The following is a 121,896-nucleotide window of genomic DNA, read 5'->3' as shown; positions in this document are numbered from 1 at the left end:
AGGTATTAATGAGATTTAACCTTTCCGTTTGGTACAACGAGGCTAATTGGGCTTCTACTAGTGACCAGTGCTCATTGTTTGGTATGAACTTTCTCATGTTTTTTTGTGTATTCTAGTATTGTGTCTAGTGTGCTTTTTGATGGAGATTTCTTTTCGATTAGATAACCGTTGTCGAGCAAGTAAGCGCCAGGTTTTTTCAATTCTCTTACCAGAACCATGTCACTCATCATGCTGACAGTAAGTTTTCCTTTGGAATGGTATACTTTTTCGTCCAAATTGATTCTTCTTGACCCATGGACAATACCACAGGCTTATGCCATCTTCGTTTTCCTCCAAAGAAGTCTTCGGCACATGACAAGGTGGCTTTGAATTTAGAACAGTGATACATCTTGACGAAAGTATACTTTGGTGATTCATGAAGTACTTCTGCAGTGAACGTTTGGATACCTTTGGTGGCATTGTCAGGCGGAATTGTACAGTTTCTTATATCCGGGAGTCGATAAATTCCGGCTGGCTTGACTTTAGTGCAATCATATACATTGCCTAGTCTCATGCTTGTGCCTTGAGAAATCCAATTTGATAATGTAACAAGTACCTTTTCTTGTTACTAAAATTCAATTTTTCTAACCTAATGATTCAAAATTCCAAACAATAATTTGAGACGTCAATATTTTTGGGGTTCTCTTTAGCCTGGAGATCCATGCTATGATTTCTTATTCTATATACTGATGGCGAAATATATAGCATGGTATGGGCTGACAGTTTGGATTTCCCATATCCTAATAACGGTTGAAAACACAGCCAATCAAATCCTGTTATTGTTTCACTGGTCACACTGTCTTAAAGAAAGTGCAAGTTCCGAAATTTGGTTTTTATTTTAGTAAGTGAGGACATCGCTAAATTCGAATTTCCTACTGTAATTTTTTTGAGGCCAAAATCGGACTCACAACCGTCAAGTATTCATCAGATTAAAAAAAAAATACGCAGACGGGTTCCTGTCTAGGTTCTCTTATACTTTTAATTAATCTTTCCTAGACCCTTTTCTTATTTCTTTTCTTATTTCGTACGACTGTACAATAAAATATTTTTTCTTTAATTCCCTTCCCATTTATTCTTCATCTAATTCCAATTTTTGATTCTTGCGATGTGTCCCTCTTGTTGCTCCTCTAACTCAGATCTTATTTATACCTTTTTTGATGGTTGATTATTTATCAGATTTTCGGATTATTTTGGTCACGTTTTTTGTGGTGAAGTCCTGAAGAGATTATTGATCAAAGTTCGAAACGTTGGTTCTGTGTTTTTTTGTGAGGAAAGCACTTTTTTTTTTAGGTGAAGTTCTGAAGAGATTATTGATCGAAGTTTGAAACGTTTTGATTGCTTTGTGGAAGGTAGAGTTTTTCTTTAAACTTCTGAAGGGAGAGTATATCTTTTCTGTCTATATCACATACCACCCTTCTTAGACTGACGGTCCCCGTCAGATAATTAATAAAAGAAACTAAAATGCACATCAACTACGTACGATAATTTGTTACAAATAAATTCTTTGAGATATGGTCATATATAACTCTGTTTAACAAATTGGTTTGATATAGAAGTGCGATACAAATAAAAAATTTTAGATTATAAAGGTTAATAAGAATATTGTATTTATAGTGATAATTTTCTACGAATAAATGCTCAATAAAATTTAACAAAAGTATGCCTTCTGGACTGACGGTCTCCGTCAGAAGAGAAATGAGAATAAAAAATATATCAAAAAGTACGCGTCATCGCAGTTTCGGGCCAAGGCGTGAAATTATGGTTAGTGGCGGTAGACAAGAGACCGCCCGCGACTCTCCCTAGTCCTCTCGTTCCGGTGTTTATTCGACCCAGACCTCGCGTGGTTTCTTCTTCTTCGACCCTGCTCTTCGGTCGTGAGTTTTCTTCTTAGTTATTAAAAATTTACTATTTACAAGAAATTATTAGTTTAACGAAGACATATATTCTACAACAATGCCTACAAAGAAGTCCAACGCAAACGAACACACCGACCGTGACCACTCCATAGCCGACTGGGGGAAATCATCCATCACTGGTTTAAGAAACAAACTCAAAGAGCTGCAACTCTCACATGTTGGTAAGAAAATCGAACTACAAACACGATTATTTGAACATTTCAACCCTCCTACCGACACTACCAACATCCAGCTATCAGACGTATTAGAGGAATTCCGATCAATGAGAACCGAATTAGATACACTTAAGAACAACATTCATAATAATAACAACATTAATAAAACTACTCAAACAGTCAGGGAAATCCCTCAATTGCGGTAGTAATTTCTTACTGCAATTGCGGTATAAACGTCACTTTTAAATTTTTCATGTACCGCAATTGCAGTATACTCAAGAAACAGAATTCAAGATTCAAGGAGAAATCAGGCAATTTTTGTACATAATTGATCATATCTTTTTAACGCACAGACAAAATATTTTTTTCCGTAGATCAGATTCTTTTGATAAAGAAAAGCTATCTTCTCGTACGATTTTTTACAGTCGATGTTTGTTTATCTTTGTCGACCAGCACTATATGTAGCTGTTATAAGCCTTTGTAGGCTAATCACGATTGAAAACTACCGCAATTGCAGTATACCGCAATTGAGGGATTTCCCTGACTGTCAAAACAACCTAATCACCTCCGTCGAAAGTCCGACACACGTCAATTTCGAGACTGGACAAAGTCGAGACCCAATTACACCGAATCAAAACAACCCAACACTTACTCAGCAAAAAAACAGAAACAAGAATTCTGCCATTCTCATAACAAATGACGAACAAGATGAGCCCTATATCGAAGAACAGCAAAATGTTTTTGGTTTTGACCTTCAACAAAGCTTATCACAACAACCAACACAAGGTACATTTAATTATAGTAATCCCTACAGCCCACCAGGTCTTAAAACTACCACCCTAAACAAGATAAAGAAACATGAGTACGTTGATTTCGACGACATATTGCCCCCTCCACCCTCAACCAATTGCAGCAACGAGCTACTGGGTTTCCAACTCGACGATAACAACAATCTCTATCAGTCAGGGAAATCCCTCAATTGCGGTAGTAATTTCTTACTGCAATTGCGGTATAAACGTCACTTTTTAATTTTTCATGTACCGCAATTGCAGTATACTCAAGAAACAGAATTCAAGATTCAAGGAGAAAACAGGCAATTTTTGTACATAATTGATCATATCTTTTTAACGCACAGACAAAATATTTTTTCCGTAGATCAGATTCTTTTGATAAAGAAAAGCTATCTTCTCGTACGATTTTTTACAGTCGATGTTTGTTTATCTTTGTCGACCAGCACTATATGTAGCTGTTATAAGCCTTTTAGGCTAATCACGATTGAAAACTACCGCAATTGCAGTATACCGCAATTGAGGGATTTCCCTGACTGTCTATCTCAAGCCGAACCAAACAAAATCAAAAATCCGTGACTATCCTTCCTGGATCTGTGCCTGGAACACATACTGCCAAGCCTACCTACACTACCACCCTGATATGCATTTCAAACTCTTCAGCTATTTTAAGAACATTGCCACCATAGCCAGGAAACACAAGTTTGAAAGTGTTTATCTGTACGACAAAGCACTTCGTCATACCCTAGCAGCTCAACATTCGCTCCCCACCGACTTGCGCACAGCTTCATGGTGCAAAACTAATGACGAACTATTCAATATTTACTTACGCGAAACCTTATTACCATCATGCTATCACTGCCACTCATTCGGACACTACGTATCCTCCTGCCCATACAAAACAAACTCTAGATCATCTGTCAAACACAATCCCTACAGCTACGTAGCAGAAAAACAGTTTCGGAATGACTCCCATCATCCACAACAAACCGCATTCTCTAGGAATGGAACCAACAACACACGTCAACCAACTAATGCCACAAATGATATCTGCGGACGATACAATCAACTCGGTTTTTGCAATAAACCCCCTTGCCAATACCGCCATATCTGCAACAAATGCTACACAGCAGGTCACCCCGGCAACAAATGTTTCTCAGCAGCATCCTCAACCCGTACATCATTCAGACCTACGTCCGGCTAATCCCTTACCAAATGGCATCATAACTCCTGTAAGTATAGATAATCTTTCACTAGCCTTAGTAGGTCATCCGGACCAGGAACTTTGTAATTATTTAATCAATGGACTGACTAACGGCTTTAACATCGGTTACCATGGCCCTCATTCACCATCCCTACAAAAAAACCTACGGTCAGCCTTAGAGCACGAAGAGGCAGTCACTACAGCTATCTGCAAAGAACTACAACGAAAACACACTTCTGGGCCATTCCGGGAACCACCAATACAAAATCTACATTGCTCGCCGCTGGGCTCGCGGGAAAAAAAAGATGGAACAAGACGACTAATTATGGACCTTTCCCAACCACTTGGCGAGTCAATTAATGAAGGCATCCCCAAGGAGGACTTCCTAGTTAAATATGCTAGCTTTGACCAGGCTACAGAACTTGTATATAAAATGGGAAAGGACTGTTTGATGACAAAAATTGACATCCAGCACGCATTCCGCCTCCTTCCCGTCCATCCATCCCAATGGGTATTACTTGGCATTCACTGGCAGGACATGTACTTTGTCGACACTCGCTTACCTTTTGGATTACGTTCATCACCAGCAATATTTACATCATTTGCAGACACAGTACATTGGATCCTTCAGAATAAATACGATCTTACTGAATCGACACATTACTCTGACGATTTCCTATTTGTTCATCAACCCACAATATCAATAGCCAACAATGAGATTGGAACTGCGCTATCAGCTTTTCATCACCTCGGAATCCCAACTGCGGATGATAAGACTGAAGGCCCTTCTCGTCAGATAACCTACTTGGGGATTGAAATAGATTCAGCAGAGCAAATTATACGCATACCTGAGGATAAGTATATTGAACTGATAGATTCACTGCCATTCTGGACATCACGTCGAAAATGTACTAAAAAAGAACTGTTATCTCTAATTGGGAAACTCTCATTTGTTTGCAAGGTTGTTAGACCTGGTCGCATTTTTCTACGCCGACTCATAGACACGTCAACATCAGTCACAAAATTGCATCATCATATTACTTTAAACAGCGAGGCACGTGCAGACATCAAATGGTGGATTGACTTCCTCCCGTCCTGGAACAAATCATCCATTATTCCTGACCCATTCACCATACTCTCCAGTGACATCAGACTCAACACGGATGCTTCAAACATTGGTCTCGGGGCGATCTATGAAAACTCCTGGATCCAAGCAGCTTGGCCCACGCAGTTTACCAACGTACAATATGACATTGATTTTAAAGAACTCTTTACAATTGTCATCGCAACTAAGACCTGGGGGCATAACTGGGCCGGGAAACGTATTGTGTTCTTAACAGACAATCTCCCAATCACTCAGATCTGGCAGGCTGGCTCTACGAAATCACCCCTACTCATGACCCTCATTCGAACATTATACTTAACTGCGGCTAGACTTCAATGTTTCATCTCTTTTAAACATGTATATGGCCTTGATAACCCTATAGCTGATGCTATTTCTCGTTTCCAGGACGTAAGATTCCGGCAGCTAGCACCATCAGCAGACGCACATCCAACACCGCTACCATCCAACGCTTGGGAAGTCTAACCATCGAGAGACTAACCACAAAAATGCATCATCTCATGGCTAACACCCTGGCCCCAAGCACCAACGAACAATACAAACGATGCACTACCAACTACTCCAACTTCTGCCAACATTTCCACCTACAAACATTCCCATTAACCGAGGAAGTACTAATGCTTTACACCACTTTTCTCTCTGAATATTCGTCATACAACAACATCAAAATGCACTTATCAGCACTAAAGTTCCACGATATTCGATATTGTTATCACACACAACTGCCACCGCTTCCACGACTACCTACCTCCTCATACGCAGCATAAAACGCACCCAGGGCCCGCAATACAAAAAACCCAAACGGCAACCCATCACAGTTGAACTACTTACTCAGATTTACAAATACCTGCTAAATTCAGAATATTGCACCTTTGACCGACAAATGCTATGGACCGCCTGTACAACAGCATTCTTTGGCTTCCTACGCTCATCAGAATACCTCTCACCATCCTCGCATAAGTTTGAACCCAACCACTACATTACTATACAATGACATCACCGTAATGACATCCATGGCCCTGGTCAACATAAAAGCATCAAAAACAGACCCCTTCCGCCAAGGCTGCGTCATACGCCTGTGTCCCACCAGTCACCCAATATGTCCTGTTCGTAACCTAAAGGACCTCTGCCGGATGCATCCGAAAAAATCCGGACCTCTCTTCGCATTTTCAAACGGTTCGTTTCTAACTAGGCGCAGATTCAACCAGTTACTTCACACTATTCTTCATAATACCAAAACACATCCGATCTCAACCCACTCCTTCAGAATAGGAGCCGCCACAACAGCAGCAGCAGCAGGACTACCAAGCTGGCTAATTAAGCAACTTGGTAGATGGAACAGCACTTGTTTTGAGACTTACATTCGTATCCCAGATAAAACCATCAGGCAAACAGGACAATTATTGTGTCGAACTAAAACCCTTGGGCATGGACTGTGGAATCCAGATGCACCTCAGCAACAATAGCCTTTCTAGTATTTATTATATTATTTGCATCTACCTCATCGGATTCAAGCGTACAATTATGCCCTATTTACATCTATACTGTGCTCTACTGCGTCGGCACTTCTAGCACCTACTAGTCACTACTACTCGACGTCCTTTTTCATTCGGGCCTACTCCTCGTGCATCATTTAGCCATACGACTATATCTAGGTACTCACATTCTGCGGTAGCCTGTTTTTTTCCATATAGTATATTTCAATGGTATACTTACGTTCTTATTTTAGCATATAGTTATCATATCAGAATCGCTCTTTATAATCAAGTATTTTCTATATACATCCGTAATATTAGTATTTACTCAACTTATTAATTACTCCACGTTAACAAGTTGTTTTTCTTCGGCATCCCACACACTAGTTCGTCTAGTAATGTTCTTCCCTCCCTGTAGGTGTGGCATTGGGGTCGCTCTTTGGCCGTTCCTTTATTTGGCGGTTGGTCACATGATTGTGACGCCTAGATTCTCTTCCTAGAGCCTATGTTAGCCTTTGTACTTACGGGGCCTCTGTATTACACATGCCGACCGAGTACCGTATCTGATAGCCTTTGTACTTACGGGGCCTCTGTATCCTGCATGCCGACCGAGTACCCACATGTTTAGTCGCCTGTTAGCCTTGGTACTTACGGGGCCTCTGTCATATGCCGACCGTGTACCTTACTTTCCTATAGGAGTGACCCCAATATATCCGCCACACTTGTATATAGCAATAAGCCTACATTGACATGAAATATATAATCTCAGGGTCAACGGACTCATTCTCGTCTCCATTTCTTGTCTCCCGCCCACTAATTATTATAAACTTCACGCTAAATGAAATAGTAAATGATTACATAATTACATCTCATGTACACGAGCAATCTCATTTAATAAGGCTTGTCTTGCGTGTGAATGTTCGTTATTCTCAACTTCAGTTGAGCTAGAATCTGAGAATGTGTGTCTGTGTGTGTGTATGTCCCAAAACTTTAGGGCAACCTGGAGAATTCAAAAATGGTCAGATTTGGCTGAAATTTGGCACACTTGTTCCTTTAATATCTGGGGGTGTTTTTTTCATTTTTCAAAAAATTTTGATTTTTGGGGTCTGGGGACGAGTTTTTGCCAATACGGGGCTAAAACTTTGGGGCAGCCTGGTGACTTCAAAAATTGTTCGATTTGGCTGAAATTTTGCACACTTTTTCTTTGGGTGAATATCTAAAAGTCTACAATTGGGCCTATGAATAATTTGAGGCCACTGAAGTTGAGCCCAGTGCGTTGCGCACCTTCGACTATTGTTTATGGCAAATTGCCTGTGATTGTTCATTGTGTATGATTGTTCATTGCGTGTGATTGTTCATTGCGTGTATTAAATATGATTGTGCAGGTGATGCCGGTGCGTGTTAAAGGGTGTCGATCGCAGCGTCAGTGAAGCAGCACGAGCGAACGAGAGTCGATCTAGTTCGCTGACGTATTCCCATCGGTTACCGTCATAATGGAATGTGAGATGTCGAGAATATAGTTGCATTAGCAATTGTATTTGCATCGCTAGTTGCATGTTATTGTATGCCAAATTATGCTAATTTCCTTCGGTACGAGGTCTTGACATGTTTCCTTCTAAAAAGCAAAGGCCATGCTGTTGATTTTTGTCAACATACATTGACAATCTTTTAAACATTACATCGTCTAGTCTTTTGCATTTTCCAACTGTTCGTTGCCGGATGATACGATGAAGTATTAAGTTTCTTTGTGTTTATAATGCTATACATACTTCCAGCATCCATTTTGAAATGAAGTTTGTTCCTCTGTTTGATAATAACATTTCTGGTGCTCCGTGTCGGCATATCAATTCATTAACTAGTGTTCTAGCTAGATTTGGAACGCCATGATAGGATATACGTATTCAATCTCACGGCGACAATTTTCCATATATTTTGCCGTCCCACTTTCTGGCACTAGAGCGATGACCATATCTGTCTGCATATACGTGTATTGTGAAAGGTATACCATGACGTAATTGTTTGTTTGGAGATTCATACTTCCTGGTTCCTGGCTTATCTCCATTGCGATATCAGCTTCATACGTTTTTATGTTTTGATTATCTCTTTGAAACAGCATATCCATCTTCAAATAATTGAAAGGGCATGGATAAAACTTTTTGATCAAATTTTTTCTGGCATCTTGATTGCTTTTTCTTTGAATGTATTTAGAACTTGGACGTTTTTTTGACTTTTTGATTCAATAATAATTTTACTTATACATAAATGCCTTAACAAAAATTAATCTTTGGTTGGCTTGGGTATATTATAAAATAATACTGTTCAGTGCCTTCATCCGGGAAGCACAGAGTTTTGTTTTTGATTTGTTATGGCTTGATATAAATCCTTTTGCCCGGAGGGGCAGTGGGTTTATCAACCGACGGTATGTGCGAGGATAATTTGGCTTTTAGAGTTATACCCTTACAGTGCATTTTTCTCAAATTTTAAACTTTACAACTCTTACGAAGATTGTTCTTTTCTTTGTTATCCATTTAAAGTTGCACCTTTCGTGAGTTTATCGTTCTCTGGTGATTTCAGGCTACTGTATGCAGATTTAACCTCTTTTTAAGTATGGTTTCACGTACATATTGGTTGAGTTTAACCGGTAAGATTGTACACAATGACTCTTTTGGAAAAGTAGCCCTTCAAATTATTACAAGTGTACTCAGATTACTTCCATCAGTCTACCAACAAGGTCAACACTGTTCTATTCAGACAGCGATAGCCTATACAAACTTGTAATCCAGTTCTATCACATTAAAACTTAGAAGGATTGTCAGTCAACGGATTACGTTTTTATTTTCATTCTTTTATGTTCTGTGAAACCGTGAGCCCCACGTGCAAAGCAAGGGTTTGACTCAAGATAAGCCTTTTTCTATCGCCCTAAGTATTATTTTGAAATAGCGGTAGTTCAGAAATGTTATTGGCAATTTTTGTAGAGTTTCATGAAACAGCAATCACGCTATAAATAAGACAAAGTGACAAAAAAACAATTTCATTGTTTCTTTTATTCTTTTTTCTCTTATCTTATATTTTGCCAACAATTTGCCCATCTTATTTGCACGTCATGAACATTTCCAACACCACCAAACTCAATGCAGACTCAAGTTCTTTGAACAACTAGTCGAGGAATGGTGATCTATTTTTCCAGAAATTTTCTCACATAGAATAACATCAAAACCATGGAGATTTCCAAAAAAAGTTTTCAGCTTTTCCAAAAATATTATCTTACATGGGAATAGCTTGTTTTACCATATTCTTAAATTCCGTGACGAGTTTTGATGAACACATTTGCATTTTTTGGTATTTTTATGTGTAAACAAGGTAAGTGTAAGAGAAAAGTTTGCTCGCTGTTTTTGATGGTTTTTTGAAATTTCGACATTAAAAAAAGTCAGTTTTTTTAAAATAATTTTCGAACTACGTTTTCAAATTTAATGTATAATAGCTCCAAATTCAAGTTAGAGCATCCTCTATACAATAAAAAAAGAATGAACAAAAAAAATTAAATCCTGAAGCTCACAATATCTCGACAAAGTTGTACACTTTTTTTTGGTGCACCCGGTAGTTCCTCCGAATATGCGTAGCTGTCTCCGTAATATCGATTTTTCAGATGTTTTGCCAGTAGCTGTTTTGTAACATTGTCTCCATCGCCATATGCGTATTGAAATAGACCAATTAACAAACGTGTTGACGTTAAATTTCTGATCTAGCCTACACATAGGGATAATCCGTTATTTATTGTTTGTCCGACAGGAAATAGTGAATCGTTTAAAACATTAATTACCCTATTCCTTGATGCTGTCATGGCTGAAAATTAAAGCATCGGCGAACCCTCCAATAACTTGGGGACGAGATGGAGTTTTTACAAGCTCTTATTGGATTTGGTTGGTCGTTAACCAGTAATAAAAATTTTTTGATACTTTTTGTAAAGAACGCGTCATATTTATTACTTCAAATGACATTATTATTATAATGAAATTATTACAGTATCTTATAAAACCTCCATCTCTTCTGATAACTTGGAAGCCGTCTGTGATAATTTGAAACAGGTAACAATGTTCCTGATTATCGGCGTTCGATTCGTAAAAAATCCAGCTTCCTCTAGTTACAGATTGATTATAGTTTCCACCCTCCATATCTACGGTATTTCTCGGTGGTAATACTCCGTATACTCAACAAACTATGGTTGGTCATTTTTGACCATTTTATATCATCTAGGCTCATACTACCAGTAAATTTTGATGAGGCTCGACTGTTCCTATTTTTTTGACACTTTGAGCCTCAAATTGTACCTATCATGTTCTCACTTATAGGGAGAAATTGAGGTATTTTATGATTTATACGCAAATTTTACTACTCTGCCCCCTAAATTGCTCAAAATTGAGTAATCTTACGACTGGTCACGTCCGCTCTACCTATAGCCTATCGAATCTATAGGTCTAATAGTAACGTTAAACTAGTAAAAAGTAATACAATAAAGAAAGAAATGATAAAACACAATTGTATTCAAGGATCAATGAAACTTTTCTCACATACTTTCCATATTCAAAAAATACCGTAAATTCAAACAAAAAGGTGGATGCAGTACATGAAAATTTTCGAACTAAATAATTGCCATTAAAAGGGCCATTAAAAAGAGGTATTGTTTGTTTCATAAGGGTGACCACGTGACGATTTATGTTTAGGAACATCCAACTGATTCTCCTTTTGGTTATCTTCCAAAGCACTGTCGCTATCGTACATTTCCAAACCTTTTGGTGATTCGTCGGTCAAGTTGAGCGTGGAGGCGCAACTACCACGATGGTCCTTCAGTGATTTTGCTTTCTGTCGCGCTCTCTCCTCTAAATCGTCATTACTTTGGTCGCACTCACTTTCAGGTTCCCTGTAAAAGTATAGTATTGAAAAATTATTGGTTGAGCCTCGCGAATATGTTGATTTAAGCCTATACTTTTCCAATTTTTAAGATCTAGGGAACTAAACTAAAAGGAAATGAATGTCGTATTTTATTCATTGCCTTATCGGCCCTTTTAACGCCGGCTCTTATCGGTGTCATTTGTGTTCGTTGGTGTAATAAAGGCTGGCGTAAGGGAGTGGAATTTAATTAGGGCCGGGCTTAAACTGGAAAAAATTTAGCTTTGGCGTATTTAGGGCTGACGTAAAAGTTGGTGCTAAAAAATGGCTGGCGTAAAAAGGGCCGATAAGGCACCTGTTATTCCTGTTTCGTCTTCGAATAATGATTAAGGTAAATAAAAGCACTGCCAACAAAATCCCCATCAATGTTGCCAAGCTGATAGTTGTGTTCTTGAAAGCTAGAAGACAAATCAAGATAGATTTAAATAAGGTCAGATTTGCTTGACGAGAACTTTTGATCTTAGAAAACGTCGAAAATGTAAAATGTAAAGCCTTTAAACGAGTTACCTTCGACATTTTCTGCAGTTGCCTTCCCTTGGTTAACGGTAATATTTTTATCGTTGCTGTTGGCAACAATAACGGAACAAGTCTTTCCGTTACCATGGAAACCTGAACGACATCGACAAAGGAAAGTATATTTGCTGTTGATGCAGTCCGCATTGGAGTCGCAATTGTTCGTCTCGCAATGGTCAAAATCTAAATGAAAAGTCACACTTTATAAAACTTTGACAAAATATTTAATTGCCTTTTTTAACAACTTGAGATGTCAACTAAATTTATCAAGCGAGATTTAAAAAAGTGTTCCACTATTGTTTGAGGTAAATTTGAACACGCTGTATAAATAAAAATGAATACCATGCAAAGAGCTTCCAACAAGCTCGTCATTTTTCTGCGAAAATGTCTTTGTGACGGTATCTGTGAACTTGGATTGGAGGGTGTTGATGGGTGTGGTCATCTCTTGTTCGAAGTAGAGTATCGTGTTCAAAGTCGCCAAGTTACCAAAACTGAGATGCGAGAAATGAGATTGCGCGAAAAGTTTTTTTTGAAACCTTTCCAAATTTCGACAAACGACATATTTCAAACGACCAAGTAGACGAAGTACAACGCTTAGCACAACGGCCATTTATTGAAAACAGTTGACAGTTAACTCTCAGACTTTCTTACCATGAATATAATATAGAAAAAACTATCAACTATGTATTTTATCCCCATGCTCTTACCTAAAGGAAAGAATTTTGGTAGCCATGAAATGATCTTCTTTAAAACCAGCTCCCAATTCTTTTGTCAAGTCCTGATGGAAGGAAATTATGTTTTAAAGGGATTCCGGCATAAAAAATGAAATTAGGTCAGGGCATAGCTCGAAATACTTTCTTCCGTTGAGTGCGAGGTTATTAACTTTAGAAGTCTTTCCGGTCGACATATTCCGAACCCTGAACTACGGTTCTATTTCTTCCGCATAGGTGTTTCCCATTATAAAACTGCAATAATTTAGTTAAGTAGGATGTTCGAACCTCACCTTCTCTAGTTCTTGCTTCATGCTTTGATAGATATCATTTTTTTGGAATTCTTTCCTCAAATCAACAACACTGTAACATGTATTAGACAGGCGACATAGCTTTGTAAAAGTTATCGATGCATGTACCGATTTTGCTCCTGTAGAAACGGTTTGAAGAGAAAATTACTGTTAAAGTTTAATTAACGTTACTTGAAAATTATGAAATTTACGATGAGCTTTACAATATCAGTGGTCACCAGTACTAAGTATATGATGACGATACTCACTTGACTGACAAAGCAAGCCATAGAAGCCTTGCAGACATCTGCACGTTCCATTCACCATCTGTTGGTTTGCATTACACATCTTCACTTCTTCTAAAGATAGCATGAATGATAAAGGCTTGGGGACACGAGAAGTTTTTTTCGGTGTTGGTGCAATGCAGCATGCTCCATACTACCAACCTGAAACGCTTTCTCGTGTCTCCACCCCATTTATCTTTTAATAACATTTGTGCTTCTCTCACTTTTGTCCCTGGGACAAAATCAGCGTGTCTTTTGGGTATTTCCCTCACTTTTTGTCCCATGAAACAAAAAAAGATACCATGAGACACGCACTTTTTTCTTGTGTTGGTGGGATGGAGCATATTGCATTGCACCAACGCGAAAAAAACTTCTCGTGTCCCCAAGCCTTAACGATGTTGAGACCTCTATTTATCATATTCTTTACTACTGGTGAATCTGAGTGAATCGGAAATGATATCATTCTTATCATTATTTTCACCGGTCCTAGAATCATTTAGCCCATGATTAGCTAAGGAATCCGCCATCATTATTACGCTGCCTTATCTTATCCAAGGTCTGCCGATCACGGTAAGTTTTTCTTACCTGCTAATTTGATCGTCAAAGTATCTTTAGATTGTTTAACAATATTTTGCAGTTGGACGGAACACGTGTACACCCCTTCCGTCTCGTTGTTCGTTGAATTGATACTCCAAATTGATGTTGTTGTTTGTGACAGTGTTTTACCATCCTTCATCCAAATGTATAGGACATTTTGGTGGTCGTTTGTTTGAAGGTTGCAGGTGATGTTAAACATGCTTCCTCGTTGTATTTTCAGTTCCCCGGAAAACGACAGAGTAGGGACTTCAATGTCTACGGCGAAAGGGAAGCAAATTTTAAGATGGGCTACGAAAAAAATGAAATACAATGTACAAACGTAATTCCGAACCAAATTTGCCAAAAAATTCTGATATTCGACACTAGGATGTTCAGTGAAGGGTATATTTTCCACAAAAAAAGTGATTTACTGCTAGTATACTTACAGTAAACATGAAGTTGGTAATTGACAGATTTTGCACCCAAAAGGCTTTTTACTGAGCATGAGTAAACGGCCTCATCGGTCAATCGAAGAGAATCGAATGAAAGGGTTTTTTCGTTTTGTAGAATAACCACCCCATTTTTTAACCACGTGACTTTGTATTCGTTTGTTGAATTTGAATGACATCTTAAACTGATTGATGTCCCCTCGTATAGCTTAGATGTCTTTGATGGTATTATTTGAGGCGAATCAAGATCTTGAAAGAAATAAATTGACAAATTTTTTAGTGTCAGGTTGTTACGTAATGGAAGAACACGAACGAATAAAGTATGTATATCTTTGCGAGAAAAAAAAAATAAATAAGTACTGCGTCTCCGCTTTTACTATTCATACTTTCTGAGGAGTATGTGGATATTGGCTTATATTTTCAGGTAAACATATCAGGAAGATAGAGACGGTTTCACACTCAAGGTCCTTTGTAGAAAAAGGTAAACACTTACATTTGATTTTGAGTTGAAGTTTTTTCGAACTTTTTTCGCCAACAATGTTTTTTAAGCGACATAAATACACACTACCCGAATCATTCCTGGACACATTGTGGATTGGGAAGACATTTTCAGTTCCTTCTTTTAGAATAATACCATTCCTTAAGAACTGAACTTTTTCAACATCAGGGTAGCTTCGATACAAACATTGGAAGATAACCTCATCATTCTCTTTTGTGTCGGCAGACGACAGGAGCTTGAGCTGTGGTGTTGAAAGATCTAAAAGCAAGATAGAAGAATTGATTTGCAGTGTCAAAACAAACAGACAGGTTTCATGATAATTCTGATCATTTTCTTAAATAGTATAATTAGTACAATTTGTGAAATCTGCAACTGTTGGTTAGATTTGGGTGATCATTCTCTTATGCCCTACAGACATTCTCATTCTCTTACATTCAAAGCGTATCACTCGTTCAGCTTGCTTTGTCAATGAATCACTGGTGACTTGACACTTGAATGTGATTGGTTCGTCTGATCTTTCATCCCTCGCGACAATAATGGTCTGCTGGTCAGATATCATGCTGTCGTTCCTATACCATTTATATGTGATAGTTGGTGAGGAGCTCCGTGCAAGACATTTCAACTGTTTCTTTCCTTCTTCATTGGACATCGTCTGTATGGTTAGTTCATCAAGCCCTTGATGAGGTAAGAAAGTTTCTGTTTTTAGAATGCTCATTAATGAAAGGAAAGACTTATTCAGGAAATTTTTTGAATGAATATTGAAGCAAATTATGTTCATTGTAGAATCGATTCAAGGCTGTACGGCTATTTTTTATATTTGATCAAACTTCTTACATGATACTTCGAGTACGATCTGCTTGCTTTCTTTTCTCTCAGCCTCGTTTTCAGCCACGCACGAATAACCTCCACGCCTCGATCGAGTGATGTTGCTTAGCAACAAGAAATCAGAAGACAAAATCAACTGTGAGCCGTGGTAGATTGAATACTTGATTGGAGGGGTACCAGTCGTAGAACAACGAAGAGCGATGGTCTCTCCTTCCCTCGACATTGCTCGTGGAATCATAGACAATAGAGGTGTTTCCAAATCTGGAAACAAACGTACTGGTAAGTTGTTTTTCTCAAAATTTGTTTTCACAAATTGTGATGATTCTTTCGATGTCTCGTGTTTTAGTCGACTGACAGGGGAATTGTTATTACGTTCTACAGATTGTGTTTTTTCTTTGAGAAAGATCGTTTCGGGGGGAACTCATGTAAACAGTTTTCAAAAAGATGCCTTGTTTGAGGGCGATTTGAACAAGTAGAAAATCAACTTAATAAATATTACTTACAAGTATTATTGCTGTTTGAAACTGTCTTCGACAAGAGAGCAACTGCGTTTTGCGCTTGACACATGTACTTATGGTCAGTTTCGTTGCGACGAATGATAATCGTTTCTATCGTTGAAATCAATGTTCCATCTTTCGACCAACTGATGGATGGTGGTGGTGATCCTCTTGCTTGACAGGTGTATTGTATGTGTGTGCTGTTGACAGTGTGTTTGGTCAGGTTTATCGTATGAAGGTCTAAATATAGCAAAGAAAATGCCTGAGGGTTTATTTAGAGGATAATTTAATTTCCATTACACTTTAAGATATATTCAACCTTAATCTAAATGTTGTTGCTTGTAGCAGACATTACTCTGCTTGTAGTGCATTTTGTATTGTTTTCAAGACTTACAAATGTTCTTGTCAAGTGCATGACGATGTTATGTTTGGGGAAAGGGAATTATTGATATGAGATATCGTCCATGAAGAGCATTTCTATTTTTGGACCTACCTCCGGGTACCCCGGTGGAGGTCCTTTAAATTAACCTATGTTCGTTCGTTCGTTCGTTCGTCTGTTTCCAGCTTTTCTCGGGATTGGCTCATTACTTTTTTCTGTTTTTTGAAATAATGATGCAAAATGATGATTCGTAAAAAGTGACGGGGCCCGATTTTCGAAAATATTTTTTTTCCGGCCGGCCGGAAAAACCGGTTTTTGACATTTTCTCGAATTTTCATCTTTAGTTTTTTCTGATTATTTTGCAGAAAGATGCGTATTCGCAATGCTCAAAACATGGCCGAGTTCGATTTTTAAGAAAAAAATTTTTACAGTTAAAAATGCCGGAAATCGCCGTTTTTGCAGATTTTTTCCTTATATTCTCACCATTCATCTGTCAATAAAAGTGATTTTTGCGACCAGAACTTTCTATTTATTTTTTTCCTTACAACCCTTCCCTCTCCCCCCATCAACAATCAATGATGAATTTATTGCGTTATGCATTTTCGCTATACGCTATATTTTCTGACTGATTTTTTTCATTTTTCTCCTCGCATTGCTATCTAACTTTCATCACCAGGTAGGTCCATTCAGCATCTAGCTTGCTATTTTTCGGATTACGGATTTGATGGGTTTTTAAGAGGTACAGTAATCTCTTAAAGCTTATGGAATTCTCATGAAGGGATTTTATTCGTATATACGTTTTTTCTATAAGAACCACGTATAAATGGACGAAAGATTTCGAGACCAAAGATTAAGAACAGTGTAGGAACAAGGTGATATTTTTTTAGGAAATAAGACCAAAATACCAAAACAGCTAAAATAAATGAGATAAGAACATTTAGGTACATTTAGGAATTTAGGAAAATCTTTGGACTTCAAAAAATTTTTAGGTTCTTATAAAGATATGCCTGGAAAAAGGGTTAAAAGGAAGAAAAGAAAAGAAAATTATATATCAGAAAAGCACATTTTCGAAAGTGACGAAGATGAAGAGGCAGTTTTGTGTCGTGTAGATGATAAAAGATCACTATTCATACTCAAATAAGCTAGACAGTGTTTTCATTGTCTTCAGGAATTCCAGAGCAAGCCGGCTCGGCAATCTATGAACTAAAAAAAAACATTAACAGGAGTGGAGATTTGAATCGGGAGCTTCTGGTTTGAGGCGGTAACGCTATCGAGTATTTGGATATCACTTCTCAAAGCATGAGGAACGCCAGTACGGTAGGACTGAAACTCCTCCCAAGAGGAGGCCACCTAATAACGAAGAACGACACTTTCTCAGGGCATCTGGATACCGTCTTTTCCCTACAAAATGCTGTACTGATTTTAATACTCCTCTTTTCGGTCACCGGCAATTCATACATCATCACCATGACGACCTGGTCGCGATGGAAAAACAAACGTAAGGATCGGAAATCAATTGACTATTTAACGACACATCTTGCTGTAATGGATCTTTTACTGGTAATTACATCTGTACCAGAGATGTTGAGCCATAACATTTACTCCACTTTCATGTTTGGTCCCATTGGTTGTAAAATCATTTATCCTTTATCCACTCACGCCGTCATTGCGTCCGTGCTAACGCTTCTTATCATCGCGTATGAACGTTATCAAGCGTCAAAAACACAGACCATCATAATGCGTAGTAAACATACAACAATCATTTTATCAGCTATCAGTTTTGTTAGTATCGTACTTGTCTGTCCTTACTCTTGGGTCCTTACTTATGAGTCTAAATCTACGGTAGACGAAGCATTGTGTTTCGAAAGATGGGGAGTGTTGTATCGAAGGATGTACACGTTGGTATTATTTATTGTGCAGTACTCATGCCCAGTTCTGCTTATGAGTTATTATTACTACCACACGTGGAAGAATATAAAGACTTCTACAAATAATTTGATATTACGGATGAGTGTTGATCCCACGCCCTTACTAAAGGGTGGAACGCCCTCGGAGTTGGTGACAACTCTTTCGACTGGAGCAAATATTTCGGACTTTACAAATTTGAATACAAGCTTCGTCAAAAAGATTAGCACTTCGAGCAGTGCACCGAATTCAAGAGTTTTATTCAAAAGACTTTTGCAATGTCGTGAGTTGACCAAAAAATTCACCATTATTGTTTTAGTTTTCATCATCTTCGCATTACCCAATCAATTGCTCTGGTTGTATATCGACTTTGCACAAGATGGAAATATCAACTTTGACGAAAGTATCACAAACTTGTGCTATATTTTAACTTTTGCTAACTGTGTGGTTAATCCGATCATATATGGAAAACGTAGCTCGAAGAAATTTTTAAAGAATGGACATTGATTTCTTCCGCTGAATAAGAAATCGGAATTAAACATTTTTATCATACATTTTGAGAAAAATATAAATATAAGATAAATTCATGTTAGCGTTATTATGCTTATGAAAATAATGTTATTTGTAAAAAACTTTCCGGAAAAAAATATATATTTTCAAGCCGTTGAAAATTTACGAGCTTTTTCATTTTTCATTCTTCATTCCTTGTGCATAAGTTCGACCCACCAATCCCCGAAAACAAGGGATGGGTTACCAGACCTCCCGTTGCAAAATCCTTGACACGGTCTTGCAAAATTCCGTAATCTAAACCTTCCAGATGTTGAAAATTTCCCCAACCTTTAAAGCTTCAGCGTGTCGGACGAAAAAGTCTGCATCTGGGTGCCAGGTAAAGCACTCTGGGGATAACAGCAGTTACCCTTTTTTTCTTAAGAACAAATTTTATAAGATAAGGCTTCGAAGGCCAAAATGTTAAGAACAAGTTAAGAACAAATTAAGGCTTTACACACCCTACAACATCTATTTTCTTAGAAAAATGGACAAAAATACTCACAAAATAGGGAAAATAAGAACATGTTAAGAACATTTTTAGACTTGAAACTCAAAAAGTTGAGAACATCTTAATGGTTTCAAAAATTCTTGGATGTTCTAATAAAAAAAACGTGTAATGCTCTCTTAAGTTGATTCATTGAAGGATTATAGATAGAAAATTAGTATGAAATAGCGGGGTGCAGGGGAAGTAGAGACGGCAACTTCGATCACGTATTTTTTCTTCAAACTGCTAAGTGGTACGTACGTACTTGAAAATGGAAAAAGGAAAAAGGGAATTAGTCTTCATTAAGAATCACTAAGAGTAGAGAGGGCCTAATTGACATAAAATATAGTTATCATGCGGAGAAAGGCTCTGGGGAGAGGGACGAAAAGACATTTTAGTTTGTTCCTCGTTAAGAGAAAGAGACTCGAGGAGAAGTTCTTGTAGTAAAAGATTGGAGTGATGAGGGTGAATTTCGTACATCAGCTTTATAAAGACAATTGACAATTCACTAAGAAACTTCTTTTCATCGTACTTCCTCTCGTTTTTTTCTTATTAGGGTCTCCCGTCTTATTCTGATTCCATCTTCGAGCAAAAAGTTTTCGAATATTAGAGAAAGTAATTTACACCTCCTTCAGCCAGAGGATTGAATTAGAGAGAGAGAGTTGACTGTAACCATTAGCTAGTTTCCTTCGGCTTTTGTCGCTCATAATATTCTTTTGGCTGTAAATCTTTTTAGGCTTAAAACTCAAAAAGTTAAAAACATCGAAAGGCTTCAAAAATTTTGGATGTTCTTATAAAAAAACATTTTTATTTTTGAGAATAATTTTTTTTTCCGGCCGAAAATGCCAGAAATAGCCGTTTTTGCAGATTTTCATTAGATTTTTTCCCTATATTTCTTTGTTTTTCCACACAAAAACATCATTGATAATAATGCCACCATCAAGCATGATTCAATTGTTAATAAAACTGAACTTTTTTTCCCTACTCCTCTTCTCTCTTCCCCATCAACAATCAATGATGAATTTAATGCGTTATGCATTTTTGCTAAACGCTATATTTTCTGACTGATTTCATTTTTCTCCTTATTGCTATCTAACTTTTATCATCAGGTAGGTCCATTCAGCATCTAGCTTGTTACTTTTTACTTACAGTGTACGGTTAGTACCGCAGGAGCCGTCCATTTCGTGTCCACTTCACTTTGTATTTTACATTTGTATCTTCCACCATCTTTCAAACTCAAATCATTCAAGATGAATTTTGACCATGTTGCTGTTGGTAACAGCTTGTCGTCTTTGTACCATGAAATATCCACTTTGGTTGACGACGAATGGAAATGGCATTCTATAATTACGTAATTGCCCTCACTGATGACGTCACTTGGGTTCATCTTGATGATTGGCGATGTCAGGTCTAGAAAGAAGATAGTTTCCATTTGGTAATGTGAGTGGTACCATTAATTAGATATTGAAATTTTGAAAAAATTCAGTTTATGTGGGTATGTGTTGGAGCGTTAGATCAATTGAAAAACGTGTATGTATTACATTGACTTTCCTGCGGATACGGTAATGGTCGTAAATTTTGATGCGATATAGAGGTAATAAGTAATCATACATTGTAGTTTTACGTTGAAGCTTGTTCTTCGTTCATCACTTTCAACATTGACAACACAAGTGTACAGCCCTTTGTCTGTATCTGTAATTGCTTTGAAGTGTAAAGAATCGTTGGTGCCCATTATTTGCCCATCTTTCAACCATCTGTATTTCAACGGTCTATTTGAAGCTGCATAACATTTCATTTGCAATGCGTTTCCACGAATGATTGTCTTGTTGGTCGTAATCTCAGGCTTCTCCAAATCTGCCAAAAATAAGTTAAGTAAATGTAAGTGAGTTAGAGTAACAAGTTCAGTACTCCATCAGTTATTGAATGATTTGTTCTGCCTCTTGATTCCCGATTGGAAAGCTTTAATTGCCGAGGTCATCTCAAAATTTCAAATTACTACACTGTAAAACAATATGATAGATAGACTTACACCAAACATCCAAGAATAAAGTCTGAGAGGACGCTTCAAGCTTGGCGTATTGGATTTTGCACTGGTATTCGCCACGGTTTTTCCTTTGGATATTCGTCATTTGGAATGTGTTCGACGCTGACGTATGGATGAGTTCATTGTTGTGGTACCATTGAACGTCGGCTCCTTTGTATGGTGTGTTGCAAAGCATCATGATATCATTTCCTTCTTTTGTATGGTTTGATGATAACACCAGTGATGGTTCTCGTAAAGCTAATGCGTAAAACGGTAATAGATAGCTCCTTCTATTCTACATAAATTACGCATTAGGAAGCTAAGAAACATCTTTGCTTATACCTTAGGACAGTGTTAGAAAATTTAACTAAGCTAAATAGGTCGAACGAAACCAATATAGGATCTATACTCACATTGAATATCGATTTTCCTTATGAATTCCCTTTCTTGTGTTCCACTTGACACAATACACTTCAATGAAGACACTCGCTGCACTTCCTCCAAATCAATGCTGGATGAATTGGTGACACGTTTGACGTTGTTCAAATACCAAGTAAAAGAAACTGCTTGTAGATTCGTTGCAACCACGCATTGATATCTTGTCGTGGAGTCATCAACCTTAGAGGGGCTGATGGATATAATGTCCATATCTAAAGTGTAAAGATTCAGCAAATGCAAGACAAACTTTCATTCTGTCAAACGTTTCAGGGAATATGGTCATTACTATAGGGAAGGTTTTCATAGCAAAGACATGTGAGCGAGATTGCAAGTGAGATATTCTCATTTTTCAAAGTTCACGTTCAAGTTATTGTTCACTTACATTTTACAACAACGTGCAGTTTATCCGAAAGGGCATTTCCGAAAAGGTTTTCAATTCTGCATTGATAAAAGCCGGCTTGGTATCGCGTTATATTTGACAGGATGAACACTTCAGAATGATACCCTTCGAGAAGGGTGGAGTTACGGTACCACGAAGTTTTGACGTCGTCTGTTGCATTCTGTTGGCAATATAACATTATGTTTGAATGTTCAGTAATGGTGCTGTTGATCGATGTCATCGAAAGAAGGGGTTTCGGCAAAGCTAGAAATCAAATACTTTTGCTTTATAGTTTCGATATACATGAACACATTGTCAAAATATTTATTGAAATGCTAAGGTAATGAGAGCGTTGGTGGCAGGATTGTATAAAGGTTTACACATAAACTATTGGTCACGTACCATAAATTCTTGAACCTATCACATACATCACAACTTTTATACAGTGTTGCTTTTAACAAGGCTTGAGCAAAAATATTCAGTTGCTCTACTCATTTAGGCTGCTGCTCGTCCTCTTGCGAAAAGAGTGTCTTATGAAAAATGTCTCACTAGAGTACTCACAGTGCACTTTGACACGGTAACTTGCTGAACGGTTCACAAACCCATTGTCTGCTTGACACGTGTAGAGTCCTTCATCATTCAGATGAATATCGTTGAGCGTTAAAACAGCTTCTTGTGAAACAAGGCGGTTATTGAAGTACCATTTATAGCTTGAAAGAGGTAGAGATGTGACTAAGCATGTCAACTGATATGTCTCTCCTATCATCATTGCAGATCCTTCGTTTTGAAACGTGACTGTCGGTTGATCGACGTCTAGCAATAGAAAAAGGGAAAAGAATTTGCAAGGAAAATACCGACTGGTTGTGATCTGAACCAGCAAGCTTGCGTACCGAGGCGGATTATACTTCTGCCAACGGCCGGATACCTTCAAAACTTTTTACGGTTTTCCAGCAGCCGGAACCCAACACTAACGAACATCTACAAGTTTAATTTGCGATCAGTTTTCAGCTGCCAAAGACTTACATAAACTTTTTAACAAGCTTTTAAACAAGAGTTTCTTACATCGGACTGTAATTTTCTTTTGACTGCTTTGTTTCCATCCAGCGGTGTTGGTGGCACGGCAATGGAACAAAGCGTTGTTATTCGAGCGTTTGACATTTTCCATCGTCAGTACGTTGTTTGATTGGTTGCTCAAGATGACGTCATTTTGATACCAAGCGTATCTGATTGGTTGAGTTCCTTCCACGTGACAATAGAATATAACGCAAGAGGTTTCGTCGATTTCTTGGTTTGGCGAAACTGTCAGTGTTGGTTGAGTGATGTCTGGTGAAAAAATTCAAAGGTCAGATGAGTGTAGGGCTTTTTTGTAAGCCCAAAAGTTAATTTGCGTGTGATTTAAAGTCTATTTCAAATCAGCTGGCAGTGTTTTTCAAACCTCAATAAATTGTGATAGACGGGCTAATTCATTGCCTTCTCCTAAAGATTTGTAATTCCCCATAACTTTTACTGTCAATGTGAATTACTATTGATTACTATTGAGGCCTAATAGTGCATTTGGGTTTATTGAGGCTGCAATAGTTCGAAGGTGAAAGAAAAATGTTCGATTTGTAGGAAAAAAGCACGTACACGAGTGTGTATTGTCCACTGTCTTTATGTATTCACCCATGTTGTTTTTCACCATACACCGATATTGATTAATTTGGTCATTTTGTTGCACCGATATTGAAGTTTTGTTTACAATGACTTTGTCCATGTGCCACCAAGAGTATTGAATGTTAGGCTTCCCCTCAGCACTGCAAAGTAGTTGGAGGTGCGTATCGTTGAACTTCTTTTGTTCAATAGTTGGTCTGTCCAAATCTAAGTCAAAGAAGTTTTAAATGTGTTAGTGTTATTACAATTTGAATGTTCGGGCGAAAAAAAGTTTGGTTGAAATGTTCTATCTACAAATCATTCCTGTTATGAATACCAACTCTCCCCACTCAAATGCTCTACTTGGTTCAATGCTTTGGCAAAACACTTCATTACTTATTGGGTTCAGAAAAAACAGCGCAGTATCCAGTCTATTTCTTACACTGAACCGTGACGGATAGAGCAGGTGATCTCTTTTCTCCTATGGCGTTGCTAACCAAGCAAAAATAGCTGCCTCCCTGGTTACGATAGATGTTAGAGATGAAATAATCTTTGGAATTGCTCGTGTGAATCGCTTTGCCATCTTGCTGCCATTTGTATAAGATATTTGGTTCACTGGAATTCGTCATACATTGTAAGTGGAGGGTGCTCCCTTCCTCTGGATGTGAAGATGACAACTTCAATGTTGGAGAGGTGAGGTCTACAATAAGGTTGAAACAGAATTATAATTCCATGGGGCAATAGATACTTGCGTAATATTTCATGGAAATTTTGATAGATTTTTAAAGATTTTCAAAGATTTACGTTGTATGATGTCTTACAGGTTAGACACCATGGTCAAAGATGAGGGATAAAGTTAGAGTAATAACCATTTTCTTACAGGGGATGCTGATGATTGTTTTCACGAAACGCTTGATTAAACCATTTGTAACAATGCATTCGTATACACCAGCTGTTGTTATGGAAACATTGTCCAATGAAAGAACTTCTTGCTTTGATATAATTTGACCATCGTGTTTCCATTGATATGTCGGTGATGGCCAACCATGAGCTCTACATTCCAATAATTTAGTGGTTCCAATGATGGCCGTCATGCTTTCTGAGCCACTCCCAACAACTGTCAAATCTGCAATCGAATTACATTGTATCATCTAAATACAGTAACTGGTATCTTGAAATTTTTATTCCTAATCCCAAAGAAAACACTATCAGGGTCTATACACACATTCAAAAAATCGATTTTAAAATGTTAGATCTAAAAAAAATATACCCTGCTGTGTGCAAAGTAAAAAGTACTTACAAACGACTTTAATATGGACACTATCTGAACGTTTGGTCAGTCCTTCCAATGCTACTTCACATTCATACAAACCACTTTCTCTTGGTTGAATACGATTTCTCAACAGTGCTGAAGATGTTTCACCAAACATTTCTGTTTTGTTGAAGAACCATTTGTAGGTGGTGGCACTACTAGCGTTGACCATACATTGTAAGATGATCGAATCGTTGCTCAAAACGGTAGACTTCTCAGCTGATAGGTTGATCTCTGGTTTGTCGAGGTCTGCAAAATGTTTCCGAAATAAGGCGATATAATCTCAAAAGGTAGACTGAGTGTGATACACGGTAGTATATTGATCAGAGTTGAGCGCTTTCTTTCCAATTTTTTAAATATATAAGATGGGTCAGTGTTTCTGTGTATGAATCACAGATAGTATAAAAGAAAAAGTAGTGCATCGAGAAAGTCTCGTATCAATTCTAGCGGCAAAATTGAAGTGAGTAAAAAGGAAACCTACATTTAACATCAATTTGCGTCTGTGCTGTTTTCTCATTCTTTTGTATGATTACACGACATTGGTATGTCCCTGATGAAGCTTTTGTCAATACGAAAGAAACGTTTTGTTGGTTTGAATATAAGACATTGTTGTGATACCATTGAAATGAAGGTGTTGGGAAAGATGTGTCGACCGAACAGTGTATGGAAACTGATTGTCCCACGTAATCATTTACTGACTGTTTTGTTATGGAAAGTGTACCAAAGTCTGTTGAAAGAACAAGAAACGAAAATTGTTTTTATAAAATCCCTTCCGTTTAGTAAGATCCTCCTTTCTAAACAGCTGAAGTATTCACTTCACTCCAGCTAAAGGGTACCATTTTGAATTTTCCGTACGAAATAGAAAAGTCACAAAGACCTAATTTTTTGATAGAATCTATCGAGGTTGAATAAAAGCTTGGATGGTTGAAGAAGAAATCTTACGTATAACATCAACTGTTTGCTCAATCGATTGGAGTTGTATGAAGTCATTAGCGACTGCACATGTGTACTGTCCTTTATCCTTCATTGCAGTGACGTTTGATAGCACCAAGTTGGAGTTATGTTGGTTAAGAATGGGTGTTCGATCGTGGAACCATTGATATTTGAATACGTTGTGGCTAATTTGTGAATGACATAACAAGATAATGGATTCTCCCTCGAAGAATATCATTGAACTTGATAATATGCTCAATGTTGGTCTGATTAGCACTAAAAAGAAAGAAAGTATGCATGAGAAACATTGAAAAGGTCGAGTTAAGTGTTGTAGCAGCTGCTTCTTTAGTTATCATGACCTCGTCAAAATTTAACATTAGCCTTTCGGTTCATGTTTTGGCTTTTCGTTACCAATCCCTTTACAATTATGAGATTTCTTTCATTAGTGTACTCATAGTCGTGAAAGAAATCTCATAATCGTTTGAAGTTCACTCGAATCCGTCTCTTTTTAACCCTTCAAACTTACCATTAACATACACTTTAACATTAACTTCCTCTTCAAGGAATCGGTTCCTCGCTATACACTTGTACTCTCCGCTACTTGTCTGATCAACACTAATCAATCGAAGGTTTTGTTGAGTTGATAACATCCTTCCACCAAAGTACCATTGGAAAGAAGGGGTGGGATTCCCACTAGCAGAACATGACAATGTGTAGTTGCCACCGTGTATTAATGTGTCTGTGCTTGATATCTTCGCATTGTTTAAATCTAAAATGAAAAGAGTTATTTTGTTTTATCGTGACGTCATTTGCATCTTGTAAAATATATTTTGAAATTTATTGATAGACTTTACTTTTGTGTAGCCAGTAGGTAACTTTCGCAACACAACAAAAGCTTTCCACTTATTTAAAGAAAAGCATTTCAAGTACTGTACCTTTTGTACCCTAAAAATGAAAATCATGTTTCAAACCGTTCTCAACCCTGACACTGGCATACTGTACTAGTTTTATATTTCTCTGAATGTGGACGAATCGAATTATTAATGAGGGTGTCAAACTTACAGTATACAAGTAACGAAGCAGTTTTAGAGGACTTCTCTGTTTTTGAATCCCTGACAAGACATGAGTAATTGCCACTTTGACCCACTGACACATTTTTTAATACCAAATAGTTGTTTTTTGTTGTGGCCAGTGTTTCTGCTCCAAATAACCAAGTGTAACTGACATCCTTTTCACTTGAAGTGACTTCACAACGCAAAACGGCCGTGTCTTCTTTCAAAACATTTGTACTGGGTTCCATGTGTAATACTGGTATCGATAAATCTAAACGAGTAAAAATGATTCGAAATTGGTGAAGTCACGAAAGCATAATACTTCTCTTTATCTGATCTTGTCAATCCCTTTAAAATAAACTTATCTTATTTTCCTCAAGGAGATCACCGTTTGGGAAGTGACAACATATAAGATGCACCATTGGTCCTCGCCTGAATCAAACTGTGATTATATGCATTCAAGATGACTTAAATGTAAGTGAAGAATCATTGCATGTGAAAGCATAGAATAGCGCTTACAGTGCACTTCAATTTCCTGTGAAGATCTCTTAGTCCCAAGAGTTGACGTGATGACACAGGAGTAAACACCGCCTTCTGCAACTGTGATGTTTTCAAACTTCAATGAAGGTTGGCTTGAAACTATCCTATTCTCTTTGTTATACCACGCGTATTTAACTTCAATATTTGACGTGGATTGACAGTTCAATTGAAGTAAGGTGTAAGCGTTCATTTCGAAGCTGTCCGTGTTGGAAGTTATCTTTGGTGAATCCATGTCTAAAAGTAAAATTTATCATATCTTGTTATAATGTAGTTAGACCGAGTAGTGGTAATTATGTTATCAAGCACGTTGGGAATATTTTATTGTTTTTGACCCTTGCAAATGAACGAGGAAGTTAAAAAGAATTGACTCAATTTTCAACTAAGTAATAAGTAATCTTACATTTGATGTTTAGAACCTTCTCTTCGGAGAAAGTCTTCTTGTAGGCTGTAGATGTTTGACAACGCAGGGTACCATCATCTGTTCTGTCCAGGTTTTCTTTCCATAAAGTGTCTCTGGTTGCGTTGGCAATCACCACGTTGTTGAACAACCAAGTGTATGTGACATTCTGATCATTAGAGATGAGACATCGAATGGAGATGGATGAGCCTTCTTTGAACCATGGTTCTGGTGGGAATATCAAACGTGGTTTGTCCAGCTCTGGAAAATAGTTTGAAGTTTGTTTACATAGCGTGATAATTCATGATATTCATGACGTAATGTTTTCTAAAATTTGCCACTGCTGGCAAAAACCGGGATCTTTCCGTAGAAAACATTACGTCATGAATATCATGAATACATCGAAATCCATATCTTGGACCCTGAACATGTTGGTATTTACTCGCTTGTTTAATCTAGGTAGTTTTGACCTGAACTGAGATTTCCCTATCGCTGATATGTAAGAAATGACATATCTTGTATAGCCGGATCCAGTCAAAGTTTGGATATGAGATAATTATACAGGATTCAAATTTCAAATAGCAGTACTCACTAGTGATTTGAATACCAATCTGAGAATAATGAGTTAAAGGGTTGTTCTCAACCGTGCAGTGGTATGTCCCACTTTGTTCTGGCGAGAGGTCAGATAATGTCAAGGTTGACAGCGATGTGAGTTGTTTATTTTGAAAGTGCCATGTGACTGTGGGTGAGGGTTTCCCATCAGTGCTGCAAGATAACGTGATGCTACTCCCTTCAAGAAGTGAAGAAGATCCGCGGAGTGTTGGCGTGCTTATAATGGTTGGTAGTCTGAGATCTAAACATAAGTAAAAGAAAAATAATTCTAAAAGCCTCTTTTCTTGTTGGTTCTCGTTTTCTGGGAATTAAGACCAATAATAGTGAGTAGTGAATGATAATAATGATAATGAGAAAATAATGTATGAATCAATCCACTGTATACGAGTCCTACAGTATTCTTTCGTTAGTTTAAATAAGAACCTACAATGAACGTCGATGCTGAGTGTTTTTGAAGATTTGGTTGAAGCATCATTGGATGCAGTGCAACGATAACCTCCATCATTCGTTGAAGTGCTCACGTTCTGCAGCACATACCAAGAACTATTTCCTGGAAAGAAATAGGGGCATAAAATACATAATACCTCGTAAAGTGTAACATTTTAACCTATTGATCCAAAGCTTGTTTGATGTTTGCCCAAGGGGGTGTAGAATCTTCCACCCTCGACTTTTTATCTGAAAAAGCTTTGACTATGGGAATCAGTGCAGCTTCCGAAAGCGCAAAAACTGGACAAAACAGCTGTTTCTGGCTGAAAAACACTGAAAAACACTGTTTTTAAGGATTAATATCTCGAGTTAGGTAAAGAAATCACCTATACTCGCAATATATCACTAATCTTAATTTTCTGAGAGCTTTCCAAAAATATACAACAGGTCTCCGTTTTCTCAAGCTGAAATTTTCATTAATTTTTCACCCTATGATTTTTGCCTGAGACCGTCGTATTTGTCCGAAAATCACACCAAAGTGTCCGAAAAAAAATTGGCACCCAAGTTATTTTGATTCCCCTACCCCTTAGCTTTCCAAAAATGTATAACAAGTGCTTTGACTAAAAAAGTCGAGCGACCTCAAAAAAACGAACAAATTTCCCCCTACTATTATGATAAAAATAATTTTCTTTGTAAAAAGTGCATGTGGAAATGTTACGGATAACCTATGATCCCAAAAATTTACACATGCAATCCTTCATGATAAGATTTTATCAAAAGTCAAAATTTTCAAATTCCGTTGAGATATACACAAAATTAAACGGCAGTGTGGTAGATTCTATTCCCTTTGAGGCAAAAGGAGTTAAAGATCATTCATGTCTCTACAACGTCATCTCAATCCTAGCAGGAAAATTTTTAGCAGAAAAAAAGAAGTAAAAGCTTCTAGTCTTGGCCTCTTTCCCTTTTATTTCGCGAGGCTGCCTTTGCAATACACGACATACCTGCAATCAGAACATCTTTGTGGAACCATGAGTAAGTGATTGGTTCTGAACCGTCCACTTGGCAGAACAACAGAATCGTTTGTCCTTCGATGACGTCACCTGATGGACGTCTAGAAAGTTGTGGCGTTGACAAATCTAAGCAAGAAATTTTTGAAAAAACCAATAACGTTTTACATTCACACCCCTCACATACGATTGTGGTGAAAGCAGTGTTGGAATTTATTATTTCTTTGATAGTATTTAATCGAAAGTATCGACAGTTTTTGGTGTTTAAATCAAATTCAGCTATTATAATTTTCAGAAAGACACGAAAATCTAAACACAAATATACGGCAAATGGTTGACGCTTACACTTTTTCTCTTCGGTAACATGGGACGTCAGTTTGGCAACCGCATTTTCCACTTCACAATGAAGCAATGTGATCTCTTTGTGATAATCCTTTCTATTAATGACATGACCAGCTCTACTGGATACTTGCACACCATTGCGTATCCACCTGATTGAAGGATGCGGTGAACCTCTGGTGGAGCAGTTCAGCGTTGAGGTTATGGAAGTGTTGGTTATGGTGATCATCGGTGGCTGAAGGTCTGAAGAATAAACAACTGTACGTGTACGTTGCTACTAATATTTACATATCTTATATGGCGAGATGGAGTTCAAGAGAATAAGAAAAGCTCCTTGTCTAGGAATTCGGACTATTTTTGATAGAATTTCTTACAGTTGATTGTGATCTCTTTTGAAGGGCTTGTCTTTTCTCCTATCATTGGATGTTTGGCAACACATCGATATTTCCCTTGATTCTTCAACTGTACACTGTTGATGATTTTGTTTTGCAAGTTGTCTTGTAAGATGTTATCTTCGAAATACCACAAATAAATGACAGGTTGTGGAGATTTGACCTTGCAGAACATCAGTACAGTGTCTCCTTCATTAACTGTGGCAGATGGTTCAATGGAAAGTTCAACCTTTGAAATATCTAAAAAGGAAGAAGCCAAGGAAAATTAGTGTATCTACCAAAATGAAGCTTGAAATAATCAGCAAAACCCTTAGTAAGGCATAGCTGGTATCATTGAAAGTTATTCGAATAATCTTACATTGAACAGTAATCTGCAGATCGACTGTCTCCTCGCCAGCTTCATTTTTTACAATACAAGTGTATTGTCCTCCATCATCTGGCCTAACCTCTTTCAAAACGAGCTGACGGTTGGATACGATGATCTTTCCATCCTTCATCCATCGATATTGTATGGGAGAGGTTCCATTCACGTCGCATTTAAAATATTGAGTGCTTCCATTTACCACTGTCGCTGTTGTGTTGACGATGCTTGGTTTCTCCAGATCTATGAAAACAAGAATTAAGTAGAGACTGTAAATAATAAAAGTGGAATTACGTGTATGAGGCCAAACCAAGAACATTCTTTAAGAAACATGACATGCAATGAAAATCTCACTGTTCAGCTTACACTCTAAGGGATGGTGTCTAAAACTTACATATAACTGTCAGCTGAATAACTGTTGAAATTTTCTTTTGTCTTCCATCGTCTGCCGAACATTTATATTCTCCCTGTTCATTCACATCCACACTCTGTAAGAAGTTTTCTCTTCCATTCCAAGGGAGAACCCTCCCGTCTTTGTACCATGTGTATTCGATATCCTTGCTGCTCGCATGAGTGGAGCAAATCAGAGAAGCAAACTGACCCCTCTTCAGTGTAGTGCCAGGTTCAATCTTCAGGGTTGGTATTGACAAAGCTAAAGAAAGACATATAGTGATTTGATAATTTGATGATTTCTGCTTCATTGCTTTCTTATATTGAAATAAGTTATTGGGCTTTTCCAGAAAAAAAACCGTATACCCCCTGTTGAGGAGGTCTATTTCCGTTCCAAGGGGGGTAAGGTTTGATTATGTGGCGGAATTCCATAGGGAGATACAAAAATCTGTCAAAAATAACTGGAATTCCATGGGGGTAGCCTTTTAAATCCTACTAAAATTCAGAATTCCAGAGGGGTTTAAGCCTGAAATTGCCTGGAATTCCAGGTGGTTGCAGCATTTCCAGCCACAAAATGATGGACCTCCTCAACAGGGGGTACACGGTTTTTTTTTCTGGAGAAGCCCATTTGAAGATTAATTTCAGCATTATTTTCTTCAAATAAAGCCGCCAATTACAAATATACAATACTGTCTTGGTGTGATGGCTACAACCACGTTGTTTCCACACTATTAACACCTTTTATTATTCTGATAACAAAAGAATAATAATAAAGGGTTACCGTAAACATTGATAGTGCTGCCTGACGTCGCCACACCGCCCTCATTTTCCACCACACATTCATAGAAACCAGAATCCTTCTCACTGACATCGTTCAAAATTAAAACTGATCCTTTTGCTTGTGGGATAACCTCTCCACCCTTCCGCCATTGGAAATTGAATCGTCGAGGGAAACCTTTGACGACGCAAGTAAGTTTGATTGTGTCATGGCTCTTTGGTTGTGAATTGTTGATACTGATTGTGACTTCCTTAAGATCTGTTGACATAACAAAGCATTATTACTATTAATATCTAAGCTTTTTTTTCACGAAAAGTCCTCTTATGCTCGTTAGTGTTCATTTTTTCCGATTTCAAAAATTCTTAAAATGAAATGCTAAAATGCTAAACGTTTGTTAGACCTACATGCAATTGATAATTGAATGACTTGTGAGGTTTTACTTTGGGATGCCCCATAAGCTACACAACGGTAATTCCCTTCGTCGTTAAGTGAGATGTTCTTTAGCGAAAGTTTTGTGGAGTTCAATGCCAACACTTTTTCGTTTTTCAGCCATTGTATTCGGTCAATATTTGACGCGTGCACGTTGCAATTTAATGTGGTGTTTGTACCGAGAGCCAGATGAGATGTTTCAGGGCATAAGGTAACGGCTGGACTTGTCATATCTGAAGTGTTAGAAATATGGCTCGAAGATTTATTGAAGTCAGTGTAATAAAAACCCATTGTCTTGAATCTAAATTGTTGAAAGAAGTTTTTCCAAATTTCTTGATTTTTTTCAATCACAAAATTGATTTTTTGTGAAAATCCGGGAACTTCAAATTTTTAAATTCTAGTGTTTTCTAGCGAAGAGTTATCTAGTGAAGTATTCAAGTTATACCTTAACATGAAAAAACCCCTTACATTTGACGACAATATTGATGGCTTTTTCTTCGTAACCCACTTCATTGGTCACAACACATACATAAAGACCATTCGATGATTGTGATAATCTCTTTATAATCAGTTGACGATTGGTAGAAATAATTTGCTCGTTTCTTTTCCACTTGAAAGTGCATTGTGGGAAGGATTGTGATGAGCAGGTCAATGTGACTGATTCCCCTTCGATCAGTGTGGACTTGCTTAATGTGATGTCTGGATTATCGAGATCTGAAAGATTGAAAAGCTTATAGAAAGCTACACGTAGTAGCCAGCTACTGAATCATTGCGGGTTGTTTTTATGGCCACTTTATAGAGTTACAAAAATATGCGCAAAAAGCTTGAAATCTTCACCTTCATCATTGTCAAATAAAAGAGACTAGTAAAGGAAAAATTTGGTCCCATGAGTATTTGGTACTTTGCAGACCGGTCTGTAAAATACACGTTGACCCTCTGCCGGACCTCTTGGCGCTTTTGACTTGCAATGTTTACTAGTGGTAGATATTTACCCTCTAAGAAGTTATGCAAAATTTCCATTTGGTCACGTGAGTTGGTATTGTACAGACTGGTCCGTATTTTACCCAAAATGCTCACTTTCAGCATAACCGGTGGCCTGATTTTGCTGAAATGTTGGCTGTAAATTTTATTATCAATGCCTAGCACATTTCAAAACTTCAAGTCAACAGCATTTTCTAATCTCTAGGGCTGATTTAGGCAAAAAGGGCAATTTCGGATATATTTTCAATAACTTACAGGATAAGGTGACTTGTTTCTTTTCACTTGTTTTCCTTCCAACCTCATTCTCCACGTTGCAATAGTACTCCCCCTCATCTTGGCTGGCTGCGTTAGAGATTGTCAAATGCTTGGACGTCTCACCCTCAATTTTTTGGTTATTGTGATACCACGTAATTGATGGTGTTGGGTAACCAGTTGCCTGGCATATCAAAAGGATACTGGTATATCGTTTCTTAAATCCTTCTGGTTGGATGGTCAGTACAGCTTGTCCCAAGTCTAAAGAGAGATTACAAAGTTTTATGCTATTGTGAGAAGTCACAATAAGGCTACTTGGTGGGTATGAATGAAGCTAATCGGTCTAACAAATCTACCCATCTTAGTACTGAACGATGAGTAAGATTTGAAGATGAAACTTCACAATTATTGAAAGTTTCAGGGTTTAGTTGAGGACACTTTATTGCGGTTTCAAATGTTTTAATATGCTTATTCTGTCATGTAATAAGGGACTCACATTTTGTTTTTACATTCAGTTTAGCTTTCTCTAGTTTTTCCGAGCACGATACCACGCATTCGTATTGCCCTTGGTCTTCAACGTTGTTCATCAGAGCAGTTATAGAGTTTTCTGTGGTGTTCTTCAAAAATACCGAATTTTTGTGCCATATGTATTTTTTTATTGAAGGGAAGGCGTCTATCACGCATGTCAATTGAATGGAAGAACCCAGGGTTACTTCATTGGATGGTACTGCTGATAGAAAGGGTACTCGGCAATCTAAAAAAATGTCAAAAAAAGCATATCATACTTGCATGTATAGCTTTAATCCAAACAAGATAAAAAAGTAACCAGAATAGGGTACAATAATACATGGAATTACAATAAATCCTTACATTTGACTTGAATTTTGATCACGTTTGAAGATACCTCATTTGAATCGAGTTTTGATTTGCAGAAGTATTCGTCAGTTTGTTTTGAAGTGATTTTCTCCATCTTGTAAACTGCGCCAGTGTGAACAAGGCCTTTTGTTTTCGTATGCCATGACAGTTGAATGTTTTCAACTTCACTTGTACACGTCAACGTGACGTCCGTCCCTTCGTCTATTGGACCACTGTGTGATGATGTCACTACGGGAACTTTTATTCCTGATAAAAAAAATGTACATTGAAAAGAATACCTTCTTCTTTGAGTAAAGAATCCATTGTACCTTTATCTACAGAGGAATTGAACCTTTTCATACACCATACGAACGACGTTTAAGAATTACGAGAAAACAACTTTTCATACCCTTCACACTGATGTTAACTTCATCTGATACAACCTCGTTCACAGATGAGCGACATTTGCAGTGATATTTGCCAGCATTCTCATTGGTCACTTGATGGAAATACAGATAACTTTCAGTTGCTTGTAAAAGTTTGTCGTCTTTGAACCACACGAACATAGGTTGCTTGGAACTTTGGACGTCACATGATAAGAGCAGGCTTTCTGATTGGACGAGGTTGGTGGATGGTTTAACAATGATATTTGGTTTCAACAAGTCTGAAAAAAAAATATCTTAGATTTTTAACAAATCTTATGAAATCTTTCGGCTACAAAATGATCCCTGCACATTTTGATGGAAAAATCTTAGAGGGAACGTGAGGTGCGTAATTAGATGGCCTATTAAAGTACGGGGAGGTACGGTAATTTTGAATATTTTCACCGAAATCAATTAGAAAGGTTTACTCACAGAAAACGTTGAGGTCAAGTGAATTTTCAGATTTTTTGCTTTTTCCATTGATAGAAATTTCACAACGATAAGTCCCTTCACTTTCTGTGTCTGCAGCCTTTTCAAAAACCTGTTTGTTTTGCCCTTCGACAATCTGAGAGTTTTGGTACCATTTATAGACGGGTGAACTATAGAAGGATATTTTACAGACCAGAACAATTGGCTCGCCGAATTTCAATTTTGTTGAAGCAAATGTTATGATTGTCACATCCAGATCTAAACAATGAAAAATAAGTAATGTACGTTATAATGTATAAAGCTGCGAAAGTTAACACAAAACCTAATGTGCGATACGATTTGGGAGTTTTACTACTTATATTTGATGAAAAAAAGAGAATCGAGAACCTTTCAAAAGAAAGTTGAAAATACTTACCGTTAACTTCATCAATAGGGCTTCTCAATGAAGAAATTTGAAACATCCACACTCCTTTCGAGTCAATATTCCCGTCGATTTTATCCAAAGGAAATTTTAAGTTGCCATGACCACTCAAAGGGATATTGAATGAGACTTTACAGTTGTCTCTCAATGATGGAAATTTATATCCAACTTGAACATTTTTGTTGGCAGTCCATTGCATGTTACCATAACTGAACCTCACAAAACTTCGCATACCATCTGTTATGATGGCCGATTGAAAAGTCACACCCTATGGAATTAAAGGGAAATTGTCTTCAATATTTGACCAGATAGAAGTTTACGCAAAACAAATTGATCGTTCGAGTCGAGATTTGTCATACCAAAGAAACAGCCATTCTTACCTCTCCGTTCGAACCAAAAGGCGCCCTTGCATTGAACCAGGTCACAACCACCACTTGAATCGCTTCAAAATCTGTCGTTTTCAAATAATTGTTGACGTCATCTTTCGCTCGCTTGACCACGTGATTCATTGTAGAGCCGATGGTGAACACACCGTAGCCCAAATATGGAGGTGGCTTACCGTCTGAAGGGTCGTTGAACGTTAGATCGGCGTAAAAGGGTGCAATGAGGGGCCATTGTGAAGAGATTTCAGCCCCATATGCTTGCGGTTTAAAGGGACATTCATTTCGATTTAAACCTAGCACGCCATTAGTACATACCTATAATAGTTTGAATGATAATGTCTGGTTTAATGCATTGTTCTTCCATGACCAAGTGATCCGAAGCGTCATAGTATCGGGGTCTCGTTTTAAACTCTCTTCTATGCCAGTGACTTAATGGAAACAATCGAAAGCCTTTTATTTCTGGTAGTCATAGATTAGAGAGCTCTCTGCTCAATGAATATTGTTTCTGCTTTAACAAGGGAGTCATTCACAGTGACATGTAAAGGGTTAAGTGGAAGGGCCTCCCTGGTCCTTCAAGTATAACGTGCCTCTAATCTACATGTCTAACGCAAATTCATATTGAGTGCAAAATATCTTAGGCTGCGCATATCCCCTCTGATAAGTTTTGATATATCAAAACTAATTTGGAGATGCATGCAGTCTAAAAATATCTGGAATAGGAACATTTCTTTGATTTTCTCCATTTAATAGAGGAAGTTCTTGCATGAATGGTCATATGATTATTTCCTATCTCAGTGGTGGGATATTTAACTTACGTAGACCTCCGTTGCAAGGTTGGTACAATACGGAATGAAGATGGGGAGCGAAGGAACTTTGTGTGAGGCGTCATCTTTTCCTTTTAAAATCTCGACAGTGTCACTTGTGAAGTTGTAGAAATTCTGCGTCCATAAATCTATAAAGAAATAAAGAACCGAATGGTTTGAATAATGCATTTATAAGTATTGAGACGAAAGTAGGATGAGAAAAACATCGAACTATTTTGACGTAAAAAAAGCACAGAAACAAAAATAATATTCGGCCGACTTCAACTGGTGGAAATCTTCAAAATTATTTTCCAACTAATCACATGCGTCCAATCGATGCGATGACAGATGAAAGATGCGACGAAACGAGATGGCTACCCACTGCTACGTATTATTTAAAATTGTACTTTATACAGTACCTGTTACTTTGATTTCGGGTGATGCAAGAACATCGTGAAAATGTAATTGAACTGTTGCTAAAACGACTAACAGTAACTCAAGCATTTTGCATAAAACCCGAGAAAAGATTTAAAGACTTAGCTCTTCTTTGACCTTGTTTCAAGGGTATTTTCTCGAGTCTAACAACCTTATCGTCGCTACGGCATTCAAAGTTATAAAACTGAAAATATTCATTAAATGTGTTAAAGTGTTAAGAAAGTACAAAGAGACAGAATCAAATCATTTGTTTGGTTATATTTGGGCGTTTGACAGTTTGGAGAAACTTGTCAAAAAGAAATTGCATTTTTGTAAAAGTAAAACAAAATTAAATACATAAATACCTTCGAAATTAACAACATGACTAAGACTCGACAGGTGTATGAAAGTTTTCAAAATACATTTCTAGAGAGTATTTAACTGCATCCCGTATGAGCAAGAATACAAGTATTCGGGATGGGACTATGACCTATAACTTTAGAACGCCAAGGTCGAGACTGAAATCCCTCTAAAGAATCTAGCTTGTCGTACTAAAAGTGAGTCTATCTAAAGAAAAGACCGATTCCGTATGACGTCATTTTCACCCACGATCACTCATTTCTAAAAAAAATATGTACCGGATGATTTAGTAACACCTTGCTTAGCTCCAAGGCTTTTAGTGTTCCCGTTTGGACCTCCGCATAGTCTCATGTCTGTTTTTATTACGTGGATGAAAATTATGTCAGTTAGGAACAGGTAGCTTGTTGGAGATTTGGTTGAAGATAGTGTCTGACTGGATTTTGCCGATTCAGTCTATACCAAAGTCTGGGATGAAGTAACTTATTGATTGATGTTTGAGTGAAAAATATTGCTTTTAGAATCATACCTTGGAAATCGTGTAAAGGACCCTGTAAATGCATGATTAATCAAAATACAGTTCTTAAAATAATCAGTTCCTTTGAAAAGAAATTCCAATTTCCTTTTACTGTTTTCCTACGTCCTGTTTTCTTTCACAGCGGTAGGCTACCAGTTACCTTTTATCAAAGTCCAGTTCTTTTTATTAGAGATGTTAAATATTTATGAAAAATAAATGAAAATTTCTTAAAAGGTTTTCTACAAAATAATCAATTTTTGAAAAAAAAAAGAGTCTAAAATGGTTCAAGCTTAAATTTCGTTAGGTTTTAGTTAATTTAACTGGAAATCGTGGGTATATTCAATTACCATGAAATTCTCGCAAATAATTTTTATCACGGTTGTCTTTCAACGTAAGTTCAAAAATTTTCGTCTTCTTGAACAAACGAGACCTAGCGCTATCAGTCTTTACTTTACATTTTTATATTTTCAACTTTTACCGTAGGTGCTGAATGCAGCGTGACTTTCGTAACAAAAAATCCTTACATCATCGAAACACCGGAAAACCTACCTTATAGTAAGTTTCAGACTTTTCTCATGGAAGTTGAACGGTCGGTGTCAGGCTACTCCGGAAATGATGTAATAGCGACAGAAGTTGGTAATCTGAACCAGTGAGTGATTTGGATAGGGTACATTGATTTGTAATGCTTTTTATCTCCGGTTTATAGAAACAACTTTCTGCTCACTCTCAGTCAACTTTACTTCACAATTAGAATAAGCAAGGCAAAAAGTGTGTCATCTAAACCAGAGCTTTTTGATTTCAGATTCTACTCTTGGTAAGATCAGTGCGATATCCAATGAATTGGAAGGTGAAAGACTAAATGTCATTTACGAAATTGATGAACAAGAACTTGTAGCAATTGAACCCGATAGTGGTCGCATCTACAACAAAATAGTTTTTGATAGCGAGGTATGATTGATAAGCACACGAGCTTTTTTTGATTCAAATAATGTTTAGTGTCACTGCTCGCGAAATGAAACCAAAGAGTGTTCTTTAAATCTTGGGAAGAAACTTTTAGCAAACTGTAATAATATTTTAGCTCTTATATGTATACTATATTCAACGATTACACGAACGCTGTTACGTAAACTTTTACAGGTATTGAAGAGCGTGTACAGTTTATCAGCGAACGCTTACACAGAGGTGGATTTGAAGGTGGAATTGGAGCTGGTGTTGATCATCATCAATCAAAATGATAATCCTCCTTTGTTCAACCACATGAATTATACCACCACAGTTCCAGAGGTTTGTCATCAGTTAACGAAAACTCTTGATACGCTTACAATTTTTGAGCAAGCGAAACGTTATGCTGCTGAAATGATTTCTTCATCATTGTATTTCTAGGATTTGCCGATTGGAGGGCTAATTATACGCGTCACAGCAAATGATTTAGATGGGTTACAGCAAATCCGTTACTCGCTCCAAGATGAGGTGAACTAACACACTTTCGCTTGCATTTTTGTGTATTTGAATGGAATGGTCACAAATCTCATTTTAACCAAATTATCTAAGCGGTATTTTCAAAATCTGTCTATAAAAAGTTTATTACGTTTTTGGATTTCAAAACTCTTTTTTTTTAATTCTGTTATCCTACAGATAATTCAGCTGTTGAAAAAGACAAGGATGTTGCAAAACATAAATTTATTTTTGTCGTATTTTCAGAATGAAATGGTTGAAATCAACCGGTTCAGTGGCGAAATTCGAACCAAGAAGAAGTTAGATTTTGAGCAAGAGACGAAATATGAACTAGTTGTGTTTGTTACAGTAAGATTTTAACTTTGGGGAAAATTTCTTCGATGATTTTTCGAAACAGAGGTCTTAACTTATCCAATTCTCCTAAATATACTTCCTTGTAATGTAAAGTAATTTGAGAATAATCATTTTCAAGGGATTAAAATCTTAATTAAAGGTGTTTTTAACGGTGAAATTGGTATTGTAAGTCAATAGAAATTATTTGTCCCGTTAGCATGGTTGTTATTTGCAAATGAAATGTTCCTACTTTCGACTACGAAACACTGATATTTTTATTTAGGATGGCAAATTCAATAGCAACACAACGTTGACAGTCCATGTGTCTGATGTGGATGACCAAGGCCCTGTATTCGAGCAGACCTTTTATAACGCATCACTTGTCGAAGGAACCTATACTGATGTAAGATAAATTTATTTATTTCCAATCTGTTAATAATTATATTTACAATTTTAAGACTACAGTATGAGCTATTTGCTGTGTAAAATCCATTCTCCGTCTCAGACGTAAAACCTTGCTTGCTTGACCACTAATTGTTAGACTAATCTATTTTAGGCCCATTAGAAATTAAGATAATCTTTAGTATTTAGGTGTCCCCTATTTGAAAGTATTTTAGGTGAACTGAAAATTTTGGGTAAAAGACAGTAAAAGCATTAAGTTAGCATTTTTAAGGGGTGAAATGTTTCCTAGTAATTTTTCCCTGCCAGCAACACATCTTACAGAATGCCTAAAAACATAAGCCTAATAAATGAACTTTCATAGGAATTTGGCCCCGGCGGTCCCCTCCCCCTGGTCTCAATCCTTGCCAAGGCCTTGATGGACGGGAGTATCAAGTCATGTACTGGTCATAGTGAGAAAGGGTTACAAATGAATTTTTGTTGTTGACCGAAACCGTTTTTAATGACCATACTCGAATTTCATAACTCATAAAATAACGCATAAAACATGTTGGTTGAATTTAGCACATATGTATGTGACTGATAGCAAATAAATATTGGTTCATCTGGACAAGATTTTGAAATTTCTCTATCAAAACCACTTATGATATTTAAAGTGGCTTCTTGGCTTATTTAACACTTGTTTTATTGTCTGGGAAACCTATAGATTAGACACTACACCAGATGTAGAATAAAATTGTTACTCTATTGGACAATGTTCATTCAGAGTAGCTATGGAACAACGAAGTGGAGTAATAGAGAATTCGCCAGCTTTCGAAGAAGCTTCAGGCACTCAAGGCAAAGTCGTTGACAACAACGGGCCTCTTACATTTATAAATGCTTCACCAAAAGCCACCAAGGAGTTAAACGTGGACGGGTTTTTGGATGTTGTCGGTGAATATGGGTGTTTTCAAAAACTGCTTACCGTTCTTCTGGGCATTATGTTGTTCCCTTTCGCTTTGAACGACTTCATAATTGTGTTTACCGCTGTCGACCCCGAATGGCGATGTGTCGCAAACAGCTCCATTTGTCATTTTAATGGGACATTTTCTCCTCAAGATATACGGCGTTGTCAAATGCGAAGATCGGGCTGGGAGTACACTCAAACGAACGAATTTTCAATCGTCACAGCGTTCGACCTTGCATGCGGCAAGGGGTGGATGGTGAACCTAGCGCAATCAGTTGTCTTCCTTGGCGCCATTATTGGAGCCATCTTTCTTGGATGGTACAGTGATAACTATGGCAGGAAGAAAGTTGTTTTCGTATGTTGTTTTCTGATCACTCTTATGAACTTCTTGTCATCATTCATGCCCAGTATTATCTGGTTCATCGTGTTGCGATTTTGCTCAGGATTTTTCACGCCATCCGTTCTCTGTTTATTTGTTATGTTGACCGAGTTTGTTGGAAATAAGAAGCGAGCTTTTGCTGGAAATTTGTTTTGGCAGTTCTATTCCGTTGCATTATGTGCCCTTTCTTTGAAAGCATACTTTATCACGTCGTGGAAAATTCTTATCTGGACATGTTCTCTTCCCTACTTTATTTTGATGGTAATATATCGCTTCGTTCCTGAATCTGTGCGATGGTTAAGATTGAAGGAGAAAGCTGATGAGGCCGTGGAGATCTTTCAGCGAATCGCTAAATGGAACAGACGTCAATTGGACTCGTCAATGACTTTGTCCAAAGTTGTCAGTGATACTGAAGTGGAATCAAAAACGAACCCTTTTGATTTGTTTCGGCCCAAAGAAATTGCAGCGACCACACTTCTGCTCATGTTCGTCATGTTTACAAACTCTTTAGTCTTCTTCGGATTATCCCTGGCGTCCAGCAACCTCGGCACAGGATCGATTTCCCTGAACTTCTTCTTGATCAACCTCGTCGACTTCCCTGCAAACGCTCTCGCCACCAATTGTTGTGACCGTTTTGGAAGGAAAAAAGCTGTTTCCATCCCTTTGACCATATCTGGTGTGCTTACATTTCTTTCAGCTTTTGCACCAAACAATTCGAAAACTTTGAGAGCGTTACGCATCACTTGTGGAATCCTCGGTAAATTCTTCGCCAGCATCTCCTTCAACTCCATCATGACATTGGCCGTGGAAGCGTATCCGACAAATTTGCGATCGGTAGCCCTGGGTCTCATGTCTACTTGTATTTACATTGGAGCTGCAAGTGCACCATGGGTTGCCAAGGGTTTGTCGAACCTTTTGCTTCAACTACCATTTTATGTCATGGGATCGCTAGGGTTTTTAGCGGGAATTAGCTGTTATTTTTTACCGGAAACAAAAGGGGTTTCGATGAAGGAGAGCAGATTTGACGTGAAAAACAAATGTGTAACCTTTGAAAATGCAAATACAATATGAAATAGTCAAATGGTTAACATACTTTGGTGTATTATATGTGCCGTCATTTCTCTAATTTAGTGAGTCTAATTGATGCGGATAAATTGTTTTGACAAATTTGGACCAATTTATTTACACTAAATATTTAGTGCGGACACTTTTTAACCTATTTCTGATTTTCCTCTTGTTCAATAAGGTAAAGGTCATATTTTTCCTCTAATGATAGTGTGGTTTAAAAAAAATTTATTTCATTCTTCCAATTTAGTGCGGATGAACTGACATTTTCCTCTAATTTTTAGTGCAATAGGAAAGTCAGGTTCAAAGTAATTTATTTCCTCCCATTATGAGTGCGGCACCTCCAAAATAATTATTTCATTGGTCGCATTAAATTAGAGAATTGACGGTATTACTTCATAATTATTTTTATAAGGGATAAATTTTGATATCTTATTGCAAAAATAATTGTTCAGGAGAGTTTGTAAAAAGCATTTTTTTAAAGTTGAAGAAAGGTTACCTTTCCAGACTTTTAGGGGATGACCTTTCATATGATCTTTTGAAATGTTTTTGAATTAGTTTCATTAATCTCATTTTTTTGGAAAACAAGTAAATCGAATTAATACTGCAAGTGCTGCTGAAATGGATATCATTTAGTCTCATCTGCATTGACAGGAGAATCATTCGCTTAATTTTCGTCCTATGATATCGGCTTCGGTTTCGTTACTTGATCAAAATAGAAGATCAGTCATTTTGGAAGTGCCTATTAATTTGAGGAACCATCATAAAACGTCTGTTATACTTCCCGAAGCTCCTGTACAGTACAGAGTAACGGGACATAATTTAGAAGGGATTTTAGATAAAAAGCGTGTAACAGAAGTGATACCACAATCACGAACACCTGGATTTTTCATATTTGCCATGTATAAAATATATTCCTGAATCTGAAAATTTAAAAATTGCAATGAAAAAAATTGATGAAGAAGAAAATGAAGACTTTTGCGAAGAAGAGTATTTCAACCTTTAAGGGCCTTATTTTCGGCCAAGAAAAAACATTTTGAAAAAAGATTTGCGTTAGATGTAGCTACGTTAGATGGTGTATCTTTTAACCCAAGTAAAAAGAGATTTTAAAAAGTTTGAAACAAAAAGGTTAATTACCCATTAAAACTTAGCACTTTTTGATTAAGAGGGTAATATATTATTTTATTAACGTCTTTTTAAAGTTCAGAGCGTCATTTTTGTAACTGAATTCTTAATTACTCTTGACAGGATAAATAACCAAACAACTTGTAAAAGCGTTTTTTTGTTAAACGTGTCGAGAGCTGTCGGCCTTTTTATTAGGTCATAAGCCTCAGAATTTTAACCATCCTCAACGTGTTCGCCGTATCGAAAACTGTCAAAAAAGTTTTGTCAGATCGAACACTAGCGGTCTCTTTGATCTCCACGAGCCCAAAAAAGAGGTCGAAAAAGGGCTTAAATTTAGGTCATGAGCCTCATGGCTAAAATTTTACAGGTGATTAATACAACCCTTAAGGACAATGAACATCGAAAATCTAACCAAAAAATCCGGTTTCTTGACCTGGTCAGATGCCCAAAAAAGAGGTAAAAAAAGGGCCTAAATTTAGGTCATGAGCCTCATGGCTGAAATTTTACAGGTGATAAGTACAACCCTTAGGGACAATGAAAATCGAAAATCTAACCAAAAAATCCGGTTCCTTGACCTGGTCAGATGCCCCTGAAGTTGAAAAATTTGAGAATTTTCGGGGGGGTCGAAAATGACCCCCCTCTTAGACAAAACTTTCTATAGCGTTTGATCTACTCAATATTTAGCGATGAAATTTGGACAGTGTGTCCATAACATCCAATTACACTTTGTGGGAAATTTATGTCATTATTTGATGACGTCATTGTGTCGTAATGACGTCATCAGTTGCTCAAAATGTCCAAAATTTTAAATTTTTCTTACTTTTTACTCATTTTAATTCAATTTTTTTATATATCAGATGCTCCCTTTTTCATTCTCCATGTGTCCATATCATCCAATTACACTTTGGGGAAAATTTATGTCATTTTCGATGACGTCATTGTGTCGTAATGACGTCATCGGCTGCTCATCAGTTGCTCAAAATGGCCAAAAGGGGAGTCGTTTTAAGTTCATCTTACTTTTTACTCATTTTTTCATAACAGATACCACTTTTTCGTTTTCAAGTGTGTCCATAACATCCAATTAAACTTTGTGGGAAATTTATGTCATTATTTGATGACGTCATTGTGTCGTAATGTCATCATCAGTTGCTCAAAATGGCCAAAAGGGGAGTCATTTTAAGTTCATCTTACTTTTTACTCATTTTTTCATAACAGATACCACTTTTTCGTTTTCAAGTGTGTCCATAACATCCAATTACACTTTGTGGGAAATTTATGTCATTATTTGATGACGTCATTGTGTCGTAATGTCGTCATCAGTTGCTCGAAATGGCCAAAATCTTTAGTTTTTCTTACTTTTTACTCATTTTAATTCAATTTTTCTATATATCAGATGCTCCCTTTTTTATTCTCCAGTGTGTCCATAACATCCAATTACACTTTTAGGAAAATTTATGTCATTTTTTATGACGTCATTGTGTTAATATGACGTCATCAGTTGCTCATCAGTCGCTGATCAGTCGCTGATCAGTTGCTCCAAATGGCCAAAAGGGGACTCATTTTTAAGTTTTTCTTACTTTTACCTATTTTATTCTTCGCCACGGCATGACGTCAGAACTGGGGTACAACAGAACACTTACTAAAGATTAATTATGTGTTTTCAGTAAGCATAATCTTTTAGTGAGTTAAACCATAGTGTTTGTTTTACCCTCGGAATTATTAAATCTTATTGGTTGAAAAATATGTCACATGACTTTCCGTGGCAAAGAATACCCCTTTTTCATTCTCCTGTTATCTCCTTGGGCTTGTAAAAAATAGCCTGTTTGAAAGACGAAGTGGTGCTCTGGGTTTCCTCTTACACGCCAGACGAGTTTTGAATCAGTGATTCAGTATTTTGTTTTCTCTTACCTGTTTCTTTTCTTTGATATTGAAATCTTCCCTTATGCAGAACCTCTACATAAGTGAAGAAATTTTTGCAGAATTTAATTTCGCGGTTTTTTGACAAATCCACGTTATGAATTTCCGCCGAACACTAATATCCTCAAGATTTAAAAATCACCTCTAAAATTGGTCTTTTAACGAGAAAATAGGCCATATTGTAAACAAAAATTATCTTAAACCGTGAAATTAAATTACGCGAAAATTCCGAATTTTGAGCTGTGAACCACTTAAGGTAAATAATGGGAGCATCTTTCAATTTATAAAGATTCCTCATTACGAGTCGTTTTGAAAATGAGACTAGGATTGGTGTAGTACATCTCTGGGTTACAGCATTTTCAAGTCATCGTGGAGTAACTAATGGAGTGACTCTAAATTTGCGGATCCCACAACATTTTACCCAATGCCTAACTAGAGTATATAGCTTTTTAATTATAGACGTACGCCAATCTATGAGTTGATATCATTGCGCTGATTATGCCGTAAATGACGCCCAAATTTGTGAAAATCGCAAATAAGGCTAAAAGAAAATCATCAAATCGAGGATTTATAGTAAAATTACATTGAAACTGCTGTTTTAGTTAAGTTATATGGATTTGGAGAGACAAATTGGACAAATTTGGCCAGTACGCAGGGTTCCAGAGGATTCCAGATTAAGACACTTAAAAATTGACGATCAAACAAAGTTTTACCAGTTTTTGACTTTTGAATACAACCTCATTCGAAAGTCAATGTAAAAATTCGTCACCTAAACCATCCCCAACGGATTTAGCTGAGAATAATAGAATTTCTATCCTTGTCGGGCTTTCAATAGAGAACTTTTTATTCCCCCTTTTTGAAAATGTTCCACCGGGACTGTTAGACAGGGTGTTGAACTCCCACAATTCACGTTTTATATCTTAATGTAACTAGAAGAACTTGCCGTGAATATCACGGTGTATGAATTTTACACTGTGATGACAGATCACCATTATATCGCCTTGAGATCGCCTTAAGATCTACGCTGTAGTTTGTCGGGATCAACCCAGCGTTTGTCTGAAATCCACGCGGGTCACGCGCTTGAGATTTGAAATTTGTGGCTTCATTTTCCCACCTAAGAGATTTCTTACTTGCCCTTCGGGCCTCCAATTGAAGTAAATTAAAGTAATCTTAATTTAGAGCACTTATTAACGACAGACGTTGGTACAATCCTTAGCGCTATCAGAATCACAAAAAAGCGAGCTAAGGGAATGGCTTCGAGTCTGATTTTTCAAGTCTAATTTTTAGCTGAGCTTACGATAACTTGTAGGTAAATTACTGTGCGCATCATAATAAATTGTTTCATTGTACGACTAAGATTTACAGATACCTTAATGATAAGAAGCTCTCACGATCATAGGTCTTAACCCGTGAAATTCTGAAACTTTTAATTTATGATCTGTTCCGTAAAGTATCCGTATCTAACGATGCAAACAAGCTGTTCTTTATAATTTCAAAGATTTCAGGAGAATGGAAAAGATAAAATAAGTAAAAGTAAGAAAAATTTAAAAGGAGTCCCCATTTTGGCTATTTTGAGCAACTGATGATGTCATTACAACACAATGACGTCATTAAATAATGACATAGATTTCCCACAAAGTGTAATTGGATGTTTGTTATGGACACACTTGAGAATGAAAAAGTGGTATCTGTTATGAAAAAATGAGTAAAAAGTAAGATGAACTTAAAATGACTCCCCTTTTGGCCATTTTGAGCAACTGATGATGACATTACGACACAATGACGTCATCGAAAATGACATAAATTTTCCCCAAAGTGTAATTGGATGTTATGGACACACTGGAGAATGAAAAAGGGAGCATTTGATATATAGAAAAATTGAATTAAACGAGTAAAAAGTAAGAAAAACTTAAAATTTTGGCCATTTTGAGCAACTGATGACGTCATTACGACACAATGACGTCATCAAATAATGACATAAATTTCCCACAAAGTGTAATTGGATGTTATGGACACACTGTCCAAATTTCATCGCTAAATATTGAGTAGATCAAACGCTATAGAAAGTTTCGTCTAAGAGGGGGGTCAATTTCGACCCCCCGAAAATTCTCAAATTTTTCAACTTCAGGGGCATCTGACCAGGTCAAGGAACCGGATTTCTTGGTTAGATTTTCGATTTTCATTGTCCTTAAGGGTTGTATTAATCACCTGTAAAATTTTAGCCATGAGGCTCATGACCTAAATTTAAGCCCTTTTTCGACCTCTTTTTTGGGCTCGTGGAGATCAAAGAGACCGCTAGTGTTCGATCTGACAAAACTTTTTTGACAGTTTTCGATACGGCGAACACTTTGAGGATGGTTAAAATTCTGAGGCTTATGACCTAATAAAAAGGCCGACAGCTCTCGAACTATCAGGGAACCCAAAACAAACATTTTATCTTCGAATCCCTTAACACACATTCTGACTATGATCAGAGCCCTTAAATTGACTACCCTTAAACTACCTTTTCTGTTCCTTATTGCAAATTTCCATTTTACAGGCATTGTTTGTTACTCAGCTTCGTGTATACGATAACGAAAGTGTAAACGTGGATGACACCGTTACTTACTCGCTCAAGCATGGTATGATAAAATGATTTAATAGATATACTCACCCTGTATATACTAACTGTTTATAATGGCAATATTATGCACATAATTTTTATTTTGGAATCGAAATGTTATTTTAATTTATTACGGTTTGATTGTTTTTGATTTTAGATAAAGAGAAACCAGCTCTACGCAACGGTTCTTTTACAATCGGCAATGGTACCGGGGGAGTCTATTTTACTGGCGAGGTCGATTGGGAGATGGTCAAAGAGCTCAACCTGGTTTTCATGGTAAGAACTCATGTGTTTTGTTTTTATGTTTTTATCAAATACAGAACAACTCTTTATTTATCGATATCAAATTTTGAAAGTAAATTACGCTGTATGCTTTATTCAGGGGCAGTGCGACACCCCTGCAAAACATGCACTCGCAGGGTTACTCCGGAGTCTTTTTTGTCGCAGCTTGTTTTTAGCCTACCCGGAGTTGTTTTTCCGGATCATTCGTTAGTGTCATTAGATTTATTTTACTGACTTAAAGTCCGCGGTAAATATAAGAAAACTGTTCATCAAGTCGCGTTACAGGAAGCGTGAATTCGAGTCTGTACTTTAGATTTTGTGTACAAAAGCGTTTTGCAGGCCTGCACCCTGCAAAATTTTGCAGAAAGACCTGGATGAGGTCAAAATGCAGGGTTTGCCCGGGATTTGATGGCTGTTAGTGTCAAAACGTTAGAAGTCAAGACTCGTCAAATGGCTTTAGATGCTTGGAGAAGAACTAGCCGTATTGTATAAGGGTTGCGAAGCGATCCAGACTCCACCTCAATTCGCAAGTTGCTAGCAAAATAAGGGACTCACTAAAAATCCCTCTTCTAATAAAGCCGCTAATAGAGACAGGGTCGTAAGAGGCCTCAATGACCCAAACACATTACATAATCCACGGCGGCACAGCACCCGCCGCTGCCCCGCGCATCGCTCTCTTGTTTTCCTTCTAGTTATTCTAGTGTAAATGGTGCCTTAATAAAATGGAACGATATTCGTCGAACAATCGAACATTTTTATTCGATAAAAATAAAAAAAAAACAAAAATGTACAAAGATGGCTTGTTGGTTCTTCGGCAGTTTTGATTTATTTCTTGACAAATTCGACAAAATTTGATTACCTCCGTACTTCTTTATCATAGAATATCCACTTGGTTTTGCAAGGTAAGTTTCGTCCACTAAAAGAGCACTCCTCCCGCCCGCGCGACTTGCAAAAACCTCTTTGATTGACCTTATTTGATACTTGATACTTGCTGTTAAAAGTCAAGGGGCGATGAAGATCCTTTCTGTCACCGTTCAAACTATTTTTTTTCCATTTAAAAGCAAAATAAACATTAAAAACAGAAGAACCACTGCTTAGATTGCTTAGATGCGTGCCGCCCGTGCGGCAATTTGATCAACTTCAGATTCTAAGTCCGTGTTTCGGCTTCCGGTAATTTTGTCGCTGTTCACTGCTAGGGTACACCATTTTAAAACAGCATTTTTCGCAGTCCTAGCTACCAAACCGAGAAAGTTTTCGTGGCTTCAAGGCAAACCATTCAAGGTCATTTTGATAAAATCATCGGTTTGAAGATGTGATTTATATAGCAAATTTTATGGCAAATTTTCGCTTGGGATAGAAGTTAAAGGTACGTGCACAATATAGCAAAACTGCTTCGCTCATAAATTCGCTTCGCAAAAAACAGAATAGACAGTCCTGATTTTATCTATTTTATCGCAAATTCTGAAGAATTTGAAGCCTGCACATTTTCGATCTTCTCCAAATTCGTCATCTGAGGGCTGCCATCAAGGTCATCTCAATGTTTGTTTTTCTTCTTATGGTTCTCTTCTGAAATCCATTGCAACGAGGAAAGTCAAATCTGTAAGGTATGTGGTATTTTTTTCTATTATTTTTCATGCCTGCATGTTATCAATTATTTATAATCTGATAAGTGCAGGAAAAACTGCTTCCCTTCCCCCTCTTTCTCTACTTATCTGCCTATCACCTATGGCCTATGACTTGTCATAACTTTTGGTAATCAACAAAACCACTTGTTGTGTGTGGTGAGTGAGTGGCCAATCATGAAATATTTATAAGATATATTTGATCAATCGGGGTACGTACTTACTGTTTGTTTGGCCAATCACTCTGGCTAAGAAAAGGTTGACGACAGGAGATGAATTTGTGACAATTTAAGAGGCAAAGGGACAACCAACCTATTGTGGTTTTATTTTGAAATAAAAGAAAAAAAATAACATTGAATATTTTGTGATTCTGACCTTGACACCCTAATGTTTTTGATATGTTTTGGCCGGTTAAAAAATTTTTCTGGGGAGAGAAAAAGATCTGTGTGGGTTTTTCACACACTATTTTGAGGTACACAAACAGATTGTATTTGACTATGTTTAGTTTGCGGGCCAGCACCTGCCATTCAAGTACTGGTCATAAAAACTGCACGACAATCTTAAAAATGATTTCTCTATTTTGTTTTAGTTCTCTTCCAAATGGAGATTGCCTGTACAGTTCCATTTCTCTCCATCTTGTGGGCAACAATTCTTTGATGGATACACTTCGATGCCTTGCACGTGTGCAGAACTTTTCCTGAATTGTAAGTATTATTCTCAGAACTAAAAAAACCCATGTAATAAGTTTAGTAGATTGGCTCAGTCATGAAGCATTGCGGTTGGCGGTTACCCACAGTCAGCCGGTTATTATATAAGATTAATTTTATTGGTTGTCCAGTTGTCGTTTGACTTAAATTTTGTTGTTTTGTGTTTGTTAAAAATGTAGGTGTAGCTTGCAAAGATCCTAATCCCCTCTTCATTATATACTTTCAGGTTAGTTGCCATCATACTGTCCAGTAGCCCCTAGATCAATGGATTATTTTGCACCTTCACATGGTTGGTACGAAATCTTTGTAAACACTGACAAAGTCTGCTAAGAAGATGAGTGAAACCATATTTAACTTAAAGGAAAAAACAGAATGGAATAATTCAATCAAAATGATGATGTGTACCTAACATTTAGTTTCTTGGAAGTTTTTGGATTCAAAATTTTCCCTGTAAACTGGATATCAATATATGTTATGTAATATTATATATTATCTCTGGAAAGTACATCTTGATTTGATTTTGACATGTAATTGCCAATGCAAATGAATTTGGATGCAAACATAAAACATGCTGCATTATGTACATAATGAATAAATGAGTTTCTGATGACATATGGTTTGTTTTCAATTCGGATTGGGGGCTTTTTACCCCTGGTACAGGATTCTCTGCTTGATTTGACAAACAAACGAGACACCAGAATGGCGCTAGACTACAATTTCAAGATGAACCAACTATAGAGATTTCAGCTTCAGTACAAATTCTAGTTTTGGATACTTTAATGCATCACATTAATCAATTTTCTAATGAAATACTCTTTTCTTGAGCAGTCTGAATAAAATAGTTTTGCTCTTTTTCTCTAAATTTTCATTTGAAATGGCTAAATGCTTTTATTATTAATCTGCTAGAAATTATTTGAGTCACCTTTTGGCAGCAATAAGATAAATAAATAATAATAAGAACACAATAAGAATCAAAATTATATTAAACAATTTTAGACAGTTTGGTAAATATTATTATTATTGTTATTGCTATCATCACGATCAGATAAAGATTTTTGTATAATTTTGATCTTTTGTGTGCCATTGTATTATTTTGCTATCATTTTTCACTTTTTTGTGTAAAGTTCAAAAATTCATGATAGTTATTTTTTTTTTTTTTACACCTCCTTTCTCTTTCCTTCATTTATTCCATATTTTAGAGGCCACTCTTTTTTTGGTTCTTTTTAAACACTTTAACCCAAAAAACTATCTTAGTTTTACCAGCTTCATTTTGTGTTTAAATGAAATGAATTTTAATTCTTTATCTCAGGTTCATGGTACATTGGGCATAAAAAGGTGGCTGTTTTAGCCAATCTAGAGGGTCGAAATTCAAAAATTTTCTGGCCCGTCGGGCCCAACCATCGTGGGCCCTCCTTAGACACTATATATAGCTGAATCACTATATATAGCTCAATTTCTTTTGCAGGGTATCCTAAAAATCCTAGATACGCCCCTGAATTATTTCATTTATTATTTTCATTTTGGAACCCTTTTTTTCAATTGCAGGCTACCACTACGACCTTCATCACCAGTGTGCTTCTTCACATTCAAGTGGTTAACATAAATGACAACAATCCTGCTTTTCCACAACAAGTTTACCGTTTTACCATCCCTGAAAATGCTGCCAACGAAACGGTGCTCATCAAACTACATGCTACTGATCCTGATGATGTATGTCAACTTTATTTAATACCTTACCAAGAGAGTCTCGATAATAACCGTGAGGTTGTCATCGAATCCACCGACGAGCTAAATGATGATACCATCCTATCCAGTCTTATCTTTTATTTCTAGGATGAACTATCTTACAACATCATTTCAAATGATTCTATTCCTTTCTCTATCAATAATGATGACGAACTTTTTGTGGCCGGTAGCCTGAACAGGGAGGCGAAAGATTGTTACACATTCCAGGTTTGTGTTTTTTTGTTTAATATTCAAAAATTGTTTTTCTTGAATATTTCTTTGCTTAAATAGAGAGGCAAATATGAGTTGAGTAGATATATAAGTTATCTGGTAACAGATGTGGAAATATGCTACGACACGCTGCTCCGAAGGTCTTGCATATCATATCACCCCTCATATTTTAACATCTGGAAGGTTTGCATTACGGAATTTCACTTGACCGCATTTAAAAATTTTGCGAAAAGCTTGTAAATAATCAACATCGAGCTAGCATCTGATTCCAAATCGCATGTGGGTGCTAGTCCGAAAACGTATTAGCCATGTTTATTTATGCTTAATTAAATTAATTTATTTTAAGCGAGAAAATTTCTTCAAAGGTGTTTAAAACGCACGCGTAAACATTATGTTTTTACTAAACGAGTTTGATAACAATAAAACTATTATTCTACGGTTAAAAAAATGACAACGTAGTTTTGGCAATGGTAAATACATTCTTCTCCTCGTCCTACTTTTCTCGACTTAATTTCGACGTTACCTGGTCTGTTCTAAGCAGCAGCAAAAAGTCCGCATATTTTTTTATTATAAAAAATTGTTAACCGTTAATTAGGAAAAAGTGGATGAAGTGAAAATTCCTTTCTGATGAATACTTCTGAAAGTTCTCTCTTCTTTTTTTGATGCGGTCGCAAACAGTGTGTTTGAAACATGCTGACCTAGTTTACTAGCTATTCAGGTTTGTATTTTGTTGTTTTTAAAGCAGTTTCTCTCAAATGTGTCTTTGTTTTCACCCAAGTTTGCCAGAGGAGATGATTGTGAGTTATTTACTTTCTCTGAAAACTGAAAATCAGGGCTTATGTGCGACTTTGAATTGTTTTTGAGATATCTTTTCTTTTTTTCTAATTTTCAGGTTGAAGCCGAAGAAAGAGATACTGTAGAACACAAGAAGACTTTCGTTGAAATCCATATAAACATCACAGACATCAACGATAACGTTCCAGTTTTTCATGAAATTAGAAATGTGTTCCAAATCAAAGAAAATAACCAAGTTCCTTACCTCATACACACAGTAAAGAGTTTATTCAAAATTAAGATTGGATCTTCCAGAAAATGTTCACACCCTTTGATAGAGAATATGTTTTCTGTTTTGGTAGCAAAAAAATTGCTAAATTCCTCTTATCCGTAGGGTAAATTGGTGCTCAGTACAGGATACTTTGGGATGTACAATATTATCTGCTATTTTCTTAATACTTCTTTTAGTTTTTGGTTACCGATCCAGACTTGAATGATAATGGTGAAATCGAGTTTTCTTTGAATGGTGACGATGACTGTTTTCATATCGATAACAATGGTACCTTGATTTGTAAATGTTCATTCGACAGAGAAGGCAAGAGTAGTTACCAGTTGAACGTCGTCGCTTCTGATAAGGGGAAATTAGTAGAACGGTAAGACTATTTTCTAATGGGATTGTTCACTTGAAATTGCTCTCACATACAGCCGCAATGTTATCTTATATGTAATTTCTTTCTTTCAGGTCAGCTTCATATCCGATCACGATCAAGGTGTTGGACGATGACGACAACTTTCCCTTCTGTGAACCTCTCCAACAAAGTGTGTATGTTGTGGAGACACGAGCCGTAAACACCATCATCACAACCATTAATGTGAGCTTTCTCAAACTCTCATCACTGAACGGATTACTTTACCTACTTAACTTAACCTAGGGTTATGTTAATCAAAAATCGCATTAAATACAGGCTTTTGATACTGTCATACTCACCACCCTAATATCAAAATTCATTATCCTGTTCATTTTTGGAATGCCTTCTTTCTATCTAAATAAGATATTTCTTAGTATTCTTAACGTCTAGAAATGATCACTTTCGTTTTTTACTCTGGCATTTCTTGTTAGATTTATCTGGTCTAAACAAAAGTATTTAAGTGAAAGTATTTCTAAGTTGCTTAAACAATTTCAGGAAGAATGGAATTTCTTTAATGCTTGTGTACATCTGTTTTTTTTTCATCATAGGCCAGGGATGTTGATCATAATCAAACTTTAGCATTTCAAATCGTATCTGGAGATCTTGGTGATTTTCTTATCGACTCTGAAAGGTATAGATGGTCTTTTGATAGGATGTATTTTTTAAAGTCTCAACCAAAAGGTTTGTAGGATCAACACAAAATAATACACTCCAAATTTTGTGAAGAGAGCAAAACCGAAGAAAATTTTAAATAGATGTTATGGAAAAAGACCTAAGTCATCAATTGTAAACATACTCGCTCTATACCAGTTTCACTTCAAAGTTGTTTGGACTGTTTTTTTGTTTTCTGTATTAGTGGTGAAGTTTCCATAAAGCGAGAACTGGACCGAGAAGAATCTGGCTTTTACTTCATTACCATCAACGTAACTGATGTCTCCAACCAGGTGAATAATCCATCCCTTGGAAAAGATGTACTGTACTGTTCATTATTCAAAAAATGGAATACAATTACAATTTTGTACTTATCTCTCGCTTGACATCACTGTATGATAACCTTACTGCTTAATTAAAAAGATACCCCATTAACATCTCGAAATGAATATCCACTTGGAAAGCTAATTTCTTTACCTTATCACTCGTTTAGACAACTTCGTGCTACCTCAACATTACTATTCTTGATGTCAACGATAATGATCCTCAATTTGACCATGAGATCTACTATTTCAACGTAACTGAAGAACGACCCAGTGGAGTGGTGGTTGGAAGAGTTCGCGTAAGATTACCTTTACAGTACTCTCAACACAAGTCAAAACCAAACAGCGATTTAAATGATAACGGATTTTCAGAAGTCAATTCTTTTCTTTGAGATTTGCTGCATTTTCTACAATTCTGAAACAAATTTCATCTCTATGTTCTTAGGCAACAGACGCAGACTCGACCGAGAAACTGTTTTATTCTCTCCTGGATGAAAATAACAAGTAAGCCAGTTTTTCTCAAGCAAAACAGGTTCCTGCAAGGTTATCTGTTAAAGGGTGCATAATAAATGGCTTTAATCTTCTACTTAGCTTGGCTTTGCTTAGTACCCAACCCAATAATCTCGGTAAAATTGCCTTTTCGAAATCTAAGATCTCAATTTTCAGCCAGAAAGATACTTCTTACAAAGTGAAAGAAAGTTTGAAAGCTTAACAGAGAAATATCCTCACACTTAATGTCGTCTCTTTACATCCAGATTTGAGTTAAACGAAACCACTGGCATCATCACAACAAAGAGAGCGATTGATCGTGAAGAAAAATCATCTTATACGTTGATGGTGCAAGCAGCTGATGGTGGATTGAACCCTAGGTTGGGAAGGGCCCAGGTAAAAATACTTTTAGGCTAGAAAGTACAAATCCTTAAGATTTGCTTTCTCTTTCAACCGGTTGTTGGTTATGATCAAGATTGTTCAATTTTAAGTTTTTCATTTGCCAGGTTTTCGTCAAAGTTAGTGACATAAACGACAATCCTCCTTATTTCCTCGATGACGTCATCATCGAAGTTGGATTGGACTCCACTTTTAGGGAGAGCAGGACTGTGTATCATTGTCAAGCATTTGATAAAGATGAAGGAGCCAACGCCGAAGTGGTATATCAAGTCGTGTCCCCTCCGCCAGGTACACTTTTTATGCTTGAACATTTATTAATAATTTTTAATACTTATTGATTGGTCACTTATGTTTTGAAATAAAATGGTAGTCTAGCTGTTAAAATAAAGATGATCTTAACAGATTTGAAGAATAACCAAAGTCAAAGTGGTTGAAATAAGCATTCACAGAAGAAGTACCTATTAAGGGAGAGTAGGACTGTGTATCATTATCAAGCGTTTGATAAAGACGAAGGATGAAGGCAATGTCGAAGTCACTTCGGGCTTCAGAGACGCCGCAAAACACTAAACTTGCCGTATTTTTGTTCTTAAACCTGGACATCTTTAACAACTCATAGCACCTGTTCTCTGTTATCCAAAGGGCTGCTTTCCATGCGTGGAAACCATTAATGCGCATTTTTACGGAAACATAAAATATGATTTTGAAGAGCCTTACTCTTTATAATTCCAGAATGGTTGGAATTTAATGCTACTGATTGTGGGATTTCACTGTTCAGTTTACCGAATGTTACTGAAGAACTGATCATTATCTCTGCCACTAACACTGAACCTCCCTTTGAAAATGCAACAAAGGAGTTGACAATCACTTATAAAATGATACCAAATTTCTCTCAAAAGACCTACAATATCAACGTCACAGAGGTAAAACAATAAGTTTAGTGAAATCTGTAATGAAAATCAAATATTCGATATTTAGCTGTGGATATAATTTTTTCATACTTATTCGACTGTTCTTTTTACAGAATACACCGAGCGAAGAAGAAATCTTCCAGTTCGAGCTGATGAACAATGCGTTCGTTAAAGAGAACGTGTCATTTACTATTGCTCATGGAGGTGTCGGGAATGCTTTTCACTTCGTCAATGATAAGTTGTTCGCATCAAAAAGTCTGGATCGAGAATTGAGAGATAGCTACGAGGTAAAACCAACATGTTGTAATTCTTATTGTTTTCATCTTTAAAATAAGACTTTTTGAAAAATTACAAAATTCATTAGTATAAATAGCCAGATTGTTTTCGATGGTCTGCATAATCAACTTGACTATCAGATCTAATCGTCGATGAGAATGAATGCTTCACAGTATTTTTCTATAAGCTAATTTATCTTTAGTTCATTGTATCAGTGCAGTTGATTGGTGCAAAAGATGCTGATTTCGCCAGTGTTCAAATTGCCGTTGTCGATGAAAATGACGATCCTCCGAAGTTTACTAAGGTGAGGTCTCGCTATTGCAAAGCTTACAAATCATAGAACCTTTATCAAAGCAAGATAACACACTGTATTAATCAACAAACTTGAAAAAGACACGTAAGTGGTCGAAATACCGTTCGAGAAAAAGAAAGCGTGTCATGGTTTATTTAGATTTGACTAGGCAAGACAAAATAGTTTCACAAAATCAAGACTGCTTTTACCATTTCAGGATTCCATTGTTTCGTTAACAGTTTTTGAGAATACTGTTATTGACATCCAACCCTTCACCTGTACTGATGATGACGCATGGCCAAATGACGTGATCGAATATAATATGTCAGGTACCTTGCCATCTTTCTCAACGGCACCCAATTACCTAATTCTTCGATGGCCAGAAAAGCGATGTTAGTTATCAACGGAATATCGTTTTTTGGACCTACTTGTTCGTTCGTTTGTTAGTTACCAGCTTTTCTCGAGATTGGCTCAATTCCTTCTTTATGAAGTTTTGCACAACGGTGCATAACTATAAACCCTCGGATAAGACGAAGCCCGATTTTGAAAAAAATTGGAGGGGGTGGCAAATTCCAGCCAAAAAATGGCTAAAAAAGGGACTTTGTTGATAACTGAATCATTAATTTTTCCTGATCTTTATCCATAAGAATCACTATTTATAAGCTTAGATCAATATTCTTAGCCAAATTACTCAATATTCTCATGAGATAGATATTCTGTTCCTTCCACCCCTCCCTCAATATCTCGCCAATTGGCATGGGGGACAATCAATGACGAAAACAAACGACGAATTTTGGTAAATCGTTACTTTTTGCGTTCTTAATGATTGTTTTAACGGTCACACTCACGTAGATATCAATTATATATATGTTAAATGCATAACCAGGTAGGTCCATAAAAGTATCGCTTGTTTCGAGTTGAATCATCGCCTCCGTAGTTTTTCTTTTTACATATTTGTTTTTTATCAATTTTCAGAATCGGAACTTTTTACGATTAACTCAAGGACAGGAAAACTATCTTTAACGCGCATGTTGGTGAGAATAATTCAATGTTATTTATGTTGATAAATTGTTTATCTCTCTCATTTCTGGGTGATTTTCTGGGAAAGGGGTCTTTTGGCTTCTATAGACTTTGATATATTATACACTATTTTTGAAAATCGTGATCAGATTTTCCTTGTAGTAATTTTTTGCGGCCTTTTTCTACGAGCTAGCAAGATAATCTATATACAGCTTCTAAGAAAGATGCTTGGGTAATTCTATCATCTGCTCGTCCACTGTACCTTTCTTGATGGGTAGTGTATTTCCAATAGTTGTAAAGGGATTTATTAACTCTTTATCATCTTTTCGGAGGAACAGTACTGATAACAGTACTGATAGTTGAATTAGAGAATGTCAGCTGTATTTATAAAATGAGCACTTTTCTGCACAAGGTTTAAAGCATTATTCATTTTCGCAGGATTATGAGAGAGATGAACACGAAATGGAAGTGAACATCACATGTCGAAATACAGAGTTTCCATACCACACTGACATTCATTCGGTATACATATCCTTAAAAGATGTCAACGATAATGCACCGGTGTTCGAGAAGAGTGTCTACCGCATGGAACTAGAAGAAAATGTTCAAAACGGAACACTGCTGAATGATTTCAATGCCATTGATATAGATAGTGTACGGTAATTTCACACTTTGCGAAACCATCAGTGGTGGTTTACCCCGGAGAAAGCGTTCAAGTACTGGCTTAAGATAGCTCTTTAAAAAGTAGAATATCAATTATACCTATAGGCTTGGAGCTTAATGGATTAAAATTGCTTCTTTTCAGGGAGAGGATGGAATGGTTTCGTATCAAGTTGAAGATGACTCTTCAAAAAGTGAATGTTTCCTCATTGATGGAAGAAGCCTCCTTTTGAAATGCGGAATCGATTACGAAGAAGTACAACAAGTCAAGGTTCTGCTCATCTCGTTTTTAACTTTTGCACCTAATTTTTTTTTGTTATTGTTATTATTGTTAATGCATTTTATTTTTTAGCTGAAGATTCTAGCATTTGATCACGGTACACCTTCACTGCAATCATTTGCTGACGTCATCATTAATATTATCGATTCGAATGACCATATGCCCATCATTGAGAAGACAATGTATAGGTAGTGTAAATTTTCTCTTGAAATTTTTTAAGATTGCAACATCATGGTAACAGTAACCATGACGCTTTCCTATACCTTAAGAATCCAATTTTGGTGAAAGCCAATTTGAGCGAAGTTAACGAACTTCAAATAAGTTCTCACAAAAATAAAAAAGATTTGATTTGCCAGTATATTTCTCTAAAATATAACGCCTTATGTTGGGCTAACGTACTAACTTTAGGCGAAAAAAGAACCAATATAATCTGTCGTACTATTTTAGGATTTATGCTTCTTGCCAAACTTAGTTCCCTTAAGGTATTATTTAAATTTGAATTCGAACTTTCGATAAAATTAGATTTGGGGTGGGCCAATTAATTTTCAACAGATCAATTCCAATCGATTTGATGTTCTATTACGTTCGATTAACACTTATTGTCTACAAAAGACCATTCTTCTCCGTTTTTCAGATTCTCTTTAGACGAAAACAAACCGAACGGAACATTTGTTGGAAAGATCGATGTTTCTGATGCGGATGAAAGTGAGGAACCGTGTCAATTTTGTGTCATTGTTGAAGACGACATGAAAGGTAACTTTTGCAGGTTTTGACGTCGTTGCTAACCGTTTCATGTATAACAGTATACAGGGTGTCTCAAAAAATTCCGGTGTCAGAACATGACTACAAGCAGGAAATCTTTGTGTGTGTATCGTGTCTAGTTTCTATCAAAATGATAAATGGTCAAAATGAAACAGAAACGCAATAAGTCATAAACATAATTAAAATAACATGTGTAATAATTGTGTTTTCAAACAAAACTAATAAGTCATGGACGATTGTATTATATTAAAACTCGTAAATATTTTTTTTGACACAAATGTTTTTCTGCTTGTAGTCGTGTTCTGACACAGAACTTTTCTTCAGGACACCCTGTATAGAAGGATGGAAAGTTAAGTTAATTTCTTACTCTTTCAGATTTATTTGAAATAGATTCCAAAGGGAACATCTACAGCAAGCGAATAATGGACTTCGAAAAAGACGATACAAGCTTTAGTTTTACAATTCGTGCTTATCAATTCCCAACATGGAGTAAGTAAAAAATCATTTTCAACGTCAAATTTATATCATGCAATTTTTGCCATCTTATGTACTGCTTATGACAATAACTGGGACAGAAGTAAGAGATGTGGGAAACAAAAACATCTAGAGATGTGGGAAACAAAAACATCTCAGTTTATTGATGTTTAGGAAACCCAATTAAATATTTGTCGGTAAAAGTGACACGTTTTTCAGGTCACATCGAAGATTTTCGAAAGGATGTTTGTTTACTCCTTTATATCATACTTTAACTATGTTTTTATGTATCCAAAAACAATTTCGTTCTTTTGCGACAGTTGGAAAGGAGAAGAACAGTCTTAGCGTGGAAACAAACATCGGAATTTCCCTGAACGATATGAATGACAATTTACCTTACTTCGCCGACAATAAAGCTTTCAAGGGTAAGTACATACATACACTGTGTAAAGAACCCTTTCAAAGCAATTGCAAGTTCCAATCCTCCTTCTAAGTACCGCGAGTATGACACTGTGAAAACAGATTGCTATTCTATTCAGTGCAAAGCCAATGAATCCAAATTAATAATAACATCATTAATAATCTTGGATGAAGGTTTGAGTTTAAGCTCTGAGCATAACGTGCATACATTTCTATAATTAGGAATGCATTTGAAAATTTATTTTTCACATTTCACTGATATCATAATCAGCTTAACTTCAGGATATATGCAACCCATCTTCGATTCTTGAAATAGTAATGTGATTAAGACATTCATGATGAAATTCCTATAGCCCGTCACTGCAGGTTAAATTGTATAGAAAGCTTAATTGTAATGCTTATGGTACGTTCCAAAGAGTCCTTATGATTTCCATTCAAGATGTTGTGTTTATTATTCTTTCTTGTTTTGAAGGCATTTCACCCGAACATTCTTCCGGCGATTCTGTATTTGTTGTAAAGGTAAGTCTCGTCCTTGTGCCCCACCATGTTCTACTTGGATTCTTTACATCCCATGTCATCCCATTTCTTTTTTTAAGCAACTCCAATTTTTGGGTCAGGGCTTGGGTTGCTTAGCATTCTAGCTCATTTTCTGAAAGATTTGCTTTGACCACCCCTAATATTATACCATATTTATGGCTATTGGGTCAAGAACTATCGCTTGCTATGCTTATAGGTTATCTAAAACGCTTTTACTTTACGAGATAGTGAAAAAAAATTGACAAATTTTTTAGGGATCGAGCCTTAGTAACTTGGTTCCTATCAGGACAATTTTATAAGAATAACAAGATCTTAAATGAAAGGCTATTTCGAACATAGTGCACATATACAGTACGATTATTTGAACTTAAACATTGCCCCCCTCAACTGAGAGAATGGTATAAATTACTTTCTGTAATTCGAATGTTTTTCCCCTTGAGGATCGATTTAGAGAGATTCTACTGTATCGCGAAAAAGCACCAGATAAAAATGACGGCATTAATTAAAGATTTTGAGGCAGTAGCAACTAGTAACTGTTCTCAAATCAGTAAATCTCAATGGGCTCAAACGATTCGATGGGACACATTAACAATAAACGGCCACAACGGATTTCTGTGTTTATCCAGACGTACTCCAGCAAAATAATCTTTTGTAAGTGAAGTGTGTAGCAGCCTAAAAACTCTCTTAATTGTACCATTCTAATGCTCTTACAATCCCTCATCAGCTGTCTGCTTTGAATTCCTAGGCTTATGATACTGACAAATCATCGGTTCTATCATACGCAATCTCGTCTGGAAATGAGGACTTCTTCTTGGATTCAAAAACAGGAGTTATCTTTCCAACCACTAAATATAAAGTTCGAGCTGATCCACAAATATATACTCTGGACATCCAAGCATCAGACTCCCTACATCAAGCTGTTTTAAAGCTGGTCTTTTTCACTTACAATAACTCTCACTTGGTGGAATTTGAAACCTCTGCCAACGCATCGCAAATACAATCACAAAAACAATTACTTGAAAAGTATGTTTATGGTATATGATATTTTAACTGACCCCCATGGTTAATGTCCGTTAAGTTGGGTTAAGATCCATCAGGAAAAGTGGCTTAAAAACTGTCCCCAGGGAGTAGAAGACAAATTCTCTCCCCACACCTAAGCATATTTAGATCTCGGTCCCATTGATATTATCTCTTTTTTATTTGTATTTCAACAATTCACGGGTATATTCAGTCTTTATTTTTAATAAATTTCCTTGCAAGATCTTGATCTATATCTTTGCAATATGTTACAAGAGCTAGGACAATCAGGCCCTCGGACTCGAAACTTAAAATAGTTGCAACACGGGATGATAGATTCATTATTTTGTTTCAATAATTATTATCTTATCTGATAATCCTTTTCTTACTTTCAGAGCGCTAACAGATCTAACATCAAAGCAAATATTTGTGCAGAAAATTCGACCGACAAATTCCAAAGACAAATCAAACGTTATGGTTTTCGGATTCGATCAAGACTCGAATACCGTAATGGCTGAAAATGCTATAGAAAGGTATGATGTGATGTGAAAGTATTAAGTAAGGATATTGCTTTGAGATGTAACTAAAAGCTTTGCGATACAGTACTCAGATGTGTCTCAATACCTCAAAAATATACTGTGAACGGTGATCAATAAACCAAACCCTTTTGAACACCTTCAATAAAACATGTTCTGATTTTATAAACAGTTTGGTACACAACAAAACAGTGCTCAATGTATTATGGCTAGTGAAGAAACGAGTGGTGACTTCTTCTCTTTCCGATGTTGAAGATGAAGACAACGATCGTGAACTACTGATCGGTATCATCATCGGAGTGTGTTCGTTGGTCGTGTGTTTCACCATCGCTGCTGTCTACCTATGGTTGCGCGGTGAACAGAGAAGCAATTATCAAGTCAACCAGTCTCGACAAGGTAAAGGGTAAAAGTAAAAGCTGAGGAATTTCAGTAACATATTCGCTTACTACAAGCGTTTTCTTACTCTGTCTATCACAGAAATCTTGTATGTTACTCTGAAACGAAAACCATATCATCAAACTTAGGACTTGAGTGAGATTGTCGATTCATTGGACATAACGCCCCCTTCTCACAGACCCGGTAGGATTTTTCTGCCAGTGGGGGGGGGGGTAAAATAACGGACCAAAACAATTAGAGTACAATTTTCCACGATATCTGGCCAACTTTTCCAGTGGGAAGGGTTCCCAGTGAGTCTGTGAGAAGAGGGTGTGACACACACACAGTTTTGTGAACTCTTCCTAATTGAGTGCACTTCATTGTCAATTTCGGAAAAAAACCTTCCTGTTTTTTATGATTTTATGTACATCTTATTCAACATTTCAGCATCCCAAAGACGTGAACAACGTATTCAAATGCAATGATGTGGTCACATTGATTCGGTAGCCTAGGGTAGGTAAAATATTGTTTTAACAAAGGTTGGGTCGCTCATAGGAGTTATTACTTTCTATTACTTTGACCCTTACAGAGTCTACTGGTAGAATTCTGGTAGAATTACACGCGAGATGAAGGAAATGGGACTCTATTTATAATATGTTTATGAGATGTTTTCATTAAAATAGATTGCTTCGCATCATTTTATCAATTTTATCTTTCAAAACCACCCACTGTCACTCACAGCATTTGTTAAATTAGAAAACTGTGCTCAATCTTATTTTGCAGGAAAGAACGGAATGGAATCAATGCAATGGAGTGAAAGAAAGAATAATATTAACAAGGACATCGATTTAATGAGACATAGTGTGCGTATGAAAAGAAATTGAAAAGGGAACATCATGCATTACCAAGTCGAGTTGATTTTATTTTGTTAGTCCATCATTTTATAACTTCGTCCGAGATGGGATACTCTGATTTGTTTGATACAATGTAATGTATTTACAGTTGATAAATTCGTTGTGTAAGAGATCAAGAGTTCATCATGTCGGGAGAACTGAACATGTTTTCTTCTTACTTCGATTACCGGATCGCTATCTTGGGCGAACCGGCGGTCGGCAAAACCAGCATTTTGAATCAGTTGGTATGGAAACGTTTCGACGAAGAATATATTGCAACTTTAGAAACAGATATGGAATACGTCCATGAATATAACGGCTCGACTTATGTTTGTTTGATCGTCGATACTGCCGGCGTACGAGAATTCCCCGCCATGCGAAACTTGAGTATCACCCGCTCAAACGGGTTCCTAATCGTCTTCGACTTGACGAATGAAGAAACGTTCGACAAAGCTGCACTGGCCGTGAAAGAGGTCTTGTCGTACAAAGCAAACAAATACATTAATATTATTTTGGTTGGAAACAAGAGAGACTTAACAGAGCAGGTGGAGGATATTTCAGAAATGGCGCGCGATTTGAGTATTGAGATGGAAAAAAACTCGTACGTTCATTGTCAATATTTCGAAGTTTCTGCACGCGATAACACACAAATTACGAACATGTTTGAGAAATTGTTGGATTTATATGATTCGCACGAAAAGCAGATTTTTGTTGGTTTAAAGCGCCAACGTGGAACACAGCGTAAGCACTCAGCACGCTACTCCATGACTCTTGAACCACTAGATGAAGAGGAAATGGAAAGGAACAAACGCTATTCACTACCTAAGGGCTTCTTCGGGACGAAAACAGCCACAGAAAAGAAGTCACTCTCACCCAATCTTCTCAAGAAAGATGCGGATGATAGGATGAAACGGTATTCGCTACCTGCCAAAGTTTTCTTTTCGTCCAATCTACCGACAGAAAGGTTATCTCCGAAATCTCCTACGCTGCCTGAAGTGTCTGAGGAGGACTAATACAATTTCCTTATTTACTGTTGCTAAATTTGTTACAAAAGTTGACTTGGTATTTGAAATTACACGTTTTCTTATAAGAGCAAACAAAGGATTTCGATGGAAAGAAATATTAAGTAAAAGTTACAAATATTTTAAAGCTTTATGGACTCTGAAACACTCAAATTCTTAGGAAGTTGCACAAAAGTACACACGAAAATGCTAATATTTAAAAGAATTTTAGACTTAAAACTAAAAATGTTAAGGACATTCTTATAACAAACCAGTATCTTTACTTTTTCTATTCAAAGAAAAATCTTTATTTTGAGAGCTCTTTCATGAGAAATTGTTCTTTATTTAGCACTTTTAAACCGATATTGTTCCTTGCTATTTGTGTACATATTGGACTTTGAAGTAACTTGTAAAATAATTTTTATATATTTTTACAGTTTGCAATATTTAATCACCTGTTTTAAACAATCCTGTTGAAAGTGTGAAAATGATATTTTGTAGGTGAGATACTTTGGAAGTTAACAATTGCGTAAGTTATAACTGAAGTTATCTGATATTCCCATGGCGTATTGGCGGCCGCCCACGTTAAAGCTCCAAAGGAGCGGACCAATATACCATTGGGGAGGTTTAGTAGTGGCCCTTTGAGTTAAATGGCTATATCTTCGCTTGCTCAAATAATTTTGCTCGATCCGACTGAACAAAAATTTAGCATGAAAATCTCTGCTGCGCCGATAGGAAGGTTGGGTCCAAAATTACACTTTTTGAGTTGAACCATATTTTTTAAATTAATTTTTTATGCTGATTCCGAATTTGAAATCCGTTTTTCCATTTCTTTTACCCCTGGGCGGCTACCGGAGACCTTTTTTTCTGAAAACCGCCCAAAACCACTATCAATTTTTTGAAATTTTTCATTTTGAATAGCTTTCTAGTGATGTGATAACTTTTTTAAATCAGTTTTTCATACTGATTCCGAATTTGAAATCAGTTTTTGCATATCCTCTATCCTTGGCCTGCTACATGAGGTTCGTTCCTTATTCAGAAAATATCGCAAAAAATGTACCGAAATCAATATTTTTGAAAGGAGATTCTTGTACTTGGATTCCATTTATCAAAACATCTGGACTGAGATGATTTTAATTTAATTTGTCTGCTTAAAATATGATCAAAGATGTAAAAATCAAATTGTTAAAAATATCTTGAGCTAGTAAACTTCTTCCAAATGAAATGATTGTCCGCATTGGACATTCAAAAGTTGATATTGGCTTTACCAAGCCGCGTATCATTGTTTAAAAGGTTAAGTTACAATGAAAATCATAAGGATGTATAGACCTTATACCGAATAGATAGAATCTAAAAATCCTGCATTCGAATAGTTGTTTATTGAACCAATTGAAAAGCGCTATTGTTTTATCCGTCCCTTAAATACTAGCTTGAATAAATTTGAAGAACTAATGCTTTTTAAAAATAATTCAGACCTTAAGCTGTTGATTTAATTACAATATTATTGGTGTTGATTATCAGGGACTTTTACAAATATGACTATCTGTTTAAACAAGGGTTCTTTGAGAAGTTAATTAGCAAAATGTTTTGAGAAATGAAATCATCTCGTGAACTTCCAAGTAGTAAAACTTTCCTTTCAAGGGATACAACCCTGTAAATGCTTTCATATTGATTCATTTGTTTGGAAGTTACTTACTAGAAATAGGTTGCATTTCTTAAACATTGGCATCTTTCAATAGATTCACTATAAACCTGTTCTAATATGACTCGTTTGAATTAAAATTATTTGAAATATTCTATATATTAGCTATCTGTAAGGGCCTAGTGATTCTAATTTTGAAACTTGACCCTTAAATGATTCAGGTTTCCTAAAAGCAATTATCAACTTTTCAATGTTCAATGGGTAGGGAGTCATTGTATTTGAAAGGAGTTCAAGATAGTTTAAACGAGATTCTAAGCAGGTTAATTTTTGCTTCATGAGTAGTTGAGCAGATAAACTTATAGCAGCAGTAAACGGGGTTAATCTCCAACATATTATTGTATAAATAAATTTTGAAATTTGGCACATATCCTTTAGCACTATGCATAATGAAACGAGTATGGCGTCTATCCCTCTACATAGATTTTGCGTGACAAAAAACCTGGAATTTAACTAAAGAAAATCCAAGAAAAAAACTTTTACACTTAAATGTGAGTAGCAAGGGAAGTAAAAGATGGACTGGCTATTTTTCACTTCTTTATGTTTTTAGCTTTCCTTTGAGTTGTACGAAATTCACGAAACCTCGATAACAAAGTCAACAGGTGCAGTAGTACAAATCTTTTTTTCCTTCTATAGTTTCAAATGATCGTTAAAATCATGTAACCTTGCCATATTTAACATGGTACCTTTCCCATCATTGTGATGTCATCGGGCTACGTAGAATGAAAATACCACTTTTCGTTTAAACGTCGAAATGAGGATGCATGGGTTTCCATTGAAAGGTGTTTGTTTTTTATGAAGCCTTGCGAGCAGCAGATGGAAAGCAAGCCCTTCAAAATGATCAACATGGATCACCAACACCATCATTTGTATTTGGATATACTAAATGGTAAGTACATGGTCCACGAGTTTTAGTAGATTTTTATCCTGCATGTTTTCTGACAAATCTCACGAATAAGCAGATTCTGATGAGTTATGGATTTGAGACTCAATATGGCATGATATCAAGGTTGAATTTTTTCACTTTTGATAAGGTCGCTCTGATGTCTTGTATCCTTGTATGTCAACAATATCTTATTTATTTGTGATTCTAGATTTAGGATGTGGTTATTCAAATTATTAATACCGCTGTTATTAGCGGTGCATATTGAGGCGCTTGCTGCCACCGGTAAACCCCATGTCTCATGTAAACGAACGTACAGAAAGATCGGATGTTTCGACCAAAGCACGTCTCCCGCACAAACATACTTGATCAATGATCGTGACCCGAAAAGCAAATACTTCCAAGGTTACGTCATATCGTGGGAAGAATTCGAACAATCTACCCACAGGTAAAACAACCGTTTTTCAAGATTACTTTCCTCAGTTTTTTTTTGTAAGTGATACAAACAAACAACCATGCCACGCCAACAAACGCCACAACCTTCATTTTTTGCTTTATTGTTCTCATCTTCTTTCAGCTTGGCGTGCCGTTGTCACGAAGAAGCGAAAAGACGAGGAATGAAGTTCTTCGCTATCCGTTTCTATGGTGAATGTGTAGGCGGTATGGATGAAGCGAAACTCACTCAAATGTTGAGATCGGGTGAAGGAAAGTCCAACGCCTGTAACAACATTTACCACAGCCGTTGCGAAGACCATAGTGGTGGTAAAGAATGTGTTGGTCAGGCCAATGCTGACTACTTGTACAGAGTTGTTCAAAACGATGAAAACAGTAAGACTTTTACTTGTCTACTTCGTTTATAACCTTTATAGTGGCTCGTAAATTTTGAGATTATGCCTTAATATTTCACTTATCGACCAGTTTTACCATTTAATGTTTTAACAAACAGTAATAACTGATTAGAGTTTGAGTAAAGGAAACGATTTAAGTTAATTTCATACTCAAGTAATTGGTGTAAAGTTTTTGGACTCTTTTTTTCCATTGTCCAAATAGCTTTTCAAAACAAACCTTTTCTTTTTCAGACGTCAACGGTGGATACAGTGAATGGTCAGAGTTCGGTGGATGTTCCGTCACTTGTGGTGATGGAAACATGGCTCGTGAAAGGATGTGCACCAACCCTGAACCAAAAGGAGAAGGCCTTCCATGTCAAGGACCTTCCACTGAAACTAAAGCTTGTAACCTTGCTCCCTGTCCCAGTAAGGAATGACATTTGCTTTTTCATTTCTCATCTTTAGTTTCTTATTCTTAGTATTATTTTTTATGGTCTTAAATTGAGTCAGCCAGTTTTTTAAGTCATTTTTCTAATGAGGTACTATTAATTGCTGTTTGTTTTATCCTTCAGACCCAATTTGTCAAAAAGTGTAATCTTTTTCAGAACAAACTTTTGTTAGTACATTATTTCAAAAAATCATTTACATTTATGTTAAACCCTAATCAATGAAATACTTTACTTTTTCAGTCGACGGAGGATACACAGATTGGTCACCGTTCGAAGACTGCTCCAAAACCTGTGGTATCGGTATGGAAAAACGAACACGATTTTGCTCCAACCCTAAACCTGCTCACGGCGGAGAAGATTGTTCACGAGGTTTTGAACATGTCGAAACCAAACCATGCAGAAAACCAGCTTGCGCAGGTATTGTTTGTTTCGCTTTACATCATTTGAAGCGTATGAATATGACCCTCTCCAAAAAGGTTGACGTCTTATGCAAACATACACCTCGTTCTCACAGATCCGGTAGGATTTTCGTGGTATCGTTGGGGTAAAAGTAACGAACCAAAACTCGATAGGGATTGATATTTCCATGTTTTTTATGGCTTGGGATTTGAACTCCATTGTTTTCGACCCAGAAAATACAGAGGGGGTGGAAACAAAATAGCTCAATATTTTACAGTGAAGATTTAGCTATCTGATTATTTTAAGTAAGGGGGGGGGTTAGGATATATTTTTTCGACTGGATACGATATTGTGACCGATTTCTCCAGTGGGAAGGGGTCTTAATGGGTCTGTGAGAAGGGATAGAGCACATCAAGTTAAAATAACTGAAATTTTTTTTTTAAGTCGCTAACCATCGCCAAAGGAAATCCTTAACGTTTGAAAGAATGAGTGCTTAATACTTTCTTTTCCTCACTTTTATCATCGACAATTTATACCTGCCCTAAATAAAAACTTTCTAAAGAGTGTATTTAACAGTTATGTGCGTTATATGTATAGTTAATACAACTTTGAAAAAATCACTTTTCAACGAAATGTTTTTTTCTCGCAGTCAATGGAGGATGGGGATCATGGAGTGGACCATCCAAGTGTTCCACCACCTGCGAAGACGGTGTCATCACTTACACACGAAAATGTGACTCTCCACCACCAAGAAACGGTGGCAAAGAATGCCCTGGAGAGGATGAAAAGCAACAAAAATGCTCTAACCCTGGAAAACTCTGTCCAGGTATATTAACGCAATCAAATTCTTATTTACCACCATCGAGAACGTCATGGGTGGAAATACTTTTATGCATTAATCGCAGAGTCGAGTACCATTTTCTTTATGATTTTTTTCTTCGTTATCTTTAAATGACTGTGTTTTAACCTTTCTTCAGTTGATGGAAAATTCTCTCAATGGAGCATCTTTACTCCATGTTCGGAGACTTGCGGATCTGGCATCAAGACACGAACACGACAATGTAACAACCCTGCACCAAAGAATGGAGGTCAAGAATGTAACGGACCGGTCATCGAAAACCTCGCTTGCAAAATCAAAGAATGCCCAGGTATGTTTCTCGTTAAAAGTTTCGAGTTAAAACAATAAAGCTCAACTAAAATTTTACATCCTTGAAATGAAGCCGTGTAAACGGTTTCATGCAATAGACAACGAGTCAAGAAAAAGTTGTTTTGTTTTCACAGCAAGCAATGCTGAAAATGAGAATTCTTCTCATGAGAAATCTTTTACAAGAAGACCAATTAATCAATTGTAAAATACTTTTCGTGTTTGTAGTCGACGGTAAGTGGTCTGCATGGAGTGCATTCTCTGGATGCTCAGAGACATGTGGTCAAGGTGAAAAAGTTCGCACAAGAACATGCAACAACCCTAAACCAGCTCACGGAGGAGAAAATTGCATCGGAGAAGCCAAAGAATCTCAAGAATGTAACCTAAAAGAATGCCCAGGTAAGCTTCCAATAGTTCTCTCGCTTCTTTTGAAAGCATGTTTGCTTTCACAACTTCTTGTTTTATTCTACCACCGACAGGAGGTAAGCGCTGTTAACCATCCTTTTGTATTCGGTTCTCACTTCACGCCTCACCTCTAAAGTAAGGTTATTAACATTTATGAAATTTTCCTTTTCGTTCTCAGTAAATGGTGGTTTGAGTCCATGGAGCATCTTCTCACCTTGTTCCGTTGAATGTGGCGAAGGTACCAAATCGCGCACACGAAAATGTAACAACCCTGAACCATCAAACGGTGGAAAAGGATGTAGTGGTGCTCTTAAGGATACCCAAAAATGTGTCATCGTTGATTGTCCAGGTATATGATTACATTATGCCGCATGTTTTCACGAAAGTATACTCTATTTACATCATTACAAACAACTTTTCAAACTGTATCAAAAACTTCACTTCTTCTAGATAAATAGTGCAAAATTATTTCGAAGAATCATAAGCTCTGTGGGTTTTTCATTCGTTAGTAAGCATTTCTTATTTATTTCAAGGCAAGAATGAAAGTCTGTAATTTAATAAATAAAGAATACTCTCAATTCATTCACAGTACACGGAGGATGGACGGAATGGACCGTCTTCCAACCTTGCTCAAAGACTTGTGGTATTGGAAACACCAAGAGAAAGAGAACTTGTACAAACCCTGCTCCTAAGAACAATGGAAAAGAATGTGAAGGTTCTTACTTGCAAGAATGGCAATGCAAAGAAAAAGACTGCCCAGGTAGCTGTGGTTTTTTTAAATCTGGTGAATGAAATCAACTTTTTTTAATGAAGGTCAACACAATATTCAGTTGAGAAAATATGTGATTTGTCTTGAAATAGAAAATAGTCAGCACACCATTGGGTATTTTTCATGATTTTCATCCCCAATTTTGTTCACTTTTTAAGTTGACGGCAAATGGAAAGCATGGGGTGATTATGGAGTGTGCTCTACAACTTGTGGTGGAGGTGTGCAAATCAAAGAACGGTCTTGTGAACCACCGCGCTTCGGTGGCAAAGACTGTGTTGGAGAAAGCAAAATGTCGCGTAAATGTGGCGAAGACCCATGTCCAGGTAAACTAATTTCTTATATAGTTTGTTTACGCAGTAAAAGAAGGATTTTCGAAAAGCTGAAACGATTGTTTAATTAGACCACGCCCCAATCTTCTTCTGATGTTAATTATTTTCGACTTTTTAGTCGACGGTAACTGGGGAGCTTTCTCGCCTTACGGAAAATGCTCGAAAGAATGTGGTTTGGGAAAACAAGAACGATCACGGAAATGTGACAGTCCCGCCCCCGCCCATGGTGGTGAAAAATGTATCGGAGAAGATTCACAAACGCGAGAATGCAAGGTGAAAGAGTGTCCTATCGATGGTGGCTTTGCTGACTGGAGTGCATTTAGTGTCTGTTCAAAAACTTGTGGTGATGGAACTCAATCCAGAAACAGAAAATGCAACAACCCTGAGCCAGAACATGGGGGAAAACCATGTCTTGGTAAAACTGAAGAAAGTAGATCATGTAAACTCAAAGAATGCCCAGGTAATCCTTTGAAATTTTTAGCACGCTTTGACAGTCGTTTAAAACCGATTTTTTCTGATCAATGGTGATTGGTTTATCAACCACCGAATGTTTAAAAGCTGATCTGAAACTTTTTCTTCGTCCATTTTAGTCGACGGCGGATACGGGACATGGTCAGCTTACTCCCGATGCTCGAAGACGTGTGGCTTCGGAGAACAAAAGCGAACCAGGAAATGCAACAGTCCAGCACCAGCACACGATGGAGATGATTGTATCGGTGAAGATGAACAAATCAGAGAGTGCAAAGTCAAAGAATGCCCAAGTATGTATCCGATTTTTAATATAATTGGCCTATTTCAAATACACTTACGGGGAAAAACAGCTAATCCCAAATTTGAATGGTTACAATGCTAGTGAAATCTTTTACTCAGGCTTTTCCCTGGAACTGAGAAAAAGTTTGGCGCTCTCACTAACTCCACATTCGATCTCCCAAGGTCTAGCGCACGAGAGAAACGACTCCCTCACTTTCAGCTCCGCCTATAGCCAAAATATGATATACTCAATTACCTACTTTATCCATTTTAGTCGATGGTGGTATCTCTCAATGGTCTTCTTACAGCGAATGCTCCAAGACTTGTGGTGAGGGAGAACAAGAACGAACCAGGAAATGCAACAGTCCCGCTCCTCGATATGGTGGAAAAGACTGTCCTGAATCAAAATCAGAAAAGCGAAAATGCAAGCTCCGAGAATGCCCAGGTACACCCCAGTTCTTCTTTGGGTTCAATATCTCGACCACTGTTAAATTTCAAATGAAGACATTCCTTTGCTAAAAAATTAACGTTCGGATCGATTTCATTTGATCAGTTATGGTGATATTTTCAATAGAATCAGACGAAGGTGTCAAGCAAGTTTACTTGTCAACTACTTATCAATTGAAATGCTTCAAAATAGCTTTTATAAAATAGAACCTTTGATAAAAAAAAAGAAAGACTCTACTAACTGTACAAAGAAGGCAATTTTCCCTTTAAGGATCAAAATAGCTATAAAATTCTATTAACTAATGTTTTGTTTTATTTTTTTAGTTGATGGTAACTGGGGAACATGGGGTGTCTTCTTCCCCTGTTCTATTTTGTGTGGTGAAGGAAGCAAGATGAGGTTGAGAAGATGTGACAGCCCTTCACCAGCTCATGGCGGTGATGGTTGCCCCGGTTCTCCTGCTGATTTCCAAAAATGCAAGCTCAAAGAATGCCCAAGTATGTCATCATATCCTATAACAATATGATTGTTCAAACTCTAAATAGCTAAACTAAATGGAGGCTGGAACCTTAACTTTTTTTATTTATGAGTAGTATCAGGAAATCTATAGTAGATTGTCGGGTAAACCACAATCGACAATTATTTACAAAATATCACATCAGAGCCTTTTTCTTTCTGTAGTTGACGGAGAATACACAGAATGGGGAGCATATGGTCCCTGCTCAAAGGCCTGTGGAGATGGAATCCAAACAAGAGCAAGAAATTGTACTGATCCTGCACCAAAGCACGGTGGTAAAGATTGTCAAGGTCCAAGCACCAGTCAACGAGAATGTAAAATCAAGGAATGTCCTATCGATGGAGGTTTGTCTCAATGGACAGCTTATGGTAAATGTTCAGTGGGATGTGGACCCGGCACACAAGTCAGAACACGATCATGTACCAACCCCAAACCACAACATGGCGGAGAAGATTGTGAAGGGGAATTGTCTGATTCAAGAGATTGTCAAGTCAAACCATGTCCAGGTAAGTGAATCTGAAATGTCATCCTAATAATATCAAAGAAAAAAATTACCAAATTGATTTACTGCATGAGCGCCAGTGAGAAAAGCTTTATCAGCTTGATCATTTGTGATACTTTCGAAGGGTCGTCTCTCATGTTGCTTTTAACGTTGCTCAACGTACTTAACGTATATAGCCGTTATAAACGGACATTGTTTTGACTTTTTCAATTTTATCACCATTCATTCACAACTCTGTGAAGCTAAGGGCTGTTTATTTGTTACATGACTTGAAAACTTTAAACTTTCAGTTGATGGAGGGTTCACCGACTGGTCAGACTTCAACGCATGCTCAGTGACATGTGGAACAGGCAAGCAAGAACGAACTCGATCTTGCACAAACCCTGAACCCAAACATGGAGGAGAAGAATGCAATGGACCTGTCCTCGATGAGCGAAGCTGTGTCATGAAGCCTTGTCCAGGTAAAAATAAATCTGATCTAATTGGAAGATTGACTCTGATAGACAAGCAGTTATCTAGTTTTATACAGTAAATGCTTGCAAGTGATTTTGGGTACGTTTTGGATTGAGTGAACAGGGAAAACTAAGTTTCATGCGATGGTACAAAAGTTTGCTTTCTCCTGTTTCCAATATTCTCCTTTAAACCCTTGTGAAAAAAAGGTTCTAGGAAAACTGCCCCCGAGAAAATTGCCCCCCGGAAAACTGCCCCCGGAAAATTGCCCCCTAGAAAATTGCCCCCTAGGAAAATTACCCCCTAGGAAAATTGCCTCCCAGAAAATTGCCCCCTAGAAAATTGCCCCCTAGGAAAATTGCCCCCCGGAAAATTGCCCCCCCCCCCCCGCCATCTTTTTTTCCACTTTTTTATAAAATCCAATGAAACTTCAAATGGCCATTGTAGCTGTAAAATTAAGTAGTTTTGAATTACTCTTAGGGTACCTAGTAAACGGGGGTCAGCGGGGGTGGATTGGAAAAAAGGCTAAAACAGCATAATCCGTACAAAAAAGAAGTTTCAGATTCCGAAAAATTGATAAGCGGAGGAGGGGTTGGATCAACAATGTCCTGGATAGAAAATTTTCGAAAAATAGATTATTTTGGTGGGAACTTTTTTTGGGGAATACTGTAATTAATTTTTTAACTGTGGTTGGAATTAATTTTAGCGAATGACAGCGCAAATCTGTTCTATTTCATCTTATTTTGAGCAACTTTGTTGAATTTCAGGGGTTATTTAGCCAAGAAAACTGAAATTTTAATTTTGGTGGGAACTTATTTTGGCGAGTTAGTAAAAATTAGTTCCCTTAGCTTAGCACGGATAGCACAAGATAGCACGGATAGGGCGCTTAGGGTTAAGAAATGGGGAAAGATTTTTTTGAAAGTGATTTTATTACTCGACTATCTTTCTCCACCTCATACAAAATTTGTAAAAGTCGTTTTTGAGGCGTCTTTTTTCTTTAAGAATTAAGAATTTAGAATCTTAATTCATTTGATGATTCAATGTTTTTGTTTTACCGTGCGCGGTCTACAAAATCCGTTTTTTACATGGGAAATTTCAAATCTCCAAAAAATTTCACAAAGAAATGCTTTAAGTCCCTTTTTAGTCATTGAAAACATCCAAAAACTTTAACGTTTCGAAAACTTTGAATCAAATCGAGCCGATCGAGCTCCAATGTTTGTGGATTGATTAAAGAAAGGACGTTGAAAATTGAGTTAGATTTAGTTTCGAAAAATGGAAAAATAGGGGGCAATTTTCCGGGGGGCAATTTTCCTAGGGGGCAATTTTCTGGGGGGCCGTTTTCCGGGGGGCAATTTTCCTGGGGGGCAATTTTCTGGGGGGCCGTTTTCCGGGGGGCAATTTTCTAGGGGGCAGTTTTCCGGGGGGCAGTTTTCTCGGGGGAAATTTTCCTGACACCGAAAAAAACTGGAATATAAAATAAAGCTTTAGTAGGTTTAAACTGTTTGAATTTAACCTTAAGTGAACGGTGGGTATACCCAATGGTCATCTTACGGAGCTTGTTCGGAAACTTGTGGAGCTGGTATCCAACAACGAACAAGAAGTTGTACCAAACCTTCACCTGCTCACGGTGGGGATGATTGTACTGGCGCTGATGTCGAAGAACGAGATTGTAAACTGCGTGAATGCCCCATTAATGGGGGTTACTCTGAATGGTCACCCTTTGCACCTTGTTCCAAGACTTGCGGTGATGGCGATCAATCACGAACACGAAAATGTACAAACCCAAAACCTCAATATGGTGGTAAACAATGTCAAGGTGCTGCTCAAGAGACAAGAGACTGTAAAGTCCGCGAATGCCCAAGTAAGTCTAATAACAGACATGAATTTAGATTAATAAATGTAACCAAACAGGTTTTACAACCATAATGAAGGAGGGATGCAAGTTTTTGTCATATTCTACGCTTAGTTTTTGAGAGCTTGTGAAATAAATGACCGAAAGGATCTGAAGTTACCTTTTTCCATTGTATTTGCTCATATACCAGATTGTCTAATAATCGTTCTTCTTTATAGTTGATGGAGGGTTCGGACAATGGTCATCATACGGCGCATGCTCAGAACCATGTGGTGAAGGTGAACAATCAAGATCACGCAAATGCGACAGCCCTGCTCCACAACACGGTGGTGATGAATGCATGGGCGCCAAAGATCAGTCAAGAAAATGCAAAGTTAAAGAATGCCCAGGTTCGTGAAGCAAAGATAAAATTAAATTTCAAAATAGAATAAGAATTGTCTGAGAACAGTCTAACTACTTATGGTTTTTTCGAATTTACGTTCTACTTTACATTCAAGATTTGTTTTGAAAACTAGACTTGTATCAAGAAAAATTCATTGAAATTTGCATTTTTGCTTTTCAGTGGATGGAGGATATTCACAATGGTCACCATTCAGCGCATGCTCAAAGACTTGTGGTGATGGTTTGAAGAAACGAACACGCAAATGTACCAACCCTTCGCCTGCTCACGGTGGTAAACAATGTCAAGGTGCATCTGAAGAAGAAGCTGAATGCAAAGTCAGAGAATGCCCAGGTGAGCATGTTCATTATGCTTAAGTCAGTCTCGGTTGTTGGTAATGTCGCAAATATTTTCATCTCTTGTGAAACAACTTGATGTTTTTTTTAATTTAAAAAAATATGATTTCTAATATAAAACTTTTACTGCATATTTATTTTTCATATACGCGTCAAGGCTCAAAATCAATCGTCAAGGAATAAATACATTGTTATTTTCAATCATTTTAAACCACAAACGTTATCTTTTTCAGTGGACGGTGGATTCTCCGAATGGTCATCCTATGGAGTTTGTTCCAAATCATGTGGTGATGGACAACAAGAACGAACTCGATCATGCACCAACCCTTCACCTGCTCATGGCGGTAAAGAATGCAATGGACCTGTCCTTAACTCAAGAAAATGCAACCTCCGACCATGTCCAAGTGAGTCAAAGTTAATAGTACACTCGTAAAGTGTAGTTACGATTGATTCTCAATAAATTAAAGCTTACCCTCCTGTCTTCAAAAAATATTGATGCGATCAAATTTCTAAAATGTATTTCTTTTACCTTTTAGTCAATGGTGGTTTCACTCAATGGTCGAAATTCGACGAATGTTCAGAACTTTGTGGTGGTGGAGACCAAGAAAGAACACGATCTTGCACAAACCCTGCCCCCAAGTTTGGTGGTAAAGATTGCGTCGGCCCTGAAACTCAAGAAAGAGCTTGCAACACTCAAAAATGCAAAGGTAGATAACAAATTTCATATTATTTACATTCAAGTATTATCCAAGGTGAATAGCATAATAGCTGGAATGGTTTGATCCGTATAATATTCAATATAATATAAATTCAAAAAGAGGGAGACACTTTTGCTTCTAATATCTTGGTAACATTTCGTCTTTTCTAGTCGATGGTGGGTATGGTCCATGGTCCAAATACGGCGAATGCTCCAAAACGTGCGGTCAAGGAACTCACACTCGAACAAGAACATGTGTGGAAACGAGACGGGATTGCTCTGGACCAGCCAAACAAACCAAAGTATGCAAAGTTCGTGAATGTCCAGGTATACTTCTATTACATTATTCATTCTTTATTTTGAATGATTCAATTTCAGATTCAAAAAGATTTTGCCACTCCTTCCACTGCGAATACAAATCATCTTTCTAGTGTGTGGGTGTTTAATAATACGGTTGTTTGCATAAAAGGGTTTGGAATTTAGTCCGAATAAATGGGCAATCAAAAGTATATATGAGAAAATCCAAAACTATTTTAACCAAAAATGAATAAACTAAGATATTTCAATATTACGATGGACTGGGAAGTTTTTCGGGTTTCTGTAAGAATTGTAATTAACAATTTTTATTTCTTTCTTTCCTCGTCTAGTCAATGGTGGTCTATCCAGTTGGTCACCATTTACTGCTTGTTCCAAGACTTGTGGAGATGGAACTCAATCACGAACAAGAGCTTGCACCAATCCTCCACCTGCTCATGGCGGCAAAGCTTGCTCTGGAAATCTCAAAGACTCCAGAAAATGCAAAGTTAAGGAATGTCCAGGTAAAGCCAAAGTTTCTTTGTGCGTGCCAATATTTGTTTGCATTATTATAATTACCTATCCATTTGGACCGTTACTAAAGATTAAGTGGCAATAGTTTGTTTATCAATTGCTAGGGTATCATAACAATAAGTTTACAGAACAGTATCTATACCAAAATCTATATCTATACCCTACCGATTTTCAGTTAATGGAGGCTACAGCAACTGGTCAGCTTACGGAGCTTGTTCAGAAACTTGTGGTACAGGCTTCCAGCAACGAACAAGAAGTTGCACCAAACCGCGACCTGCTCACGGTGGAAAGAAATGCCAAGGGAAAGCTATCGATCAAAAGAGCTGTAAACTTCGAGAATGTCCAAGTAAGCGCAACCTTTGTTTAAATATTTGTTCCAAAAGTATAACCGATAATGTTTCTAACTTATTATTTGTTTTATTTTGAGAAAAAGCTTGATTAAGTTGGTTACTTTGTCAACCTTTTATTTACTCTAACTTAGTCAACGGCCAATGGGGAGCTTTCGGACCCTACGGAGAATGTTCACGACCCTGCAATGGTGGCATCCAAGAACGATTCAGAAAATGTAACAACCCTGCACCACAACACGGTGGAAAGAAATGCCCAGGATTCGCTAAAGGAGTTCAAGTTTGCAATCTCCACAGATGCCCAAGTAAGTTCTTTCGCTCACTTTTAATTCAAATAAATAGTTTGGTAAGGTTTTCAAGTTTTCAAGCTACTCCTTTGAAATGATATTCCTATATTTTCTGGCTTGGATTTGAAGAGATATATTACAAGCATCGAACAATGGTTATTATTTCGTTCTTAAGGTTTCTTGTTTTATTTTCATGATTTTTCATTAACTCTTTGCACCACAGTCGATGGCAACTGGGGAACTTGGGGAGCTTACGGAGGATGTAGTAACAAATGTGGAGGTGGCGTCAAAGAACGTTTCCGTGCTTGCGACAACCCAGCACCTAAACACGGTGGAAAAGATTGTCGAGGATTTGCTAAAGGAGTTTCTGTTTGTAACACCCAAAATTGTCCAAGTAAGAGCATGTTTTTGTTAAAATTGTTCGTTTGAAAATCGTATACCTGCTTACTTTATTTTACTTTCAGAAATGTGGTAACTTTTATTATACTTTCGATCGCAGCCCCGCAGCCCCCTCGGTCTTCAATTCAATTAAATATTGCAGAAATAAGTTGTTACTCATGAAAACTACGAGCCTAACATTTCTTGAGAGCATTGTGTCCTTGAATTGAAACTTGCAAAAATATTTTAGTAAATATTCGAATGTTTAATGAGGAAATTACTACTTACTGTTTTTTTCAGTCGACGGAGGTTTGGGCAAATGGACGTCATTTGGAGATTGTACACGGACTTGTGGTATGGGAACACGTACAAGAACAAGACAATGTAACAACCCTGTACCCAAGTTTGGTGGTGCCAACTGCAAGGGGGCTTTGAGCTTTACTGTTCGATGTAAACTCGCTGAATGCCCAGGTATGAGACAGACAATGATTTATTAAGAAATGTTATTTTTTGATTCTTATCTTATTAAAATAAATCAACTTGAATATTTATCTTCGTCAAAGCGTGAATATTTTTATGATGATTAACCATCACTTCCGTTTAGTCGATGGTGGTTTATCAAGCTGGTCTTCATACTCCACCTGTTCCAAGGCTTGTGGAGATGGAACTCAATCGCGAACAAGAAGTTGCACCAATCCTCCACCTGCTCATGGTGGTAAAGCATGCTCTGGAAATCTCAAAGACTCCAGAAAATGCAAAGTCAAGGAATGTCCAGGTAAAAAACATCTCTGCGGTTTTGTGAATTCATTACACCACGATGTTTGATTTCGAAAAAAAAGAACCTTAAAAGTGATTCAATAGTAGGATGCAATCACATAATTATTTTCGAGAGTTAAATGTATTTGAAATGATTTTCGCGAATGAGGTCCGCTCCCGAGGCAAACTGTGAAGGTGAAAGTAGGGCAAAAACTGACCATCTTCCAAACACAATGTCAGTAGAACGTGAAAATTCTGAGTAAAAAAAGTATGAAAGAACTAGAAGGAACAAGTCCTGTACTCAAACACACGAATGAATTTTACTTTAACATTGTAACCATTTTCTACCAGTCAATGGAGGATTCTCATCTTGGTCACGATACGGAGCTTGTTCAAGAACGTGTGGTTTGGGAACTCAATCACGAACACGATCATGCACCAACCCAAGACCTGCTCACGGTGGAAAAGGGTGTTCTGGATCAACCAAATCATCACGCAAATGCCGTGTCCGATATTGTCCAGGTATATAATTCCTGGATTTTACAGTTTATTTGGCATCTATTTGTTTATATAACCCTAAAAGTTTTTTTTTGAATTTTCCCTAATCCATTCAGTTTGGAAGTTTCAACTTCGAGTTTGGAATTGACTTTTGGCTTTTAATGCTTTTCTTTAAGTCAATGGTCGCTGGAGTTCATGGGGAGCTTACGGGGGTTGTAGCAACAAGTGTGGTGGTGGTGTTCAAGAGAGATTCAGATCTTGCACCAACCCTGCCCCACGTCACGGTGGGAAGAAGTGCAGTGGTTTCGGTAAAGGAGTTCGAGTATGCAACTATCAACCATGTCCTGGTAAGAACTTTTTTCTTCCTCATTCAGCTCAAACGCCTCTTGTTTTTTAGTTTAAACATGTATTTTCTCAATTTGTTTAGCTTTCAGTAGAATTACTTTGGATAATTACGGGAACGTACAAAAAGAGATTTCGATCTGTTTTTGGAAAACTTTGTTGATACAAACAAACAATTCTGTCATTCTTACATTTTAGTCAACGGAGGCCTCTCTTCCTGGTCATCTTACGGAGCTTGTTCCAAGACTTGTGGTATGGGAGAACAATCGCGAACACGAACCTGCACCAACCCCAAACCTGCTCATGGTGGAAAAGACTGTGAAGACGAATTGGTAGAATCTAGAAAATGCAAAGTCAGAAGCTGCCCAGGTATAACTTCAACTTTTTAAAATGCGTTTCAAATTTGAAATCTTTTATTTGAAAATCTTTCAAAAATAGAAACAATTTGTCTTCACAATAATAACTGCTATATGTTCTATACAAAGATCATGAAACCTAAGAAGCCTTTTTTTCTTTTAGGTGTATTGTTATATATATAACAATGTTTAATTTATATATTTAGAAAAATTCAAAAAAATAGGAAACAAAACGCATAATTATAAAAATGTTAGTCCCTTTTTATGTTTCATCTTTATTTTATTTAGTATTTTCAACACTTGCTCTCCTTGAGGTCAGATCTCTGATCTTCACCATATATATATACCTTATGTTTTTCAGTCAACGGAGGCTTCACACAATGGTCGTCATTCGGGGCTTGCTCCAAGACTTGTGGAGATGGTACACAAGAACGAACTCGATCATGCACAAACCCTTCACCCGCTCACGGTGGTAAAAAGTGCAGTGGACCGGTCGTCAATTCTAGAAATTGCAAAGTCAAGGAATGCCCAGGTAAATTTCCCTAAAAAACTCACACATTTTTTGAATCTCTAAATCGAGCAAATTTGACTTAACGTTATTTGATTTAAGTTTCGCTTGTGATTTATGTAGCATCTTCTTATATTTTACTAAGGGAAGCATCTAGGGGGCTTGAGGCCCCCTTAAAATCTCAAGACTGACTGATTGACAAATTCACGTTAACTTTGAAATTTTGACCAGTGGTAATATAAGAAGATGCTATAGAAGGGTTGAAACGATATCTTATACTCATCAACTAAACTATTTATGTGATATATTTTGTTTGTAGTCAATGGTGGTCTGTCTGAATGGAGTGCGTACACTGCTTGCTCAAAGACATGCGGCCAAGGAACCCAATCACGAAAAAGAGCTTGCACAAACCCAACACCTGCTTTCGGTGGAAATTCTTGCTCTGGAACATTGAAAGAATCAAGAAAATGTCAAGTTAAACATTGTCCAAGTAAGAAATATGAATTCTGGCGTAGAAACAACAGGCCTCGCAGGTATCTTTTTCCCCGAGAAAAGTGAAAAGGTTTGCGCGTTTTAATAGTGTCATGATATTTAGTCATTAATTGAAGAAGAAAAGTAGCTATTTGTGAAAATTCTTGCATTATCGAAATTAATCCATGGTTCATTGCATTTTTCTGCCAATCCAAGCCGAAAGAACTTTAATTGTACCTGATTTCAACACAAGCCTCCTGTTCCACAATAATTTACTACGGGACCAAAAGAAAACTATAAGAAAGCTCAAACACATGAAGTTATCTAGGCACTGGTATAAATATTTCCTTCATCGTAAGACATTTATGGAAAGTGGATTAAATTACTCTCTGCAATTCGAATCTTTTTCTCACTTGAAGAAAATGTTTTGTCCTATGAAGATTGAATTAGAGAAAGTCAACTGTAGCTTTGTACATGTGTAGGATTTTCAGGAGCTTTTTGACATTATGCGCAGAAATGCTAGATGTGAATGATGACCTGACGAAAATTTTCCACCCTTATTTTTCAGTCAATGGCAACTGGGGAAAATGGGGAGCATACGGAGGATGTTCGACCACATGTGGTGGAGGTGTTCAAGAGAGATTCCGTGCTTGCAACAGCCCCTCACCTCAATTTGGAGGAAAGAAATGTTCTGGATTTGCAAAAAGCGTCAAAGTGTGCAACACCAACAGATGCCCAAGTAAGTTCAACTAAAACCTAAAAGTTTATCTAGTTGTCTAAAAAGGTATTTGTGAGACCTTTAAGGGAATTTGTATAAATGTTACCGCCAATTTCACACTCTGTCTCAAAAAGCTGCCTTTGCACCATTGTCTGCACTGCTCTTCGGCAAAAATGTAAATTATTGTTCAATATTTGCTGAGTTTTGCTCCTATTATCCCCCTTATCCTATTTCGGATCAAGTAAGTTATAATTGCTTTTATTTGATGGTTTCCCTTTTCCCTTCTTTTTCCTAGTTCATGGTAACTGGGGTCCATGGCAAGGATACGGAGCCTGCTCTAAATCATGCAACGGTGGTATTCAACACCGTATCCGTGAATGTAACAATCCTGCTCCGAAATACGGAGGCCGTCCATGCGAAGGATTCAACAGATATCAACGTGGTTGTGCTTATGACCGTTGTCCAGGTAATGGTCCCTTCCATTTTATCTCTTTTGTATTTTAGGTAATTCAAGATTTTATTATTCGATTATGGTATTACAAATTTCTAGTAATATTCAAATCAAAACAAATTTTCAACCATAAATGAACACCGACCACTATATATTATTCGTTAGTTCGTTAGTTCTTTAAACGTCTTTTTTTATGCTTTCAGTGCACGGTGCTTGGAGCTCATGGGGAATGTTCACTGCATGCTCGAAGACCTGTGGAGGAGGAAGCAAATCAAGGAGCAGATTGTGTAACTCGCCATCACCCTCCTACGGTGGAAGCAAATGCGCCGGAAAAGCAAACGATGTCCAAAAATGTAACAGTCAAGCATGTGCTGGTATGTTTTCTTTTATGCTTCAAATCTATAATTTGCTTTTAAATTAATCTTACTGATAGTTTTCAATGAATTTAGATTAGAGAATTTACTCAAGATGAAGCGTCCGAAATGATCTTTATGTCTTACAATAATAACGATAAAGCTATGGCTTATGTAAAACATAAACTAGAAGATATTAAAAGTATTTCGAGACTTTGTAAAAATACACTAAACTTTCAAATGCTCAAATTTTGCAGTGGACGGCAACTGGGGCAAATGGGGATCATTCGGTAAATGCAGCAAATCGTGTGGTGGTGGTGTCACCATCAGAAAGAGAGCTTGCAACAGCCCTGTACCTTTCAATGGTGGTGCCAAATGTCCAGGATCCTCCGAAGACCGACAAGAATGCAACTCTGGAAAATGTCCAGGTAAGCATACTTAATACTGCTAGAAATGTTTCCTTCCTTTTTTCTTATATGTCAAATATGTTTAATCTTTTGTTTGTAATCTAGTTGAGGACCGATCAATGATGTGGAAAGGCTTTTGTAAAGGACCCGATCAACCTGAATGACCTTATTTTAGTCACTACCTCAACGTACAAACCTTTAGTCAATTCAACAACTTAATACTCATTTTCTAGTGAATGGTAAATGGGGAGCATGGTCATCATACGGTTCATGTTCAAAGACATGTGGAAGTGGTGTGAAGGAACGAACACGACAATGTAACAGCCCAAGTCCTAAACATGGCGGTGCTGCATGTCCTGGCAAAAACAGAGAATTAGCTGATTGTGCAACATGGAGATGCCCAAGTAAGATCTATTCTCCAGTTGATTGGTCATGCATTCATACGAGAATGCACAAAATTCTTCTCCTTCTAAAATACACGCGAATATTTTCCTTCAAAAATATACAACAATATTTTCCTTCAAAAATACACGCGAATATTTTCCTTCAAAAATATACAACAATATTTTCCTTCAAAAATACACGCGAATATTTTCCTTCAAAAATATACAACAATATTTTCTTTCAAAAATACACGCGAATATTTTCCTTCAAAAATACACAAAAGAGATTGCTGGATTTTTTTAAAGCAAAGGATTAATTTGAGCAGACCGAAAACAAATTTGAGGTTGAAAAATCGCCCTCTAAGACACCAGGACCCTTTTTACTCAATTTTTTTTGTCTGAGTAAAAGTCGTGAAATAGCTTAGCTGGAACAGCGGAATTTAGTGAGTTAAACTATATGATATAAATCTTCATTATTCTATCTTCTCAACAACAGTCAGCGGAGGTTGGGCACCGTGGGGAAGCTTCGGTAAATGTTCAGTCTCTTGTGGAGGAGGACACAAAGAAAGACATCGATCATGCACTGCTCCTGCACCAAGGTATGGTGGTCAACCATGCATCGGACATCCTAAACACATCGTCTACTGCAATTACCACCCATGCAAAGGTCAGTAACAAAATTTTCTGTATGTATTGATTCTCCAAATCGCTTCCTTGACTAAAGTGCTACGTGTTCAAAAAGAACATATAAAAACACATAAGAAACTAAATTTTAATCGAGACGGGATATAACATTGCTGTCTGTGTCTAGCTTAACATGGTTTTCAACTTTTTCAAGGGTTATATGATATTTGATGAGGGTATAGACAACTGAGTTTGAACTAAACCATTTTGTACTTCAAACAATTATGACTTCCATGGAAAAGTCCCTTCTTGTCGCACAACTTGCGTTATTTCTTTGTTTCGATTATTAACAATGATCATTGTTTTTAACAGTTGATGGTCAATGGGGAGCATGGTCTTCATATGGTGAATGTTCTGCTTACTGCGACGGTGGCATCAAGAAGAGATATAGATATTGCAACAGTCCTGCACCAGCTCATGGCGGTCGTGGCTGTCAAGGATCAGATGAACAATCCACTCAATGTAACTCTCAAAGATGCCCAAGTAAGTGTTATCACCTTTCGTGACAAGATAAGAAATATTGGAATAAACAGGAATATTGAGGTCTTCATTCTGATTTTTTTCACTGAGTGACCGAAAAAAGTTTTTACTATTAGTCTTAAGATAACTTCTTTTTTGTTTTAAGTTCATGGTCAATGGGGTACATGGAGTCGATATGGAGATTGTAGTAAACCCTGTGGTGGAGGATTCTCAGAGAAGAAGAGAGCCTGCAACAGTCCAGCACCACAATTCGGTGGACGTCCATGTGAAGGACCAGCATCTCACAAACGAAGATGTAACATCCAAGGCTGTAAAGGTGAGGCTTTTAACATACACGTGTAATCATGAAAATAGCTTACTATATGTACCCTGCATTGCATTTACAATTTTGGTCAAGTTCCCCTGTTAGGTTAGCGAGATATCGAGTATGTGCCGCCTGGCACTTGGAGGGACTAAAACTGACCTTTAGAGGGACTTAAATAAAGGAAAAACTGGACTTTATGAATTACAGCATTCATGTACGCGGTTTTAGCCATTCAGATTGCTCATATTTTGAGACGATAACAAAGAATATAACGACTTCAATATTTTGTATCTTGTTTTAGTGGACGGTAATTGGTCGGCATATACACCTTACGGGAAATGTTCTTCAAGTTGTGGTGGAGGTGTCCAAGAAAGATTTAGATATTGTAATAACCCAAGTCCTGCGTTTGGTGGAAAAGCGTGCGATGGTTTCGCCAAGACTGTTCGTGTCTGTAACATCTTTGTACCATGCAGAGGTAGGTTTGTTCGACATGTCTATCACAGAATTCAAAATAAAGCATCAGATTTCTTTTTAGAGTCTTTCACACAGAATTTTGTAAAGCCCGAATGGCTAGATAGAGTGTCATTTCTGAAAAGTGTGTTGTGGTTAGTAGGAAATCCTACCTAGGTCACGTGACATTAGAATATAATTTAAGCGCTTGACCAATCTGAAGCTTCGCGGGATTTAGAAAAAAAATAGTAACAATGTTCTTTGCGATATTCACTTTCTTTTAGCCTGGAAAAGCTTAAAAGCACACCGTCTAGCCCTTAGGGCATAACAGAATTCTGTGGTCTTTCATATTATTTTCTTCGTTCTTTATTTTTAAGATTTTTTCTTCTTTACAACGGACAAGCACAAAATAGAAACACTGCATGGGAGTAAAACCCCGGACAAAAGTTCTGCAAACTATAGAAAAAAGTTTTTTAAAAAAGCGCCGATCATAGGAATTGCAACTGCAATGGCAACTGCACCAGTTATACGGAGCATTCTGAAACAATGTAATCTCTTTTCTAGGTTGGTCAGCATGGGGTCGATGGGGTGCTTGTACCTTACCATGTAATGGTGGTGTACGTTTCCGATTCCGAAACTGCTACACTCATCCGTGCCCTGGATCTCAATCACAAGTTCAAGCATGCGCGATGAACCGTTGCAAGGGAAAATAGACGTGAATTTTATTTTAACTGTACACTTCTTGAAAATATCAAAATACATCAATGAATAAATTTGAATTTGAGTATCTATTTTCTTTATAACATAACAAAAGAGAGCAAATCTTCAACCATATCTGCAAATAATATCTAGAAAAACAGCACTTGTATAGGTGTAAGTTGAAGCAAGTTCTTTACTAAAATTTCGACACGGGACGGGTGTTTGATCTGCATGATTTCTATGACCCCTAGAATCTTGAAGGACACGTGGAACAAATGTTTCTGCTAATATAAGCAAATATTTATTAACTTGCTCTTCTGATAAATGGTTTGTGATCCGTTTTCAATTTGTTGCTTCCGGACCGAACGTTTCGAAATATAATATAGATAACTGATAACTGTTCCGACGGCCGGACGAATATTCCGCCGACCAAGGAACTATTTCGATGGCCGAATTTCCGGCGAATTCTGACCCTGACCCCTCTGATAGCAATCCATATTTTAGATGGAAGTGGAATTTTTTAGCTGTCGAAATTTGGTTACTATAAAGAACACAGATGAGATAGAGTTTTTATAAGATACTTTAATAATTGGTCATTTGAAGTAATAAAAATGACACGTTCTTTAGAAAAAGTAACAAAATTGTTTTATTGGTCAAAATGAATAGTACCAACATTGTTTTTTAAATTTTTCCTAGCGATCATAGTGCCAGTTTGAGATCTTTGGAAGAGAAGAATATCAATGAAGATGGAAGATGATTGTTTAGGAATTTATGTATGAGTTTACATGATTCAAGCTCATATAGTTGATCTATATTAAGTGGGTGAAAGATGGTCTCATCCTCCATAGGAGAACAGACCTTGTTAATATAATTTTTACATTTAAGTATGGATTCATTAATTTTACCCAAGCCATTGCTTACAGGGGAACCCCATGAAGTTAAATACCGTATGTCAGATGCGAGTTCACTAAGGCATAAAAAAGAGAGATCATATTCTTTCTAGGAAGAAACCAGCCAACTTTGTGTAGAATACCTATATTCTGCTTAATTCTTGTGTGCAGTCTCTTGAGATGTTCTCTCCAGCTCAGTTTATGATCAATGATTACTCCAAGGTATTTAGCTTCATTGACATGGTTCAGAGTCTGACCTGAAATAGAAATGTTGAAATTAGTTTGTTTGTGCTCACTGAAGATCATATAGTTGGATTTAGAGATATTTAGAGTAAGTTGATTAGCTCCTAGCCAGTCTGAAATCTTGCCAACCTCAACATTAATAAGATTTTGAAGAGCTTCAGGGTTTTTATGACTCATAAAAAGACACGTATCGTCAGCAAACAACGTCTGTGAGAATGATGAATTAAATCGCAGGTCATTAATATAAATCAAGAAAAGAAGGGGACCAAGCACTGAACCTTGGGAGACCCCGTGAGACATGGATAAGGGTGTTGAATTAGCGTCGTTGCGGTAAACGCTTTGTTTTCTGTTTGCAAGATAACTTCGAAACCATGATAGAACAGGACCCCTTATTCCAATTTTTTCGATTTTTTTTAGCAGTATTGCATGATTAACTGTATCAAAGGCTTTTGCCAGATCGAGGAAGATTGCACAACCAGTCTCTTTGTTTTTTTGCATTTGTAGATAAAATTTGTTAGATGTAGGATTGCACAAGAGGTAGACTTACCTTTCTGGAACCCATATTGACCATCAAATAAAATTTTGTTCTTGTCTAGAAATTCAGTAATTCTCTCATGGACAATTTTCTCAAAGATCTTATCGAATAATGGAAGGACTGATATCGGTCTGAAGTTTTTTATATCCGTCTTATTCCCACTTTTGAAAAGTGGTGCAACTTTTGCATGTTTCAGAAGTTCCGTGAAGACACCTGTGGACAGAGATTTGTTGATTAGTATTGCAAATGGATTGGAAATTAAATCAGCAGTACCTAAGGCCTCCAGAGCCGCCTGGGCTTACGCTGTAAGCTTACAGCGCTTTACTGGAGCCTTAGTTAAGCTTATTCTGAGCTCCATACAGGGCTGAGCTGGTTCCCAATGGTCCTAAACCTCGTGGGACACTCCATTGCAAAAGATTAGACCCATTGAAGTCCAGCGAAGGGGGCAGAACCGACGAATTTTCACTAAAATAGCTTTAAAACGCTTAAAAAGCTCTATTTAAGCGATTTTAAGGCTTTTTTAAGCAAAAAACGTAAAAACGCGACCTTATAAGCGAGTGAGCTACTTTCAAAGGCTTTAATTAGCATATTTTCGGACGAAGGTTTTTTGAAGATATTTTAAGTTATAATCCAAGGTAGAACAAACTAAACATAGAAAGGGGGTATTTTTTAGTGCTCTATACGATGATCGGTATTTTTTTTGAATTCTCCGCGCGCCCTGTTGCTAAGACCTTTGCTTGAAATCGAAAGCGAAACCAAGATTATTTAGCGCACACTGCCGTTTGCGTAATATCGATAAAGTGAAATGAGGTCCTGACTGTTTTTCCTTTTTAGATAGTTTGCCTTACTGGAAAGTCTTTCAGAGTCAAAATAAAGTGGTTTGGGTTGGCAAAAGGTTGTAGGTGACTAGCCTAGCTTTGGTTTTTACTGGCACCTTCTAGATCTTTTTGGCACATCCTTCAATTATAACTGAAAAATTATATGAAAAAGTGTATTTTTTGTTTGTTAAGTTCAATAAAATAATTTTTTTTGTGTTGCAAACATAATTTTTATGGGTAGCAGTAAGGTTGATTAAGTGACAACCTATAGCTTAGTTTTCCATGGCACATCCTCAAACTTTCTTAGCGTTTTGATTGAAGATGGGCGAATTCGACTAAAAGTGTTGTATCTTTTTCCTAGTTTTAGATGAAAAAATAATGTTTTCCTAGCCTAGTTTTTGTAACAGAAAATTGCAATCAGTCCCAAACAAAGACACCAGAATGTAACCTGAGATCAGATTGTGAATGTTTTCTGCACACCACGCTGAAGCTCTAAAGGGATGTGTAAAAACATAACAATCTGACGAATATGCAATCTCGAAATCGTAAGGACCACGTTCGTCTAAAAGGACTAGGAACGACAACAAAGCTGCGTGATTGTGTTTATGAATAGGGCGCCGTATCAGTTTTTGACTTTCCGGCACACAACAAGATTCTTGTTGTAGAATTTTCCGCGGGAGGACTATTTTCCTCAGATGTATAATTTTCAAGCACCTTCAGAGGTTTACCGTGCGCGTAAGAAAATTACTAACAGCAAGGTTACCAGAATGCGGCTAGACTACAATTACAAGATATGAACCAACCATAGACATATCATAAATGCTTTAATAGAAATTCCAGTTTGGACACTGGACTATTTTCATGCATCACATTATATAATTAAATATTTTCTTCCTTTGAGAAGGAAATATTTGTTAAAACGGTAATTTTTCTTCTCCAAGTCTAACACCGGTTTTGGTCAATTTCGTGAATTTTTACATGACGTTCTCTTTTGAAATCGAGCTCCGGTGGAAAAACAGTAGGGTGTGCTTTGTCCAATACGGAAGACGTCATTTCTTCAAGACACGTCTGGTGAAATATGCGTACGGTGCTCTATTCTCCTTGCCGGGAAAGGTCGCCCGGTTTGGAAGCTTATTGTTGATCGGACCATACTGCTTTCTAAACGTCAAAACAAAGATGGCGGAAAAAAATAGACAACAACTGTTGCTCTTTCGTTATTTTTCTTTGGTTTTTATGCTTTCATGAGTTAAATTGGATCATGATTTTTGTACGATTGTCACAAGGAATGGTCGATGATGAACTTTTCTTATTCTCATTATTCTTATATCTTGCTTGGAAAAATCAGGACATTTTTTGTCAACTTTCACAACAAACTAACTTCAATTTTGCCTGTATATTTACCTAAACTGTAACAAGGCAAGTGACTTTGAATAAATCTGACCATGTTATACCTAAAAAATTACATACTTGCGACATCAAAAAAGTTTGAACTCACTTTTCTTTTATGGTATGCAACCAATGGTCAGAGGCAGATGGTTGGTGATGAACTAAATGACATTAGCTTTGAGCTAAAAATTTAAACATGGAGCAAAATTGGAGCAATGATTGAATTTTCCTTGGTGTTTTTATCTAGAACAATAAATTAACTGGTTAGTGACAGTTAGTTCAAAGCAAATCAAAATAAAGTTTGCAAGTTCCCTGTACGTTTAAACTAAGCATGTACGTTTATTCATGCTAATTAGGATTTCTCGTCTGTATGTTTATTTTGGTATTTTAGCCTGTACGTTTATTAATTCCAGTTTAATTTTCCTTCGTGTACGTTTATTTTTTTAAGACTGGGACCTACCAAAACAACTTTTAATGAGGCACACACTTTTGTGTTATGATAAAATTTGATGCAATACACCAGAAAAATTTCTTGTCAACTGTACTTAGTATCATTTTCGGCGCTTCAGGGGGTAAAAATGCCCATTTTATTGAATTTTTACCTAATCTGAGCAATTTTCACTGCTTATATCGCCTACATTAATAGAAAAATAGTTTTAACTTGATTTTTGTGTAATATACTCTAGAAAATTACAATGCTGACTTGAAACTATCACATAGCTGTCAACTTCGCCTCACAAAAATGCCGGAGAGCTCCAAGTCGGAAAAATTTTACCCGATAATCCGATTTTCCAAAATCGGATTATACAGGGTCAACCAGGGGGTAAAACTGCCCATTTTAGGACGATATTTTGAATTATTTTCCAGTGGGTAGGTCGTGGAGAGTGTGCAGGGAGTGAGGGGTTACTGTGTTCAAAATCATCTCAAAACCCTTAAAATAGTTTTTGAGAACCCAGTCTCGACAGACTTTTCAATATTTTCTTTCTCCCACACGAGTTCTACTGTACTTTCTCAAAGCAATAAAAGCAAGCTTGGGCATATTTTTCTCCTATTTCAAAGACGAACACAGGCGCCGCGGCTCGACATTTTAAGTGGTCGGGCCACATAATATAGTGTCTAAGGCGGCGCCACCATGGTTGGCGCCGACGGGCTAGAAAATTTTGCGAATTTCACTCCTCTAGATTGGCTAAAACAGCCCCTTTTCTTGAAGAAGATAAAGCTCATAAAGCGCTTGAATATCATGCGCAAGGTAATGTTTTTATCTTGCAAGAAAGCAAAAAAATGGAAAAAAAGAAAATAGAAATACAAACAAAGAGAGAAATATAAACAATTAGATTAGATTTAGGCGTGAACGTCATAGTTCAATTTATTTTTCTAACTGACTTTTCAAAACATTTGAAAAATTAATTTTTTACTTCAAAAAAAATTCTTTACTCTGAAAATAAGTGGTCGGGCCATGGCCCGACCGGCCCTACCGCTGCCGCGGCGCCTGGAACAAACACGAACGATGTCGTGAATCTTCCGGTATCTACCGGTTCAGAAAACTATATACCAGACTGTCTTACTCCAACTTACTCGAACAAGTTAAGTTTGAGTAATTTCTTTATTGTACTCGAACTTAAAAATTTTTGATTTTTATTTTTTAAATGTTTTTGAAAAATTGTGAGAAGTTTGTCTAATTTCTTTACTAGAACTTTACTTGTTCGAGTAAGTCCAAGTAAGTTCGAGTAAAAAGTGGTTCGGAAGCTCGAACAAGACTGGTTTACATGATTGTACTTCTCTGGAGCTGAAGATTACATAATTGTAGAAAAAGAAAAGACGAGGAAGTAATCGAATTCTACAGGCTGTTAATGCTATTTTATTTAAAGTTAGACCAGTCTTTCAATGTCTTCACAATTTTAAACACTCTTAACGACCATTAAATTATAAAGCATTCATTGCCCTTTTTAGTATAGTAGGCCGTTGCCATAGAAACAACTGGTGATGGTATTTGCAATCAAAGTTTTTAATTTGATAGCTGATGAAGAGTTTGTTTATGCTCTTCAAAAAGTAAACGCAGACATTTTTCAATTTTTCTACAAAATAATTGGCGTATATGGTTTTTGAAAGAGAAAGTCAAATAGTTTGACTATGACCCGTATTAATTTTACTTATTTCATCATCTTTGTTGGATGATGAGTTATAGTATAGGTTGAAAATCTTCTTCAAAGTCATCAAAAATGAGCAAAAAGAACATCAGTATATGCTAATTTGAGAAAATAAAGGGACTTTTGGTTGACCCGCTCTGAAAGATTTTTTGTCAAAATCAATACAAAATACAACGGTCGTGTTCACACTGCAGACCTTCCTTAATTAAATCCATTAACAACAAACAAAGAAATTTATGATAAATGAATACACTGGTTTATCACAGTTCTTTGTAGCTTCACGAAATCTTTTGGTAATACAGATAATTGATTTTGCTTAAGCCTTCTGATTGGTCGTTTTTAATTCATAATCTTATGTAATTTTGTAGACTGTTTTCTACGAAAAGTTTGATGTCGCGCTTAAAGCCAAATAAGTAGATTGAAGTTTTGAGATTAATCGTCCTCACGCATCAATAACACTGATTGATATGATTCAATTTTTACATTTTTTCTCTCCTTTTTTATCTTTTCTGTTTTGCTGAAATATATTTTATTGCGCGAAATGCTCCTTTTGTTAATGTTAATGTATCTTCCTTAATAAAATCTTTTGTTTTAAGGGAAGCCTCTACCCTACCTTTAAGACAATAGAGCTTACGACTTTTAATTAAGGAAGATCGATTAAAAGTTACAATACTACGCGTTCGACTCTTTGTTAAATGCACGTTCTGTATTGTAGTCAACAAAGGATTCTCCTAACTACATTTTAATTAAGGAAGGTCTGCAGTGTGAACACGACCAACATCTTCTTGGGAACAATAGACAGACAGCTCGTCATATACCAGATCATTTGTCCTTAAGGGAGTTTGTTTCGAGCTAATGAATTTCTTCTTTTGTTGTTGCTTCAAAAAAGTTGAATAGTTAGCGTGGTATGACGAAATTCTTTTGTTTCTTGTCAAATTATGCGTAAACTTTAGGGGCTTATATTTTGGAGAGACCCCAGGGGAGACCTCTTTTATACCAAAATATACCTATATTTTCTTGCTTAGAATTTTCTACCGATTCTAATGCTATAACCGCATCATGACGGCATAATCAGATAAAAAGCTAAAGTGCAAGAAAATAAGAAATCAACTCTGTCTTTAATGAATTTCTTTCATTTTTTTTAGAAATAGTTTGGTATCATTGTGATGAGAAGTTTCAGACATCATGACGGCATAATCAGATTAAAAGCTAAAGTGCAAGAAAATAAGAAATCAACTCTGTCTTCTCAGGTAAGTTATGGCATGTCCTAAAATTACCATAATTTTTAGATCGCATTAGCCGACAGAAAACGACCAAATAAATGACTGAACATGAAGGGTACTATGACTAACTTTCTAACCTGATGTGTAACCTAATTGTTTTTTCGCTAATTTTCGCGAAAAACCGCAAAAACTGATTATGACGTCATAATCGATGACGTCATAAAAACTAAAAATTGAATTTCTCAAGAATGGTTTATCCAATTGTCTTCAAACTTTCACCAAAAATGTATGTCACTAAAGTCGATCATTTGAAAAAATAATTTTTTCAAAATTTTAATTACGTCCGCAAAAAATAGCATTTTTCGTTCTTTACGAATTTCCGCTGACGTCATCAAAATTTGGAAAAAATTAGTTTTTAAAATGATTGACTTTAGTGAGATACATCTTTGGTGAAAGTTTGAAGACGATTGGATTAACCATTCTTGAGATATTCAATGTTTAGTTTTTATGACGTCATCGATTATGACGTCATTGTCAGTTTTTGCGGTTTTTCGCGAAAAAATTTCTATCATTTTTTTTAGAAATAGTTTGGTATCATTGTGATGAGAAGTTTCAGACATCATGACGGCATAATCAGATTAAACGCTGAAGTGCAAGAAAATAAGAAATCAACTCTGTCTTTAATGAATTTCTATCATTTTTTTTAGAAATAGATTGGTATCATTGTGATGAGAAGTTTCAGACATCATGACGGCATAATCAGATTAAACGCCGAAGTGCAAGAAAATAAGAAATCAACTCTGTCTTTAATGAATTTCTATCATTTTTTTTAGAAATAGTTTGGTATCATTGTGATGAGAAGTTTCAGACATCATGACGGCGTAATCAGATTAAACGCTGAAGTGCAAGAAAATAAGAAATCAACTCTGTCTTTAATGAATTTCTATCATTTTTTTTAGAAATAGTTTGGTATCATTGTGATGAGAAGTTTCAGACATCATGACGGCATAATCAGATTAAAAGCTAAAGTGCAAGAAAATAAGAAATCAACTCTGTCTTCAATGAATTTCTATCAATTTTCTTTAGAAATAGTTTGGTATCATTGTGATAAGAATTTTTCAGACTACAAAATTTGTTGGACACTGAAAGTTTAAAGGTAATGGATCAAAAACAATAAATACCAATCTACTTTTATGAACATAGCTATAGAAACCAGCCCTCTTCACATGACGAGCCGTTTCTTTCTGAATTTTTTGTAACGAACAAATTAAAGCTAAAACAAAGGAGTTTTCAATAGACACGATCAGAATACTTCGGGTAATCAGAGAAGCACTTTTTCTATTCCATTCCATTTCTCTGCTCCAAGACTCGCAAAAAGTTTGAGAATTTTAACTTTAGGCTGAAAACAGTAAAAATGACCCTATTGTACATATTGTGAGGGGAGTTATCGCTTGGAATCGGCCCTTGTAGGTTTTTAAATTTTTAAACAAGAAAATTCGACGATTCTAACTTGTTATCATTCAAAATCATTTACAGACAGATAAGACTATACAAATGGCTTTCTACAAATTGAATCAAGCTTTGTCGAAATATCTTCACGACATTTATGGAGATTCAGTGTCCATTGGAAAGATTGATGTGGAGAATGTTACTCGATTTATCATTGATCAATCGGACGCTTCTTGTGATCAAAAAGAGCGTGAAGCATCTGCTTGCAAAGGGAATCGTAGTGACACAGTGGGAATCGAACTATGGATGCTCGTGAAGTTCATCGAAATCTTTCGAAAAATCTGCTTTCGCATCTATGACTAGGGATAAATCAAAAACAAGAGAATTCATCAGCTAGAAAAACCACCATCACATGCGTGAGAAGATCCCAACGGCTGTAAAACCACTATAAAGCAAGGAGAACCAAGGAATTATTATAGACACTGGAAAAACAACTCGCTGATTTTTGCCAATTTCTCATGTACAAGCCTTGTCCGCAGTAATGACACTATTGTTCACCCTCCTTCCACCATTAGCATGATTCTTCATAGCATTTTAATTGCATTTCTCACCAAAATACAATTATCCAATTCCCAAATGATTCTTTAAGTTCTCCTCCGAGAGTCAAACTCATCTAGTTAATTACTAATTATACCTCGTTATGACGTGTTAAAATTCGAGGAAGATGCAAAAACATGTTATGTATAAGAATGAATATGACACCATAATTTCTAAACTTCACCTAAAAAATCCGCCGTGCCACCACGTCCCCCAAGAGATTTTCATACCACAGTGGATCTATGAGACTCACGTCTAACATGTGTCAATCTCAGCTCTTCTCGGAGAAATATAAGAAAGATATTCCCAATTCAAAATTTCGTGTCGATATAAGCATTTTGTTTGAATTTACTCGTCTGATGATATTTTTTTCACACCAGATTTCATAAATGTATTCGCTTGGTATTCTAGCATTTATTTTCAAACTTTTGGCCAGCAAAAGTACGCATAGAAAAAGTTAGAGAACTTTTTAGAAATAAGAGTATTAATCATTTTTCAAAATCAGAGAGTCCTTCGAGCCGCCATGAGAGTTCTCCTTTGCGGACAAAGCCTGTACATTGATTGTTTTCTGAAACAAAGGAAATACAATACTTCGCTCTCCACCGTTTCATTCGATGTTTATCCAGAGTCTCTATAACAAATCCATGGGAGAACTAATCAGCCAGAACACCATCGCCACTTCAATAACCCTGCATGACTCGGTGTCCCAGTGAGACCCACCCCACTGGCCACACCTGTGAAAAATTTTCCAAAAATGGCATATTTTCCGGCCCCACTGGACAAATCGCACTCAAATGTTTGATTGAAAAATGGCCCCATTGAAAAATTCACTCATAATCCACTCAAAATGTCCTAAAGATAACGTTCCTCAAAAAAACTTTCTGTTAAAAAGACACCCCACTAGAGTCTTCTCCTTGCACTTTTTCTAGAATCCATTATTTAAAGGTGAAATATCCGAAAAGTGCAATGTATTTTTGCTCGCTCCGCTGCAAATTCTTTTTCCGTCAGCGATCGCAGACCTGATTTAGCGGCCAAATACCTGAATTAACGGCCGAAGACCTGAATTAACGGTCAAGGACCTGATTTAGCAAGTCACCGGCCGAATACCTGATGCTGATACTGATAGATAAGTTAGGGTCAGTTAAAGTATCTTGAACCACTAGACAAGGCATCAGTTGCGATGATCCAGTGGTTAGTGCAGTGGCATTGAAGACGAAAGATGGCTAGTTCGAGACGAGTTATTGGCATAATTTTTCATTCTTTTTAGTTTATATTTTTTAACTTAATTTGTTTTCAATACTATTTCCCATTGAAACATCATATAAAAATCTTGATTGGTTTTATAAAAAAGATTTATAACAAATTGCTACAATTCACTTTCTCCAGCTCTTCGACCGTTAAAAAAGGTATTTGACAACTGCATCAAGTCTTTGATTTTTAATTCAGGTCTGCGTCTGCTGACGGAAAAAAAATCTGCCGCTCCGCTCGTATACAAAATGTTTCATTTCAATGTATTGCCTGTATCTAACCTTATTTCTGTGATAATTTCCACGTTATTTGGGTTCGTTGTCATATTGTTATGAATTCTTTCGACCACCATCAACTATCACTTTTTATGGAAAATCTTAGGCAAAACACACCTTTATACAGAAAATATTATAACGCTAAAGGGAGCACTAACGAAGGATAAAAATTGAGAATGTGTACCTGCGTTGAGAAGAATCAGCTTGAAAGTGTCTTACCTCCAGTGGAAATGAGAATTTATTTAACCCGATTTATCCAGTTTCATTGTGGAACCACGGAGTCCGTAACACAAGTGTGCGTAAAATAATTGATTCATTTTGCCCCATCAACATTTGAGGACAAACAAAGTGAATTCAGCCAAACGAGAGGGGTTGAAAATCAAAATATTTTCCGTTGCCGTAAACCACGATTGTACCTGTTTAAAAGTCACTATTCTTTGCCCTTCCTTTCTTTAAACCTAGCTTCTAGCCTCCAAACTTTTGGACAGTCATTTTCCTTTGTGCAGATACTGAAAGAAAAGACCTCTATTTAAACCATGTCGATTATAAATTAGACCGTTCAGTGTGGATAAAATTTGATATAACATACTGCCCCTCAGTAGCCCCCATTTCCAAAACCTCATTACTAGTACATTTCGGTCAAAGTGTAAGAAAAGATCCATCTGATCAAAATGACACTTTTTCCATGTAAGAATAAGATTTTGACTACAGCTCTCTAAAACCAAAAGTTAGCTCGTGCAAAAAGTTGTCAAAGTTTTTCCCACCCCAGAGAAAATCAAGGAGATTTTTACCACCCCACTCAATATTTGAAAGAATATTTTGCACCCCAGTGAATTTCAGATTTTTAAATTCCCACCCCACTGGGCACAGAGACAGGGGTGTACGTGAGCAAAAGCTATCAGTCAAAAAAACCACTCCCACTTGAGGAAAACCCATCAGCCAAAGAAAACATCGCCAAGAAAGCAGATCCCATCAGCAAAATACCACCGCCAAAGGTGAAAAACCCATCAGTCAGAAAAGCCATTGCAACGTAATGAAAACCCATATCACAGCCACGTGAGCAAAATCCGTGAGCCAAACAACAACCCCATACGAGGAGAACCCAACGGCCGAAATGCCTGATAAATGACACAAAAGTCAGATCAGTAAACAAAAAACAATTTTTTGCAGACAGCACAGATTGTTACATACCTACTCAAACTTTCTTGGCAAATATCCAAACAGTAAGCAACCAAGCGTTTAAAGCATCACAGCCAGAGCAATCTAACAGATTCTTCAACGAGTTTTATAAATCAAGTTTCAAACAGTTTGAAGAAGCTTAAGTTTAATTCTGTCAAAACAACTGGAAGTATTCACATTGCAAAACTCAAAAGTGGCTTTCGCCGTATTCCTCCCTATCAGTGATTTGAAGTTCCATTTATTCGACACTTTTCTTCTTGATCAAGGAGGTGAAAAGATCTAACATCTCCGTTCTTGTCAATAAATTTGATCAACCCTTGTAGCAGAATACCGAGAGAAGTTGAAAGTATCACCTCCATATCCAATCAATGGGTAAGATGCAAAAACTATTCACCGTAACAAAATCGAAATGAAGTGAAGTTTTTCTACTTATATGGGAAAAGATTCTGAGAAACCATAAACATAAAATTGGACCGCTATCCTTTCACGAATAAGCTTACAGACAATATTCTTCAGATGGGCGATATACTTCAAATCAATATAAATGTGTATTCACACCGCCGAACCTCAACCCCAACCCATGATCATATTGACTTATGTCAAGATGTCATTAGAGAGATAAAAATCCTCTCCCCATACTCAGCAGCTGTCCAGATGGCTTTTCAGCTATGTTTCTACTTAAAAGCCAGTCACAGCTTTCGAAAACAATCAGGTTGATATGGCAGAAAATTTAATGACAAAGATCCACTCTAAAAAGATAAATCACCTCAATATCCCAAAAAAGGAGTTTACCCTAAGAGTATGTTCTCACATCACATGTCAATAAAGTTTTTGAAAATATTGTAAGAAAGAATATGCAAAACAACCTGCAGAGAAACAACCTATACAATAACAAGAAACGTGGATTTAGGTCAGAAAGATCCTGCCTCAGCCAACTGCTTGTCCATACAGAACGTTTGATCAGTCATATTAAAAATAGCGACGACGTAGATGTCATCTACCTCGATTTGAGTTAAGCATTCAACTGTGTTGATCACAAAAGATTACCCGACAAATTCAACTCCTGTTTTTCTTTATTACTCCTTGATATGAGCTACAATCAACACATTCAAAATCAAATCAACAATAATCGAATCTAATAGTTCACGGATATCCCACACCTTCACGACAAGGCACACCGATGCAATGTTAACCCTTTGGAAGTCACTTGCTATCCCACATCTTGGCTACTGCTCCAAGCTATGGTCTTTGTCAAATAGATGCACAAAAAAGACATTACTTCAAATATCAATTACAACGATGAGTTCATTTCTACACAAATTAGAGACTGGGAAGAAAATGCTATTTGAAAGCTGTAAATTTCAAACAAAAAAATATTCGGAGGGATCGTCTCTCATACGAAGGATTTTCAATGCTCTGCTAAGGCGTAGTTTATATGGCTGGTTTTTTGCCGTGTCTAATTCAAATAACTTCATCAAAAAAAACTAAGTCAAATTGAGTGCGGAAAAAGAGCGGCTGTATAAATCAAATTTTGATTTGACGTCGACATTAACAATTGAACACGGCAAAAGATCGGCACTGGTTTAAATTATAAACCTTGCAAACTGTATCCTGTACCAATCAATATTCAATATTCTGACCAAACTCTCAATACACTGCCGGACGAACCACTGTTTCCCAATTACTCCAACTTCGGTTGAGCCGATTCCGACAGTGTATCAATAATGGTTAATCATCAAATTCTATGAATGGGATCAGTACTATAAAGTACAAAGATTAGATGACTTCAAATTAATGGCTTCGGGAGCAGTTTAAGAATGGACAACATGCTGTAACTCGGTCTTGTAAGAAAAAAGGCGTGCTTTTCTCTGATGGGTAACCAAAAAGTCAAAATTTTAATAAGTCATTCAGTCACGTGGGTCGCGTTTTACTGTCTGGTCTTTATTTTACCTAAATTGGTTACTGAAGAATCACCTGTCCGTCCGAGGTGGGGAGTGATACATAGGCAAAATGGGCGCTGGGCGCTCGAGCCTCCGGGGGGGGGGATAGTTAGGCAAAATGGAGGGTACGGTATGTGCCGCCCTTAAGGGTAACTTTTTGGACTTCCAAAGTCCCGCTAAGGGTCGGAAAATCAGAAGATCAAATTTCAGTCCCACTAAGGGTCGGGAAAAGATTCTTCCCTAAGAGATCGAAATTTGATCAAAATTTTCCTTTGTTTTCTCCTTTTTAGTCCCGGTAAGGGTCCAAAGTTTGAAAGTTGGGCGGCACCCCCCCCCGTCAGCTTGCAACCCTAGTACCCCCGGGATCGAACCCCCTCCTCGCCAAGATGCCAGAAGGGTCCAGCCCTATTTTGAAAAAGGGTTGTTTGTTGTAAAGGAGGAATAGACATTTTGAAGAAATGGCCTCTTTGCCTAGTTCCTAAAAAAACATGATTTTTTCTTCTAAGCTCGAGTTACAACTCTTCCTTACTCGGCTTTTTGATAAAACAGTATTTATAACTGGTTTACTGTAACTCGTCATTTCTGGACGTAAGTTTCCGATGAACTCGTTTAAAAATGATAGTTTCTTTTTAAATGAGATAGCTCCGTTTTAAACAAGATAGTTTTTTCTGAAACGAACTTAGTTTCTTTTTAAGTGAGATAGTATCCGCTGAATGAAAGATAATTTATTTTTAACAACATAGTTTCGTTTTAAACAAGATAGTATTTATTGGTCCTTCCGCGCGCCATATAAGAAGTTGAATTGCGATGATGCTCAAAGCGTCAAAGTTTTAAAGTCAATTGGATGACGTCGCATTCAATGAAGCAAAGATACTGAAAAAGGATCTTCTCATTTCCCTTGACACCCTAAAAAATGAACTGCATGATCCAGAGAGCAAAAATCCTGCCACTTCCAGCCCAACTCTTCCCTTCACGTGACTTGTTGCTATCTTAGAGCGAGAAGAAACGTACAACTTCAACTAGAATTTTAACCACCAGGTCCCTTCTCTCTTCAAAAAATGGTTTGAGCTGTTTCCAGATAAAGCTGCTTTGAAGAAATGCCACCTTCCGGAGAAAGCATGTAGTCAATACAAAGGTAACGGACATGTGGCATGTCTTTGAAGAAGAGCGTTATTACAGATAGTTCCGAGGTCCAATGGAACTAAATTCGACAAAATAGCAGAACCATATGTTAGCTATGTTAGAAGACATTATGGCAATGCAAGGATGGTTTTTGATGGTCCCGAGGACCCAAAATCTACCAATGCCGACGAACACGTTAGGTGTTTGTTCAAAGGATCTTTCTGAAATATCAATGTGCTTCCTTAACCAGTTTCTTTAATCTTTTTCGAAAATAAAAAAATATGCAAACGGTGACAAAAATTGTGACAGGCTCGTGATCAGTAAAATCGACCACTGGAAGTGTTACAATAATTTTATTTGTTGATCTTTATTTTGGGAGAAACAAATTTAGTCTGAGACAGAAACGGTAACATTCTAATTATCATAGGTCTATTTTAGTACAGTAAAAATCAAACTTAATCTCTTCAATGGCCGCTTTAATTTTCTCAAGCAACCAACAATTGATATGATATATAGAGCTGAGTTTCAACGTCACACCATTGAATCAGTCTTTTATAACAACAAGTTGGACCTTGTTCATGCTATGTACCTCGACAAAGGCTGTTCAAATTGGCTCATTGTCTTCTGATACTGATCGGCAAATGCAGTCTTTTAGATATTGATTTCTGCGCTAAAGGTATACAGTCGAACAGTTTCAAAAAGACCTTGAAGGGTCATAGGTTAACAAAATAAGACCATAACTTTGATTTCCTTCACAAAATATCGGAAAACAATTTATATTTTCTCAGTTTTTCCTTCTAATTTGATGTCAAGGTTGCAACTTCTTTCAGTCTGTGCCACAATTAGTTTTATGCCGTAGTTTTATTCGATCTGCCTGACCAGGGTGCAGTATATATGCAGTGCTGACGAGTCCGAATAAGGACCTATATATTGAATCTAAAAACTAAAAGAAAATTCCCCATCAAAGTCCCGACGTCTCAAATTAAAAGACCAAAAATCCTTCTTGAAAAATTTCATCTCAAAGTCCTAGATTCCAGGGTACGATGAGTAACCATTCAATTCTAATGATAGTGATTGGAGAGTCTAGTGATGATGAAAACCTGGCTATTCTGATTATTATCCAAAAAAATTATGTGTTTTGCCTTGAAAAAATAGTATATGTCTGTTATGTATGTATGAAAGTTAGCACAGAGGTTCCTCATGGGTATTCGAACCAAACCGCAGTCACTTTATGATATCAATTGTTGCTAATTTTTTGCTAAATATCCACGGAAACAAGATTTTATGTTCAAAAATAAAATGCAACAAAATATCACAGTGTATTTTCTTCAAATTTCCACCCTTTTAGAGCAAACAAATCAGAATTTTTGGAAAAAGATTTGCAATTTTTCATGGATTTGCTGAAATTTGCACCCTTACAGTGCTTTTCTGATACTTTGAAAACATACCCCTAACCATCACACATACCCACCGGTCAATCTACCTGACTGCATCGCCACCCCCATCCTGAGAGGGGGATCGAATTGACGGAATTCTACAAAGAACACCATTTTTGTTATCTTCTTTCCATGATTTAAGATCAATCAGTCGAAAATTATTTTTGAAAATGTTTGTAGAACTTGTTTGCGGAGGTTTGTATCCAAAATTAACGTCATCAGGAAATTCTGTGCCAGATTTTTCAGTAATAAATTAGTTATTTAAAGGTTAGGGTATTGCTTTTATCCCCCTTTTTCCGAATTCATACATGAAAAATCAAATGTGATGAAAAATTAGTCAAAATGAGAAAAAATACCCAAAAAATCGGTATCGGAATTGCGTGTAATTTTTTACGGAATTTCGGAAATTTTGGCAAAATTATTCGGTATTTCGGAAATTGCGAACCCCGTACGCCCCCACCTTGTGGGTGATTTTGATGGCGGTGGTAGCGGCATTATGCTAATTTTGCTGGTAATGCACCCCTGTATCAGTGACCCGGTCTAATTTTAAACGCCAGTGCGATAATGGGTCAATAAAGTCAAAATTAATCATAACTTTCCGGCCCGGACAGAGATTTTGTCATACCCTGGTCAATAATAACATTATTAACCCCGTCATAAAATTACAGAATTTTTACCCAAGTGTTTACCTCGATGAAAGTTTACTATTCTTTCATAGTTACCCCGGTGGGTTTTAAAAATGCCACCGAGTTATTGAGACAGGGGTGTGATAGTGGATATGCCGACTTTTATGATTTTAGTAATGTTGTTACTTATATTGATTATCTCTTTTAGTGCCAATGTCGAGTATTTTGGACATGGGTTTGATTTTGAACTTGGGTTATATAGCGCCCTCCTGTAGTGCCCAGTTTGAGTTAGAAATGGTCATTTTTGGTCTAAATCGTAGTAATAGGATTGTGCTTGATGGTCGAGCAAATCAAATTTCAAGCGAGATTTTCTTTACAAGAGTTGTTTACAGTTGTCTTGTATCTCAGTTTTAGTCGTCCAATAGAACGTGAACCATGTTCAAGCTCTCCAAACAAAATCATTTTTCTCTTAGCACTGCGATGTCATCTGCATATTGTGCCTCATGAATCAATTCGTACATTACTTTGGTTTTTGCCTTCAAACACTTCAAGTCAAAGAATTTTCCATCGGTGCCAAATCTTAACAAGGTTGAACGTCGGTGTTTGACATCTTTGAAAGCATCAATGAGAAGAACTGCTACATATATACCAAACAGGGTTGCGGCAAGCTTGTAACCCTTGTTGTATTCAAACAGTTTCGATAACTTACCATCCACGATCAAACAAGCTTTGAGATCAGTATATAGGAGTTATGAGCTTTATCAACCCAGGTGGACAACCGATTTTTCCCAAGATTGAAAAAAGCAATTGACGGTTGACCGTGTCAAAAGCCTTGGTGAAGACCATAAAAGCTATGTATAAATCACGATGTTGTTCTCTGCTTTTCTCCATAATTTGCCCCACTGTGAAAATTCCATTGATCGTACCACGACCTTCACGATACTCTTGTTGTGAATCAGGGTAAACTCTACGTGCAAGAGAAATTCGTCTTTGCAAAATCATATTAGAAGCGAGATCCCTCGATGATTCCCACATTGACTACGGTCTTCTTTCTTGAACAGAATCGTGATGTTTGGGTTAACGAGGTCTGACGGTAAAAGTTCTGTAATCCAGAATAGATTGAAGAAAGTTAGAAGGTACTTTTTCAAAGCATTGCCTCCATACTTAATGGTTTCTGGTAGGATACCGTCTGATCCAGGACTTTTTCCTGACTTTATGTTTTCAATGTTCATCAAGTGATTCGTCAATTGGCATTTGATCGATTTTATTTAACTTCCATGTCGGCATCAGTTTCAGCATTCAAGAGATCCGAAAAGTATTCAGTTCAACGGTCATTGATCTCCTTGCTTGTCGGTGGTTAAGAGTATATCGTTTTTCAAACGAACTTGGTGAGTACTTTTTGATCTTGGACCATACACTTCACAAAGTATCGCGTAGAATTCTCTTAAGTTTTTTTGATTAAAGAAAATTTCTTTATTGATAAATCAAGCGTTCTTTATCTGCCGAACTCATTGTTGAATTTCTTTCTTGTTTTGGTGACGAAAATTGATGAGCGAAAAGATTTCGATATCATTCTCATCGAACCAGTCATTCCGCTGCTTTCGTTTCTTTCCAAATGTAAAAGGTGGCAGCTTTTTGGAGACACTCCTTGATGTCATCCCATTCTTGAGGAAGGTTAGTCAGGTGTTGGTCGAAGTATTGATGCATTTTCAATCATTTCACGCGTAACTTTGATAAATGGTCTGGTAGGTGGTTTTTTTACCTTTCTTTTTGCGCTTCAGGAAAAACGAACATTTACAAATAAGCAGTCTGTCGTCCGTGAATTAGTCAGCTGAGAAGTTGACCTTTACTACGTCGATGTTGATTTGCGAGGATATGATCAAGTTGGTGCCAGGTTTTAACCTGTGATTTTTTCATGTGGTTTTAAGAGAATTCTTCATCTGAAACATAGACCGCATAACAGAGAGATCATTCTCAGTGCAAAAATCTAACTTTTTTTTTTGATAACTTTGCATTGTCGGTGCGTAAACACTGACAGGGTTTAGATGATTTCCAGAGTTTAGTTGAATTCTGAGAGTCACAAGTCTATCAGAGGTGTTCGAGATCTCAAGATGAACATTGGAAAGTGACTTTGAGACGGCAAAACCGACCCTAGCTTCCTTCGAAGCACCAGCACTCCAGTAGATGGAGTATTCTTTTTCAATTAAACTGCCGGTATCTTCTCGTCTGACTTCGCTGAGCGCACATATGTCAATGCGAGCAGTATTAAGTTCGCGTGAGATGATTGCTGTTGCACGTTCTGATGGACTGAATCTGTGCTGTTATTGGTAGTTCGAACATTCCATGCACCAAGTGATAACTTTTTTTCGTAACGGTTAGTTGGACTTCGCATATTTTTCACCACTGCCGACAGTTGTGGGGTATCAGTTTCCCCGGATGTGGTAACATTTTTAAACATCAATCAAAACTATCATCGCTACATCATACTATGAGGCTACCCCAATGAGTGACGACATTTCTTGGTGTAAGAACAATGCTCCTTGGCAGGATATCTCATGGTGAAGTGGCAAAGCAAAGCTGGGACGGCTACTAAAGATATCTTGTTACGTGGTGCCAGAGTTATTAACCGAGTTGATTTGTAAAACTGATGGTTACCAGAAGTAATGCCGGGTCGACTAAGAACTACTGCCAGGTGCCAGAAGCGATGTCGAGTTGACAAACACAGCTGCAGGTGCCAAAAATGATGCTGAGTCACCTTACTTCGCCATTCTAAAGCTATTCCGGAGGCCAAACTCTAACCACTGCCCACAGCAAAAAACATGCAAAAATTTGACAACAATCCACTTTTTTGAGGTTTTGAACGTTTTTTGACCATTTCTGGTCAACAAGTGTTCCAAAAACCTCCAGATTTGGCTCTGGTTTACTTTATTTTCCTCTAGAGAATTAATTCAAGTTTAACCACTGGGCACCTTTCCGTCATTCAATCAGGTCCATGCAGATATTAGCCTTTTAAGTTTGAATTAGCGATTTTCTTAAAAAGACTTAGTAAAAAAGGACCGTGGCACTTAAAGTGTTATAGTAGTAATGTTGTTGCTGATTTTGATGTTAGTGGATATTTTTTTGGAGATTCTGATGAAAGTGTTAATAGTTATGCTGATTCTGCTGGTAGTGGATATGTTTTGCTGATTTGTTGATGGCGTTTGAATTTAGCTGATGTTGTTCCTGGTTATGATGGTGATTGTTATGTTTTTGCTGCTTTTGCTGATAGTGGATATGTTGTTGCTGACATTGATTATTGGGGGCATTAAAGTGGTACAATGCTTTTGCTGGTTTTGATGGTAGTGGTGATGTTTCTGCTGATCTTTCTCATAGTGTATTGTATGACTTTCATGGTATTTGATTTATTTTGCTGATTTCGATAATGGTCGTAATGTTTTTGCTACTTTGATGGTAGTGGTAAACCTTTTGCTACTTTGATGGTAGTGGTAAAGTTTTTGCTACTTTGATGGTAGTGGTAAAGTTTTTGCTACTTTGATGGTAGTGGTAAAGTTTTTGCTACTTTGATGGTAGTTATAAAGTTTTTTTTTTTGAAGCTCCTGTCTCAGAAGATATCCTCGAGAAATGTCGGAAAGAATCGATTACTGCACCAGTCCAAAGCATCCAAGCCAAACAACAAAATATTAAAACAACTCACGATGATCTTGAAGAGAAAAGAATCAACGACACGCTCAAATTATTCGAAAGTAAGTCGTCTACTGACAGTAGAAATGCTTGGAATCTCGTAAAAGAGTTGTCTGGGAAGAAATCCACCTCTCAAAATTTCATTTCCGGAGAAGATAGACCCAAAATCTGGAAAAATCATTTCCAAAAACTTTTAAACAACACTCCCGATGTGACAGAGAACGTCGAAATCGTGAGAGTCTTTGAAGAATTGAAAGATATACGGAAAGGTGACTTTGATATTAACGAGCTAACAAAAGCAATAAAACAAATGAAAAATGGAAAGGCCCCAGGATCAGACTGCCTTCCTGTTGAATTCTGGAAAATTGAGAATCTCAATCAAATCCTGTTACAGTTTTGCAATTCTGCTTACCATGGTGACAGACCAACTGAATGGGGACTTCTTAAACTGATTCCTGTGCCAAAAAAAGGTGATTTATCTAAACCCGACAATTATCGCGGTATCTCTCTTGCACAGACAGCATCAAAGATTTTTAATCGTCTTATTCTAAATCGTATAAGACCGGCCATTGACAAAGTTTTGAGACCTAACCAAAACGGGTTTCGTGAAAATCGATCAACTTCGTCCCATCTACTCGCCCTTCGTAGACTTATAGAAGAGCTAAAAAATCACAAACAAGAAGCTGTCCTTGTATTCATCGATTTCAAAAAGGCTTTTGACTCGATCATAAGAGACAAGATGTTCTCTATATTAGAGGCCTATGGTATACCACTTGAAACTGTCAACGCAATAAGGACTTCTTACAGAGATACATCATGTTACGTTTCCACCCCTGATGGCGACTCAGATCCTTTTAAAAGTTTAAGAGTTTTGCAAGGTGATCCATTGGCACCCTTTTTATTCATCATTTGTCTAGACTACGCTATGAGATCTGCAATCCTTGATACAGACGGAATAGTTTTGAAACGTAGGAGAAGCAGAAGACATCCTCCACTACTTCTTAGTGATTTAGACTTCGCTGACGACATCGCATTGATCGAAGAAACTATCAAAAAGGCACAAGATCTCCTACACCGCGTTGAAACTGATTGCCAGCGGGTTGGTCTTTATCTGAATCCAAAGAAAACAAAGTATATGCTTGTGAACTCGAATGATTCTTCCCCTTTAAAAACTTCAAACGATAATATCATTGAAAAAGTCGATGATTTTACCTACCTGGGTGGTCTGACAAACACTGCTAACGAAATGAATGTACGGATTGGAAAAGCTTGGGGCGCAGTAAACGCCCTGACTAAAGTATGGAAGTCTCCAGTTAATAAGAAAACAAAAATAAAGGTTTTCAGACAAACAGCCGAATCAATATTGCTCTATGGATCTGATTTTTGGACCATGACAAAGACCCTTGCAAAATCCATTGATGGAAAATACACAAAAATGCTGAGAGTTGTCTGCAACGTACCTCCAACGACACGTATGTCTAACAAAGTCCTTTATGGAAACATTCCTCCAATCTCTGCAACAATACGAAAACGTCGACTTGCTCTCGCCGGTCACGTAGCACGTCGAGAAGAGCCCGCCTCGCAGCTATTGATGTGGTCACCCGACTCGAAGAGAAAGACTGGAAGACCTTTCACTACCTTGAAAAGTGTCTTACTTGAGGATACTGGTTTAACAAAGAAAGAAGCGATCAACATCATGAAAGACAGAGAAGCTTGGAGAAAATTTGTCGTAGCTTCACCCTCTCGCTGAGAGGGATGAAGTTATGTATGTATGTATAAAGTTTTTGCTACTTTGATGGTAGTGGTAAAGTTTGTGCTACTTTGATGGTAGTGGTAAAGCTTTTGCTACTTTGATGGTAGTGGTAAAGCTTTTGCTACTTTGATGGTAGTGGTAAAGCTTTTGCTACTTTGATGGTAGTGGTAAAGTTTTTGCTACTTTGATGGTAGTGGTAAAGTTTTTGCTACTTTGATGGTAGTGGTAAAGTTTTTGCTACTTTGATGGTAGTGGTAAAGTTTTTGCTACTTTGATGGTAGTGGTAGAGTTTTTGCTACTTTGATGGTAGTGGTAGAGTTTTTGCTACTTTGATGGTAGTGGTAAAGTTTTTGCTGCTTTGATGGTAGTGGTAAGGTTTGTGCTACTTTGATGGTAGTGGTAAAGTTTTTGCTACGTTGATGGTAGTGGTAAAGTTTTTGCTACTTTGATGGTAGTGGTAAAGTTTTTGCTGCTTTGATGGTAGTTGTAAAGTTTTTGCTACTTTGATGGTAGTGGTAAAGTTTTTGCTACTTTGATGGTAGTGGTAAAGGTTTTTGCTACTTTGATGGTAGTGGTAAAGCTTTTGATGCTTTGATGGTAGTGGTAAAGTTTTTGCTACTTTGATGGTAGTGGTAAAGTTTTTGCTGCTTTGATGGTAGTTGTAAAGTTTTTGCTACTTTGATGGTAGTGGTAAAGTTTTTGCTACTGTGATGGTAGTGGTAAAGTTTTTGCTACTTTGATGGTAGTGGTAAAGCTTTTGATGCTTTGATGGTAGTGGTAAAGTTTTTGCTACTTTGATGGTAGTGGTAAAGTTTTTGCTACTTTGATGGTAGTGGTAAAGTTTGTGCTACTTTGATGGTAGTGGTAAAGCTTTTGCTACTTTGATTGTAGTGGTAAAGCTTTTGCTACTTTGATGGTAGTGGTAAAGTTTTTGCTACTTTGATGGTAGTGGGAAAGTTTTTGCTACTTTGATGGTAGTGGTAAAGTTTTTGCTACTTTGATGGTAGTGGTAAAGTTTTGCTACTTTGATGGTAGTGGTAAAGTTTTTGCTACTTTGATGGTAGTGGTAAAGTTTTTGCTAATTTTTGTGGTAATGTTTTTGCTGGATTTGTAATGAATCAAATGATTTCAACTCGACTTCGCGACCTTTGGCAATAAGAATACCTCTTTCAGCTCAATGTATTTGAACTCGGAACCTCGGGCCATTGGGCTAAGGGAATCTTTCTTTCAGATAGAATATTGATCTAATTCAGCTCAGGATCTCGCCACCACGGGAACCTATACATAATCGAACTTCGAAATATCAGGAGCTAGTGCAGATAGAACTTTTATATATTTGAACTTAGGAATATTTCGTTCAGATATAAATATAGATTATTAATAAATATGCATTTAGGGATCTCGGAGCCTTTGATTAAGGAGCTTTTTTGAAGAGGGTATTAATCTATTTAAACTCGGGACTTTAAAATCTCAATATCCCTATCTATAGAATATCTTTTTTGGATTACAAGATCTTCAAAAAACCAACAGATCGGTCATCATACCTCCATAATACCTCATACCACCCAAACAACCTAAAACACAACATATCATACGGTCAAGCACTAAGGATGAAAAAGATTTGCTCTAACCCCAAAGAATACAACCAATCCCTTCTCCAAATGAAAGATGCATTCATCAGAAGAGGATACAAAGCTGAAAACCTCCATAAACAGTTCGACAAAGTAAAGAAGTCACCAGTCCTTGCATATAGACGCAACAAAAACTTGAAAGATCTACTTGGACAAACATCAATATCCAATAACCAAGTCTCAAGAAAAGAACAAAAAATGAAAGGAAAGTGTCAGTCTTGCTTAACAAGGACAGGACCTTTTTTGCAAACAAATAATGTCAACCTCAATCTTCACCAGCCAACAAACCAAAAGAACATACCAGATTTTCCACAACGTTAACTGCAAAAGCACTCGCATCATCTACCTCCTGGAATGCAACAAATGTCACATCCAATATATTGGAAAAAGCGAGAGCCAATTCAATCAAAGACTCAATAACCATAGAAGTAATGCATACAGACCACGACAAGAGTGCAAATATTTCCACCAAACCAACCGTAAAGTTGACCATCATCGAACAGATCAACGAAACAGATATTGAAAAAATGAAAAGGATAATACTACAGAGAGAAAAGTTCTGGATCAAAGAACTGAGAACCCTCACACCTCATGGATTGAACCAAGAACTCAATCTTCTCCAACTGAGCGCCTAAGTCTGATCTACACGTTCATTTTAGACCGAATTCAACTTATCAGAAAAATGCCAGAGAACACTGCATTATGCATGCACCGGATTACCGACTTACCAATTACAAATGTTTCTAAATAAAGGCTACCGTGAATATCTTTGCATAAATTGTTGATAGAGAGCTACAGAAAAAGGTGACTCAATGATGAAACAGTCAAGAAAGCATTTCCCAGTTTGCATTGAGTGCATCTACGATATGGGATGATATAATGTTGCAAATAAAAAGAAACTTGATAATGCTCACTGGGCGAAATTAGAGCTTTCCATTTTGGAAAGATGTTGGAATGTTCATCTTTAACATCTTTCCTCAATTAGCGAAAGACCATTTTTACAATTTTGTGGAAATTTGTTGAAAGATCTCATTTCTTCATATTTCCAATTTTGGAAATTTCATCTTCACTATCTTTCCAAAAATTTGAAAGATGATATTTCTATGATCGTGGAAATTCGTTGAAAGGCGGTCTTTCTTCACTTTTCCAATTTTCTAAAATACGACTTTTACTAAATTTCCTAATTTTAGGAAGAGTGAAAATTCCAATCTATGGAAAGTTGTTAAAAGTAGATTTTTTCCAATTTTCCAATTTTCGAAAATATGACTTTTACTAAATTTCCTAATTTTAAGAAGAATGAGATTTCCAATGTATGGAAATTTATTAAAAGATGATTTTTTCCATCTTTACAATTTTCAAAAATATGACTATTACTAACTTTCCTAATTTTAGGAAGAAGAGTGGAATTTCCAATCTATGGAAAGTTGTTTTCTTCACTTTCAAATTTTCAAAAATATGATATTTACTACCCCCGGAACCGGATCAAACGATTCAAATTATCAACCCTACTTATTCCTAATATCCCTTAATTAAAAGCTTCTATTTTTTGGCATAATCTATTCTATATAAGATAGTGCCATTTTGAGGCATATCAGAAAATCAAGGAAAACTTTGTCAACCCCACTTTTCAAAGTCTAAATGTGTGCGCGCGCACGCTCAGAATAATTTAGCGCTTTTTTGGTTATGGCGCGTTGGCCATCTTGAATATTAATGAAAAACATAAGATTTCTGGGGGTAAAGAATAACTTGTAAAAATATCATTTTTTCAAGTAAGTTTCAATACATGATTAATTTTCAGAATATATAAAAGTCTAAAATAAGTTTGAAATCTCTATGCACCTAGCAAAGTGTAAATATTGTGCTAAACATGTGCTAAATAATTAAAAACTTCTTTGAGTTGTCCGGTTGTAACCCCCGGTTTTCATTTTCGTCAACAAATTCATAACATTGGAAAAATAAGTCTTTCAAAATTCTGGTTGATGAAAGCAGGAAGCAAGCCAAACCAAGTCGTTGGAAGAAGACTGAAGCATAAGACCTGATTTCTCCCCTAAGCCTTTGTAAGTACCAAATTTAGCTACTTTAACTACTAGAACTGAAAATGTCCTTTTTGCCTTTGTTTTTTTGTCTTAGCTGGAATAATTTTTCTGAGACTCTTTCACATGCTTTTTTTGGCACTTTTTCAGCAGTCTGTCACTTTTTTCTGAGAGATGCCTCTGGCAATATCACATTAATGCATTTTCAGGGGACTGTGACTAGATATTTTCTTTCTATGATTGTTGTTTCTAGTGAATGTATTGCAACAATAAATACTGTATTTTTAAAATTCTAAAGAAACAGACCTAGACATGTTTTATGAGACTTTTGTAAAGTTTATTCACATTAAATAAATAGATATAGAAATCGGTTCAATGGAAACTTGAATAGCCGTCCTTTATTGGGAGGGGGTTGTACTTTTACTGTGTGACGGGATTGGTCCTTTTTAAGTATGGTATTATGGGATTTGACATTTGACGAAAAAAAAGACAGGAAAACGGTATTTTAAAATTAGACGGTGACGGTATTTGGCCTTATTTTTTGTCATTAGCCTGTATTTGAACTTGTACAAACTGGTGTGACGGTGTTATTATTTTTTTCAATTTTCGGGATTCCTGGATTCAGCAAAAATTTTGTCGTGAAAACGGCATTTCAAACCCCTACAACCCCCCCCCCTTTATTTGCACTTGATATTTTGCATTCAGGATGTGATTTTCAGCAGTTTTCTAACATTTTTGTGGAAATTCCATGCAGTCCAATTGAGGCTAAGAAGGGAACAACTAAACTAGGAGCTAAACCTTGAAATTAAAATAATTTTTCATTCCAACCTACCCATTTTCAAAATCTAGGGTTTGGGTATTGACAAACCAACCTTTTTAAGTCCAGCCTGGCCCATTTGTTATGAAAGGGTTGTGCTCCATATATTTTTTCAAGATTTACAGAATAGCACAAAGAAGTATGAAATCTACGGTTATTGCATCAAATTGTCTCTTGAAAATTGTAATTAAAACAAATTAGCTAAACTAAAGTGAGAATGAAGTAAATTTTTGGTTGTTTTGGTTTTTTCATAATGATAGAAATAATTGTTCTCTGATTACACAAAATGTTAGGCATTTTAAATGGGATGGATAAAAGAATAAAAAAGTTTCAGCTTTAAATACTTTCAGCTTTTTTTACAGCTGCGATTAGATAATTCTTTAATTCAAGCTGGTGTATAAAAATGCTTTACTCTTCCTCACCTCAGGTCACAACGCTCGACAATGTGTTGATGTGAACATGGATAAAATCATTGTCATTGTTCGGCAATAAATTTTATATTGTAAGTATGTATTTTTCTTCAAATTTGTTTTGTATTCAACACAATTAAAATCAAAGAGCATTCCTAATTAGTTTAACTAATAAGAGCATTACAAACTGAATTCGTACTAGAAACTTTTCTCCTTCAGGCATCAGGGAGATGCAAGCAACAACTTGACTCTGTGACTGCTGGTATCATGTACCAAAATTGATAGTTTTTAAGATTTCTGGCAGACTTGATAAATTAAATGTTTTTGTATTTTCTTATTTTGTTCAGGAGAGATGGTCCAATCAAAGTGTTGTAGGATGCTGTGATTTTCAATATCGATTAAATCGACTTATGAATTCATCCCAGCATTCAAATGATTGCTACATACCAATTTTTATAGCTATATAGTGGAAGCTGACTTTTGAACAATTATCAAATGAATTTGATGTAAACTTGGTTTTGCTTGTGCTTCATGTTTTTATCAAAGTTTCCTCTTTGGAATATATACAGTTTACCATTATTTTTAGTTTTTCATTTAATTTGAAATCAATGGAAATTAGATTATCTTGGCAAGAGTTTTTTATATTATTTATTATTTATGTATTAGTTTTTTAGATCCTCAAAATGATTCATCATTATACTCTAAAGCTTTTAAAGAGTGCCCAGGCAAGATTGACAATGATTTTTTTTTGCAACCTTAGAGTTTTCTAAACATTTTAGAAAAAAATAACCCTCAATATATAAAGTATATAAAATCTGGTTTATGGTAGCTGAATTTAATTTCTCAAGCTTTCTTCCTCGCCATTTTCAATTATTTCAAATTATTATTTGTGATTAGATTAAGTTTTTTATAAGAATCGCAATACTCAAATATTTGCAAACTTTTAAAAATCATGCTGAGCCTCAAAATATTTTTCAGTTACAATTTATTTGTCTTCCATTTATAAAATAAACAAGGCTTAAAATTATTCTTTGGCTTTTGAAATTTGAAATTATTAGTTCTTGTTTCCTTCCTCTTTTGCTCACGTTTGAGACGGTACTTGTTACTCTTAGGTGCCAAATAAACGGTCCCCCCCGCTTGTTAATTATTCGAAAAATTTCCAACCCCCCCGGACCTTATTAGGACCCCCCCATTTATTGATTTTAAAGAATATTTTCAGTTGGCTAAAAGAAGTCCCCTTATTTTGCTCCAAAAAGCCTGATTTAAGCCTATATTTACCTTATTTTTGGGTTTTCATAAGTACAATTTCCAACCCCCCGGCAATTAGGTCCCCCCCGTTTATTGAAATTTCAAAAATTTTCCAACCCCCCCGTTTATTCGAACCCCACCGTTTATTTGGCACCTAAGAGTAGTTGAATAGAGAAAATTTTGACGATTAAATGAAAGATATTCCAAAAATTGAAAAATTTGAGGCTTTCCTGGATTTATGAAATTCTTTCCTGGATTTATGAAATTCTTATGAAAAAAACTGTGTACTCTAGATTTTATTTTCATATCACATGCATGATTAAGTGACTTAACTTATTGATGTAAAAGCATATAATTATGAAATATTTTATTAGTCAAAATTTTACTCTTAAATTAGTAGCATTAATAGCAAGAAACGCAACTTGTCACTAATTATATAACTTTTAATTTCTTGTGGGAATTAGAGCTTTCAGCTGTTTGGAAAGAATTTCAGATTTCAAACCTTTGTAACTTTCCATTATTGTTGAAAGATCAAATCCCCAATAGCTTGGAAGATTTAGAAATAACGTAAATTCCACGTTTTTACAACCTTTAGAGAAAAGAATTTTCAAATGCTTGAAGATAGCCTAAGTAAATTTCCAATCAATGTGAAAATATGAAATTTTTGAACAGTATGGAAAGATGTGGAAGATTGATATTTCCTCGTATTTCCACTTTTTCGAAATATGAACTTTCTAATTGTTGGAAAGTTAGAAAGATGATATTGTGGAAAGATAGAAAGGTAACCTTAAAAACTTTCCAATCGATGTGGAAAGATGAAATTTTGGTCAGTTGAAAGATGTAGAAAGTTGACATTTACGTATTTCCGCCATTTTGAAAAGTGAAATTTCTAATAGTTGGAAAGTTAGAGTAATGATCTTTCCACTGATTGGAAAGTTAGAAAGATGACCTTGTGGAAAGATAGAAAGGTAACCTTATTAACTTTCCAATGGATGTGGAAAGACCATCATTCCACTCATTGGAAAGATGTGGAATTGTCACCTTTCCACGCCTTTCCACACATTGGAAATCTCTTTTTTCGCCCAGTGGCTGTCATCTGGCTCCGACCTCTCCGATGCGTTCGGATCAGTGCTAAACAATGTTCTTAATTACTCGATAAGACACATTTAGATTCCGAAAGAGGTGATACAACTAATGATGAACTACCAAAATTTATAACGCGTTTTTTCGCAATTGAAATTCTCATCAGAGGCCATATGGCATTTGTCAGTCTATTAAAACAATTAAGAAGGCTTTTATGGATGATATAACGATCTTGAGCTGGAAGCACGAATTCGAAGCAAATAAGTAAGCCTGAACAAGTTTTCAATGGCGGAGAGATTACAACGTTAAAGCTTATCAAATTTAAAAACCGTCCATTTAACGTTAGATGAACGTTGAAACAGCATTGTGTGCCAGAAGAGGAGCCTATTAAGAGTTTGGGAAGGTTATATATGGCATTCTTAATGATAGAAAAGAGGTAATACGGATCCAAGCTATTGCTGATGATGATCTGGACAAAATTGAGAAATCCAAGTTGCAAGGCATTTTCAAGATTTGATGCTTACAATCGACTCTTTATGATTTACGAGGTTGCTGTTTCGAAAATCAATATAATCCAACCGAAAATGAACCTGAAGAAAAAGAACTTGTTGGGGCTTCCTAGAATGTTCGTCAATCTATAAAAATCACTCACCCCTCTGGATATACTTACCTGTATTTAAACTGTACAATTTTGGAAAAATCAGGTACGTCCTAACATTTCTGGAAACTTCTGATGATAGCATCCGTTTCTCTTTACCAAATATTCCAATGGAAAAAAGTGGAAGGCAGAAGAGGAGACAGACTCAATCAACGGCGACTGGTGCTGTCTTAAAGTAATATTCATGCATAAACTGCAACTAAAAATAAGGAAATAGATCGCAATGGCTGCTAAGAAAGAAGGAAAGAGTTCGTACTGACTGCGAAGAAAGAAGCAAAGAGATCGTACTGGCTGCAAAGAAATAAGCAAAGAGATCGTACTGGCTGCAAAGAAAGAAGGAAAGAGTTCGTACTGACTGCGAAGAAAGAAGCAAAGAGTTCGTACTGACTGCGAAGAAAGAAGGAAAGAGATCGTACTGGCTGCAAAGAAAGAAGCAAAGAGATCGTAATGACTGCAAAAAAAGAAAGCAATTGGTCGTACTGACTGCAATAAAAGAAGGAAAGAGTTCGTACTGACTGCGAAGAAAGAAGCAAAGAGTTCTTACTGAATGCGAAGAAGAAGGAAATTATCGTACTGAATGCAAAACAAGAAGGAAAAAGTTCGTACTGATGAATGCAAAGAAAGAAGTGAAGAAATGGTACTGGCTGCAGAGAAAGAAAGAAAGACATCGTACTGGCTGCAAAGAAAGAAGGAAAGAGTTCGTACTGACTGCGAAGAAAGAAGCAAAGAGTTCGTACTGAATGCAAAGAAAAAAGGAAAGAGTTCACAACTGACTGAAAAAAAAGAAGGAAAAAGATCGTACTGACTGCGAAGAAAGAAGCAAAGAATTCGTACTGACTGCGAAGAAAGAAGCAAAGAGTTCGTACTGAATGCAAAGAAAGAAGGAAAGAGATCGTACTGACTGCAAAGAAAGAAGGAAAGAGATCGTACTGGCTGCAAAGAAAGAAAGGAAAGAGTTCGTATTGACTGCGAAGAAAGAAGCAAAGAGTTCGTACTGAATGCAAAGAAAAAAGAAAAGAGTTCGCACTGACTGCAAAGAAAGAAGGAAAAAGATCGTACTGACTGCGAAGAAAAAAGGAAAGAGATCGTACTGACTGCGAAGAAAGAAGCAAAGAGTTCGTACTGAATGCAAAGAAAGAAGGAAAGAGATCGTACTGGCTGCGAAGAAGGAAAGAGATCGTACTGGCTGCAAAGAAAGAAGGAAAGAGTTCGTACTGACTGCGAAGAAAGAAGCAAAGAGTTCGTACAGAATGCAAAGAAAAAAGGAAAGAGATCGTACTGACTGCAAAGAAAGAAGGAAAGAGATCGTACTGGCTGCAAAGAAAGAAAGGAAAGAGTTCGTATTGACTGCGAAGAAAGAAGCAAAGAGTTCGTACTGAATGCAAAGAAAGAAGGAAAGAGTTCGTACTGGCTGCAAAGAAAGAAAGGAAAGAGTTCGTACTGGCTGCAAAGAAAGAAGGAAAGAGTTCGTACTGACTGCGAAGAAAGAAGCAAAGAGTTCGTACAGAATGCAAAGAAAAAAGAAAAGAGTTCGCACTGACTGAAAAGAAAAAAGGAAAGAGATCGTACTGACTGCGAAGAAATAAGCAAAGAGTTCGTACTGAATGCAAAGAAAGAAGGAAAGAGATCGTACTGGCTTCAAAGAAAGAAGGGAAGAGATCGTACTGGCTTCAAAGAAAGAAAGGAAGAGATCGTACTGGCTGCGAAGAAAGAAGCAAAGAGTTCGTACTGAATGCAAAGAAAAAAGGAAAGAGATCGTACTGGCTGCAAAGAAAGAAGGAAAGAGTTCGTACTGACTGCGAAGAAAGAAGCAAAGAGTTCGTACTGACTGCAAAGAAAGAAGTATATTGAAGTTATATACACTGAAGAATATACAAACTAGCGACTAACTCTGTAATAAAAACCCAATATACATTAAGGAGAAAGAAATAAAAAATGTAAAAACAAAATGAATGCACAAGACACAAAAGGAAGTGATAAGCTGAAGACCGAAGTCTGAGATCAGGTGCGATACCTTGAGCAAGCTACTCTAGAGTCGCCTATCAGCTTAACAAGAAGAAAGAAATTAAAACATAGGCACAAAGGAAAGAGTTCGTACTGACTGCAAAAAAAGAAGGAAAGAGATCGCACTGACTGCGAAAAAAGAAGGAAAAAGATCGTACTGACTGCGAAGAAAGAAGGAAATAGATAGTACTAACTTAAAAAAAGAAGGACAGACATCGTACTGGCTGCAAAGAAAGAAGGAAAGAGATTGTACTGGCTGCGAAGAAAGAAGCAAAGAGTTCGTACTGAATGTAAAGAAAAAAGGAAAGAGTTCGCACTGACTGAAAAGAAAGAAGGAAATAAATCGTACTGACTGCGAAGAAAGAATAAAATGATGGTACTGGCTGCAAAGAAAGAAGGAAAGAGTTCGTACCGAATGCGAAGAGGCAGGAAAAATATTGCACTGACTGAAAAGAAAGAAGGAAAAAATC

At 36.8% G+C, this 121,896-nt stretch overlaps 9 protein-coding genes and 1 long non-coding RNA gene across 11 annotated transcripts; 7 read left to right on the top strand and 3 right to left on the bottom strand.

Moving 5' to 3' along the window:
* Positions 1–1,992: 1,992 nt before the first annotated feature.
* On the top strand, positions 1,993–5,992 carry LOC136808153 (uncharacterized). Its single transcript, XM_067064695.1, has 3 exons — positions 1,993–2,312; positions 2,628–2,896; positions 5,613–5,992. The coding sequence occupies exons 1-3, from the start codon at positions 1,993–1,995 to the stop codon at positions 5,990–5,992; spliced, it is 969 nt and encodes a 322-aa protein (XP_066920796.1).
* Positions 5,993–11,802: 5,810 nt separating this feature from the next.
* Positions 11,803–15,271, bottom strand: LOC136808179 (uncharacterized). Its single transcript, XM_067064717.1, has 9 exons — positions 14,963–15,271; positions 14,467–14,718; positions 14,030–14,296; positions 13,430–13,519; positions 13,164–13,300; positions 12,868–12,938; positions 12,503–12,651; positions 12,155–12,343; positions 11,803–12,045 (listed from the first exon to the last, which is right to left on the bottom strand). The coding sequence occupies exons 3-9, from the start codon at positions 14,238–14,240 to the stop codon at positions 11,834–11,836; spliced, it is 1,059 nt and encodes a 352-aa protein (XP_066920818.1). The 5' UTR covers positions 14,241–14,296; positions 14,467–14,718; positions 14,963–15,271; the 3' UTR covers positions 11,803–11,833.
* Positions 15,195–66,982, top strand: LOC136808177 (protocadherin Fat 4-like). The gene is made up of 40 exons (XM_067064715.1): positions 15,195–15,276; positions 15,409–15,652; positions 15,845–16,072; positions 18,894–18,977; positions 39,362–39,433; positions 39,681–39,826; positions 40,016–40,162; positions 40,262–40,348; positions 40,580–40,681; positions 40,950–41,069; positions 49,037–49,118; positions 49,257–49,375; positions 53,256–53,420; positions 53,544–53,663; positions 54,559–54,717; positions 54,909–55,093; positions 55,183–55,312; positions 55,678–55,760; positions 55,986–56,073; positions 56,274–56,402; positions 56,549–56,607; positions 56,859–56,988; positions 57,099–57,279; positions 57,721–57,911; positions 58,013–58,186; positions 58,378–58,479; positions 58,685–58,796; positions 59,443–59,501; positions 59,926–60,141; positions 60,293–60,418; positions 60,500–60,615; positions 61,062–61,180; positions 61,565–61,678; positions 61,984–62,088; positions 62,556–62,602; positions 63,366–63,643; positions 64,033–64,170; positions 64,346–64,569; positions 64,996–65,061; positions 65,332–66,982. Exons 3-39 carry the CDS (start codon positions 15,994–15,996, stop codon positions 65,031–65,033), a joined length of 4,626 nt encoding a protein of 1,541 aa, XP_066920816.1. The 5' UTR covers positions 15,195–15,276; positions 15,409–15,652; positions 15,845–15,993; the 3' UTR covers positions 65,034–65,061; positions 65,332–66,982.
* On the bottom strand, positions 20,749–28,589 carry LOC136808138 (hemicentin-1-like). The gene is made up of 17 exons (XM_067064679.1): positions 28,314–28,589; positions 27,893–28,147; positions 27,384–27,644; positions 26,848–27,090; positions 26,331–26,597; positions 25,870–26,115; positions 25,377–25,637; positions 24,957–25,202; positions 24,519–24,776; positions 24,074–24,304; positions 23,510–23,770; positions 23,009–23,260; positions 22,451–22,711; positions 22,044–22,280; positions 21,637–21,888; positions 21,219–21,461; positions 20,749–21,017 (listed from the first exon to the last, which is right to left on the bottom strand). The coding sequence occupies exons 2-17, from the start codon at positions 28,143–28,145 to the stop codon at positions 20,749–20,751; spliced, it is 4,041 nt and encodes a 1,346-aa protein (XP_066920780.1). The 5' UTR covers positions 28,146–28,147; positions 28,314–28,589.
* LOC136808137 (hemicentin-1-like) lies at positions 28,766–38,179 on the bottom strand. The gene is made up of 19 exons (XM_067064678.1): positions 38,010–38,179; positions 37,603–37,739; positions 36,785–37,102; positions 36,399–36,672; positions 35,987–36,241; positions 35,542–35,796; positions 35,148–35,399; positions 34,774–35,031; positions 34,281–34,538; positions 33,513–33,758; positions 33,020–33,277; positions 32,619–32,873; positions 31,842–32,099; positions 31,445–31,690; positions 31,069–31,326; positions 30,701–30,937; positions 30,350–30,484; positions 29,350–29,472; positions 28,766–29,163 (listed from the first exon to the last, which is right to left on the bottom strand). Exons 1-19 carry the CDS (start codon positions 38,092–38,094, stop codon positions 28,766–28,768), a joined length of 4,506 nt encoding a protein of 1,501 aa, XP_066920779.1. The 5' UTR covers positions 38,095–38,179.
* Positions 41,720–43,702, top strand: LOC136808178 (solute carrier family 22 member 3-like). Its single transcript, XM_067064716.1, has one exon. The coding sequence runs from the start codon at positions 41,839–41,841 to the stop codon at positions 43,459–43,461; it is 1,623 nt and encodes a 540-aa protein (XP_066920817.1). The 5' UTR covers positions 41,720–41,838; the 3' UTR covers positions 43,462–43,702.
* Positions 65,588–66,454, top strand: LOC136808152 (ras-related protein Rap-2a-like). The gene has a single exon (XM_067064694.1). The coding sequence runs from the start codon at positions 65,588–65,590 to the stop codon at positions 66,452–66,454; it is 867 nt and encodes a 288-aa protein (XP_066920795.1).
* A 2,021-nt stretch (positions 66,983–69,003) lies between the features above and the next one.
* LOC136808175 (SCO-spondin-like) lies at positions 69,004–89,074 on the top strand. Of its 2 annotated transcripts, XM_067064713.1 has the most exons (44): positions 69,004–69,030; positions 69,236–69,472; positions 69,602–69,852; positions 70,104–70,277; positions 70,541–70,717; positions 71,349–71,525; positions 71,677–71,847; positions 72,072–72,242; positions 72,427–72,597; positions 72,838–73,008; positions 73,176–73,340; positions 73,465–73,806; positions 73,937–74,107; positions 74,371–74,541; positions 74,868–75,038; positions 75,223–75,564; positions 75,851–76,021; positions 77,530–77,871; positions 78,081–78,251; positions 78,425–78,595; positions 78,831–79,001; positions 79,134–79,304; positions 79,466–79,621; positions 79,942–80,112; positions 80,298–80,468; positions 80,604–80,774; positions 80,980–81,150; positions 81,435–81,605; positions 81,739–81,909; positions 82,242–82,412; positions 82,565–82,735; positions 82,929–83,099; positions 83,448–83,618; positions 83,914–84,084; positions 84,634–84,804; positions 85,079–85,249; positions 85,438–85,608; positions 85,845–86,015; positions 86,228–86,398; positions 86,874–87,044; positions 87,374–87,544; positions 87,687–87,857; positions 88,147–88,320; positions 88,860–89,074. In XM_067064713.1, the coding sequence occupies exons 2-44, from the start codon at positions 69,243–69,245 to the stop codon at positions 89,006–89,008; spliced, it is 7,980 nt and encodes a 2,659-aa protein (XP_066920814.1). In that variant the 5' UTR covers positions 69,004–69,030; positions 69,236–69,242; the 3' UTR covers positions 89,009–89,074. The 2 variants fall into 2 exon arrangements, with proteins under 2 accessions (XP_066920814.1, XP_066920815.1); XM_067064714.1 differs by lacking the exons at positions 69,004–69,030; positions 80,980–81,150; positions 81,435–81,605; ... (4 more) ...; positions 83,448–83,618; positions 83,914–84,084 and having other exon boundaries at positions 69,202–69,472.
* A 26,044-nt stretch (positions 89,075–115,118) lies between these two features.
* LOC136808174 (uncharacterized) lies at positions 115,119–118,113 on the top strand. Its single transcript, XR_010846833.1, has 3 exons — positions 115,119–115,230; positions 116,451–116,525; positions 116,781–118,113. It is a non-coding gene; the product is annotated as an uncharacterized lncRNA (long non-coding RNA).
* A 1,886-nt stretch (positions 118,114–119,999) lies between these two features.
* On the top strand, positions 120,000–120,801 carry LOC136808151 (protein FAM133A-like). The gene is made up of 2 exons (XM_067064693.1): positions 120,000–120,220; positions 120,525–120,801. The coding sequence occupies exons 1-2, from the start codon at positions 120,000–120,002 to the stop codon at positions 120,799–120,801; spliced, it is 498 nt and encodes a 165-aa protein (XP_066920794.1).
* Positions 120,802–121,896: the final 1,095 nt, after the last annotated feature.

The sequence above is a fragment of the Clytia hemisphaerica genome, unplaced genomic scaffold (assembly GCF_902728285.1).
Source record: "Clytia hemisphaerica strain Z4C2 unplaced genomic scaffold, Clytia hemisphaerica genome assembly, whole genome shotgun sequence".
In the NCBI taxonomy this organism is placed as follows: Eukaryota; Metazoa; Cnidaria; class Hydrozoa; order Leptothecata; family Clytiidae; genus Clytia; species Clytia hemisphaerica.
This window is presented reverse-complemented; position numbering and strand designations above follow the sequence as displayed.

Coding starts and splice junctions, on each gene's coding strand:
- LOC136808153 (XM_067064695.1), top strand. CDS start 1,993: ATGCCTACAAAGAAGTCCAACGCAAACGAACACACCGACCGTGACCAC. Junction 2,313..2,627: donor AGGGAAATCCCTCAATTGCG/GTAGTAATTTCT, acceptor CCGCAATTGCAG/TATACCGCAATTGAGGGATT. Junction 2,897..5,612: donor ATCACAACAACCAACACAAG/GTACATTTAATT, acceptor TCTCGTTTCCAG/GACGTAAGATTCCGGCAGCT.
- LOC136808152 (XM_067064694.1), top strand. CDS start 65,588: ATGTCGGGAGAACTGAACATGTTTTCTTCTTACTTCGATTACCGGATC.
- LOC136808178 (XM_067064716.1), top strand. CDS start 41,839: ATGGAACAACGAAGTGGAGTAATAGAGAATTCGCCAGCTTTCGAAGAA.
- LOC136808179 (XM_067064717.1), bottom strand. CDS start 14,240: ATGTTTAACATCACCTGCAACCTTCAAACAAACGACCACCAAAATGTC. Junction 13,520..14,029: donor TTTGACGATCAAATTAGCAG/GTAAGAAAAACT, acceptor TGCTATCTTTAG/AAGAAGTGAAGATGTGTAAT. Junction 12,046..12,154: donor AACTGCAGAAAATGTCGAAG/GTAACTCGTTTA, acceptor TTTGTCTTCTAG/CTTTCAAGAACACAACTATC.
- LOC136808138 (XM_067064679.1), bottom strand. CDS start 28,145: ATGGATTCACCAAAGATAACTTCCAACACGGACAGCTTCGAAATGAAC. Junction 23,771..24,073: donor AGTGGACAATACACACTCGT/GTACGTGCTTTT, acceptor TTTTTTCACCAG/ACATCACTCAACCAACACTG. Junction 21,018..21,218: donor CTTCAACGTAAAACTACAAT/GTATGATTACTT, acceptor TCTTCTTTCTAG/ACCTGACATCGCCAATCATC.
- LOC136808137 (XM_067064678.1), bottom strand. CDS start 38,094: ATGCTTGAGTTACTGTTAGTCGTTTTAGCAACAGTTCAATTACATTTT. Junction 32,874..33,019: donor CATTCAATTATCAATTGCAT/GTAGGTCTAACA, acceptor TTATGTCAACAG/ATCTTAAGGAAGTCACAATC. Junction 30,938..31,068: donor AAAAGAGATCACAATCAACT/GTAAGAAATTCT, acceptor TTTATTCTTCAG/ACCTTCAGCCACCGATGATC.
- LOC136808151 (XM_067064693.1), top strand. CDS start 120,000: ATGCAAAACAAGAAGGAAAAAGTTCGTACTGATGAATGCAAAGAAAGA. Junction 120,221..120,524: donor AAAAAAGAAGGAAAAAGATC/GTACTGACTGCG, acceptor CTGACTGCGAAG/AAAGAAGCAAAGAGTTCGTA.
- LOC136808175 (XM_067064713.1), top strand. CDS start 69,243: ATGTGGTTATTCAAATTATTAATACCGCTGTTATTAGCGGTGCATATT. Junction 77,872..78,080: donor TAAAGTCCGCGAATGCCCAA/GTAAGTCTAATA, acceptor TCTTCTTTATAG/TTGATGGAGGGTTCGGACAA. Junction 81,910..82,241: donor CAAAGTCAAGGAATGTCCAG/GTAAAAAACATC, acceptor ATTTTCTACCAG/TCAATGGAGGATTCTCATCT.
- LOC136808177 (XM_067064715.1), top strand. CDS start 15,994: ATGGTCTCTCCTTCCCTCGACATTGCTCGTGGAATCATAGACAATAGA. Junction 39,827..40,015: donor AAATAGTTTTTGATAGCGAG/GTATGATTGATA, acceptor AAACTTTTACAG/GTATTGAAGAGCGTGTACAG. Junction 53,421..53,543: donor ATGCTACTGATCCTGATGAT/GTATGTCAACTT, acceptor TTTTATTTCTAG/GATGAACTATCTTACAACAT.